At 40.3% G+C, this 144,179-nt stretch overlaps 1 protein-coding gene and 1 pseudogene across 7 annotated transcripts; one reads left to right on the forward strand and one right to left on the reverse strand.

Annotated features, from left to right (window-relative positions):
* Positions 1-19,257: 19,257 nt before the first annotated feature.
* On the reverse strand, positions 19,258-91,040 carry ST6GAL2 (ST6 beta-galactoside alpha-2,6-sialyltransferase 2). Of its 7 annotated transcripts, none has more exons than XM_074332482.2 (7): positions 90,007-90,139; positions 81,253-82,306; positions 50,184-51,189; positions 42,113-42,210; positions 40,582-40,683; positions 38,191-38,365; positions 19,258-24,234 (listed from the first exon to the last, which is right to left on the reverse strand). In XM_074332482.2, the coding sequence occupies exons 3-7, from the start codon at positions 51,127-51,129 to the stop codon at positions 23,978-23,980; spliced, it is 1,578 nt and encodes a 525-aa protein (XP_074188583.1). In that variant the 5' UTR covers positions 51,130-51,189; positions 81,253-82,306; positions 90,007-90,139; the 3' UTR covers positions 19,258-23,977. The 7 variants fall into 7 exon arrangements, with proteins under 7 accessions (XP_074188583.1, XP_088652084.1, XP_019607258.2 ...); XM_088795958.1 differs by lacking the exon at positions 90,007-90,139 and adding an exon at positions 89,355-89,908; XM_019751699.3 differs by lacking the exons at positions 81,253-82,306; positions 90,007-90,139 and adding an exon at positions 90,266-91,040.
* A 51,607-nt stretch (positions 91,041-142,647) lies between these two features.
* Positions 142,648-142,756, forward strand: LOC141572014 (U2 spliceosomal RNA; annotated as a pseudogene).
* Positions 142,757-144,179: the final 1,423 nt, after the last annotated feature.

Below are 144,179 nucleotides of genomic sequence, written 5' to 3' on the forward strand. Positions count from 1 at the left end.
GAACACCCAGCTCCTAATGTGTGTCTTGGGTCACATAGGAGCTGCCAGGGCCCAGTAGTAAGATAGGAGCTATGTTTGTTTTAAAGGAGAGGAGTTATCAGAAGAAGAGATCATGATCTTGTTCCAAAATTCAAAAGGATCAGGATGTGTAATCTCCTATCAAGGCCTGCTAAAGACCCAGTGAATCCACTGGGATATATGGCCCCTGTGCTGAGCATCTAGACCTGCAGCCTGGATCTGCTGTAGAGCCTTCTCTCACTAGGGGACCCACTCACATCTGGCAGCCGTATGGACAACTGGAGAAACAGTTTGAAACAGTGTAGTCAAACACCTTGCCCTCAGAATCTATTTTCATACATGTTTCCCAGGTTTCACTCAATATAAACCAGCAAAATTTTTGCAATTATTTTAATACATATAGAACCTCCTTTGAGATCAGACTTTGTGTTTATCCTGCACTAAATCCATAACTGATACAGACTGTAAATACCCATGTGGAAGCATTGAGAGGTGGGTGGGGGTTGTGTGCCTGTGGAAGGATTAGCATCTCCCCGCAAGGTAACTAGCTACCTTGGGTGAGGTTATCATATGGTCTTCAGGTAAGGGGGGACTCAGCTACTCAGGCTAGGGAGGGAGGTTTGCTGGGATATGGCATTCCTCAGACTCATAGGACTCTTCCCTAATGATCCCATTCTAATCTCAGAGACTCCTTCTTTCTTGCTCTAAACCCTAACTACATAACAGACATGGCAGGGCTGTGATTTCAATTTGTAGTGTAATTCAGCCACATTCAGTATTCAACTATTGGTTCGTTTTTCTAAGTTTTGGCTACTTGGCTGTGAGAAATGAGGGATTTCTGTAGCACACGAATAGAAGCTCTCCTTGCCTATGCATGCCTGGAGGTGAGAATTTAAAGGTCTGAGCTTATCTTCTTCCCCCAAATCTCCAGTGCAGTGAGAAATAGTATTAAATTCCTCAGTCCTTGAAGTCATTTCCATCATAACATTCTATGAAGCAGCCACTCAAGTTCCCCAAAATTGGCCATCTGTAGCACTGGATTCCAGGAAACTATGACTGAGGACTAAAGACTTTGCCACGATATGTCTTGGACTGTAAACATCTGCTTTTCCATGAGTGACATATCATCGCTACCATCAAAATAGTTCATATCTGAGAAACAATCTTCTGACATCAAAAGTGGTATCTGCCAGGCTTCAGTCAGGAAAACAAAAGCCACTCTCTATATTCAAGTGTTTAGTTAGAGATTTTAATGTAGGGAAATCATGGAGTACACAAACTGTTGCAACAATTGTGTGAGTGATGTTCAGGGAATCTGTCACCAGTGACCTCAGCCTGACACACCAGAGTGCGATTCTTAGGAGCTCTCCCAGTAGCCACTTTAATTCTCAGGATCTTCTGGGAAGATGCTGTCAACTAAATAGTTGTGAAGCAGTGAAGCAGGTGGATTTCAAGAGCTTACTCGGAGTTGCCATGAATCACAAATCTGCTTACAGCTCTGTCCCCAGGAGCCTTTAGAAACCAATGACCTTTCATTATTCTCTTTCACCTTTGATATCTCCCTTAAGCTACTCTGAATTTTACTCAGAACCATATGGGGAGAGAATGTGGGGAAACGGAGTGCATGGCTTCTCTTCATTGGTGCTGAGGAAACCTTGGAATGTGGTGTCGGTGATAGTAAGTCGAAGGCAGACACTAGTGTGCAAGAATACCTCATTGCTTTTCCCATGGGAGGATAACTTTGGGTTCATTTTGGATGGGTTTGTGGGAAAATAAAAACAGTGATTTGGGCAAAGAGTTGTAAAAGAACAATGGAGGGACCATACTCAAGTATGGTAAGTTGTTTAATAGCCACAACGTTTTCCCTTCCAGATACATATCCCTTTGCAAGTATTACTTTGCCACCCCTATAATCCAGAGGTGGAGCCCATCTTTCCACCCTCTTGTTTTTTTTTAAAACTATTTTTTTAGACCAGTCTTAGATTTACAGCAAAATTGAGAGGAAGACCGAATTATATCCCATTACTCCCTTACCCTCAAATGCACAGCCTCCCCCATTATTAACACCCCCCACCAGAGTGGTACTTTGTTATAATCAATGAACCTACATTGACATGTCATTATCACCAAAGTCCATAGTTTACATAAGGTTTCACTCATGGATTTCTTCATTCTATGAGTTTGGACAAATGTATAATATCATGCATCCATCATTATGGTATCATACCGACTATCTTCACTGCCCTAAAACTTCTCTGTGTTCCGCCTTCTCTGTGTTCTTCCTCTCCCTGCCCCAATTACAGGCAACCACTGATCTTTTTGCTGTCTCCACACTTTTACCTTTTCCAGAATGTCAAATAGTCGGAATCATACAGTACATAATCTTCTCAGATTGGCTTCTTTCACTTAGTGATGTTCATTTAAGGTACCTCCAGGTCTTTGTATGGCTTGATAGGTCATTTCTTTTTAGCACAGAATGATGTTCCATTTTCTTGATGTACCACAGTTCATTTATCCATTGACCCATTTAAGGATATCTTGGTTGCTTCCGAATTTTGGCAATGATGAATAAAGCTCCTGTAAACATGTGTGTGAAGGTTTCTGTGTGGACTAAATTTTCATTTCCTCAGGGGTAAATACCAAGGAGTGCAATTGCTAGATCGTATGATAAGATTGTGCTTAGTTTTGTAAGAAACCACTAAACTATCCTTCAAAGTGGCTGCACCATGTTGCATTCCCACCAGCAAAGAATGAGAGTTCCTGTTGCTCCACATCTTTGTCAGCATTTGGTGTTGTCAGCATTCCAGAGTCTGATCATTCTAATAGGTATGTAGTGGTAGCTCGTTGTTGTTTTGATTTCCATTTCCTTAATGAAACATGATGTGAAGCATCTTTTCATTTGCTTGTTTTCCATCTGTATATCTTTGTTAGTGAGGTGTCTGTCACAGTTTTTAGCCCATTTTTAAAAATTGGGTTGTTTGTTTTCTTATTTTCAATTTTTAGGAGTTCTTGGGTATATTTTTTTTTATAAAAGTCCTTTATTAGATGTGTTTTGCAAATATTTTCCCCTAACTTATGGTTTGCCTTTTCATTCTCTTGACACTGTCTTTCACAGAGCAGGTGCTTTCAATTTGAGTGAATTCCAAATTTTCAGTTATTTTTTTTCATGGATTGTGTCTTTGGTGTTATATCTAAAAAGCCATTACTATACCTAAGGTCATCTAGGTTTGCTCCTATGTTATTTTTCAGGAGTTTTATAGTTTTGTATTGTACAGTTAAATCTATGTTCCATTTTGAGTTATTTTTTGTCAATTTCTGTGTCTAGATTTGTTTTTATTTTTTGCACCTGGATGTCCAATTGTTCCTGCACCATTTGTTGAAAAGGCTATTGTATTGCCTTTGCACCTTTGTCAAAGATTAGTTGACTATATCTATGTGGATCTATTCCTGGGCTCTCTATTCTCTCCCATTGTTCTATTTGTCTATTCTTTCACCAATACAACACTATCTTGATTACTGTAGATGTACTGTAGGTCTTGAAGTTAGGTAGCCTCAGTTCTCCCACTTTGTTCTTATCCTTCAATATTGTGTTGGCTAGTCTGTGTCTTTTGCCTCTCCATATTAGCTCTAATGTCAGTTTATCAATAGCCAATAAAATAACTTGCTGGGATTTTGATTGGGTTTGCATTGAATCAAGTTGGAAAGAGCTGACATCTTGATAATATTGAGTCTTTCCATCCATGAACATGGAATATCTGTCCATTTATAGAGTTCTTCTTTGAACTAATTCATCACAGTTTTGTAGTTTTCCTTATCTAAATCTTGTACATATGGTATTAGATTTATACCTAGGTATTTCATTTTGGGAGTATTAATGTAAATAGTGTTGTATTTTAGTTTCACATGCCACTTGTTCATTGCTGGTATATAGGAAAGTGATTGACTTTTGTCTATTAACCTCAGATGCAGCAATCTTGCTATAATTTCTAATTTCTATTTGTTTCAGAAGTGTTTTTTTTTTTTTTTTTTTCCTTTGGTTCTTGACCATTTTGGATTTTCCACAAGGCAATCATGTCATCTGGGAACAGTTTTATTTCTTCTTTCCTAATCTGTATACCTTTTACTTCTTTTTTTAAATTTTATTGCAATGACAAGGACTTCCAGTACAACGCTGAAAAAAAAGAGTGGTGAGCAAAGACATCCTTGCCTTGTTCCTGATCGTAGTGGGAGATGTTCTACTTTCTCACCATTAACCATTATGTTAGCTGTCATTTTTTATAGACATTCTTTATCAAGTTGAAAAAGTTCCCCTTTATTCCCAGTGTATCACCACCCCCTTGTTTTGACAAATAGAATGTGGCAGATATTGTGCTAGCTCTGTAGCCTAGGCCTCAAAGAACTGTCATCTCCCTCCTTCAACCTCTTAGACCTCTGCCTCACGTTCACCTGTAAGGGAGCCTCTCTGTCTCACTGAAGCATGAGTAGCCCCGGGGAGGAGGAATGAGGAGACTCAGTGACAGCTAGCACCATTCGTCAGATGTGTGAATGACATGAACCACCCAGCTCTGGTGAGTCTCCAGCTGAATGTGGCCCTCGGAGTGCACCTAGGAGAAACTAACAGAGGAATTGTCCAACCAGTCCTCAGAACAATGAGGACTAGTAAGTACATGGCTCTTGTCTTGAACCACTGCAGTTTGTTATGCAGCAATGCAGCTTGTTTTGAGCCATTGCAGTTTGCTATGCAGCAATAGATAACTGATATGCCAATGGTGGGAGAACTGAAATGGAGTGAAAAGCTGTGGGGAGGAGAAAACAAACACTAACTGTGCTATTTACAACATTCTCTCTATTTACTCACTTTACTTTGTTTTGTGAGTGTTTGTGCAGATTCTGAGAAGAATCATTTAGAGATGCTTAACTGCTTCCTTGGGGCAATAAACTATAGATATCTTGATCCTCCATATGGGAAAGAAAGGACAGAAACAAGGGAAAAAGTCCAAGCACATATTTACCTGTGTTTTCTCATTTCATGAAAGAGTATTCCTTCAGAGTTTTGTTTACAGGGCCTTGAAAACAAATTATCACCACAAAGAAAATTTTATATTACTTTTAAAATTTAAACAGATGAAACTTTTCTGAAAAAGCAATCATCTGCAATATTTACCATCCATCAATGTTCTCTTCTATTAATAATTTAGATATATTAGACTGAGGAGATGAAAATAGAGTAATAATAATATTAGGTCGGTGCAAAAGTAATTGCGATTTAACAGGTTAAAAATAATTCCAAAAACCGCAATTACTTTTGCACCAACTGAATAATACTACAACAATTCATATTCACCAGGTGCCAGGCTCTGTGCTAAATAATTTACATGCACTGTCTAAATGAATAATTGCAATAATTCAATGAGTAGATACTGTTATTATCTCTATTTTACACATGAGGAAACTGAACTTCAGAGAGAGGAGGCTTACCCAAGGTCACAAAGCTGATTTAGGAGGCAGGGACTCAACCTTGCCTTTCTAATCAAGAATGTGACCCCAGGTTCTTGCTACAGGGCTTGACTGTTGTTGGTGAGGACATGCTGGCGGGCTGGGTGCTGCGCTAGCCTCTGCTGCTGTGGCCATTTGGGAACTCGGATCTTCATCACACGTGGATCAAATAAATGCATAAACCGAAAGCAGAACCTGGATTTTCTGCTCTGATCGCCCACTCCATTCAAGTCCATACTCTTTCTACTAGACCAGAAGGCCTCCCAAATATTTTGCTTTTTGTATTATATTTATAGATCTTTTTAAAATGTGTGAAATAAAGTAATGGATTACATAGAAACCACCCATTTCACTACCATCTGGAGATAATCACTACTGTTGTGATTATTTTGGCATTTTATAAAGATTTTAACACACACACACACACACACACACACACACACACACCAGGTCCTCAAATAATGTCATTTCATTCAACATTGTTTTATTATAACATTGATGAGATACCATAGGAACTTAACTCTTGTTTATATCATTAACTTATGGTAAAATTGGTTTCCTTGTAAGTCGTTCTGCTTAAAGGTGCAGAACCTCTCGATGATGTTAAGTAAGAACTTACTGTATATGAATGACTCATATGTATACACATATGTACAAACGTGTGAGTAATATATACATATGTGTGTATAAATATGAAAGATTATAATATTGGTACAGTTTTCTATCCTATTTGTTTCCCTTAACATTATATCATGAACTTTCCCCCATGTCACTAATATTCTTTATAGCCATGGTTTTCATGGCTGCATGACATTCCCTTAAGGGTTTGGTTCCACCTCTCTATGATGTTTCACCAAGCTTAGGACATAGAAGAGTTTAGAACAATTTCCTTGGAAATACTATTAATTTATGGTGTTTTTGACATAGGGCAAGACCCAGTGTTTATTCTCGCATTCATTTTGTTCCCTAGACAGAAAGGTTGGGTGAAAAAAATCACAGGCTTTGGGTAAAGAAGACCTGAGCTCAAATCCTGCTCTGTCACGATGACCTTAGTCAACTAAGAGTCTCTCGGAGCCTCAGTTTCCTTGTATATCAAATGGGGGTGATGATATCTACCTCCCAAGGATGTTTTGTGAGGATTAATCAGATAATGTTGGTGTAGCATCTGCTACATACGGAGTGTTCAGTGTCGGTTTCAGTGTTAACATTTTGTTAATTTCTTTATCTAGATTTCTTTGCTTTGGGAAAAGGGGAAAGTGGCTAGTTTTCAGATACTGATTCTTTGTCTCATAGTGTTCATTATAGATGGTTACCTAGTGTGTCTGGCAACTCATATGATGTTGTAGTGGACTCCTGTTAACAGTCGATAATATAGAAATAGCACAACAGAGTAAATAAGGTGTATGAAGAGGTCCACCGGGATTAGATCCTGATTCTCCCCCTTACCAGCTTTCTAATTTTTATCAAGTTACTTTGCCTTGGTTTTCTCATCTGTCTAATGAAAAAACAATGGTACCACATTTAGGAGACTAAATAAGTTAATAGATGTGATGTGGTTACCTCAGGACATCAGAATGAAGTGCTTCATAAAATAGCTCTTCCTGTTAAACATCTTGGTCTCCACAGGGGCTGTCCCTCCCCTGGGCACTGCTTCTTCAGCACTTCATTCTCTTAGCAACTCCCCCAAATGTGATGGTCCATAAAAACAGACACTGGGTCAGATGGTTAAGTCTCCTGGGGTCCACAGCTCCATTTACTCACTTATTAAGAAAATAAGACTTCACTTAACTAGGGGAACAGAATATATTATTTCATTGTTTTTCCTGATTTGCTGATGGTCAAGAAATATTATCATTTAGTATATCCATATGGCAATTGGGATTACCAGTTTGTATTTCCATTCTCTAAACCTTAGCTAGAGCAATAGGAGTTTATTGTTATCGCCAAAGAAAAGACCCATAAGTATTCCAATGAATCTTTATTTTATCTGGCTATTTTACTTTGATTCAAATATCTGTGTGTGTGTGTGTGTGTGTGTGTGTGTGTGTACACATATTTACATACAGACCTTCTGAATTGAAACTTGAAGCAATTGCTTAGATCCCCTCGCCCACATTTTCCTGTCTCTTGTCTGCAATCTTTCTGTTCAGTGTTTCTCAAACTATGATTCACAGATTCATCAGCCTACTCAGATTTAATGATATTCAGGGGGTTGTGAGTTCGTTTTATGGGTATTTTAAGTTGTATGCCTTCATTTCACTGATAGTCAAGAAGTAGGTGTGATCAATTGAAGGTGGCTGCAAATCCTTTGCTATTCCTCCCATTGAGAAGTGAGTCCTCATTCTCCTCCCCTTGAATCTAGGCTGCCTTTACTGACCTGCTCGACCAATAGAATATGGCAGAAGTGAGATTCTGAGACTTCTGAGAACACAGCATCAGAAACCTTCCAACCCTGTCCTCTTGGTATACTCTCTCTGAAAAGTTGCCTTTTATGAAGGCTGACAACCCTGGGACTGCCATGCTAGGGAGCACACATGTAGACTCTCCAGTTGACAACCCAGCTGACCCCAGCGTTCCAATCATCCTTGCAAAGTGCCAGCCATGTGAATGAAGCCATCTTGGAGCCAGACTGGCCCATCCATGAGCTGAGTACAGAGAGCAGAAAGATCACTCATCTAAGTGCTGCATGAATATATGAACAACAAAATTATGAGATTTCATAAAATGGCCATTATTTAACATTTGGAGAGTTTTAGGCAGCCACAGATTACTAGCCGAACAGTGTACATTTATTAACGCAAACCATCTGAATCTGGATCTACAACCATCTACTGTAAGGAACCAGATAGTAAATATTTTAGGCTTTGAGAGACTTCTAGTGTCTGATATAATTAGCCAACTCTATTGTTGTACCCTTGAAAGCAGCCATAGATAACATATAAATGAATGAGCCTGGCCATGTACCAATAAAACTTTACTTACAAAAACAGACAGCAAGCTGAATTTAGCTGCAGACTATGGTTTGCTGACCAAGTACTGTCATATATATTAATATTCAAGTTGGCACTGTATGGTACAACTTTAAATGTGGGTTATCGAGACAAGAACACAAATTTAATGCCAAATTATGTCAAAACATACTATATAAATAAATTTTATCTAGAAGAAAATGTCAGGAGAATGGTTCACGATAGGATAGACTCAAGAATTTAAAAGGATTGCTTCTATGTCTCGGCTATTGTAAATAATGCTGCAGTGAACATAGGGGTGCATGTATCTTTTTGAGTTAGTGTTTTGGATTTCCTTGGATGAATACACAAGAAATGGAATTTCTGAGTCATAAGGTAGTTCTATTTTTAACTTTTTGAAGACACTCCATACTGTTTTCCATAGTGGCTGCACCAATTTGCAATCCCTCCAACAGTGCAGGAGGGTTCCTTTTTCTCCACATCCTCACCAACACTTGTTGTTTGTTGATTTATTGATGATGCCATTGTGACAGGTGTTGCTATTGGTAGATAAATGGATAAAGAAGATGTGGTTCATTAAAACAATGGAATATTACTCAACCATAAAAACGAATTAAATTCTGCCATCTGCAACAACATGGATGGATCTAGAGAGTATTAGGCTAAGTGAAATAAGTCAGACAGAGAAAGACATATACTGTATAATTTCACTTATATGTGGGATCTGAAAAACAAAGTAGGGGTGGCTGGATGGCTCAGTTGGTTAGAGAGAGCTGTGAGCAGAGGGGTTGCCGGTTCGATCCCCACATGTGCCAGTGAGCTGCATACTCCACAACTAGATTGAAGGACAACGACTTGGAGCTGATGGGCCCTGGAGAAACATACTGTTCCCTAATATCCCCCAATAAAATAAAATAAAATAAATATAAATTAAGTAAAATTCAATACAATTTTTAAAAAATTTAAAAGAAGATCAAAGTAAATTAACAAAGAAAATAAAAAGAAACTCATAGATACAGAGAATAAATAGATGGTTGCTAGGTGGGAGGGGGTTGGGGGATAGGTGAAAAAGGTGAAGGGATTACAAAGGACAAATCGGCAGCTACAAAAACAATCAAGGGGGATGTAAAGTATAGTATAAGGAACATAGTCAATAATATTACAATAACTATGTTTAGTGCCAGGTGGGTACTAGACTTACTGTGGTGATCACTTCGTAAGTTATATAAATGTCTAACCACTATACTGTACACCTGAAACTACTATAAATTGTTAGTCAACATTTTTTGAAAAATAAAAAAATGTATATTTAAAAAACAATAAAAAATTTTAAAAGGAATTTGCCCCATGGTAGTCTGTACCCTATTCATGCGATTCAGCTTCAACAAAACATTATTGTCTGTCTCATTAAGATTTTTAATAGAAATTTAATTCATTTAATAGCTTATTTCTATTGAATTAAAAAATGTTTTTGTTGCTTAGTTGTATAAAAACTATAAGCACATAGAGAGCTTTTACCTAGTTTTATATTGGAACACATTACAATATCATTATGCAAAGGATAATCTGAGTTGGCAGTGAGAGTCCAGGAGAATTGTGTTCTTTAAAAGTGCTCTGTGCCTTTCCCCATGCAAAAAAATAACAAGAACTCCCGCTTTTAGGACCTCATGTCCAAGGTGTTAGTCAGCACAGCAATCAATCACTGATCTCTGGCTGGCACACGCTTGCTGAGTTTTCCATGCCAGTATATAGTATCTCTACCTAAGGTATTCCCAGAGCCCTCCTTTTGATTCAGAACTTCCTATTTGGTGGTCATTTTGCCTGGCTCCTATAGAGACAATGAGTCTTTATAGTTTCTTTTCTGTCTGGTCTGCTTAGCACTTTGGGTGCAAATGGTGTTTCTCAAACAACAGTCCCTAAAATGCTTGATACTCAGCGAACTGGCCGTCCAATTTAAATAGTTGTTGAGGCAGAGACATTGCAATGCTTCTCTTTTCCTGCTGACACATAGCTAGGCTACAATTCCCAAAAGGGCCTCTGTGATTAGGCCATGGTTTGTGATTTATTTCAGGTCGGGGGACTGTCGGCAGAAGTAAAACGCCCCATGTGGTCCTACAGGTTCTCTCCTCTCATCCCGTGGGCACATGCAGAGATGTGTGGAGGGCTCTGAAACCCTCAGGGGATGGAAGGGCCTCAAGTCAGAGGAACTGGTGTCCCTTTTCCCCATGTGAAAGAATGTTGGCTAAACATCCTATTGAGCTGTCATGTAAACAAAATCCAAGTCTGATATTTGGGAGTTGTTTCAGCAACAAACTGCGTTAGTAATACAGCAGTCATTCCCTAATTTGCAGGGGGAACAACTGTGTTTATTGATAGACTCCTCAACGTAAAATGTGTCATCTGTGTTTTTCTCTTAAACCTTTGGCATCAACTAGTGCTTGTCTGCTAATGATGCTAGCAAATGACAACACCAATAAGCAAGTAGCACAGGAAGATAAATCGCAAAACTAAGAAGTAAAATTTTATTCTTAGCTCAGCAATTTGTTTTACCGCTCTTCAGGTATGCCCAGGGTTATAATTTTATATTGAACACATATGAGAGACAAATTTTCCTCAGAAAGAAAATTTCTCCTAGTGCATGAGAGGAATTTAGCATATCATCATTTTGAAGTTTTACAAAAACCTTCAGGCACTGAGGAATCATTAAGTTAAAGCACGGTGTGGATAGAGAACCATGAACTGTTTCGGATCTGAATCTCACCCAGAATTGTCCATCTTACAAATTTGGTATGTGGTAATAGTATCATGAAAAAGTGATTTAAGCTTCTCCTCCCATGACCCCTAATACACATGGCGCTTTCCTCAGTTCAGGGAGTTAAGACATGTTGCCATCCTTCCTTACAGAAGGAATGGAACTATAAAATACAGAGGGATAAAGAGTTAGATTTGGGGCAATTTTCGTTACCCACAGTTTGGTTTTAAGGCAAAAGATTTGGAAGTCTATGCCATCATAGTTTTTATCTATGCCCAGATTGGCTAAAGAGTCTCCAAACTGTGGGTGAAACAAAAGCTGGAGAGGAACCAAGAGAGTTAGACACTGATGGGCCCAGAACGAGGAGCCGCTCCCTGTCCTCCCCAGCCCAGACTACACCCACCGTCAGGGCGGTGAAAGAACTCCAAGGTGGGTTTGAAGATCCCTAAACAGGGAGCAGGACCGGCTTGTCCTTGGGAGCTGCAGGAGGCAGCAAGATTGTGCTGTTGTGCCCTGCCCCACAACCAGGGTCGCTTCGAATAGCAAATGTGACTCTCAGACACTCTTGGGCATCTCAGTGCTCCAGCAGACACAGCTGGGAATCAGGAGTCCCAAAGGAGTAAAGACATAGTTCATGTGGCAGAGCAGCATCCTTCGGAGGCCTTGAGACTGCAGGGAGCAGGGAGGCAGCAGGCTGCGTGGAGCAGCCCGTAGCTGGACACTAGATACCGAAGAGTCCATTTCTGCACAGCCAGATGACGGCTAAGACCAGACCGTTCCTCCTGCTGCCTCACACGCCCTGAGCGGCTGCTCCCACATATCACTGAAGATTTTATTATAATAAAACTTTGGTTTTATTTGTATCAATACATTTGAGTATAATATTTTATACGTAAAATTGGGTATATTTATTTATACTTTGCTGAGATATAATTCGTATACTACACAATTCACCCTTTAAAGTGTACAATTCAGTGGTGTTCAATATATTCGCAGGCTTGTGCAACCACTGCCAGAACATTTCTATCACCCCAAAAAGAAATCCCACACTTATTTGCAGCCATTCCCTGTTTGCCCTCTCCCCAGCCTCTGGGAACCACTAATCTATTTTCTGTCTCTATTTGCCCTATTCTGGATATTTCGTGTAAATGAAAACATACAATATTTATCCTTTTGTGACTCACTTCTTTTACTTAACATATTGTTTTTAAGGTTCATCTGTATTGCAGCACATATCACTACTTTATTCTTTTATATGGCAAAATAAATAACTCTATTGTATGGATACGCTTTTTTTTTAATCCATTCATCAGTGTGGACGTTAGGATTATTTCTACTTTTTGGCTACTGTGAATAAAGCTGCTATGGATATTCACGCACACGTTTTCATGTGGATATATTTATAATTATTTTGGGTATCACATTAGTTTTCTGTGGCTGCTATAACACATGACTATAGACAATGACTTAAAAAATATTTATTAGTAGTAGTTTAGAAGTCTGAAATGGGTCTCCCTGGACCAAAGTCAAGGTGTCAGCACAGCTCCGTTCCTTGCTGGAGGCTCTCCTGTCCTGTCCTTGCTTTTTCCAGCTTCTAGAGGCCACCCAGTCTTTGGCTCACAGCTCTCTGCTTTCATCATCCAAGATCGACACTTTGGACAGAGGTCTTTGCACATGGCCATCTCACTGGTTTTCCTTTTTCGTATCCCCCTCTAGTTCTTTTAATACGTTCATGACAGCATTGGCCCAGCCCCATCATGTAGGACCAGCTCCCTATTTTAAGGTCAGCTGGTTAGTGACCTTAATTTCATCTGTTTGCCATGTAACCTACATAGACATAGGTTCCAGAGATTAAGATCTTTAGGCGGGACCTAGTCTGCCTACTACAGGTAGATACATAAGATGGAATTGCTGAGTCTCTTGGTCACTGTATCTTTAATTTTTTGAGGAATTGTCAAACTGTTTCTCTAAGCAGATAGGAAATTTTGCCTACCCACCAGCAAAGTATGAGGGTTCCAATTTCTCTACATTTTCACCAATACTGGTTATTTCTGTTTTTTGATTACTGCCATTGTAGGATGTGTGAAATGGTATCACATTGTGGTTTTGATTTACATTTCCCTAATGATTAATGACATTGAGCATTTTTTCTTAGGCTTAATGTCCATTTGTATATCTTCTTTCTAGAAATATCTATTCAAACCCTTTTTGTGACTTGTCTTTTCACTTTGAAGCACAACACTTTTTAATTTGATGAAGTCCAGTTTATATATTTTTAGAAATTCATTAATTATTTCTTCTGCCAATTGAAAATCTGCTTTTGAGCACCTTTAGCAAATTTTTTATTTCAGGTCATATACTTTTCAACTCCAAAATGTCTGCTTGGTTCTTTATATAATATCTATGTTTATTGATATTCTCTATTTTGTGAACAATTGTTCTCACACTTTATTTAGACATGGTTATCTTTAGTTCTTTGAATATATACTAGCTGACTTAAACAATTGCTCTACTAAGTTCAAAATCTGCCATTTTAATCGATTTCTTATAGTTGCTGTTTTATGTCTCCTAATTTTTTGTTGAAAACTGGACATTTAAAATAATATGCCAATTCTGGAAGTCAAAGTCTCCCCCCTTGTGGGGACAGAGTACCAGAGAGCAGCTTCTAGGATCTCGGCCTCACGTGGAAAAGTGCTGGCTCGGGTAGTAGATGGCCATCAGCTATGACTAGGTGGCCGTCAGCTGTAACCAGTTAGCCATTAGCCACTAATATAACTGCTGTGGCTATGATAGGGGGTTGGTTGGTTGGCAGAGAAGCGGACGGCAGGTTGTGGATCATGCGACTCCTGCTTCCTGTATCTCCTGCTTCCAGTGTCTTCTGCTTCCAGTGTCTCCAACCCAGCTGCCAGTGAGAATATAGTGGTATGACTTCCCTATCCATGGCTCCATTGGTGTTCCTTTTTGGCCTCACCATATCCTGGGGTCTTATGCGGGGAGCGGAACCAGCGGGACCTGCATGACACCCCTTTTCCATGGTTATTTATTTTTGCTCTTTGTGTGTTTAGTGACTTTCCTGGACTAATTATTATGTAAATTCTGTGTTTCTTGTTGTATGCAGCCATTGACGTCTTTGCTCAGTGTTCATCTAACAATTGGATGGTGATTTCCTTAAATGCCTGAACTAGTAAGTCACTTAGCCTTTATGAGGGGTCTTTGCATGTGTTGAAGCATGTCTTCAACACTTGAACCTCAGGTGGGCCAGAGGTGAGAGATTAGGACCTTCTCAGGTCTTTTCTGGGCACGCACACATCCCGCACGTGTGTATGGCCTTCCAGATTCATAGGAATATCGCAGAGCTTTTCAAAGCCTGCTATAGACATCTTATTCTCAGTTTTTCCTTATAAGGTTTTTGGTCAGGCTGTCGTTTGCTCCAGTCTGTATTGCTGTCTCAAAGGGCTCCAATGTTAAAATAGTTGTTGTTGGTTGTTTTCAACAAATATCCTAGGGATATGGCTGTTAGCCCAAAATGTGTCTGTCTGAGTGAGGTAAAACAACCACAATCTCTGAGAATGGAGCTTTTCAGTGCCCTGCAAGAAAGGTGAAATAGTGACAGTTCTCTGAGGTTTTCATGAAGCACAACAGCTGTTTGGACCCTGCAGTGGCTGCTAGCATTCTGGTTTTCAAGCCACCATGTTTGTGAAGTTATTGTTCAAGCCTCTCATGGAGCTGGGGAAAAAGATATGAGAATAGGCATGTTAAACTGCCACAGAGCTCACTGTTCTTTCTGAGATTTAGCCATTATTCTTGACTAAACACTCCTTGGATTGTTGCAAGCCCTTAACTAATTTCCTAATGCTTGAACATTTTGATTTGAACTATTTCTGCCAATGTTGTTGTTGCTTTTATGGAGGGAATGGCTTTCTGGAAGGCCTCACTCTGCCATATCAGAAGTGCTTTTCTGCAGTTCAGAATTTAAAAATGACTCTGGGGAAACAATGGGTTAAACCCAAGCTAGATTAGAAATGCTGTTTTTCATTAATGCTAAGATCTATTTTTTCCCCCTCACATTTTAATCTCTCTGAAATTGAAATGCATGTTGCAATCACTATTTGCCAGTCAGCAGCCTCGAGGAATTTGTCATTGTCTATCTGTGGACATCAAAATTGCAGAACGTGTCAGTAGCTTATGAGAAAATCCTGGAGACAATAGTAAAGCCCTCTTTAAAAAATGGTGTATTCTCATTGCTTTTGATAGTAGATAGTGCAATTTGAGGTGGGAAAAAAACCAAAACATAGAAATTAATGACTCATTAAAAAAGTGATTCAGAAGAGAAAGCCTCTGAATCTGAATGTTTTAAGAATACCTTCAATGATTTCACTTATATTTGGCTTTTATATATACCAGGGGTGCCTACATTTCAAGAGCTGTTATCTACATATTACTATTTGAAGTTCAATTGAATTACGGTAGCAATATGCAGTATGAAGTTCGCTCAAAAGATGGTGTTAATCAAATGAATGGTAGTGTCATTCATTGTATTACAATTTTAATACAGTTTTTTCCTTTCTTAAAATGTGTATACATTTTTTTGGCACTGTGTGTGTGTGTGTGTGTGTGTGTGTGTATGACACGTAGTCAAAAATTTGTGTCTAAATAAGTCTAAAAGCTTTTTCAACAAATATGAAAGTTTGAAGTTACTATTGCATACTGGAAATATAATGTGAGCATAGACATCATTTTGAATCTTCTAGTAAGCATGTTAAAAAATGTAAAAAGGAACAGGTGAAGTTAATTTTAATAATACATTTTAATTTAAACCAATCTGTCTAACACATCATTTCAACTTGTCATCAATCTAAGAAAATTATGGAGCTATATTACATTCATCTTTCATAGTAGGTTTTAGAAATCCAGGGTGCATTTTACACTTCACGTCTCAATTCTGAGGAGCCACATTTTAAGTGTTCAATATCCACATGTGGCTTGTGGCTACTGTCTTGGATAGTGCACACCTAAGCCAGACATAAGACTCACGATACGGTGTAATTACAGCATTGTTCTTTGTAATGGTATAGAAAAAGAATGGTGCATCTTACACTTAATGGTGTCTTCAAATAGATGAACTATATGATCATTTTTACCTTGTGTTGGGAAGGGAATTCAAGACAGAAATTAAGTTCAGCTATGGAAAATCTTAAGTCGCATTTCTCACACATACCTGCTATGTAGTTTAGATGAGAGTGCACCAGAACTCCACTGCTGGCCCCCTCTTCCTAAATAAGCTCTGAGTCAGCCTCTCTGACCCCCTACAGGGAGGAAGCAGCAGCCCCATTGCTACTGGCTCTTCATTTCCTGGGGCCCAAGGGGAGGCCAAGGCCTCTGCCTGTCTTCCTCTAGGTCTTCCAGTGCCCTCTGTGTTCCCTCAAACAGCTTTCATAGATGAGAATAAGCAGTTCAGAGAACCTGCCTGAATCTCTTTGTGTCAGCATTGATTTTAGATAACCCAGGGGTATGCTGCTATTCTAACTCCACCCTGTATCAGGAAGTTAGCGACGACAGGAGAGGATGTATTTTCCAAAGTCATTGATTTTTCTTTGACTGACTGTTGTGACCTGTTTCTCAGCTGGTGTCTCATTTTTCCGTTCAGTGCTGTTTGTTTCTCCAGCATACGATTTAGTGAGGACAGCAACTGGGAATGTCCAACCTTCATGTCTGCTTTCTCTGTGTTGCATCAGAGGCACTGCTTTCATTGGGTTGTGACAAATAGACTGGCTTCTGAAAACAAAAACTTGTACTTGACTGACACATGTAGTTCAGATACATTTTAATGTTCTGGGAACTTAGAGAACTTGAAAAACCTGGGTTCTCTTTTAATCTCCATAAATTTCAAAGCACAATTTTTCAAAGTATTAAAAGTGTACAATTTATCTTCCAAAAGTGAGCCCTCGGACTATGTTAGGGTGTGGGGTTTGTGAGTATTAGAGCAGTATCTCAGGGAGGGGCTGCTTCACAAAGCCTAACTTATTGGTTCCAAGCATGGGCTTTGAAGTCAGGCCACGACTGCACGCCAGGCTCTATCATTTCCTGGCTGTATGATTGCAGGCTGATGAGTAACCTCTCTGACCCCGTCTTTCCTGGGCCTAATATAAATCTACCTTAGAAGATGGTTTTGTGAGGACTCCATGAACACCATCTACCATCAGGCTTGCCCAAATAGTTCTTGGTAAATTGTATTTATAATCAGGGGTCCGCACACCTTTTCTGTAACGGGCCAGATAATATTTCAGGCTTGGCGGGCTATAAGGTCTGTGTCACAACCTCTCAACTCTGCTTTTGTATGTAGCAATCACGGACAACATGTTAACAAATGAGTGTGCCAATAAACCTTTACTTACAAAAACAGTCTGTAGGTCATGGTTTGCCCACCTGTGCTCCAGGCAATGAGGGCCCAGCAGAGATTCAGTGCAGAAGGGCCTTCCCCTGCCAGATTCTGTGCATCAGTGTTCCTTGAATGCGGCACTTCAGTGTATAGAGCTGGGTAAACCAGATGAGCCTTTAGTCTAGAGATACTTTTGCTTCTGAATTAATGACTTTCATATGCAAATGGCTGTGAAGATGCCTGGTACTTACTTTCCTTTTTATTCCAAGTTTACTGGGGTGACAATGCTTAGGAAAATGACATAGATTTGAAGTGTCCAATTCTATAACATATCTAGATATCGCATTGTGTGGTACCGTGTTGCCCTAAAAATAAGACCTAGCTGGACAATCAGCTCTAATGTGTCTTTTGGAGCAAAAATTAATATAAGACATGGTATTATATTATATTATATATTATATTTTATATCATAAGACCCGGTCTTATAGTAAAATAAGACCTGGTATTATATTATATTATATTATATTATATTATATTATATTATATTATAAGACCTGGTCTTACATTATAGTAAAATAAGACCAGGTCTTATATTAATTTTTGCTCCAAAAGATGCATTAGAGCTGATGGTCTGGTTAGGTCTTATTTTGGGGGAACACGGTACTTACTTTTCACTCCACCTCACTTTAGCCTTCCCTTCCCCTACTGTGTTCTCCACCCCCACCTCCTTCCCTTTGTCCCACTTCATCTCTTTGAGTGCTACTTAAAGTAATTCCGTTTGATTTCAAAGGCTGCCCAGTCTGTGTGTGCCCTTCGGAGTCCGGGCGGGGGGCATCCCAGGTTGCTCTCTGAGTGTGGAGTAACTGCCTTGGAGAGCTCCACCTCCGTTCCCTCCTAATCAGGCCCCACGGAGCCCGGCCTGCGTTTTAATGATCCAGAAGCAAGAAGTCATCTTGCAGAGAAAGAAATTCGACTACAACGCAAAGGTGGGGCAGTCCTCTCTGATTCAGCACAACTGTCAGAGGTGATTTATGTCGCCCCAATTCCCCAGCTACTCACATCAGTCCTCACATCAAACACCCTAACGTTCCACGTTCCCTTTCAAGGATTCCTTCACATTCTAACCAGAAAGTACAAATGGCCAGGAATTACTTTGTAGAAGCCTAATTAACTGATTTGCACTTCTTGTGGCAAGTATGAAAATAGCAAGGCTAGTTTGACATTGCAGTGGGTTAAGGTGATTTCACTGTCTCTAGGCTTTCCTCTAATAACTTATTTATATTTTCTGACTTAAAGCCATGTCGAGCTGAGGAAGTTTCCCAAGGCAATAAATTAATGACAATGCTGGGCTAAGTCAATGTCAGGATGTTAACCTAAATGTGCCTTTTCTGCTTGATTTTGCCACTGCCATTCTCCTGCATGTGGCGATTAACCCCTGGACGAAGAGAAGCGACCCCCACCTCTGGTTTCAGGCCCAGGCGCGTCCACACTCAGAGCTGGAAGGCATGCTGCTGTTACGGCTTTTACAAACTTCTAATTATAATAGATTTCAACTGTGTGCCTTTTTTTTTCTAGGGATCGCTCATTATTTTGCCATTCACTCATTTGTTTGTACAACTTCTACAAATTAAAACAGAGAAATGTCTAGACAAATGAAAACATGTTTTATTTACAAGAAAAAGTCTGTACACTGTGTATACATAAAAATATACAAAACCAAAATAGAAAATATCAAAATGTTAAAATGTGTACAAACACTTTTAAAATGTGACTCCTGGAAAACCTCAGGCCTTAATTAGTTTGAAGAGTACACATTTCATTTTAAAAATTATCATACAAAAAAATTCCCAAAGCTGTTAAAAAAGTTGACTGGTTTCCACCAGGACAATTTCGTTAAGTATGTTTATCTAGGGTAAAATAGAATGTGTGGTATCAGAAATGTTACGTGTTAATGCTACCAAGGCAGTTAATCTCCTTGAAACCTACCAAATAAGACTATTTTCCATAGAACCAATAAATGTTTCTTCCCCTAACCTTGTAAAAGCCATGAGCTGTAAACTTCTCAGCGAAGTTCGGAGTGAAAGGCTTCTGACTAGGATATCGTCTTCAGGCAGTGATTCTACCATAGAAGCGCCTTTGAAATATTTCTGCCATGCTTTTTAATGTAGGCAAGATGTGTAAAGTATGAGTGTGTGGGAAGACATTTTTTTAAACAGAAGAACATATGACATCACCTTTCTTCTCTTAAAAAAATGATGTTTGCATAATTAAAATTTATTATAAAGGTTTCAGAAATAAAGTGTGAAGAATAAAGACAATACAAAACCAACCACGTGTGCAGATATGTATATATGCAAATTATATAACTATATCTACATGCACACTTTTTATAACAAGAGTAAGAGCTATATCAATGTCTTTAATTCTTTACATTCCACTAGCCCAAGCTTGTAGAGGACTATGCCGGGTTAATTTTTCTTATTAAAAGGCTTCATTAATTAAATAAAACAAGAATCAGCACTTACATTTTATCCTGGAATTGACAGAGAAATACCTTTCATTTACCCATTGTGTAAATGATGCCCCGGTGACAGAAACATGCAGAATATTTTTCACAATGGAAATATCCAGAGTATAAAAAACAAAGTTGAACTCAGGCATAGTTTACCTAAGCAATTCACTTCTAAATATAGCTGCCTTTATCAGTTGTGTAACCACTGGGTAGAGTTCTGAACTATTAGAGAAAAAGTGAGTGGTCGAAACAGACAGTATAATAAAATATACGCAGAGACTATGTGGCCTATATATTCACTCATATGTTTCTTGATAATTCCCCTACCTCCTTTCTGTTTCTTCCCATAGCTAAGCAGAAATGGGACCAGGTCACTTTGGCCACCAGCCTCAAACATGCACCATGAGTTGCTCTCTAAGAAAGGCTGGAGAAAGAATTTTAATCATGTCATTTGTGCATACAAAATTCTTCCATCACATACCATTACTCATGTGAGACTGATCCCACCGAATGCAGCAAAACAGGACCTAATTAATCCAGTGTATGGAAGTGTTCCCGCCTCGAAGGGTCAGCCAACAGCATAAGGTATTAATCTGTTCCACCAGAATGAAGTGGTCACAAACATGTAACAGAGAGACCCCGCGGTAGCTTTAAACAGTTACTTTTACTTCCCAGTTTCGAAAATGCTAATGATTACGTCAGCATTGCTTTGTCCAGATGCTGTGGCTACAATGACAGGTGATTACCAGCAAGTCCCAGATTGACTGGCTGAGACCCAGGCCACGAGACACCTGGGAGGTTCTGGTGCTGAAGCTGGGTTCCTTGGGTTCTGTGTCCAGGTGGACAAGGAAAGACCCAGTAACTGAAAGATGTGCAAAAGCCCCTCACTTGGCACATTTTAATGAACACCTCTGAGGTTGCATGAGGCTGACATACAACTTGTAAATGACCACCTCCTGGCCATGCACAAAGTTCTTGATAAAAGCAGCTCTGTAAGGATTTAGTGAGGAAAATCGGGTACACAGGGACAGCACTGTATTTCGTAGGGACAGTGAGAATGCTGCAACTGCTAAGTCTTACCCTTGTACCTGGTGGAGAGACTAGTGAAAGGAGTTAGGAAGAATTTACATGAATGTGAGTTGTCATTCTTGGTCAATATTTGTTTTTTTGTGATAACAAAAATAAAAAAAGATCAAGTGAAACTATCTTGAAATATAAAGCAATGTGACCTTTGTTAGCCCTGAGAGTGAAAACAGGGACATTTAATGGCTTCAGTTTGCACCAGAAGGATTTTCTTAGCGACCTTTCGCAGAAGAGGATGGAGGGTTTTGGAAGGGACACAGCCTGGAGGAAATGCAGTGGGACACCATTTACTGTTCACTCTGCCACAAAAGGCCTGCGTGTTTATTGCAGTCCAGTAAACTAGCATATAAGGACTTAATCAATGTCTGGCTAAGTATTGCCACTTAGGGCCAATTCAACTAATACTAGAAGCAGCCATAATGTTAACTCTACCTGCCTAATATTTTGAGAGACTAATCAATTTAAACTTTTAAATAGAAGAATGCCCAGCCCACACTGTATTAATATGTATACCACATTTTTGGGATGTTTAACAGACCCTGATTCCCAAGGCCTTAATAAATTCAAAAATTTTAATTAAGTCTCCTTTATGCTCTTCAGTCTTTCTTAAAACCTCAGTGAGACTGAAAGTACTTTTTAAAAGTGCATGTGTTACAGCAAATGCTATTTTAAAACCTTTGAAGTATATTCTGGAGCTTCTGAACTTGAATATTTATATTGACCCCAATAAATTTTCCTCTAACCAATTTCTCAATTATCCCTCAATTACCCCATCAAACGGGGTCGTCCTGGTAATAAGGATGCCAGTAAGGAAATCCACTAGGACAAGTATCAAAGAAACTTCAATGCCCTGGGCACTTGAAAGCAGAGCCTGGAAGGTCCAGGGAGAAACAAAGGCTGCAGGAGGACCTCCCGCCCCGCATTAGAGCTACTTTGCCGGCATCCAGAGTCATTGCTCACTAAACATGGGGACAAGACCAAACTCTTTCAGGAAATCAGGGAGAAAAGTGGCTTAACCATGTCTGCTGAGATATAGGCTAACGTGTGGACAAAATTATCCACCCTTCCTATAGATCTAGAAACAAAGCTCTCAGAATGGGCTTTTAGTGGACATTGCTGTGATTGAAACTTTTCAATGACTTCTACTCCACTATTATAATAAATCATAGGAGATGTCTGTTATCCAACAGGATTTCTGCTGGGTGGACTAACCAAACAGCTGTTAGTTTCTATAAATCATTCTTGCTCAAGAAAGCAGTCCTGAGAGGGCTCAGGAGAAAAACAACCCTGGAACAACAACAAAAAAACTTTCCATAAACTCCTGACATTCACATACTTGTAAGGGAGAACATATTTAATTAAGCTGCTGTGGTCATTGCCAAGAAATCTTAATCATACCACTGAGATACGTTTTGGTTATATATTGAAATAACAGCATGTTTAACTAAGGTCTTCCAAAATGTTTCCGTTTCACTATGTTCATATCAAAATTTTTTTTCAAAGTATCAGTGACAAAAATTGACATTAAAAAAGCCAGAAACTGAATATAGCTAATGCACTGGGATGCCAATTTTCCCACTAGCTGCCTTTCCCTCTGAAACATATACATATTTTCCTTGTTGTTAAAGAGCCATGCTTTCAGACAATTTTATTTAATTATATGGCTTTGTTATGTTGCTGACATAAAACCTATCTGTGAAAACAAGGATGGAATTCGTAAATGTCCATCTGTAGGAAGAACGAGTGAGTGTTAAATCACTTTTGGGTCGCAATAGCTGATATTTACTTACAAGAAACCCATAAAACCCATATAAAAGAGATAGGTGTGCGTCCCCAGAAGCACCGGGTTACTGCTCCAAAACCCTGCCTTTTGGATTGGAAGGCGCCTTGTCCCATGGAGTGTCGTAATCGTCAGTGCCTGAAACTGTGAAAGGCTGTAGGGAGAACTGCAGGCGAGAAGGTACAAGGCAGAAAAGCAGGGCCACCCTGCGGGCCCGCGATTCTGTATTCCTTGCCAGTGATACTCCTTTTGGTCTGGGTAATACTCCTAGTCAAGTAAGGAAATGCTGCAGAAAACAAAGTGTCTCTGTGGTGCTATTCCGGGGTTGGCTTTTTCTTGAACTGCTCAACATGGGTGCTCTGTGGTTTTAGAAATGTGTCTTGATCCACAAAGAACAAAGCATTCAGGGGGCAAGGAAAAACAGGGATGGAGAATCAATGGTTTGGAAACATGAGCACCATGTAATGTACTAGGGATTTTGCTGTTAAAATAAACTCATCTGAGGGATAATTCAGACGTTCGTCATAAATTCTAGGATCTTTAATGATGAATGCATGTACAAGTGACACACTGGATGCTACGGATACTGCACCTCAATGTCGGTGTTTCAAGGTATAAGCCATTTCATAGTATCAGGTGTATCACTGAAACCAACACTGTTAAATGGTGCCCAGGGCAGGAGAAGCTTACCAATTTTGGCAGTATTGTACCCTTATGTTACACATTTGCTTTTATCCCCCCGCTATTCCTTTTTTGTTTGTTTGTTTGCATCTTTCTTGATTCCCCACGCCGGCCATTTCAATTCCATTATTATATTCAAAGCAGTAATAAATACTCAATGGCTTAGAAAGAGAAGGATTCTCGTGGCCACCACTAAATTACAGTTTAAAGACTCAAGAGGACATTGCCTAAAACACATCTTCAAGTATTCTTTTGTGACTCAGAGTACAAAGTACCTTATTGCACATGGATTCCCAGGAGTCCCTTTTCAAGAGCGGGGCGCAGGGCAGCGCACGGCCCGGAGCCCGGGCAGGACCACCTTCCCCTTGCGGTGCAGGTCCCCCTGCGCGCCCGTGTTCAGGCGCTGCACCAGCAGCTTCTCGTAGAGCAGCGGGTGGTACGCCCCCAGCGTGCACGCGGCGTCGTAGTACAGCTCGTGGTAGTGGCATAGCTCCGTCTGCCGGACCGACGGGATGTATTCATACACGTGCACCTCACGGCACAAGGACATCATGAGGAGGATTCCTGACACGGGAAGAAAATGAGAACCTGATGAATAACTCCCAGTGGGAGGAGGACGCTTGGAGCGGCGGGGCCGCGTGGGTATGATGGTGGCAAGAGACTTGCTCCACAACTCGTTGCCTTTTCAGTTGCAGTGTTACAAATTCCGGTGGGTGGCGTGTAGGGCGCACAGGGGGCGGGGACAAACTGAGATAATGCGCACGCGTTCGGTGGATCACTGTGGCTCCAGAATGAGAGCGGAAAAGGCAGTTACTGAACCTAAGTAGACCACAGTCTAGTGAGGGACAGATTTGCATTCCCCCAAGTTAGAAAATCATATATCACATTCTGCACACAGGTCCCATCTCATTTGCAATAGTAGGACTTCTGTGCTCGAAAGAAACACGTTATAAAAAATGATTATAAATTAATTGCTTGATTATAAATTGAACATAAAATAGTTGTTTGAATGGAAATGGGGCTGTGGACACAGATTCATATTAACAAAATGATTTTTCTCACAGGAACTGTCAGCATTAAAGTTGCTTTAATTTCTTTTCTTTTCATGTTTCACATAGACAGCTATAAAACCTAATCATCATTGAACAAGTCTAGTTCTTGACCTAGGTTAAAGGGCTTTCTTTTCCTAGTACCACCAATGCCTTGTTAACATCCTCTAAACTTGAAAAAAAAAAAGTGCATGTCTGTTTAACTAAAGAGATATCCGCTGTTATGAAAAACCAGTCACAGTTAGGTCCTGTTATAGGCAATATTTGTCTGCAGAGGACAATCATATTTCTAACTAATCAATGAAATCCCCACAACCAGAGAAAGTCCTGCATAAGGGACACCAGGAGAGAAGAAAGAGGGGACCTGATTGTTCCTAGGAGATCCAGAAAGCTTGACTGGGACTTGGAGTGGGGGGTATGGGGGGCTGTGGACTGAACTTAAAAGAATGGCCTGGCAGACAAGAGGTGAAGGGAAATAGCAGAAGGGGTGCTGCTCCAGAGAGTACAATGGAATCCTGTTTAGAAGACTTTAAACATGTGACTTGGGAGCAACGAGTCAGTATTGTGGCTGAGAGTAAAACACATCCCTCACAAAGAGATTATTCTGTTCAGATTCTAGCAAGTGAAGTTATTCTTAAGAGCTATGCCAAAACTTGCAGCGAAGGGTCAGTTCTCTCCTTTTCCTCTGCTCTTCTTTGGTTGACCCACTGCCTGGTTATGGCCCCTTCCTCAAGCTGACCAAAAGTGATGATGGAGCCCAGACAGAACCAGCGAGGACCAGTGCTTTTCCTAAAGTCATGGAGAGGAGTGGGCACGAGCATCTGAATGTGCGCCACAGGCGATAATGAAGCCCCTCCCTCTGAGAAGCAGCCCCTGCTCTGTGAACACTTTTTTCTACCCCTCACGAAATCATCTACAAAGAACTGACACGATGAATGAGAAAGCCATGTGCCCAGGGAGAATTTAATTCTCCTTTTATTTCCAGTTTCTTTAAACCTGCAACAAACAGGATCCCCTCTAATGTATATGTTCTCTCGATGAGTGCCGCAGGACGCATGTCTGTGGAGGGAGGAGGGCTTCAGGTTTTCTAGCCAGGAATCCGGAAGTCCTTGTACACTGCCCAGCGTGGATGCTCTCTCCCCCTTGGGTCTGGCATGTGGCTGTACAGGCCGGCTCTCCACAAGATCAAGGATGCCAGACACAGGTCACATCGCAGACATCACCCACTCGCATATTTATTACAACAATTTGTCTGCAGATGGCAGTGAAGAGGCTTCGAGAGTTTCTTTGGCACAAAGGCATCTTACAAACTGGCGGTGGAATTGTATAGAAACCACAGGTCTCTGTACCCAGGCATAACTGTGAGCCAATAGCACAACCTCATCCATGGGGACTCTAGTCAATTGTGTAGGAATTGTTATCTTTGCAACTGGTTCTTAAAGTGGATAGCTTTCAAAAGTTAATGTTATACTTAAGAAATATGTTAGTCATTTTGTCGTTTGTTCTCCTAAAGCAGTTCTCAAACTTTAGCTTGAAAAATGACCTTGGCAGGTTAAATTGCAGATTCCTGGAAACTGTCCCCATTCCCAGAGATCTGGGTCCCATTGGTTTATGCTGGAGTCCAGGAAACTGAATTTTTAACAAGCATTCCTAAACTACCTGTGGTGAAAGGCCTTTGAAAAAAATGCCAATCCATCACAGACCAATACTTTTGTGAAACACAACAATGAATTATTAGAGAAACGATCACGTATTTGGATGCCATTCATTGTCAAATTTCTGTAAGTTTCTCAATACTTTCCATTTCTACAATGACCTAGTCGGAGACCACTAACAAGTGTTCCTGGCCCCATGCTGGCCCACTGACCATGCTTGGAGGACCATGCTGCTCTAACACACATATTTGAAAAACTCTGTTGTAATTGATCCCCAAGCTGTCCCAAGGTAGCTAGACACTGTACATTTAGGCAGCTAGTCTGGAGCTGAGGTGCTCCCACCCCCAGGATGGAGAACCAGGAATGGTGTCTATAGATGTCCTTGCATCATCTTGGTCTCAACAGGCTACTAGATGCTTGAATCTGATTTTTTTTTTTTTTGGAAAGTTTTCCAGAGAAAATTTTCACTCTTGCTGCTAGTTAATATTACATTTTAAATCATGTATTTGCTAAAAATATAGATTTTTGTCATAAGACTAGGCAAAAAGTTATGGTTTCACTATAAGCAAATAGGTACATTTTAGTGTTTCCATAAATATTTTATACTTTAAAATAACTTCCAGAGCTTCAGAAAACAGGAACTTGTCAGTCAGACAGTCCAACCTAAAGGCCAACAGAGTTAAGAAAGGTGGGTCCATACATTGAGTTATCTGTATGGTGCCTCCTGATTTTTGTCTATCTGACACAGATTGGCAACAATCGTTTTCCCATCTCATTTTGTACACTTATATGAATTTGTGGCTTCCTTTAACTCTGAGCCTTGGCTGAGCACCCAAAAATTTAAATAATAGCAGAATCCACTCTAAGTGTGTAAAAGGCAGCCAGCTGTAGTACTGATATTGGAACTGGTATGGCAGCATCTTCAAACGGAAGGGGAAAATTAATTTATAACTCATGGGGTACATGTGAAATGTGGATAAGATTTATGGCACCAAAGGTAGACAATATTTTTTATTATTTTAAACTTTGTTTTAGACAGCATGATCAATTCATTTGGCATATGCATAGTCTGCTTTTTAATTTATTAAGGCCATCATTACACATACATCTGAGTGTAGATTCAGACTCTGTCATATAACAAATACTGAAAACCATTACTAAATGTGATTAAATCTACACATCAGTTTTCGTAAGAGTTGTTAATAGTATTTAGCAATACACAAAATCCTGAAGATGAAATTTCTCCATATTTTGCAAAAAAAAAGGAAGTAGGCAGACATCGGTACTTGGAGGTGCATAGTAGCTGTGGCACCGTTCAGAGCACATGTGTTAGGGCACAGGAGGTATGGGGAGTAAATACTGTAGGGAGGCAGTGTTAGGGCAGGACTGGGAAAGACCTGAGCCTTCAACTACTGTTGGAGGCCTCTTCAATTAAGTTGAACATTTACATTCACATCAGTTTTCGTAAGAGTTGTTAATAGTATTTAGCAATACACAAAATCCTGAAGATGAAATTTCTCCATATTTTGCAAAAAAAAAGGAAGTAGGCAGACATCGATACTTGGAGGTGCATAGTAGCTGTGGCACCGTTCAGAGCACATGTGTTAGGGCACAGGAGGTATGGGGAGTAAATACTGTAGGGAGGCAGTGTTAGGGCAGGACTGGGAAAGACCTGAGCCTTCAACTACTGTTGGAGGCCTCTTCAATTAAGTTGAACATTTACTAAACAGGGCACAGTGCTCATCATTGGAGGTTTCCAAAGTGTCTTTAAGGAAAAAAATAAGTAAATTAAAGAACTAACCTTAAAATTTAAAAACAGGGGCCAAGCCCATAACCTAAAATATTTAGGATGACTTGAAGAAAGTGTCTTAAATACTGTCCTGAGTAAAGCGTTTGTGCACTACCACCAGCATCTCTTCTGAAGTGCTGCGATGCTGAGCCCTGTCATGCACAAGTGACATAAACCCCGACAACGCATGGTTCTCAGATGGTCTCTAAATTACCATCAATGAGGTTCCATGGCAGGAGTCCCCGACCACCCTCCAGGCTCGATGATCTGCTGAGCATACAGTCTTACTCGGCTATGATTTATTACGGCAAAGCGATACAAGGCAAAACCAGCAGAAGGAAAAGGCACGTGGGGTGAAGTCCAGGGGACCCAGGGGTAAGCTTCTAGAGTCCTCTCCCAGGAGAGTCACACAGGATTTGCTTAATTCCCCCCACCCCCAGCTACACACACATGTGAAATGGTGCCAATCAGTGAAGCTTTCTACTGGGAGCTGGTCACATAGGCAATCTACCTGGCACCTACCCAAATCCCAGACTGAAGGAAAGCAGGTGTCCCGCATAAGCCACATGCTTGCATACACTAGGCACAGTGAACTACTCTGATCAGTTATGGGGGTGGGACCCCGCCCCAAATCCAAGTTCCCAGATACCAAGGTCCTTGTAAGCAGGACCTTAGTGTCGGGGGCAGGCCTACCGTGTTAGGTCTGTTCTGCACAGATACCATATATGTATAAATTCCAAGTATCAGGTTACTTTGTAATCATTTCCCCATGCCAGATTGACATGGGGAATTCACATCTGGTTATGCTGAAAATGTTTTTTTTTTCATTTCCTCTCTTATGACTTTTCAGGATTACCTAAAAAGCAAGAAGAATACAAATCACCCAATCCTATGCTAGTCAGTAAAGAATTTCTTTAAAATGACTTGAGGAACTTTTATGTTAAGTCATTTTGTTTATGGGCTACCAAAAAGAAACTGCTTTCATCACTAATAAAATTTTACTGCTTTCATCGTGGAACTGCGCTTTTTGATAGGCAGACCAATGTTTAGACACTTTTTAATGTATTTTTGCAAGCCAATCAAATGGGCATGTGGCCAGCTTTGTAAAATCTTTAAACATAATTCAATTAATGTTAAGTTTCTTTGGCCAGACTTATGTATGACTCAAGAGGCACTCATGTGCCAGACTGCATGTTTTAAAATATCATATAATGCAATATAATTATCAAACCAACTAAAAAGCATTTCAACTAGTCTTAATAAAATGTCACACCATATGACTCAGCGTAAGAAGCAGTACGCACACTTATTTATTTGCTCCAAAATCTGGAGCAAATAAAGCAAACTTCAACCCACGTTCAGATTATCAAGAATTCCGAATGAACGAGGTTCCCCCTATAAAACTCTAACGTGCATATGTAGGTGCATTTGATGTGTTTTCAGAGTCTAGTACAGTTTAATCACTTATAGCCTTTATCCTAATTGTGATTATATTAAAATTACCTTGCTTTTCACATGGCAATATTTAAAGTAATATCCAAAATCATTAAGAATAATAGCATTTTCTCCTTGATGAACATATCCTTTCAACATGTGGTAAAATAAGCTATGTATAAACAGAACACAATGCAAGTGACAGGAAAGATACTGGCTTACATCAATTCCAATTCACACTTGAACATAATTTTTATGTCGGATAAATTAGGAATTTCTGAGAATGACCAATAGAACACTGTAAAACCTATTTCTGAATGACTGGGAAAGGGGAAAGGCTAAGTGTATTGAATATTCTGGTTTAATGAAAATATAGCAGCTGTTTTGTGGTTTCCCCATAAATTAATCATAAAATGGAAAATTATGAGAACTATAGTTAAGATTATTTAAGGAGTGAAAGTGACTTTTTAAGTGAGACTTCTAGAAAATATTTGTAATTAAAAGGTGGTTTGGAAATTTTAACTTCATGTAGTAAAATAAAACTTTAAGAAGCACCTACCATATTAAATAAAATTGTATAATGCAAGAATAATACTTGACGGCCAATCTTTAGCTCATTTATATTATACTATTTGATGGCAAGACACATTCAATGTTCATTATTTACAGGGGAATATGAAAAGTTGTTCGTAATCAACCCAATTGTGACACATTTTACACAATCATAAATGTGGATATTAAGTGGCTTATTATTTTGTGTTAATGTGCTATTGTTTTGTGTTAATCATGAGTTTGGATGATACATTGGAAAATTGGAAACTGAAAAGCAGTATAAAACAGAAAAGAAAGTTATGAGTTGTTTTTAAGGTTCATATATTAAATAGTGTGCATGTATTAAATAGTGTGAAATTATAATGTTTGTATCTATGAATTCTGGAAATGTTACTTACAATATACCATGTTTCCCCGAAAATAAGACCTAGCTGGACCATCAGCTCTAATGCGTCTTTTGGAGCAAAAATTAATATAAGACCTGGTCTTATTTTACTATAAGACCGGGTATAATATAATATAATATAACATAATCTAGTATAATAGCGGGTTTTATATTAATTTTTGCTCCAGAAGATGCATTAGAGCATGGTCTGGCTAGGTCTTATTTTCAGGGAAACAGGGCAATTAGTAGTGGTTGCCTTTTAAAAAGGTGGGAGGAGGTGTTAGTGCTTTCTGCAATAAAATATTGTCACCTGTGGATTTTAAGTGAGCCCATCTCTGTGCGGCTGGTTGGGATCTATGCCAAATCCCATCTGTCTGACGGTACACAAACTATGAGCCAAGGGTGGGGAAGCTGGTGCCTCCTGGCTTGGCTGAAAGTCCTACTGCATGTAGGTGGCAAACCAATCCAGCCATGCTTTGTGACCTCAGGTGAGCTAAAAACATCTGTCTGTATGAAAGCAAAATGGAATCCGTGGAGTTCCAAGTAAATTATTCTTTATCCTCAGTCAGGCTCCATACAGTACAGACAAAATGACTTCATGGTACCAAATAACAAGGTGAATCTCTAATACCCAACTAGGGATGAAAGTGAGAAACACTACTCATGTGAGCAACTAGCTCCCCAGTGGGCTAAGGGTAAAGGACCCAATAAGGTGAAAAAGTTGTTCCAAAGAAACAAGTCCTTATAACTCATCTAAATTACTGTGATCTGTGTTACTTCCTTATAATTTGGAAAACACATATGCAGTCCAAGAGGTGTAAGGCCCCCCTTTATATGTTTCTCTGGAGAAGAGGATGGTGCATAGTATTACATTTCTAATGTATGTACTAGTGCGCCTTTTCCTGTGAAGAGCAGGACAAATATGGACTCTGATCAGAAATTCAAAGAAAAAGCAGTATGTTACCACTAACCAACAATTATCAAAATTTCATGCCCTTTGCTCAGCACTAATACGCCTGTGAATTTCTCTTAAGGAAATAGTTTAAATGAAAGAAGTCTATGCATTCACATATAGGATAAACTATAACATATATTAGTACACAGATCTAGTAATGGCTCATCAGTATAACTGTTTGATAATACCAAATAATTTGAAACAACCTAAATACTCAACAACTAAAGAAAGGCAAAATTATTATATACCTATTTGATGTAATGACATGGCCTCTGTAATATCAAAGAAAACCAAAATCTATTTTCATCTTAATTATATATCTTAATGAAAGAATGATCTTTACATATTTGGGAATCAAGTCTTATTTGACCTAGCCTGAAGTTTTAGCTGTTGTGCTAGGCACATGACGATTCAAAGAGAAAGAAAGATACTATTACTTCTTTCATTTTCTAGTTGAAAAAACTGAAGTTTGGAGACATTAAGTAACTTGCTTAAGGTCACATATTTAGTTGGCCGTTGGGGCCAAGATTGGTCTCTGTGGAGCCCATGGTCTTAACCCCACATAAAGTGACAGAGAAGGAGGGGGGCACCCTTCTACATGTGAGATCAGGTGAACCAAAGGTGAGCGTCTATAAGGTGACATAAATCATAACTTCCCGTTCTTTTGCTTGTCCTTTCATTAAGTAAACATTTACTGTGTGCCTGTTCTGTGGTGCCATGAATTGAGGCTAATTTATTACAATGATGTTTAGAATAAGTAAGTCTAGATGAGGTCAAAATTTGGAAGGGTACAGACTAAAATAAAATCAGGATGGCAGTACTGATGGTGGAGGGTTATTTGGTATTTAAAAAAAAATGTTTAAATATTTGGTTATAAGATATGTCCTCCTTTTTGTAAGTTCTACAAAGGAGAATCTTCAAAAAAAGTTGCAAAGAAAAATCTTATAAAGCAAGACAGAGTCACTCGCTTCCGTAAGGTTTAGTGAAAGCTTTGGGCCAGTATCTACGTGATGATAAACAATATCACTAAATCTCCTTTGCCTTACATAATAAAATGAGATTTCTTGAAAAGTTAGTCAAGTTTTCACTAATTTCTACATAATGACCTTGGTACCAAAAGTCAAAATGTATTTGCACAATTATATTAAAATGTTTTGAAAAATAATTATCAGTAATCAATGTGTAACTTTGAGTTAGGTTTCTTATTTAATTATGGTAAATATTCATCTCTTTAATAACAATTCTTCAAAATATTTTGTTTGGCAAAGTTGTTTGGTAATAATATGAGTTTGATGTTAAAAAAGTAGAAAATATGGTTTTAAAATATTCATTTAGAAATTCAAGATAACTAATTTCAGTATATATCACAGGTATTAAAACTTTAATAAGTACTTTTAAGTAACTTATTAATATTAAATAGGTTTGTAATGAAAGTATAGTTTAATTCATTTAATATTAAAATGTATTTATAGTGTGTCAATATAATTGTTCACCTATATTCTCTAGGTTTCATTATAAAGAAAGCATAATAAATTATTAGCTTTGATAAATTCTCTATGTAAGTGAATTGCAAACTTCTGAAATGTTTTTCCAACAATAAAATAAGTTTCAGGGAAAAGGTTCTTACAGTTTGTTTTCCTCAATACTAGGTCAAAATGTTCCTCAAATCCTACAGCTTACTGCTCTTTCTCTGGAAGTAGAAAAAGCAGACCTTGTATTTACTTACAAGAAGAATTTACTTAGTTGCAAAGTAAGTGTTTGTGCCCAAATCTGATTTTACTAGGACATCTTGCCCAAAGCAAACTTCTCCATAGGAACTGATAATACAAAGATCACAGGGAACCCAGGAAAAGCACAGCCCTGTGACTCCAGGTTTGTGATCAAGGACAGTGCCGACACAAAAGTACCTCCAGGCCCACTCTAACCAAGGAACACTCAGAAGGGTGCATTAAACAGAAGCTGCTCCTCGATTCTTCCCTTCAATATTTATGGCTTCCCGTTCCAGCAGAAGCTCCCCTCCCCCATCACAACTCCTATCCAACAAAGCAAGCCTACAAGACTTGTGTGCCATCAACGAACGAGGCTGCTTGTGCTGGGCTAGGGGTTGCTAATGAAGGTACAAAAAGGATGCTGTACTGTTTCCATGGAAAATACTGTTCGCTGAACCATGTGCCTCAATATTACTGAGAGGTTGGTTTCTTGAAATCAATGAGAGTTGGGACCTTGTTTGCTGGTTCCCAAACTTATACTGTACTAATCAGTACATCCAAGAATCTTGTCTTCAAGATGATAGAATCAAGCAAACAAATGAAAATCTACTTTTAAGAAGGACATTTACAGTTGGCTGTTACATATGTCATTTTACACTAAGTTTTCAGGACATAAAATGAGTCCATGATGGGAACAAATTTTATACCTATGTCTTCAAAGAAATAAAAACGATAATATATTTGTAGAATTTCGTGTTCTCTTGAGCCAAATGCCTATCACCTTGATGTTATGCTCATCAATGTAGAACCTGTGGACCAGACTTCTCAAGTTTCCTCCAACTTTAAGATTCTAAAAAGCTAGAAGAGTGGTTCTCCAAGTGCAGCCCCAGGACCAGCCATTGCACTTGAGCATCTGTTAGAAATGCAAATTCTTTTCACTTCCACCCACTCAAAATCTCTAGGGTGGGCCTCCAGCGCAACAGCCACTGATCCCTGCCTGGTATTCACATTGTTATAAGCTCCATCTCACAACAATGGGGCTGACTCTATAGCGAACAGAAAGTCACCAATGTGATCACTTATGTCACTATAAAAAGTGCTGTGGCCTCTTCTGTCTGTTTTCTGTCTCGGATCCCTTGCTCTAGGGAAGCCAGCTGCCATGTTAGGAGGATGCTCAAGTAGCCCTATGGATGGTTCCACGTGCTGGGAAACTGAGGCCTCTGGCCAACAGCCACCTTACAAGTGAGCCATCTTGAATGCAGACTGGCCAGCCCAAGTCCAAACATCTTGGCTGCGACCTCATGAGACACTGAGCCGAGTCATGCAGCCTATCTGCTCCCAGACGACTGACCCACAGAAACTGTGCGAGATAAAACATGCTTATTGTTCTTTTCAGTATCTAAGTTTTAGGGTAATTTGCTTTGGAGCATTGCTCTTTTTCATCCTTTTGTGACTAGCAAAACTCAATCACCTCTGGGTAATCCTGATGCATGCTAAAATCTTTGAGAACCACTGAGCTAGAACATTCATTCATTCTCCAAATAATTGTTGTTTGTACCTACTGTATGCCAGTCAAAGAGCAGAAACCCAGTGATGGGCAAAACAGACGCTTCCGGACCTTGATATGTCCTGTTTTTTTCCTTCATTGCACTTACCACAGTTTATATCATTTACCTACGTGCATGTGCCTATGTTATGTCTGTTACTGCTGCACTGGCAGTTCCGGGGGGACCTTTGCTTGGTTTCCTCACTGCCCTACCCTTGGGGCTGGCCCTGTGCATGGCACACAGGAGGTGCTCAGTTAATATGCACCCCGTGGGTGACTTTCTCTTCCATCTTTACTGCCTTCCTCCTATGCAATGAATTCAGGCCCCAGGAACAGGCCTCTAAACAGTACCAGTTACATTGAAGGAGGTCAGGTGTGTTCCCCTGGGAATCTAACTACCACTGGCTAAATTTCCATAGGGAGAAATATTTTTTGTGTTCAAAACAGTCACCTTTTAGAGTCCCTCTATTTTACACATGCAGATTCATAAACACTTATAGGGAACACGTATGCTGTGGGTTTAGAGATGTAAGGCATTAAAAGGGAGACTATTTTTTGTGGACAGGTCAGCAGCCCATCAGTAAAGAAAAGGAGTGCATCCTGCATCACCTCCAGGTGCAGTCCTGTGCTAATCATGAGAGCAGAAAGGGTGGGAGATAGTCACGTGTGCTTCTTGGATGGAGACATCCTGCTGGCTCCATGCCGGCGGAACCCCATCTGTGCACATTGAAACGTATCTCTGAACAGCTCTACAATGTGTTCTTCTGTTCAGTAACTGAGGTCAGAGTGTTTGGAAATGATGAGGTGGTGAGACAACAAGTCAATAGCTTTTCAACGTGACCTTAGAACAAGATGGGGCATTTTGAGAACACTTTTTGATAACAGAAACAAAACACTCATTGATTTTTAAAAATTCTTCTGGCAGATAGATTGAGATGTGGATGACATCATTTTTGCACATATATGAGAATGTCTGATAAATTATAAAACAGACTCTGGCTTTCAGCATATTTCTGAGCAAGATCAAAGAAGAGGTATAAAGATTGCCACATTAGCAGGGCACTCAGAGGGTGATGGGTGCTCTGCAGGGCATAGCGTGCCCAGGCTGTACCTCCTGTGCGTCCTCACAGAGGGGCTCACACTGAAATAAGACAGGGAAGAGAACGTTGGATGAATTCAATGTCAGGCTTTGCCGTCTGTCACACCCATGACCCCACCCACACAGCCCAGCCCACCTGGTGGGAATTTAGTGGTGCCTTATCCACTTGCTCTTTTTCATTCTTTTGTTACTAGTGAAATTCAAAGTGCCGTTCCACAGAACTTTCTGTGAGGTTCTCTCTACCTGCTCTGCCCTATATACACTGGGCACCAGGAGCAGGAAGGCTACTGAACTTGACACAGGGCTAGTGAGATAGGAATTGAAGTTTTCCTCCTATTTAATCCTAATCGATTTCAATTTAAATAGCCATTTGTGGCTAGCGGCTGCCATACTGGACAGGACAGTGCTGGAAAATAGTAACAGCTGCAAACAGGCCTGGTAACTCATCTTTAGAAAGGTTTTCTGATTCTCATTTTTCATATGCGCACACGGAGATGCACAGGATTAAGTGACTTACCCGACCAGAAAGCTAGTAAATGGCAGAGAAGAATTCACACTCAATTTGCCTAACCCAGCGACACTCTTGCAATGACATCAAACTCTAATCCCCTTTCTTCAGGTAAAAGAAGCCTTAAAGGCAAGCATTAGCCTCTGAAAACTCCAAATTCTCTTTAAATAGCTATGAGAGGAAGCTGGCCATAGGGGGCCCGATTTCTTTCAACAAAAACATTGGAGAAAAGCTTTCTACAGCTATGGCTATCTAACCGGAATATCTCAAACTACATGTCCATACTAAGTACATCTGACAGTCCTGCACTGTGCCCTAAAACTTTTGTTCTAATCAAGTGCGGCCCACATGAATTCATGAGAAGGCAACAATATGAAAAAGACTTTGGTAAACTTCTGCCACATGGTGTTATGCTGTCTAAGCATTACTCTAACCTGTTACCCTTTGCTGACAAACTAGATGATACTTTCTTTCCTAAATTAACAGGATCCAATGAAACTTCACAGAAGATAAACAGCTTAGGATTCCAAAGAGTTATTTGGAAATAAAGTGTCAAAGGCATGACTTTAAAGGGGCAGGGGCATGCTTAAAGAAAATAACATGCAGAGTCATATCATAAATTTTGTCTTGAATTCTACATAAAATATCTCACATTATTAAAATACCAAAAACCCATTCCAGAATCTGAAATTCTCAATTCAGATACTTATATGCTCTGTATCCATAATCAGGTCAGTTGTTATCTCCTAAATCTCTCCTTTATTCATAGAGACCCACTGCGGAGCCCAAGTTAAGGTGCAGGGTTGTAAACTCATTGAAATTACGGTAGAGACATTACTGTTATTTATGGACAAAACTAATACTCTCTGGCTCCATTACAGCTTTCATATTGCCAAGGAGATCTAAGAAATTTCTTAATATTACCATTCTCAGGTGAAATCAAAGATATAACGGGGTAATAAGCTGAAACATAAGTAGAGAAATGGGGTAAGACCACACACATGGAGGACCAAAGCCTGAATGAAAAGAGTACATAATAAGCAAGAGTGATAATCTTGTTATATAAAATCTAGTTTTGGGATTGGAACTAGTGGACTCTGGTGGTGAGAGCTGTACAAGGTGCTAGAGTTAGTCTCATCAAAGCCTGGACCTACCTGGCACTATCCTGTGGTCACAAATTCAGCTCCCCAGCCTGGCCCCATCAGCCGTGTGTACGGGAGGGAGTCTAGATCAAAGATGGCCAAGGTGGTGTCTGTGTGTCCTACCCTTGAACCTGGTAGTCCCTTGACTGCTCTGACCCACAGGGATGCTCTGCCTCAGCCTTAAGAAACTGGCAGCTTCCATTTCCTGTCTTTTGGAACACTTGCCAGGAGCCCTGAGCTTCCATCGAAGAAGTCAAGTTACCCTTGGACCATCATGCAAGACACCCCAGGCAGGCACATGGTCAATGAATGGTCCCAGCTGAGCCTGGGCCTCCAGCCATCCCTGCCAAGGGACCAGGCATGGGAGTGAAGCCATCCCATGAAGCAGCTGAATACAACCAAGTGACCCCCCCGTCAGTGCCTGTAGAACAGTATACCTAGCCAAGCCCGGCCTGACACACAAATCACGAGAAAAATAAAGTAGTTCTTATTCGGATCAATTTCTTACCTGCAAGTTTCGGGGTAATGTGTTATGCAGCAATAGAAACTGGAACAGAATGTTTCTCTTTTCTTCAGCTAATCTAGTTTCCCTCCAAAACCACCTTTAAATTGCTCTTCTATAACATGAATGTGTTTATTAAATATCAGGCCTAACCCTGCCTGCCCACCCAATCATTCCAATTTTTTTAACACCTACCAATGAAGCCAGAAGATGGTGGGTTGGGCTGAATCTTCTCCTTAGTGTTCTCCTGGATAATGTCCCAAAGCTGCCATATAAATTTCGGATGAAGAATGTAAAATGGCTGATTTGGGTTTCTCTGACGATGCTGAACATATGGAGTGAACAGGTTGTAATCTGGCTTCTTGTACCACTAAGAGAAAAAAAAAAAAAAAAATCAACACAATCAAGTACTGAGGACCACACTATGAAAAAGGAAACAGGGCAGCACCCAGGGAGGGGGAACTCAGAGGTGAATGGGTGCAAAGAGAGACCGGGGTTCTAGCCCTGACGGACCGCTGCTTTATTCTTTAGTAAAGTGAAGGAGCTGGCTAGGGCAGCGGTCAACAGACTTCTCTGTAAAGGGCCTGATAATGAACGTGTTAGGTTTTGAGGGCCATGCAGTCTCTGTATCATCTGCTCAACCCTGCCTTTGGACTGTGAAAGCAGCCACAGCAGATACACAATGAATGGGCGTGGCTTTGTTCTAATAAAACTTTATTTAAAAAACAGGGCCAGATTTGGCCCTTGGCTACAGTTTGGTCACTCCTGGGCTCAATCAGGGTATTTCAAACATATGTTTCCCAAATCTAATCTATAGTGACAGAAAGCATGGTGTCGGTCTGGGGTTGGGGCTGGGAAGAATGATGGGCGGGGCACAAGGGAAGTCTCTGGAGTGATGGAAACATTCTATTTTTAAATTGTGGTTGGTGGATACATGACTATATGTTTTTGCTAATACTCATCAAAATATACACTTACATTGACTACATAAATTATTTAACGAAAAAAATGAACCATAAGGTAGATTTGAAAAAAAAAAAAAAATGTCTTCAGAAATGTCTCAAATGTGACCCTGAAATGTGATCTGGAGAAAATATGTGGGGGAGAGATTTAGCTCATAGGGCTCTGGGGCCCCATTCTCCCTGCACATGGACACCCTGTGTACATAGAAGGACCCCAAGGAATAGTCCACGGTTGAGTGTGTCCTGTGGCTTTCACATTTTTGAGAATAACTGGGTCAGGCCATCTTTAGTAAACCATGCCCTCAACCGACAAGGCAGTGGGAAGGAAGCGAGAGGAATGTGGGCTCGCTCCTTCACTCCTCGTCCCAGGGCTCCCACAGCAGTGAGCACTGCGCCTGCACACTGGCCCTGGCGCTTGGATTTCAGCAGTGTGGCAGTCCTCACCCACTGGGGTGGACAGCTCTGTGCCCAGGGCTTGGATACTTCCAACAGAGGAAGAAACAAGGTCCAACAGCTAGATACTCTCAGACTATCCACAAACAGCAAGAGAGCTGTCAAAACTTAAAGCCAAAGAACCTCAGGCTGGGAAGGAAGCTGAAAAGTTGAAATACCCATTCGATGCTTGATTCTCAGTAGAGGGTACATATGAGAATCCACTGGGGCTTTCTCAAAAACACATGTCAAGGCAACATGTTACATTTCTGGAAATGAGGCTCTGACAGATATAGTTGAAAAGTACTCTCAGGTGATTCTGATTTGCATTCCTGGTTAAAAGCTGGTTAGCAATCATGCTAGATAAAAGTCCAGCTTCAGAACACCCCTTCCAGAAGGATCCATTCAACCTTGGGGAGTTCTCTTAGACAGCTATCTCTTGGTGGAGCCAAAATCTGTTTCCCCTCATTCATCTTAAGACTGCAGAACAAGTGAAAGGACACTCACAGGCACAGCTAATGGCATCTTTCACAAGGCTAAATTGTCATCTATCTTTCCCAGGCCTCTTTCAAAAACACGTACAGTGTTTTCCTCGAAGGTTTCACCAAAAGCAACTAGCTGCTTGTTTACATAGGCAATGACTTGCCACAAGGTCATGGACATAACTTGCTTATATTGTGAAGGCTAGTAATAATCTGGTTAGGCAATGTCAACAAGACTAAAAAGATTTAGAGGTCAAAGCCAAAGGTTTAGGAATAGCCCTTAACAGAGTCAATTTAAATAATAATAAGCTGTTGATACACAAATTTAGATTCCCTTGCAAAGCACTTCCAATTTATTTCAAAAGGTCTTGTAAATCTTTGGAAGATAATGTAACCCTATCTTAACGGAAACATTCTGAGCTTAATCAGCCCAACTGATAGCATAACTAGGAATTTGTGAACATTTGGACATTGTACATTTAAAAAAAAAATCCTCCAGAGCAATAGCCCTTTTTTCACCAGATGGACAACGTTCACCAAGTATGTTACTGGACGGGGGTATCAAAGTGGTAGGAACGCAGGGGTATTTAAGTACCACCCCAATCAGTTTCATTCTATCAAAGCTTATTCGTTGACTTGCTCCCATTAATACTCAGCCAAAAGTACTTTTGACCATTGGGTCCAGGTAGGGGCACCAAAGAAACACTTACCAGGTTAAGATTTGCAGAATAAGGAGCAGGGTCCCAGGCCACCAAAATGACGTCTTTATACAATGAACTGTCAATGAAGTGATGGTTGGGGTTGGTCAGAATCTGCAAATACATAGAAAGATCATTTCAAAGCAAGTGTTTGTTTCTTCAAAATCGTATTTCAAAGAGATGAATTTTTTTTTCTTGCTCTGATTCGGCTTTAAAAAGTTCCTCAGACTTCATGTTTTCCTCTCAGGGAGGGAGACAGGCTGGTATTGCATGCTAAATAAAGTACTTAAAATAATTTTGGGGGGGAAATGAGGATTTCACTCATTTGTTTTTTTAAGTCCACCAGTTCTTACGTTTTCATCAGCACTGTATTCGTACCTGTGGTGGTAATGATCGGCTCCTGAAAGATGTTATTCTCTAGCTAACTCAGCACCCTTATTCCATCACCTTCATAGGTAATTTGGGAAAACAATTACAGGCATGGACGAAGTGAGTTACAAAGGTGTCTCCAGAGTGCCATCCTCGGGACAAAGGGGACACAGAGAACCTGGCCAGCTGAGTCAGCCCTGGGATGACCATCCTCCTTCTGTGGCCTTATCTGGTCCTGGATGAGTTCTTCAATCTCACCACCTGCCAATCACTTTTTCTTTTTTTAACTACAGTTTTTTTGGGGAAAATAAAGTATTGATTTTCCTCAGTTTTAAGGTGCAATTTTTCAGTTAAAATCCAATTTCTTTGTTCATATTTTAATGTAACTGAAGTTAAAATGTATCTTACAGGTGACATTTCTTTAATTTGGTGGGGTTTATCTCCTCCACTCTGAAAAGCTGTTATTAAATGAATGGTGAATCTTATAATCAATGAAATCTATAAATTAAGGACATATAGTAATTGTTTCTCACCTCGCTGCATGCTGCCTGGCTCAGGGTACCATGCAGAAAGCTAATCTTTTGTTCTGTGGGCAACTTACCATAAGTCACTCATCACGTCATATTTTTCTATATAGTTTCAAACTCTAGAAATTGTGGTTTGTGCTGAGAATAATTCTACTATAAATTTGGAAAGCATTCTTATTAAGAACACAAAGAACAAAGATGTTTTCATTTTCAACAATTCATTTTCATTTAGAGAAATTTCAAGTAACAGACTAAAGTTTTCAAGCTACCCTATAAACCCTTGAATTTTGCAACTTTGCTTTTCTCTCCATCCTCTGCCTTCTCATGGGCATGATTTCTTCTAAATTTAAGTGTCTTTTTCCAAGTTCACAAAATACAGCATGCTAAGTCTGATATATGTATACATATATATGTAGCATATATGTACTGATTTTCCCTTTTGATCTTATTTACTTATTTTTTTCCTAGTCATGTCACACATAAATTCCCATTTATCTGAATTTTTCCTCATTATTATTATTATATAATTACAAAACCCATAGAAATAAGATCGTGATCATGGGTAACTGGGTAATTTCTCTTCACTTATCCAGTTAATCTATTCACCTATAAAGTGTACATTCATGAAAACACTGCATCCGTCTTACCTGGGAATTAATGATGCGTACAGTGGTTTTATTGCCAACATCTTTCTCATAGCCACGTGTAGGAGCAGCGTTAAATCTCAAAACTGCATCATGAGAATCTAAGGGCACATAAGTGACAAACTCACTTTTTTTTTCCTCTGTAGAATCAACATAACTTAGGAAAATAGGTTACAGTAAATCTTTCAGTACCTGAAGCTAATTAGACACCAACAATGGAGACCCATATGCATATTTTTCAGTGTACTGTCTGTTTGGAATGAGATTCTGGCTAGGGCCAAATCATCTTGGAAACATACAAATCCATTCAATTATAAGTGGTCCTATATCATCAACGTTATGTTTAGATACTTGTTACGTGTTCACATTTTTAAAAAGTGATATGCTTTATGCCGCCATTGTCCTAAAGATTCCAAAACATTTTGAAGATGGTGTCCTCTATGGGGACAGGTAAGGATGCCATAAACAGTCTTCTCAGCTGCAGCTTCTCACTGCTCATAGAGCACGGAGGCTGCTCCTGTACCTCCAATGCTGCTGTCTGCACCAACATCAAGTGCGTCTCTCACACAGGAAGAGCCACAGCCTTCAATGCAACTTTATCACTTTTGGGTGCTGGTCTGTCTGTGCTTAGAAAGAAAACCAGCCCTGATTTGTGTGCATCTTTACATACTGCTGACGATGCCAAGGAGACCCATGTGAGAGCATCCTTAAATTCCAGTAAAGGCCTGACTTGTTGCCTCAGCCCTGGAGGCAGGGAGAGCCCACCGATGGTACCAGCTCCCAAGGCTATTTACATTCCATAAGGGCACCTTGGTCCACCAAGCTTCCACCACAATATAAGTCTATATCTCTCTTCATTTGACTTGACAGTCAGACTTTCCCAAGTTCTCCGAGGTCCTGAGTGAAAACAAGGCTCCCATATCATGGGAGACAAGAGTGAGAGGCTCACCCAACTAAGGGATGAAAATGAGGACAATGTCCCCTTTGCACAAATCAGTCTACATGCATTCGTATGTCTTGAAATTTCCTGCGCCAGCTAATGCATTTCCCAGAGACTAGACTAAAACCAGAGTTAATCAGCAATAAGGGAGTTTCTATGGGTTATGTTTAGCTTCAAAAATTCCATGTGCATTTCAAGTTTAACTTGGAGCAATGACAATGCCTATTTGTGAGAGTGAGAGATTATGTATTTCTGATTTGCCAAAGAGCCTTGTGGATGCATGCCATATTTCCCACGACTGTACCCCACTCGAATCCCAAAAGCAGCTCAGTTTCTTTACTCAAGTCCTGCTCTGTCCTCCTGAGCAGTCTCTATGGGAAAGATCTCTCTACTCCCTGAGTAGCAGACCCTCTGTGCATGCCACCATTAAAACTACATTACAAAAGGTGCCTCTCTTGACGAGCACCAAACTCAGAAGAATTCAGATTCCAGTTTTGAGCACCAAAATTAATAAACATTTGGAACACAAAGAATGAATAAAGCTATGGCAATGTCATAAAAAAAATCCTACAACAATCTTTTAGGGAAATTTCTGCTATAGGAGGCAAGCTATGACCTGCCACGTGTTTTAGTAAATAAAGTTGTACTGCAACACACACACTCATTTGTTCACCTGTTGTCTGTAACGGCTGAGTTGAGTGATGAGAGACCCTATGGCTCACAAAGCATAAAACATTCACTATCTGGCTCCTCAAAAAAAAGAAGTTTGTCATCTCTAGATTCTTACTTTTTGGGCTCAAAACACTTTTACACTCTTGAAAATGTATGACCACCCAAAGACATTTTGTTTATTTGGACTATATGTATCAATATATACCACATTAGAAAGTAAAAAATAGAACAAATTAAACAGTTATTAACTTAAAATAACTTATTTTCAACAAAAAAAACTATATTTTCAATGACAAAAATAGTGAGAAGACTGGCACTGTTTTAAATGTTTGCAAATCTCATTAATGTTTGACTTCTAAGAAGACAGTTGGTTTCTCCTTGCTGTTTCTGAATTCACTCTGCTGCAATGTATTGCTTTTGTTGAAGTGTATGAAGACTCAAATGTGTCACTGAAAATGGAAGGATATTTTATGTCTTTCCAGATTACTGGAAAAAGTCTTCTGTGATACTTCATCAAAACTTGACAAGTGCTAGTTTCTTAAAAGTTAGTTGTAATGAGGAATGTGACACAGTATCAATGAACTTTTCATGCTCTGTTATATTGAAACATGTTAGTTTATCTTACTCTTAAAGTTGTTGATTCAACCATGCATTTTTTTGTAATATTGTGCAATGATATAAAAAAAAAAAAGACCACCCTAGTTAATATCACCATGGTTCGCATTAGTTTTCAAGTAGGGGAAGCTTGAATTTTATCACCAGCAAGAAATACTGTCAGTTATGTTCCTAAAAGTGACAGGCTCACTTAATTCCTTTTTTAGAGAGAATACCTGCCACATATGCAAATCTGAAAAAAGTATGTCTGCCAGTCATTTGTTTCAAGTAAAATTTGTGTTTCATGATGAGTTGTACTCTGCTCAATTCAATCACACAAGTTCTTTTCCACTGTATGTTGGTAGGCTCACATGCTTTTCAGGTCATTTCCCACTTTGTCTTAAACACGTGATTACTCAGGATTGAGATTTAATGAAACCAACAATTTTTATGCTTCATCAGGGACATCCATGAGTGCAACTGGCACCTTCTCCTATTACTGCTATGCTTGGTGATGAAAATTATCATGATTCGGAGAGTTGGGTCCCCACTGCTTTGAATTTGTGCTAAGAAACAGTTTTATCAATCAATGCTTTTGCATCATCAGTGCAAATGCCAACAATTAAAAAACAACAAAAACCCTCTGAGCATTATTATAAAAAGTTTTCACCTCATGAGCCCCTGAAAGGGTCTTGAACTCCCCATGCGTAAGCAGACCACACTGTGTTAACCCCTGACCTAAGGTGACCCTCTGACAAGACTGAGGGAGGAGACTCCAGGCAGCGAGGTGAACTCCAGGCAGTCAGAGGTAGTCAGGACAACACCAGGACCGGAAGCAGGGGGCTAGCACGCCTAACGACCATCTCCCCTAAACCACACGACCCCAGACACAGCCCTGTCTAAAGGTAAGGTGAACAACTCAAGGATCCCAAGCATTTCAAATTAATTAGGCAGCAATTCCAAATTCATCATATAGCACCTGAAAATGTCCCAATTTTTTATTTTTTATGAAATTTATTGGGGTGACACTAGTTAGTAAAATTGCATAGGTTTCCAGCGTACAATTCTGTATTACATCATCTATATATCACATTTTATGCTCATCACCCAGAGTCAGTTCTCCTTCCATCACCATATATTGGATCCCGTTCACCCTCATCTACCACCCTCCCCCCCTCCCCCCCTTACCCTCTGGTAACCACTGAACTACTGTCTGGGTCTATGAGTTTTTGTTTCTTTGTTGTCTGCCCCAGCTTTTTAAATGCCAGTGTTCTACACTGAGGGGTGTTTGAAGCTTCCAAACGATCTCATGAGGCCCACGGCACAGGAGTGTAATCCAGCTTAACTCCTTAGGAAGCCGTATGAGTCTGAAGAGTTAAAGGCCCGTTACATGCAGGAAGCAGAGCCAGAGCCGGAGGCTGCCCAGGCTGCTGGGGGTGGGCACGGAGAATAAAGCTCCTTAAAAGCCATCATGAGATAAAGTGGATCGGGATGAGAGGAAGCATGTGGGGGAGGACGAGCTCAGAGTGTCCATCACTCAGACAAGTTTTGTAAATGTGTGTCTGGCGGTGTATGCATCTTCTTGATAACACGCCTTAAAAACTAAGCTGTCCATCCCTATTTAGAAAAGAAATGGATCGGACAGCAAGCACCAGGGGAATAAAGTAAAGCATCATTTCTGGAGAAGGCATTTGCAGGCTAGAGCCAGTTCACTTTGACCTTGAGAACAGAGCCAGGCTAAGTGCATTCACTGAAGAAAGATTAAAACCCTTCAAGGAGCAGCCAGCCAGGAGGTGCACAAGCATAAAGTCACTGCCCTGCCCTGGGCACTGCATTCCACATTCTCCTTTCCACGCTCATGCAGAAAATAAGGTCTGTAAGTCTGGGAGAAAAGGCCTCCAGTCCTTAGGGAATTCATCTTTCCTGACCACTGCCCGGATCTGTCTCACCCCTCACAGGACTCCTGCAATGGGATTTACTTCCCTCATGCCCTCAAATCTAGGCTCTAGAGCAATCTCTCTAAAATAAAAAGCTGACCCACCACTCCTGTGTTTCAAAGACTGCAATGCCTCTCACCGTGGGCCAGGGGTCGGAGCTGGAGTTTCTGGACTCACACTGGGGTTTGATGGAATCCAGGCTCTGCCCACTGGGCCTCTAAGGTGCCTCCATCTTCTTATCCATAAAAGTGGAATAATCATATCACTTAGGGTTGCAAGGCTTCCAGCAGTTACCACATAAAAGCATTTTAGAACTGGACCTTGTCTGCTGTAAATGTCCTATTAAGTGGTACCTATGAATGTAATTATTAAGTGAGTCTAATTTCTGAAGAATGATGCATAAGAACATCTGGGAGCTGACCCCTGCCTGCCTGTCCAACTTTCTGTCCTCTCCCCTCCAGGCCACTGGCGCTCCCAGTAGCACGCATCACCGCACACCACACACCATGCTGTGTCGCATCTCTCTGCTATCTATGCCGGCCTCTGGCCTGGAGGCCCCTCTTCTGAGCAGTCTTTGCTAACGTCCTCTCTCTGCCGTGGCACCAGGCCACACCTTGGGTTAGGATTCAGTTGTCTGTCAGTTTACATCTCTCTTTGTACTTCTAATCACAGGATTATCATCGCCTGTTCTCTTTAGGTCACTAGTAGCTAGCATGGCCTCAGGCCTCGGTGAAGTAGGAATCAATAAATAGCCAATGTTTGTTGACTGACTGTCTGATCTACTTTCTCACTTTTTTTAGGTACCAGGATCTGTCATATCCCAAGCTCTCACCAGCAAACACTATATGCCCCGCTCCCTACATACCCCCCTCCATTTCCCACACACTTCCCAGAATTTGAATTTCAAGTACACAGATTCTGATCTCCCATATCAAAGCCACTGTTGTTAGTTCAGTATAGACATTGCAGTGTTTCCACAGGACTGCTGGCGGTGATCTTGCTACCAAATTACTATCATTTATACGTATAGGTGGAAGAAAACATCTCACTGATGCTAGGCCAGAATGTTCCACGCTTCCAAAACAGTTCAGTTTGCTTTTCAATAACATTCAAAGTGGAGGTGCTTACAAGTGCTACAATGTTCTTAAAAACAATTACATGGCATGACTCAGTCAAACTGGGAAACAGGGCTGTACTGCCAAGGGAACCAGCAGGGGGAGCTAGAGGGCAGCCAAAAAGCGAAGCACCCGAGGCCAGCTGGGGCTTCCTCTCAGAGGATGGGGAGTTGCCCAGCATTCATGGACAGTGCAGCCCTGAGGACCTCCTGGCAGGGCTGACATGGAGCTAGCCCAGGTACTTTTTTAGCTCTGCCCTCAGTTTTTCAAAAGACCATGACCTTTTGTGGGTCTTCTGATATTCATGTAGTCAACTCACAAGCAGTTAGGTATGTAGAGGCTAAGATAAATTTAGCTAAATAGTACAGCATGGCCTATATTCCAAGTTGCTGGAGGAATCTGCTACATGAATTTGTTTTTATTAAGAGAGCTGTTAACAGCCATGTATCAATAAGCATTATACATTCAGATGATTAGGGAAGACAAACATCGGCACCTCAACTGCCACAAGTGCTGATGCTATGAGAGACCAGCTTATAAAAATGAAAGACTTTTTTGTTTTCACAAATTGTATTATGCTATGATGATATGTTCTCATAACTGGATGCAAAGGAACATATGCAAAACACTAAAGATAATTATTTAAAAAACAGTAGTTTTTACTTACGATTCTACAGTTCTAATCATGAAGCTTCATATAAGCGCATATAAATTTAGATACTAAAAATTAACAAAGATATAACTGATATTTCAGATTCCCCAGAAACATGCAATTCCCGGTGTCTTTCACACTCTAATCCAAATTCTGAATAGAGTCGAGTTTATGAGATTCTGGTCAGAGTAATTGATGCCAGAATAAAGAGCGAGGGATATCACGAGAGCAACCCAAACACGCAACTGTGATGCAGAGGTGTTTAAAACAAAGCAAAACAAAACCAGAAGCAAGTTCCTGCCTGCTGTAGAGCATAACACTGAAATTCCTTCTTCCATTGTTAATAATGGTCCTTGGAAACAAGAAAGAACTGTGGCATTACCTCCCTCCAGGGACCTCTACACAATCACTCTTGCTTAATCAATTGCAGGCTGCTCTGCTCTGGCTTTGGCTACACATTTATGTGACACATGGACAATGTTATTATGAGCCTGTTGTAATGTCAGCATGGGGACACTGGGACCCAAGACCTTAAGCCCAGATTTGTGTCTTGTTTTCTTAACTTATCAAAAATTTCACATTGAGCCTCATGCCCACCATCTGAGATAAGGTCAGGGTTGTGGAGCCTGGTCACAATGGCACCACCCGCATTTCTGCATGGCTCTCCTCAAGGACCTAGAACGACCAATGGATCCAGGAAACAAGGGTTATTCCTTTCTAACAAGTGGGCGGTGGCCCCTGAATGTCACTTCCAGATTGTGATGAATAACACTGTCTATTGTAAGAATGCATTAGACCTGGTAGCTTTACATCTGGACTTGAGGCCAAGGCTGTATCTAATTCACATCCGTTCCTGTGGCACCTAGTACAGAAACTGGCACACAGTAGGTCCTAAATACCTATTTGTTAAATGAATTAATGTGCCTAAAGGGCCAAGCTGCTTGCTCACTGGTGCAGCAATAGAATTAGCCTGGGCATAGAGGGAAGTCTGAGGCCTTAAAGCAAAGACTGAAGTTTCCTGAGGAAGAAGGAATTCTGTATCTAGACTGCAACAGAGAAACTCTGCCTGAGTTTTCCACCTGCCATCCTGTCCTGCAGATTTCAGGTTCCGGATAGCAACTCTTACCTGAATTTCCAGCCTACCTGGTAGCCCTACAAATTTCAGAATTGCCAGTCTTCACAGTCACAGGAGCAAGTCCTTAAAATAAATCTCTTTCTCTCTACATATACCGTGTTTCTCCGAAAATAAGACCTAACTGGAAAATAAGCCCTAGCATGATTTTTCAGCAGGACGTCCCCTGAACATAATAAGCCCTAATGTGTGTTTTGGAGCAAAACTTAATATAAGACACGGTCTTATGTTCGGGGAAACACAGTAACATCCCATCTGTCTGTTTCTCTGGAGAGGCCTAATACAGGAACTATGAAACAGATGTGCCCCAGGGCTCTTGACAGAGTTCGGAAGGGAAGATGGGAGCTCTGGGTGTGGTTGTGCAATTTACCGTCTTAAAGAATAGTCCCTGCTAGGTGCACTGGTCAAGACCCAAACGTTGGATTTGTGCCAACGGGAGGAGGTCAGAACTCACAGTTGCGACAGGAATACTATTTTCGACAGCAGTCGGGCTCTCCGCAAAGCCCACGTCGATTTAGCCCCTGAACTATCTATAATCATCATCACGCATACTTCTCTTTGGAGCTGACACCCCTGTCTTTGCTCCGGCGTGAGTTCTGCTTTCCTTTCTCATCCTCCTGTTCTCTCTCCCATAATTCTACCACATTATGGGTTTATCAAACTTTTGTGGGTCAGGCTGGGAGCCCACCGAGTCAGAACATAGTTTCTAAGGGAGATGAAGCCTGAGCCAGCAGCAGTGAGAGAGCACTGAGGCTACAAAGGGCGGGGCGCGGGCCTTCGACTCCCCCTGGAACCCAGCTATGTGGAGAACGCCTGGGGTCTAAAATTGCATCACAGAATTCCTCTGTCCGGGTCCCAAACAGGCTCCTCTGTCCCAGCGAGGGAAAAGAACTCTCCAGCTAACGTCCGAAACATCCAGTGCTGGCCCCAATCAGCCTGCCAGTGGGATCCAAAGGCAGGTGGAAAAAGAGCCAGCCCGCAACTACGCACCGAGGCCGGGACTGTGACCAGAGACCCCAAGATGACACCCACCTATCTCCTCCCCCAAGGAGGAGTTGAGGATGGCGCCCGCAGACATGACGACAGCGCAGCTGCGCAGGCCGCGCGGGTGCAGCTGGCTGAGCGGCACCGCTGGGACCAGCGCCCGCCAGCCAAGCGCCGAGAAGGGCGGCTCGGTGCCGTCGAGTGTGCGCACGCGCACGCGGCGCTGCAGCGCACACAGTAGGGCTGCCCGGCTCCGCCCCGCCGCGCGCTTCCCACGGAAGCGCACGCCGTGCTTGTTGGCGCTCAGATAGTCCTTCATCGCTTTCTGCAGGCGTGGGTTGAGCATCTTGGAGGAGACGTTTCCCTTCCAGAGCCGGTGCAGGAAGGCCCTGGACATGGAGGAATAGAGCCTGTCCCCTTCCTCGTCCTCCTCCAACACGTGGCTCCTTCCCTGGTGCCGGGGCCTTTTCTTCACCGGTCTTCTCTGGGCCTGGTGAGCTGGCGACACTCCCTCCCACCGGCCTGGGTCCCCGCGGGAAAGAGACCCCAACGTGCCCTGAGTGCGGCTGTGAGAACCTGGCTGACCAGCAGCAAAAAAGTAGTCGTCGTCCTCCGGGTAGAAGGCGCTCTGAGATTTTCTCCCGATCTGGGATGAAAAGAACTCTTCTTCATTTTCAAACCCATCTTGCACCTGGGCCCATTTCTGCAGGTCGCGCGGCCCGCTGAGGAAGGGGCCAGACAGGTGTCCATCGAGCAGTCCTTTATTTGCATTCACCCTTTCGGGCAAGGAAGGCTCCTGCATGGCGCCCATGATGGCCCTCTGCTTCCCCTGCATGGGCAAGAGCCTCCTAGTCTCCAGGAAGGAGAAGGAGCTGGGCGCAGGCTCAGCAGGGTTGCTGTCGGTGAAGTAAACGAAAATCACCACGAAGAGGAGCCCCCAAGCAAATATCCCGCAAAGCATTCGTTGTCTCCATTGCTTCAAGTGTGGTTTCATGGCAGGTCTCAGTGGTCCGCGAGCACCCTGTGTCCTGAAGCAGTGGGGGGTGGAATGAACCTGAAAAACATCCAGGTCTACAGTTAGCCAAGTGGAATACCTGCTCAGACATCTCTGGGGACAGTTTATCTGCAGTGTTTCTGTAAGGAAGGGTTAGGAGGGTCATCAGAAACCAGGATCAGTTGGGAGCTTTGGCTAAATTCAGGTGTCATAGCTCCCCTGACCCTCGACTTCTGAAAGGGGGCTCCACCCTGGCAGCTGAGAGTCTTGGGAGAGAGGAGTCGAAGTGGGTGTATATTTGTAAACACTCTGCGGGTCACGCAGTGACAAGTCTGCTTCCCCACCTTGACAGTTGCTTAATTGGGCCCATCCCAACAACCTCTCCCTGAAATTGGGTTTATAGAATTCCAGTGTGGTAAAGCAAAGCAGGAAAATTAAGCAGACTTTGCCATCTTTTAGCTGATTATGAGGCGACCAAAATGCACTGCTGTGTATTTCTAAGGGGTGACAATCATATCGGATTCTTTTGGTTTCCCCTAGGCCTGGGAGGCTGCCTGGAACACACCAGAAGCCCACCTATGGTGGTCCTGAATAAGCAATACTTCAGTGACTGTAGCTGCAGGGGGATGTTATGCCAGTGAGTCTGTGGACTTCAGCAGTGCCCCAAATTACTTCACCCTCCAGGAATCTCTGAGGGAATGAGAGGAAAGTATGTTAAAATTTTAAATAAGGGAGGAGATAAGGAGAGAGCTTGCTGATTCTCGATGAACCTCCAACAGAGAAAGGGTGACAAAGGCAGCAGACATGAAAAGTACCTATGAGATAGAATGTAAGAGAGAAGGAAACTCTCCTCCATACAGTATGCCAACCCATGTTTATTGCTATATTGATACTTGGGTAGCACAATGATTAGTACTAAGGGAAACAATAAAACATTAATAAGCAATGCACCTAAACTTTAGGTATGTAAGCCAAACCCCAGAAAGGCAAAAACACAAAGCACGTTTGTGGAATAATAATTGAGCTTGCTGGAACTTTAGTATAGCTGAGCAAAGCACCCAGCACAGGCAGACTCTGAATAAATATGAATTGAAAGAATGAGGTGACCCTGTGTTGTGCATGTTGGGGTCTACAGGCATGCGTGGATGTGTGTTCAAGTGATGCTGTTGGAAGAAGCAGGGAGACCATTTGGGGAAAACAACTGGAAAGCTATGCCCTTTCAGCGGTGGGGGCCCTCCAGGGCCTACGTGGATGTCTGGGCTGTATGAGAAATGGGAGGGAGGAAGTTCTCTGAACAAAGGCATGATGTGTTGCTTGCATGGGCTTTCAGGAGACAATTTTGTAGCAGGTAAGGCAGGGGCAGGGAGGAGCGGCAGGAGGAGGTCATCAGTAGGGGTCAGACACTCAGAAAGGGTCTGATGGAGGAGCTCATGGGGAAATCAGGAATCATCTAATCCTTCTTGAGTGTAGGCTACTGGCTGCTACACCACCGAGGCACATGAGGCATGGCCATAATGCAACACAGCGTTGGGGTTTTAAACTCAGATAAGAACTGAAATCAAAGTGAGCGACACCTATGTCAATGTAGCCATGCCAGAATAAGAAAACCACCTGTACCTTGTGGAACTGTAGACAGTTAAAGATGGATACAGATTCTTTGACCCTCTTTGTATGGAGAGATGGGGTCTCTGTATCCTCCCCTTGAGTAAGTGGAGTGGGGGGCACGTGACTACTTTGGTCAGTTATCAGGTCCAGGTCTAGCCGATTCCACTTCCTGCCTCTTAGCTCACTCTGGGGGAAGCTAGCCACCAAGAAAGACTTCTCTGTAACCTGACTCCACCATGCAATGAGGAAGCCCAAACTAGCCATGTGCAAAGGCCACATGGACTGAGATGCCCAGTCGGCCCTGAGCTGTTCCAGCCATCTCTGTCCCAGCACCAAACATGAAGAGTGACAGGCAGCCCAGGTGAGCTTTCCGATGATTCCAGCCCCGGCCAACCTCTGACTACACCCAATGGAAGACCCCACATTAAGAACCCAGCCAAGCCAGTCAGCCCACAGAACCATGAGTGACAATGATAGATTGCTGTTCTAAGTCACTGACTTTGGAGGTGATTTGGTAAATATTGAGAACAGATCCTTGGAACAGGCTCTAGTAGTGATGCCAAATGAGAAGTGCCCAAAGTGCTTCCAACAACTGCGGCATCCTTGAGATAAAGGAGAGCCGCTCACAGGGATTATATGGAAAGCAACTTTCATTTCAATACACAGAGTGTGCCTTTTCCAAAAGTGTTTGCTTTACCTTGTGTTCACATGAAAGCAAGGCTGTAGATGTCATAATCAATCATAAATCACACACATATATAGCACATGCTTTCACCAAGCTAGAGACACTCATGCCAAGAAATGAACATGGAAGAAATACTAGCAGTTAACTTTCCATGTGCAACACCCCGTGCTTAGCACTTTTTTTCCTGGATTATCTTATTTGCTCTTCCCAAAACCTACTAAGGTAGGAAATACTGCTATGTCCATTTTTTAGATGAGGAAACTGAAACCCAGAGAAGTTAGGTAACTTGTCCGAAGCCACAGAGACAGCAAGTAGCAACTACTGTGTACAGACCCATCTGCTTGACTCTGGGGTTCACACTTTTAACACTAATTTCTGATTCCATCTGATCACCCCAACTGAAGCTGCATTTTCTAAAGCTGCTCCAGACTTGTGGAACTTGTGGAACCGTCTGTGGTGAAGGATCACTTTTTTTTTTCCACAAATTGTCACAATCTGATACTTTTGTATTTCCATTCCTGAATGTCTTGGCAATAGCTAATGGCTGTAAACGTTTCTAAATACTTACCATCAATTCTGAAACATATCTCAGTCAAGAACTGGTAATGCAGTTTGCAGGCCTGCACCGTCTGGGGTCACACTTTGAGTAGCGTCTGCTAAGTAGTCTTTCTAAGCCTATCCACTAGGGAGAGAGTGCTTCAAACTGTAATGCCCAACCTGAAGATCTAGAACTCTTTCCAGTATTTCGACATTTCTATGAGAAATCAGAGAAGTGACCTTCATAATAGTTATTCTGCTTCCACCCCAATCGAGCACACTGCAATATAATTCTGACCCTTGTTGTCACTGGAATTAGCACAGTCCCCCAAGACTGCCCCACTCCCAACACCAGCCTTAATTGGTATCCCCAGGCCACCTGCATTTCTCACCATTTGGGAGGTTCTCACACTACCCCTCAGGTTCGATAAGTTGCTAGACTAACAGAACCCAGGAAAGCACGTTACTGATGATTACAGTTTCTTTGTAAGAGATAGATGAGGTTGGAGGTGTGTGTGTGTGTGTGTGGGGGGGGAAGGGTCCCAAATGCAGAGTTCATATCCATGCCCTGAGGTTTCAGGCCATCGATGTGTTCACCAACCAGGAAGCTCCACAGAATCTTGGCATCCACAGTTTTCATCGGGGTTCCGTTACACAGGCATGACTGACTGAATCACTGGCCGTGTAACTGAATTCAATCTCCAGTACCCCGCCTCTCCCCAGAAGTCAGGCTAGCCCAAAGCCCCCACATCTAATCATTCCGGTGACTAGCCTCCATCCTGAAGCTACCTAGGGACCCACTAGGACTCACTTCATTAACATAACAAAGACACTCCTATCACTCAGGAAATCCCAAGGGGTTTAGAAACTCCATGCTAGGAACCCAGGACAAAGACCAAACAAATCCTTATGCCACCAGAAGACTGTAGTAGCTAATTTAAAAAGCAGTAATGCCCAATCTTTCTGATTCTGGTGGAAATCGTCTTTTCCTGGTTGCCGTGCAACAGCTCTGGGGGCTTATTCTGGGGGATTACTAAAGAATGGAAAGTGGAGGCTTCTTACTTCAGCATTTGCTTCAGAGGCCATTTTCAAAACACAAAGTCAAAAGGTGAGGTGTGTGTAGAGTTGCACTAGGTGAAACAAGGGACAGGAAGCATTGGTTGTTGGGGAGGAACTAGAAACCTCTGGCCTCAAGGATCGGCGTTGAGGACCAGTACCTTTCACACCAGATGACCCTCAGTTGTCTCGGTGCAGCAGAGTTGAGGAGCCGTGGAACTGGAGCTCAAAGGAAACCCATGAACTTCATGTCAGGATTCAGAGTATCAGACGTACAGACTTTATTATACAGAAATGCCTAATTCCCAGCTGAAGACATGCAGTCCTTTTTCCCCCTGTGGGGAGATGACAGACATGAAAGGGAGGGAGAAGGACAAAAGGAAGTCTGTGGACACAAGGAAAGTAAAGGGAAAGCCAATTTGCGTAGAGGGGGCTGCCGCTGGGCCAGGACCCTGGGACACATTTTGTCCTCTCTGCCTAGTAGGCTGAGGGGTAGAAAGAACAGGGTTTGTGAAGCTCTCTGAGCATCGTGGAAGGAATAAATATCAGGACGCAAAGAATGAGGAGTTCTCATTAGGTAAGACTATGTGGCCCCTCGTGCACAGTAATCACAGAAAGGAGTGGGACCCGCCTCAACTCATGATTAGGCTTCAAAATTTAATAATCCCAAAGCCTTCTCTGCAACTTCTGTCACAGCAAACCTGCTGCTGCCAATTAAGGGAACATTGTGCAAGGATTAAATCTCAAAGCAACAGTAAATCCTCTGCTAGCAAAATGCTACAGAAATCGTTGTATGTGTACTGGGCCCCCATTAGCAACATATTAGTTAAAAATCCAGGTTAGAGAGATGGAGGACATCCTCAATGTCACAGCCTTGGATCATTCTTTCTTTAAAATGACCATAGAGTCTAATAGGAAGAAATGTTTGGCTAAGCAATAGTACATAAAAAAAATGAAAAATACACATTTTTTTCTCTAATACATCTGAAATATTATAATGACATAGCTTAAACAACATGGTATCTGCTATATCACATCATTAGCTGCATGATATAAATCTCATCCGGGACTCATAAGTGGCACATCGGGGAAATCACTTGTCCTCAGGCACCGATGAAAAAGCACTCCCTAATCATACGTCCATGTGTGCTTTGTCGGGGATGGTGTAAGTGACTGCTATGGCTGAGCTCTTCCCAGTTTTCCCCTGGAAAGAGAACTGGCAATATTATATGCACAGTTTGTCTGGTGTGGCTTTCTCTTCTGTGCCATGGTGAATCTAACATTATTACCTGGTTTAAATTCCAAGTGGACGTTCTCTGCCCATTTGAACTACATTTCTCCATTCCCACCCTTCTGCCGCTGTGTGTTGCCTCTCTAGCCCAGCCTCTAGGAAATTTACATGGCAACACTAAGGCTGTGATTACAGGCAGAATTTTAAAAATGACCTACTACTAGAAACTAATTTGATTGTTCTACCTGCTTAGGACCTTTGGTACCTATATCTTGGAAACTAATTCTCAAACAAAGAAATTAATCACATTTCCACGTGCATATTCAAAATAGTACAAAAGAGTGTTTAAATTCTCCTTCAGATCATTCAGAAAGTCACATTTTCCATAATTTATTAAAAGTTGTCAGATGAAATTTTGAATTGTAAGCACTACCACAGATGGACATTATAACGCACCTTAGGGCAAATACAGCTACATTCTTATTTTATTCAAGGATAAAGAGAAGTTCATGCTGGGCTTTGCCACTTTAATGATGTCCCCTCATAAGCCCTGAGGTTGACACGCTTTGATCACCAGTTTTCTTGAATGGAGAGTAACTTTTTTAACACACTTTGCTTGACGTGTCTGCTACAATGGCCATTTGGCCAGGTTTTCTGTTGGTGTGAGAAACACACATGTTCTTTTTCTATAGAAGTTGTCTGAACTGATCTTAAATCTACGTCTTTAACATTGAGATAATAAAGAAGATTTAGTGTGTGAGTGATAGTGAGACACTCTTGTATCTTAATAGCCTTCAGGAGTTATTTTCTTTCAGGAACCATTTTTCTAAAATTAGCTCTCGTCGCATATCCAAGAAACCACTTGTCTGCAGAAAAGAGGAAGGTACCATCCCCAGCTGGAATTCTTCTCTCTCTCCACAATCTCATAGGTTCCTTTTACAAATGACCCCCTTTCTTTTCTGTTTGCATTTTTTATAAAAGAAAGCAAGCCTCCAGACTGCTACATGCATGACACTAAGGGTCCACTCCCTGATTCATTCCTTCTCTAGTCCCAGCCCACTTTTAAGCTAATGTCCAGTAGGACAGAAAGAAAAAGGTCAGCTTGGGTCTAGCGGAGCTCGGTGGTAGGACAGCCTCACTGCCCGCGGTGCGAGCCCTGCGTGTGCATAGCTCCTACAGGCTCTGGGCAGGTCTCCCTGTGACCGGGAACCACTTGACTGCAGAATGGATGCAGCAACCTCATGTGCAAGGAAGGACATTGCTCGGGCTGGCAGACTCCAGTGAGCTCACTTAGCAAAGGCATAAGTTTAAAAAACACGTGCCAGGGCTTCCGGTTCACTTAAAATTTGGATGTTGGAGCTCTCAGTTGGAAGCGTGTGAGTTACTGGAAGGCGGAACCGCATCTTACTCAGATTCCCAGAAAACAAAGTAGGTTGTGTCGTGGGAGGCTCCCATTAGTGTTTCTGAAGTAAATGAAGTGAATGAGTGGAATTAATGCAGTAAAATAAGTGGGGCAGGGCTGGACGCGGCTCTTGGCTGGGTTCAAGGGGAGGGAATATAATGCTTGCTGTGCTTCCCGGGCCATTGGGGTGGCTCCGAGCAAATACAGCCGGTTGTCATATGGTTAGGCTAGTATCATGGCATAGCAGTAGCCAGGGAGGAGCCAGCAGCAGGCCTATCAGATGCTGCCACTTATCAGACACCTACTATGTGCGAGGCACTATAGCGAGCCCCTCATATAGTCTCATTCTCCATTCTCAGTTAAACCTTACAACAAACCCCTTAGTAAACAGTATGCTTCTCATTCAGCATAGGAAGAAACTGAAGCTCTACGTGGTCCCCTTCCTATACATTGTTCCCCAAACCCCATCTTTTTGCAAGACTGTATCACAAAGCCAAGAAGACGTTGCATCACACTCAAAATTTTATTGAGATTTTTCCTTTCTCTCTGCCACAAAGCACGATGCTGAATTTCAGGCTCACTCTCTAAGTTGACTGGACCAAGCGACCCCCTCAACACCCCCGTTTCCCTATTATCCATGGTTTTGTTCACTGGAGAAACTGATCTTCCTAGTTAGGCCTCAGGATGTAGAAACCATACCTCCCCGTGCTCAGCATTGTCAGTCAGAACGAGCTGCCAGTTCTCTGACACTAAGGCTGTCGGTGAAGGCCCATGATTTCAAGGCGGTAGGGAGACAAAATGATTCTGAATGCTTTGATTCTGTGTCCCAAGACAGAGGGTGAATGTGCAGAGGAGCCATAGGGATTCAAGTAATCCTGGAGTGCGTCAGAGAGGAGGGAGTCTGGAGTTGGACATTGCAGGACTCATTGGTATGGAAGGGAGTCAGTCACTTCCAAACAGTGGAATACCTGAGCCAAGTGTGCCTGGGATGAGAATATGGAGAATATGGTGCCCTGGCTGGCGCCCCTGAATGATGGGCTGAGGCTGGACAAGGGTGGGCCGCACTTATTAAGATGACGGATTAATTTCTGGGCAAATGATTTCAGCAATACAAGGTTTTTGCTTGAGTGGCAAGGCAGATGGAAAATAGTTTAAAAGACAGACTTACATATGTGAGCCACTCTGGGTAGCTTTTAGCTTTCAAACCTTTGTACAATGAGGTGGCAGGTGCTGTTGGGGCAGGGGGAGGCGGGACTGATTCCAGACATCTATTATTGGTTGTGCAGAGACAACACAGCTGCCTTCGAGCTAGGATCTGCCGGCTTCCGGAAACAGCACCCGTCTGCTTTGGACACAGTGGCCTGTTTGTTGTACGATAATTAGCATTCAAATATTTACACTCTATACCAATAATGTGCCAAGGCTCATGATTGAAGCTGTAAATTAGCTTCCGCGTTGATGCCCGGTAGTCAAAAAGATGGAAGGCTTTATACCTGCCATTGAGATTTGAAAGTTTTACTCTGATTCCTCAAATGTAAGTGGGCGTCATGGTAGCTGGCAGGGGGCTCTTATTAGGAGGCCTCTATCAGCAGAAGCCACCCTTTCTGAGAAAAAGCTTGCCTGTGCGTCATAGCCCAAGGGGCAGCGAGCATCAGCGTGGGCTGGCAGTGGGTGGCCATGATGGGGACGGAGTACTGGCACCACTGAGGTGCCAAGTGAGGGTCACCAGCCCTGGCCTACACATGGGGACTATGGAGTGAGACAGATGCCTACGCATTAGGAGGACTAAAGGCGATGTACAGTTGACCAAAAAGTCCTACGGTCAGACAGCCTATTCAGACCCTTGCCAGCTGTGTGATTTTGGATAAATCCTTTGAGCCTCAGTTTCTCCATCCAATGTGAGTCATAACACTGCCCAGATCATCACTGCTTGTGATGTGACTGGCCTGGTGCCCGGCCCAAACTTAGAGCTCAATAAATATGATTTTTCCGTCCAGCTTTTGAAATTCTGTAGAAGTAAAAAGTGGTATAATCAGCATGGATTTCACCACATGGGTATATACACTTGACAGGGTTCCAGTAGGCATCCCTCTCTTTCAATGACCCCGGATTGACATGCCCTAATTTAGACAGACATCCACACCTGACTCAAGCTAGTAAGTACTGGGTAAATCCTACCTGAATAAAGACCTCTCTTTGGTGTTTCAATCATAAAAAGTAAACCTGTCATGGACTGAATTCCCGATAAGCATCTTCTAATGGCTTCATTGTGTTCATCCGCTTACTATAATTTGTGCTTCTATAATTCAACAGATATTTATTAAGCCTAGTGTAAAGTTGAATACACATATATTACATGATGCTTTGCCCTTGAGGAATGGAATTAAGTTCTTGGGGAAATTAAAATTTAAATTCTGAATAACAAAAGAGTGAACTGAAAGTACAATATAGATTCAAATTGCAAAATCTCTCTTTAGTTCAGACAGAAAGACCTTTGAGAAGAACCCGGGGAAGAAAGGGTGCTTAGGAGAACTGCTTTCCTGCTTCCAGAACACTTGAGGCTCCATGTAGCACTGGTTTCTCTGTCAGAAAGAAAGTGTTTTATGTGAGGAGGAGGAGGAGGAGGAGGAGGGAAGGAGGGGGAGGAAGAAAGACGAAGGAGAAGGCTAATGCTTTAGCTCCATAGCCATCCATCAGGGGTAAATCTCAAGTGTAATGCTCAGGGAAAGAGAACCTGCAGAAGCAAACCCACAGAATCATACCGTTTATGTAAAAATTTAAAACACCAGTACACACTTCAGCCAGTAAGCCACCTTTGAGGAGGGAGGGAAGAGGTTTGGATGAGTGGAAGGAAGGGCGGATGCCTGCATCATTGCTAAGATATTTCTCTTCTTATAAAGAAAAGATCCGAATCAATGTGGCAAAATACTAACTGGTATAAAATATGGTATAGAAACTCACTTAATATATTACTTTCTCTATTTTACACAGATTTAAAGTAGTGTTACAAAATTTTTAACAAAAGTTGTAAAAATAAGAAAGAGAAACCATTAATTGTGTTAATATTTACATTTCTGTTTCCTAATGTCTTCAGGTAATACTTCCTGCTAACACATTAGCAGAAAATATAAATCTAACATTTTACACTGAATCCCAGCTTTGGTTAAAACGTTCATGTGACAACATTCTCAGAGCTACAATGACTAATGAAAGCAGAGAGCATCAAGCTTACAGTAGAACAGGGTTCTGGCCCTGACTCTTACTTACTACCCACGTGAATCTGGAAAAGTTACTTTACCTGTTAGAGCCTCAACTTCAACTTCCATAAAATGAAGGTAATGCTGATCTTAAAGGGTCTTTACAGAACAACATATTTTAAATGAGAAAAGGCAAATAAAGTATTTACTGTTACAACCATCAATAATAAGTACCTAAAAATATCATCTATGCTGGGTGGTTGTAGTCTCTTTGCTAAGCACTTATGTGGTGCCATCTTGTTTACCCCTAACTGGCTGGGAAGACAGAATCTCTCCTCGTGTTTCCATATTGAGGGATGTCTCCAGAGTAACACAGCTGGCCTCTGCTCCACCTCTTAATCCTCTTCACAGAAAAGGAGCCCCCCGTCTACTGAGAGACAACCATCATGGCAGGCATCTCTATAGATCCAACCAAGTTGGCCGAAAACCTAGATTTGGGTGTCAGGGGAAGAAGAGGGGAGATTGGCAATCTAGTTTGTTCTCACAGCGAGGCCACAAGTTATGCATGACTTTATCAGGAATACATCTAATATTTTAACCTCCAACTGTTTGACATTCATAGCATCAACTACAGCGCTGAGCAGCTACCTCCGTGTTCCTCAAACTCTATGATCTGGGAACTAAGGGGAAGCCATTTTATGGATAAGAAACATGAGTCAGAGGTTATTTAAAAGTGCTGGAGCTTGGATAGTACCTGGTATAACTGTAGGCAGTCAAAATGAGTGTGCAGTGGGAATGTTTGCTCTTCGTATCTCCCAGGGTTATTAAAAATAGCCAAGAAAAAGAAATGTATTAGTAAGAATATTTTAAATTTAGATGGCCTACAAATTCATTCAGGTTTCATGACATGAGAAATTGTCAATATTTAGATTGAATTATTATGTCAAAATAATCTTAGTTGATTTTTTGTTTCATAAAATAAGTGTAAATAAAAAGGTGATCCTGGTACACATGAAAATCACCTGGGCAGATGTACAGGTACCAGGGAAAGTCGTAGACAGGTGAACATTCTTCTGAGAAAGTAAAGATGGCAGCAGTGATTGCAGTAATGCAGCCTTTACACTCCTGAGGTTTGGTTTTAAGGATGGAAATTTTAAGACCTTATTAAAATAAAATACCAATTTGTTAAATGACTTAACACTATGCTCCTTACATTTGCCACGGAAGTAAGAGGATAAGCTAACCATGTCTTCCTGGGGTGGTAACTGTAACAGAAGACTTGGGATGGGAAAAGCACATTGATTTTGATATTAAAACACATATATACATATGTGCCAAAAATATATATATATATGTGTGTGTGTATATATATATATATATACACACACATACATTTTAAGAGATGTTATCTATGCATTACTTTTCAAAGTTGAATTGAATTACGGTAGCAATATGTAGTATGGCATTTGCTCAAAACATGGCGTTAATCATATGAATGCTAGGCTAGCATCACCATGCAACAGGCAGGACAGTGAAAAAAAATGGCGGAAGCACGGTGGTCGTTCGAGGAGCGCAAGGCCATTTTGAAGTGCTGTTTGAAATTCGAGAACATTGTGGAAGTATGATGACAATGGAGGGATGAGTATGCAACAGAACTTCCAACACACCTAACAACTGCACGCATTCGTGGTAAGTTTGAGACGCATGGCACTGTGTGTGATGTGCACAAGGGAAGATCCCAGAGGCCTCGCTCAGCAACAGGTCCTGCTCTTCTGCTGTGGTATTGAAACAGTTTACATGCTCGCCATAGAAGTCTACCAAACAGTGTTTGCCGTAATCAGAAGTGTCTGGACACTGATGGTAACCACTTTGAGCACCTCTTGTAATTGCAGACGTCAAACGTGACTTGTATTCATCTTTTATTATCCGTATATATTGAGTATTACAATTTCAACACAGTTTTTTCCTTTCTTAAAATGTGTATACATTTTTTTGCACCGTCTATTATGGAGACAAATATAAAATCAACTTGAAGATTTCATATAAACCATGAGACTTCAAAGAAATTTCTCAGTGTGGAGCTTCCCACTCTGCCATCTGATATTTCAAAGCTGATTGTCCTTCTCTATCCACAGAGTTCCCCTTGTGGGAAAATCTGAGCAGTTGGGGTGAGTCTCAAGAATCAGACTCCCCAGCAGGCTTTAGAATGACCCAGACATAGTTCAGATGTTTTCTCACTAGTATGCGTCTCCAGATTGCATTTTTGAAGCCAGTAAAAAGTTGCCAGATTACGAAATAATTTTTGAAGTTTCTAACTCTGAGGACTAGCTCCCCCTTATAATATCTTCTAATTGCCAACAAACCCCAGGCATGGCCAGTCACTGAGGCACAGTTCACACGTGAACAGCAGCACAAAAGGTTTTCTGTATCTGTGTGCATGTGTACCTGAGCACAGTGCTGACCCGCCGTGACACACTCACCCATTACTATATTCATTCATAAATTCTAGATATTTGGGTTCTAGGTATACGATGCTGAGCAAATCAAATGTAACCTCACTGTGAGCTTACAGTGATGCGAAAAAGACAGAAATTAAGTATACAAATCTTGCAGCATATTGTGCCGTCTTAATTGATTTTTTTTCACCACATTCCTTTACCTCATGACCTCTCTTCACTCACAGGGATAAACATAAGACCTATCGTGCCCAAAGGATAATTGTCACAAAGGAACCAGAAATCAGTTATGTCAATTCTTGGCTTTTAAATCCAAAAGGTGTGTACAAGGAGTGAGGAAGAGAGCACAGAAGTTGGGAAGAATACTACTTGTTAAGCCAGTTTTCTCTTGCCTAAGGGAAAGTAAAAACTATCTCTGGGCTGATGGAAAGGAGAGTGGGAGTTGAAACAGAAAATAAGGGGGATCAAATATATGGTGATGGAAGGAGAACTGACTCTGGGTGGTGAACACACAATGGGATTTATAGATGATGTAATACAGAATTGTACACCTGAAATCTATGTAATTTTACTAACAATTGTCACCCCAATAAATTTAAAAAATAAATAAAAAAAAATATATTGGTAAGGGCCTCTGAAGAGGGTGTAACGTCCTACAACATCCAAACCCATGTGGTTAACACCAGCAGGAAGAGGACACAGCACCCTAGGTAAGTGTAGGGAACTGAACTTAGAAGGGGTCTTGCGGCACTCTGCACCTCGAACCTTGGGTGGTGAAGGTCTTGCAGGAGTTCTCCACCTGTGTGGCAATGGTAGCACAGTGATGACTGTGTGAGCCCCCGTTTTCTGTGCCCCGAATAGCATGGAATTGAAACACAACGTGGCCCCCCAAACAGAGAGAATCCACATACCTAAAGGAGATTTGCAGGCAGGGCACTGGGGTAGGGAGGCAATGGAGGGCAGCACATGTGTACCACTACAAGGCGGGAAATTAGGCAGGTAACCCAGCGGCAGGACAGCAGTACAACATGCATGTACACGGATGCTAAGGACTAGACAATGCTCCCGATGTCACGAGGCTATCTAAGCTCCAGGAGCTAGAGGGGAACAAAGAGCCAAAGCGTTTGTGTCAACTTCATTTAATTTAATCAACCTAAAAATGTTGGCTGAATTGGCAGTTAAATTTTCCAGTACTTAGTAGAATGGGGCCTCAAAAATACAGACTAAGTTGAATTTAGATAAAATTGCATTCATTGAACAATTGGGATGTGGACCGAAAATATACACCTATTACATAAATGTCTGGCTATAATTGTGCTGTTTTCTGTCTACTGATGCCTTCCACATTTATAGCCATAGCCTTGGTTTCTCCCCTGAACTGCAAATCCATATAACCAACTGCTTGTGTGATGTCTCCACTTCAAGGTTTTCTGGGAATCTTGAACTTCACATGTCCACACAAAACATTTGTTATTTTCTGTTTCTTGTTAGACTGCCCTATCCAGTAAACAGCATGAATATTCACTCAGCTGCCCAGGTCGAATACTTTGTCGTCATTTTGATTCTTCTTTCCAATCAAACCTATATCTAATCTCAACCACCAGCCCTAACTTGACCTTGACAGCCCTACCTCTAAAATATATTTAAACTCGCACAACGGGTTGCCTTCCCCAGTGCCCCAGTGTGGCCCTAGCCCCTTCTAACCTGCACTAGTGTGATAACCTCAGAACAGGTCTCCCTGCTTCCACCTGCCTGTTCTCTGCAGATGCTCCAGGCAGCAGAGTGAATGAAACATTTAAAACGAGGATTTAATGCAGCCAGTCCCCTGCTCTCGCCTTCCTTCTTCCCTCACATAAGACATGTAGGGTCTTGGTCTCCCAAAACTCTGCATGGAGTGTCCCTGCCCATCTCTCTGACCTCATTTCCCACTACTACCCCTCCCCCTCACTCCCTCTGCCCAGCCCCTGCTGCCTCTGCAGGCTGTATGCACAGGCCCTTCCTTCTGTCTGGAGCACCCCTGCTCTAGAAACTGGCCTGGCTTCCTTCTTGCTTTGTTGAAGTTGTAGCCCTATTCAGAAAGGCTTTCAGTGCAACACTGTCTCTCCGTTGGCTTTGTTCTCTTTCTGATCCTGATCACCACCTGGCAGACTCCTTCCTTACTGCCTTTCTCCTCCAATGGCAGCCTAAGATCCGGGGGCGACCTGTCTTTCCTCAGCGCCTAGAACAGTGCCTGGCAGAGTAAGTGCTTATCCCAGGAAGGATGTCGGGAAGGAAAGGAATGAGGCAGCTTCAGGGCATAATTTAGATTGGGGAACCTGGGATAGCCAGTGGAGATAATAAAATGTAAGCTGGGAACCAACGGATGGTGAGGAGTTAGGTACTTGGGGGTCGGCACGATACAAGTGAGAGAAGAAGAGCCGTGAAGTCAGGCAGGTAGGACTGTACCCTGGAACCGTAACTGGGGTGAGTGAACAGGTGTATAACAGAACCACTTTACAAAGATCAAGCCACTGGTTACTGATGCTACAAACACACAGAGATATGGAAACACTGGCTTCTGTGAAATATCATAACAAAACTTGTGAGAAGCACTGTAACTTTAACGTCTTTATTACTTCTAATGACATAAATGAAATGCAAGGGGTATCTGCCTGTCCATCAGTGCTCAGTAAGAATCCTCCCTCACAAATTTAGCTACCGAGCTATGGGAACTTAGAAGTACGACTTCTGGACGTGTATTTTTAGAACTGGGAAGAAGAGAGAAAAGTGAAAATAATAATAACATCCAATCCACCCAGCCTTGATGGACTGCAGACTTTTGCAGGGCGTCAGCAGAACCAAACATTTACAGGAGGTAGCAACGTCAAACGTCAAACACTGGAAACCCAGACCTGCTATGCAGGGGGGCCGGCCCAACTCCTGAAGTGTCAGGGACAGAAATGAAAGGAGGGGTGAAAGGGTGAGACCATGCTCATGTCTAAGTCATCGGAATTTGAACTTGAAGCTAACCAGTGTGACACAGGGAAAGAGCACATCAAAGGGGAAAGAAGGTGCTGTCTGAAAACTGTGTCTCTGAGATGACGCCATGAATCATAAATCATTCTGATGAATTCTGGTTACTATCTACGCTAAACATGTACTCTGGTTATTTCCCCACCCCAGCCGACCCCAGCCCCGTTTCCTTTCTGCTCTAAATTCTCTCTGGCCTGCAAAAAGCTCTTTTGTCTAATTGTCAATAAGCTGTGGCATATAAGATGCCCACCTACCCTTGGTGGTCACACACACACACACACACACACACACACACACACACACCAAAAAAACAAAACAAAACACATATGTATTAAGCATTAACTAAATGTCCAGGCACTGGGCCAGATGGTGCAAATTAAAAGGACAACACGACACAGTCTTACCTTTCATGATTCTATAATTTAGTAAAAATATCTACTAAACTTGTCTTCATGGTGCCTGTGCTAGCCAAGAATACTTCATAATTAAATGAAGTTGACACTCATTTATTCATATGTCTTACTCTTATGTAAATATACAAATAGTGTTACAATTAGGGTATCTGTATCTAATTTCCATGCTGAGTAAATGAAAGTTCTGTAGTAGAAAAAAAACATCACTGATCCAACATTTATTCATTCAACAAACATCTCTTACAAGGCACATACTCAGACATGAAATTATTAATGATTATATCATGTTACATGCAGTTTAAATGAGATACTAACACCACTGCATCACAGTAATAAAACAGTACTAATCTTTATGTAGCCTCTCACTCCAGTGTGCCTTTGCTCATTTTATTTCTGCTCCTGGCAAGATTTAAATAAAAGCTTTTTTTCTTCGCTCTACAAATGTTTGCAGCAGCTATATTACACTGACTTAACACAGCATTAACTACAGTACAAATATACACTCTCCAGATTGCATTTGAAAAAGGAAAATGTTTATGATCTCTATCACAGAAACACTGAATTCATCAGTCTAAAATTTATTTAAAGTGTCAGATGTGTTTGATAAAAATCTATATCTGGAATTCATTTCTGAACAGCACAGAGCTATGACTTTGAAGTCAAAGGAAAAGAATATACCCTAAAAACTGTTCTAGTTCTCTTAGGACGTAAAGTTCAAGTTAAGCCATGTATGGCTACTGGGTGTCTACACTGCATTGTGTGCTAAAAAAGCATTTCTCACTTGGTTGCCCTTCTCATTTTAGTAAAAAAATTTAGTCCCAATTCTACAATGAACCAAAATATCAGTTCTAAGGGCAAACAACTGAGAAGCATAGACCAAGATGAATGGAATTTTATTCTACTTCACTTTTTGACCAAAGCACTCAACAGAGGGAGATCATATTAAAAAAACCCCAATCTAGATGGAGGCAGAGCAGGGCAGTTAGGAAAAGTGACTTAACACTAGAGAAAACAAATACTTGAACTATTTTAAATCTAATTAATTTGATGGGTAAAATATATTTCTATTTTTCCCAAACCTCAAATAAATGAATACAGTAACAGAATCCTGAGTTCATTGCTCACAATGTAAACGTGTTATTTGTCTTGGAAAAGCCAAAGAACATGTAATCAGTGGTTACATTTTCACCCCTAACCCTGGAGCTTTAACAAAAGCTGGCCGGACTTAGCTGGAGTCCACCTTTCCTCTTTACTAGCAAGGAACCCACTGGGGAAGGAAAGTATGTTACCTGTGGTCACAAAACTAGTTTGAGGCCGACACGAATGAGAACACAGGGATCCTGGCTAAAGCTCACTCTCTTGTTCTGTCTTGTTCTTTTCATTAAGTGGTGGAAAGAGACTACTTAAAACCTATAGAAATCTAGTCTACTGGCCATTAAAATTTAGCCTAATGATACTAAATAGATTGGATTACAGATTTTATATTTTAAAGTTCTGTGGCTGAACAGGAGCCTGCAGAAATTGAGAACAAGGAAACTTAAGATAAAAATTACTACATAAAATGTGTAGCACCATTCCAATGGATATCCAAATATTTCCAGGAGTATCAGTAGTCCTCTGTTTAAGGCACAATGTTTCTGAGGTTGGCCCCAGAGCAGGTCACCACGTGGTGGCATCCTGGCCAGTAGGCAGTACTCCCTATGGGTACTATGCACCGGCGAATGCCAAGAAGTCTGGGTCCACCATTTGCTAACGCTGGGGCCCGATGCTACTTAATTAACCTCTGCCATCCTCAGTTCTCTCAACTGTAAAATAAGAAAAGTAATTAAGTGCTCTGAACATCTCACAGGGTAATCGTGGGGATAGATAGACTGGACATAAAATGGTGTAAAACCAGGAAGACCTATTATTCTTATCACATACGTGCCCTTTCTTCTCATTGGTGGAGACCGCACAGAACCATAGAATAATATTTTTCAATGAGGGGTGCCTGGTGCTGACTCAGAATCTCTAAGGATGGATGATAAAGGAAACTGCCTGGGGTCTACCCCAGACTTGCAGAATGAAACCTCAGGGGCAGGGCCCAGGAGCCTGCATCATTGATGCTTCAGTTTGATGGCATGCCCTTGAAAGGGCTGAGGCTGGATAAGTGAAAGCCAGAGAGGCTGGTAAGAATGGCAAGTCTATGCCATGGGTCCCTCAGGAGGGAGCTTGGCAGGAACCCCCAAACTAGCCACAGACACCTTTCTGACCACATTCTCTTAATTCTTGTCACTTCTACCAAACCAACCTCCATTAAAACCCATTAAACTCTGGAGACCACATGCAATACCAGGCACGCATCTACAAGCCTTTGCAAGGGCTGTTTCCTCTACATGAAATGTGGCGCTGTCACCTTTTAAGAACCAGCTGAAGCATCCTTCTCTGACATTCCCTGTTCATTTCCTGGGTTACCCCAGCACTGTATACATACCTATTTCTCCCTCAGGTAGAATCTTTAAGTGACCGGTGGCTGGGACATATTTGACTTTAAATGTCTGATGAACAAATAAACGAATGAATAAAAAAATATAAATATATTATTTATACTTATAAAAATCTTACCATAATCTTTTAACAATATTTCCCTTACAAAATGTATTTAAATTTCCATTCTATAGGGAAAGGATAATAAGGAGTTGAGTCACAAACACCTACATTCAAATACTTAAGAAACAAAAGTTTCTTCACTTATTAGCTATAGTAAAATAGGCAAGTTATTAAAGCACAGATCACTTTCTTTCACTGCAAGACTGAGGTGATATTGCATGGCTTAGCCAGGCTTTAAAACAATTTTAATTGACCTCTATATGAAAATAAATTGTGTTGCCAGGCACAGATGTTGAAGAATGTTCATTTCCTTCTTTTCTTTTTCCCTTTTTATACTTTCTAAGTGGGTTCTGTAACCGTCTACAATAGCCACAGCTTAACAAATCTGCCAAAAGGAACTTTTACACTAAATTTCATTCCTACTCAGTAATGTGCTGATAAATGTTTTTCAATTGGGTCTGTGGGAAGGGGGAACGGGGAGAGAAAACCTGATTTTTAGCATCTGCCCATTTCCATGATATAAATACTTCCACCATGGCCAAGTACAACTACCAGTGTGGTGTCACTGAACACAGGATTAGGAAGAGACGAGCAGAAGGTCCTCACCATATAGTATTTGCACCATACAGATACAGCACTGGTAAACAACCTCAAGACAGCAGGCAATAGTAAAAAGTAATGAACAATTCCGAAGTGATGAGTTTTGAGAATGTGCTACCTTTATTTTCAACTCCTGAAATTTTACAAGCCAGCTACAGCACACCACGTATGTCACCCCACCAAGAGAACGCTGACTACACAAGGGGATTAATTCCAGGGCCTCAGAGTTTTTTCAGCACAGTTAGAGAGTTTTATTTTTGCAGCGCCCTTGGAATGGATGCAGAAAGCAGATGCTTAGACTTTCGACAAGGGTGAAACGTGGCTACAGAACCAGCACGTGTCTTCATGGCACATACTGCATGTGTGCATGTCTCCTGGGGAGCACCAGCCTCAGCTGTGCAGAGAGAAAGGTCTGCAGTGCTTCGTAGACTGCCAACACCCAGTCAACATCAATGGTGATAATAAAACCAACTTACTGTAGCTCTTCTCTCCATTGTATGTCCCCATTGCACATAGTTGTCTGTTTTTATCTTAGGTCCATTCTAGTTGTAAGACACAATGCCATGATGAGACAAGTTCTAGTATCCATGTCAGACATCTGACACCCCCACTTTCCACATGAGGAAACTGAGGTACAGATGACAGTAAGGTGGCCATAAGCAAAGAGATATGGAACTGGAAGCCATGTCTTAAATCTTTATGAGACCACCTTGCTCTTCAAAACCCTTAAGGCCCTACATTTTATTTGCTTATTCATTTGTACAGACACTGACTCATTTCAAGAGAGATAATAAAATATATTGGTGACTTATAAAATTTGTTTGGCATCCAGCTCAATTCTAGAAGTGACATTTAATGGCTCTGGCTTGCATCCACATTAGGTTTGCTTTCCAACAACAGAGCCATCTTGTTTGAAGACTTGCTCAGTAGAAGTGTAAGAATGAAGTGTCAGTAAAGACTAACTACGTACCAGGTGTGGTATCATGTAAGTGATAAACAGAGCTTCATTTACACATAAGAACAAGTTGTGAGCCAGGTAATAGGATGGCCTCAATGTGATGAGGAGGAAACAGAGGCTCTGTGAGGTCAAGAACCCGTTAGACATCACTTGGACTGAGACACACGGGGTCGGACAATTAAGTTCACGAGCTCATCCTAGAAAAAGTGCTACATACCTCATTGCTGAGTATCACTACAGTTACCTTCGAAGTACTCCCCTTGGGAAGCTATGCACCGATGCCAGTGCCTAGCCCACCCTTCAAAGCAATTTTGGAACTCTTCTTCTGGAATGTGTATCAGAGCTGTCATCATATTACCCTTGATGTCCTGAATGTCATCAAAATGTCTTCCTTTCAACATTTCCTTTATCTTCGGGTAAAGAAAGAAGTCATTGGGGGCCAGTCATTGAGTAGGGAGGGTGTTCCAATAGTTATTTGTTTACTGGCTAAAAATTCCCTCACAGACATGTGAGCTGGTGCATTGTCCTGATGGGAGAGCCATGAATTGTAGGCGAGACGTTCAGGTCGTCTTTTTCACGCAGCCTTTTCAGCACTTCCAAATAGTAAACTTGGTTAACTGTTTGTCCAGTTGGTACAAATTCATAATGAATAATCTCTCTGATATCAAAAACGGCTAGGAACGTCATTGCAACAAGTTCGCCAACTTAATTATCAGAACCTGGTAGGCTTGTGCCAGTTACAATGTACACATTATGCAATTTCGGGGATTCTGCATAGGAGTTAAATGCTCTTTTATTTGCATTTAAAACTGACATAGCACAATATACAGATGAATAGTAAAATGCATACTCATAATTTTAATTTTTCTCAGAACAACATTAAGAACACCTTGACAAGAGAGAGGAAAGGGAAGAGAAGGAAAACATGTTTGGTTTTAATATCATAAAGGGTATTTTTTCTCTGACTTTTGAATAAGGGGCCCACATTTTAATCTGGCCTGAGGTCCTTCAGCCAGTCCTGGATGTCACACAGCCTGTAAGTGGCAGAATCAGTATCTGAACCCAGGCTGACTGCAAAGTGCCTTTGCTTTGATACTGTCTGATTCAAGCTTTCATTAAAAGCAACAGGGCTCCCAGAGTTTCAGAACAATTTTGTCATTATTCTACTGTTAGCGATCTAGACACTTGACAATTAATTGTCTATTCCCTTTGGCATTTCTTGGTTTTTCTTTTTTCTTGTTTTTTTTTCTCAATCATTTAAGCTGTGTGTTCTCCATTATCTGAGGAAATCTTCACTCTGTGCCAGGAACATACATATAAGTCTGTTCCTCAACAGTGTATCAGGAAAGCCTACAATTTTAGAGACAAAGATGGCTCAGTCATTTGTAGGAAGCCTACTAAAAGCAAATAAAGGATGAGTTTTATGTAACTCCAATGTCTTTCAGCTTCTTGCCCCCCGATACTTAATTACCTCGATAACCGGAGGCTGTAGTACTTCATGGCAGGTATAATCTTTTAGAGGATGGGCTGGCCAGGAAGGAAGCCAGACTGAAATGAGCCCTTGGCTCACTGCGTTTCAAAGAGGACTTGTTCAGCTGAACCCCGAACATGGACTAGAAGCAGCCGACTAAAATTCTGTGTGCTTGGGTCCGAAGAGAACTCGAGGTCAGGAAATTTTCACCCCACAACCTTTCTGCACTCTCAGGATCTCCTGGGTTGTAAATTATACCAACCACAAGTCACTTCAAAGAATACGGTGTTACAGAAGAAGTTAAGCACCAGAAAACAAACACTAAAACATTGACGAGGACTGCTCAAAGGAAGAGTCAAGAAAAATTTGCTAGACATGCAGCCAATTTCATGATCTCTGATTCTTGTATTGTGTTCTAATAATAATAGCTACAAAAGCCACCCTGAGCCCAGTACAGATGAGGAGTTGGCATTTAAAAATACTGTTTGTCAAAAAAGAACCAGATCATTTACTCTCTCTTTACAGAGGAGGAAACTAAAGGCTTGAATATGGTTAGTTTTCCCCATTTTGTTAGAATAAAAAGGAGAAAAAATCACAGACCTAAATGTAAAACACAAAACTGTAAGATTCCTAGAAGATGACAAGAAAAAACTCTGAGGTGTTCTAAATTAACACCCATTGGAGTGAGAAAAAGCGATAGAACAGTTAGCCTGTTAATAGCTGTGACCAGGTAACAAAAGACAACTCACATTCCTGTATGTATGTTGGAATTTGGGATTAACACCCAGGTGACTATTTCCACCATTATCTAAAGAGAATAGCCAGGCACCACTGCACCCTGGGCACCTCCACTTCTTGCTTACACATGAACTTTCCACACTGTTGCCAACAACCAACCCAAAAAAGCAAATACTTCTTCCTTACAGACTGCACTTACCCACAACTAGCCACGTCCACTTCACCTTCTCCTACCCCTTTATCTATAGATGATGTTAATTCTTTCCAAACAACTTACATCTGTCTCCCCACTAATTGGATGTATAAAAATTCTCTCCAACTCCAGGATGGCGGACGTGCTTGCCTTTTCCACATACCCATGCTGCCTGTGGTTTGACACTTCTTGCCCCAGGACCTGGTCTTTTTCTTGCTAGCAACAGCATAATAAACCCTTTCTTTCAAAAAGACATTCAGCATGGAAGTTAAAATGTATGTTTAACAAAGATAACATAGGAGAAAACCGAGATGCCTTTGCATCTGGCGAAGACTTTTTAGATATGGTTCGTGAAAGAAATAACTGAGAAGCTGGGCTTCATTAAAATTAAAAATTTTTATCTGAAAGACAATATCAAGAGAATGAGAAAACAAGCTACAGACTGAAGAAAACAATTACAAAAGACACACCTTGTAAAGGACTGTTTTTGAAAATGTACAAAGAACTCTTAAAACTCAACAATAAGAACCTGATTGAAAAATGGGCTAAGGAGCTTAACAGTCACCTCGTCAAAGCAGATATACAGATGGTAAAAATATACATATGAAACGGTGCTCCACGTCATACATCATCAGGAAAATGCAAACTAAAATAACCGTGAGAGATCACCACACACCTATTAGAATGCCCAAAATTCGGGACACTGATACCACCAAAGACCGGCCAAGATGTAGAGTAACAAGAACTCTCGTTTCAGTGCTGGTGAGAATGCAAAACAGGGCAGCCACTTTGGAAGACAGTTTATCAGTTTTTTACAAAACTAAACACACTCTTACCATTATGACCCAGCAATCATGCTCTTTGATATTTATCCAAAGGAGTTGAAAATTCATGTCCACACAAAAGGTTGCACATGGGTATTTATAGCAGCTTTATTCACAACTGCCAAAACTTGGAAGCAACTGAGATGTCCTTCAGTAGATGAATGCATAAATGAACTATGGTGCATCAAGAGATCAAATTAGGAGAACGAAATACTCCTCAGTGCTAAAAGGAAATGAGCTATGAAGCCATGGAGAGACATGGAGGAAACTTAAACACATGTCACTAAGTGAAAGAAGCCAATCTGAAAAGGTTACATACTGTATGATTCCAACCATATGACATCCTGGAAAAGGCTAAACTATTGGGACAGTAAAAGACCAGTGGCTGCAAGCAGGGGTTGGGGGAAGAATGAATAGGTGGATTTTCAGGGCAGTGAAAATAGTCTGTATGATACTTCAATGATGGATACACACCACTACACATTTGTGCAAACCCATACAATATACACCACCAAGAATCAATCTCAATGTAAACTATACACTTTGGGTAATGATGTGTCAATGTAGGTGCATGGATCATAACAAATGTACCCCCAGGTGGGGGATGTTTTCAGTGGGGAGGCTGTGCATGTGGGGTAGGGGCAAGGGGGTTGTGGGAAATCTCTGTATGTTCTGCTCAATTTTGCTATGAACCTAAAACCACTCTAAAAGTCTTTATTTTCAGAAAAGTAGGGGAAAAGAAAGGGAAAGAATAACTCACACAAATCCCTCTAAAGTGGAGGCCCTGGAATTCGAGACAATCTGTTGACTCCAGACTCCATGTCCCTTCTCAGGCCACGCTCTACAGTTTACAAAGATTTTTCACATACCGTGCAATTCAGGGACATACGGATTTCAAATTAAATGTCCAATTCTGATCCCAGTTACACTGAAAATAAACTTTTCATAGGTCATACACTTTTAGAGCCTGACCTAATAAACTAAATATCCGTATACAAGGTCCAAAGCAAAGACAACTGTCGGGAAAACCTCCAGTTAATCTTCAAGGGTCCTTGCCGTGAGTGCTCACATACTGACATGTGTCGGAGAAAGAGACGGGAGACTGGAAGCTGAAGAAAGGCGAGGAGAGAATCCAATATAATAAACCAAATGTCATCCATCTGGCATCAATGTAGAGTTTGGAGGTTTAAATGGCAATTGTAATAAGCCATTTTGTCTCTCTTCTTAGGAAAGAAATTTCTAATCTCAGAATGTACACCTTTCTTCTATAAGTTTCTTCTTCTACTTATGTTAATTATGGCTGAAACACATGAATAAGAGAGTACAATAAAAGCAAAAACAAAAAAAACCTCCCTATTAAACACATTATTTGTTGAGGGAATGCTATTACATTTTGTGGTAAGTTAGTAGCAAAATAAAAAGTAGATGGGTGGCCATCCATTGCTCAGTTGCCACAAATGATGAAAGAAGTTTCCTTCATTCAACACATATCTATGGAAGGGATTTGCCAGCCCCTGGGGATACAGAGGTAAACTAGATAAGCTCCCAGACCTAAGAATTTTGGGGGGAGTGGTTGGGGGAGGATTTGGGGTTGGTAACCAGAACATTCACAAGCACAAGACAGGTACTCCAGGAGATACAAGCAGTGCTGCAGGCTCCAGACATCCTAGAATGTGCCATTTGGGAGGGCACCTTTCAGGCAGGTTCAGCCAGTGAGCAAGGGGAATAGCCCTGGGCCCTCCGGCACCCTCTTTTGGACACAGAACTATACCTCTTCCACTCAGCCATTCCAGGGAAAAAGCAAACTTGGGCTCCTTTGCTCGTTTCCTCCAGCAAAGAGAAAACACAATTCATCTCATCGGTTCATCTTTCCCTCCAGAAGCCCCCAAACAATGAGAACTGTTCCTGTCCTAGGATGCCTGCCGAGATGAGGGGCAGAGGGACCCCAACTCTGTTTTCTAGGTCAGGGAGGGGAGAAGCTGACAGGTTACAATGTGCAGAAGCCCCCGCCTTCTGCCTGGGCTCTCTGGACAGAAGTGGGGCCTTGAAAGCTGTCAGTCAGAACCTTCTAGAATGTTGAAGAACCCTGGGGAAGTAAGAAAGGATTTGTTTGCTTTTAAGCCCTTCTCATTAACTTGCTGACAGCTGAGGGGTACACTCAGCAGTGCAGGGATCAGAGGCTGAGGGTGAAGCGCCAAGACCCCTGAGGGGATCCCTGCTCCCCCCACCCCAGCACCCCACCCCTTTCTGACATGTGGCAGCACTGAGCAGAGGGCTCAGCCAGGAGGCCCCTGACTTTTGAGCCTGGGAGACAGATTTCCTGACATTTATTTATTTGTGAAGACTATACTCAGGCAGACCTCTGTCCTGAGCCATGCTGCACTTTTCCTGGTGGGCCCAGCAACACAGGGAGCTTGCCTGGGAGACTGCTCGAACACCTATCTGCAAAATGGCCCATGAGAGAAGGGCAGGGAGAGCCAGCTCCGCACAGACAGTCACGTGGGATCACTGCACTCAGCCACGGTTTGGACAAGGAATGTTTCCAATCACCGCATAGCAGACCTTCCCCACATTTCATCTGCACATGAGAGAGCTGGAGGCATTATGTATATGAGTTTGACTCGGGGTAGGATGCTAGTCTTTCCATCCCAGGGGCACCAAGAGAAGGCTTGTCTTTCTAAAAAGAAGAATAAAGACAATTATTTTGGTGTTCAAACTGAATGTTTAATAGTAATTCACTAAGAGGGCCTGAAAAGTTAAAATCTCCAATCATTTCAGATATTTATGAACTGTAAACAAGGTAAATGCAGGACTTGTTAGATCCATACGATTTATGACCAGTTTCTAGGAAGCCACAGAATTCTGTTTACTTTGAGGCTCACAGCCTGAGAGTAAGCCTTCAAGGCGTTTAACGCAGGCAAAGAAAAGAAAACCGAAGAAATAAACGAGCAAAACACCATTACCGAGGCCCAGGCCAAGTTTCTCCCACCCTCCAGAAAGCTTGGGATCCATCTGAATATCCATTCCCATATCTAGTGGTTATGAGTTTCCTGAACTCATAAGTTGATGGGTTGGTTTTATCACAGGGTTAGGCCTTCCTGGCTGGCACCAGAATTCCAAAACAGTAAGAGAATTTTCTAACCATGTCCAGTTATCGAAAACCTTGTCTGAGACAGAATAATTAAAAAGTGCAGAAAAACCAACTGACAATGCAAACTTTATTAAACTGGCATAGCAGGACTCATAAGGAAAATTAAAAGGGCTTGGGGACATGCAGAGATGTAAGGTCATTAAGAAAAATGAAATAATTTTTGCAGATTTTCAAAATGTAATATATTACTTAAGTATTAGCAATACCCTGAGGCCCTGGGACCTAAGACAGACTTCTCACAGAGGACCGGCTCTTCTTACCTAAAGAGTTTCCTTTGCTGGCTGTGTGAATCCAGGGGCAGAGCTGAGTCTGTGCTGAGTGGAGATTCCCCGTAACCGGGGGAGGGGGTGGGTGACCAGACAGAAGACCTGTCAGCGTGCCAGACAACCGCTAATAGCCAACACACATGAAGTCATTAAAATCCACTTACGGTGATTATGAAAGTGATTTCAACTTATTTCCACAGGTGAGAAGAAATCCACACTTAGGTACTCTCTTGACTCCAAAGCTGTCCCTGGCATCTTATGCATATGTAAATGGAGTAATGAAATCGGTTTTTTAAATGCTCCATGTATATATATCTGAACTCTGCGTGCTTTCATTAAATTCCTGCAATGTTCCATTTACCACTGAGAATCACTAAAGGTTCCTAAGGTCAACCACTGGTAACATTTTCTTTAATTTTAATTCTACCATCGGTTCAGAGTAAGGGAAAATGTCCCTTTAACTAACTGACACATGCTAGGCATGCCCCATCTCTAATTTGACCCTTTGGGAAAGTGCAAAATTTAAAACAACCCTCTCTCCGATTGCGGGGAAAGAAATACCAAGTGCTCAGCCCTCAAGAGGACGGGAGTCCAGGAAGATACTTTGAAAATACACAAAGTTCCTCATAAATTCTAATGACCCCAAGGACACGCTGACCCTCTGTCCTTGGAAGGCGCACCTCAGCTCTGGTGGCTGTCTCCTGCAGGGAGCATTGGCAGAATGAGGTCATGGCCACACATCAGACACACACTGCAGGCACAGCACAGCTTCTTCCCCAGGTTTTCCACTAAATGTGTATGTTAGTTTCCCCACCTACACCTGGCTGGATTGAACTCAGGGTCAAGACCTTGCCATATATACCTTCCCTGGTCTAGAAGGACCTTTCGAAATTTTAATATCTATGGTATTCACAGATGATTCTTGGGCAGGTAGGAAAAAGTACAGCACAACGAAATGCTGCTGGGCCCCTTTGCTGTGGAGCGGCCTTTGTGATCACACCGGGCACTGAAAATGTATGTAGCTCTGTAAGAATTTGATACATTTACAAATCCCAGATTATGTGCTTTTATAAAATCTCCCTGGACAGGTCCTTCCTAATTTATATACTAATTACTTAATCAAATACCTGTGTCCCTTACTTCTGAATACTTTGTTCAAGATACGAACAAAGATTCCCGACCATGTCTGTAATAATTATCGAGAGAAATGTGAATTTCAGGTTTTCTCTGTGAGAATTACAAGTAGCATAAAAATGAAAAGGTTGAATGGTTTAATTTTGTTTTGATAGGTTCTGGGACTACAAGCGCTTAAAGTCACGGAACCTACCGACGATGACATTAAGTGAGGACTTTCTGTACTAGCAGTGTTAGTAAGCCAAACTTAAACCATTCAGCCAATTTTACCACAGGCGAATTGATACATAAACAAGAGTTAAGTTCAGACGGCATCTCCTCAACATTATAGCAAATCCATGTTGAATGACATGAGGGTTTTTGAGGACCTGCTGTAAATGTGTCTCTCCCAAATGATTAACTACAATTCTAAAGATAATGTAGGTACAGAATGGTTCTCCTGGTCCACAGTCCCTGGTCTTCAGAACACCCTGTTTATAAATGGATAGCTAGAATTGGGGGAGCTGCACACATGGAGATTCAACCTGACAAAAAAGGTGGAAAAGATCCTCCCTCTCCCCGTTAGTAGTAGAAATCATGTTGGGGAGTGGACGTAGTCATTTAATTTAATAGGACTCTTAGCTTCATTCATTCAGCAAACACTCATCAAGCATCTAGTAAGCACAGTACTTCTAGATAAGCTCAGCAGCTGAGACACAGGGTGTTCGGGCTGCATGCAAGGACCCTCGTTAAGCAGGGATGAGAGCGAAGTAAACAGTTATAACACAGAGTAGTAAGTGCAACAACGGAGAGATGATGCTTAGCACAGGAGACCATTAACTCATTTTGTGTGTGCATGCATGCGTCCACGTGTGTGATGGAAGGCTTGCTGATCAAGGGAGAAAGAACCAGATTCATTCTTTCATTCAGCCTAAGATGGTAAGTGGAGAGCCTGAAAGTGGGAAAGTGGAGACAATAAACTGGGGCCCAGTGAGGCAGCTCATGAAATTCTAAAAATTCCAGGCTGTGTCTTGTACGCAATGGAGGGCAACCAGAGCATCCAAGGAGGAGAATGCCAGATGATGAAGCTTAGGGTTTGGGCAGATGATCCTCTGCCAATATGGAGAATGGGAGGGGGTGTAGGAGGTGAGCAAGAGTGGATGGAGACCTCTTATAAAATGAATTTCTAATATAAAATGCCCTTTTGGCTAGTAATAATGCAGGGCTTCCCTCCATTCTTTTCTGTAAATAAGATGATAAACCTTAGCAGCTGAAGCCCAAGAAACACTTTGCCCTCCAGAAACTGTAAATGTCACTGTCTCCATCAGGAAAGAGACTCTGGACAGGCACTGAAGCATGATCACACATTTCCAAGCCACTTAAATAGCTCACACCAATGGCATTTGTACCAAAGCCAGCATTTCCACAAGCAGGTAAGAGATGCAGCTTCCTTGTCAGGAGACAGGGACTGAATCATGAAACTCTTGATGCTGTGTGTGAACTCTGGCTGCCAAGTACACAGCTCCACACCAACTGCTGCCACTGGCATCTGGCTTTGGGTTTAAGCCAATCTCCCAGGTGTTAGCAAGACCCTGAATTTATACGATGCAATCTGCGTACATCAGATCTTTATTAAGCAATCTCTCTGTTCTCCTTTTTAAAATTACATTTTCATTTCTTATTCTTTTCCTTTCTATTAGATTTTAAATATCATTCTAGCTTTTCTTCATATCCTTTTGAACTTTAGTTTTTGGTATAGTGGAAACCTCTCTCAAAGTCGGTGAGGGTACTCCAAGTACAGGCCAGGCAACTGACAGCCTGGAATGAGTTTTTAGATTTTTCAGTTTTAGATTTTTATTATTTCCAAATTGCTATATAGAATTTCTCTATGAGGATAAAAACTCCAAAGAACTTAAGACTTCAATCTTTAATGTCCTGCTGAATTTTTTTTATGAGCTAGTTTCTTAAAAACATCTCCTAAGAGAGTCTAACTATACGCATATTATACAAAATATCTCAGAATTATCCATCTATCAGTGTCCACTTGCAATATTAAAGTATTCTGAATTCTTAGTGCAGAGGCTACAAGTGGCCAAATGAAAATAAATTCTATTAGTTAAATTTCATTTTTACAGTGTTTTTTCCATATAAATGTTGTATATTCAGCTTTTAAAATATGTCTTCAAGATTTAGAGCATAATGTACACTTCACACACCATGGTAGTTTCAATGATGAATGAATACAAAACTTCTCTACTTTAATAGCATAACCTATATTTCATACCTGGTTAACTTGGCATTAACTCTAGAAAAAGATACTAAATTGTTGAAAGGTTATTTTATTTAAACTTGAATGTAAGCAGGTGACACAAAACTGTGCTGTTAGAAATCATAGATGCCTTTTGGGGAACAGTGACCAGAAGAGGCTTCTGAGATGCTGGTATATTTGTTTCTTGATCTACCTGATTACACAGGTATATTCAGTTCATGAAAATTGATCTTTACATTTATGACCTGTGCACAGTTGTCATGAGCAAAGGACTTGCTAATTAACTTTTCTGGTCTAGGAATATATGAGGTCTGACAATTAAATTCGCAAACTCACCTTAGAAAAAGTGCTACATACCTCATTGCTGAATATCACTACAGTCACCTTTGAAGAACTCCCCTTGGGAAGTTATGCACTGAAGCCAGTGCCTAGTTCACCCTTCAAAGCAATTTTGGAACTCTTTTTCTGGAATGACCATCAGAGCTGTCTTCGTATTACCCTTGATGTCTGAATGTCATCAAAATGTCTTCCTTTCAATATTTCCTTTATCTTCGGGTAAAGAAAGAAGTCACTGGGGGCCAGATCGGTGAGTAGAGAGGGTGTTCCAATACAGTTATTTGTTTACTGGCTAAAAAATCCCTCACAGACAGTGCCGTGTGAGCTGGTGCATTGTCCTGAAACAAGAGTCATGAATTGTTGGCGAAAAGTTTAGGTCACCTGATTTTTTCACGCAGCCTTTTCAGCACTTTCAAATAGTAAACTTGGTTAATTGTTTGCCTAGTTGGTACAAATTCATAATGAATAATCCCTCTGATATAAAAAAAAGTTAGCAACATCATTGTAACAAGTTCGCGAACTTAACTGTCAGGCCTCATAGTTGAAGAGAACAAGACAGCTAACGTAGTTGCCAAAACCACAGTAAAACTCAAGTTTGGAAAGAGTGACAATGCTTCTTCCCTACGTACATGGACACAAGAAGCACGTGACTGATAACAGACATATTTAGAGAGAACAGAGAAGAAAATAAAAATTCTGAGCTCTCTGGAGGAAAAAAAACAAGGGATGGCTAGGGCGTGGGGAGGTAAGGATGGCATGTTTCTATGCACCTTTTTCCTCCCAAATTTCCTTGGACATTGTCCATTTCTGGTTTGAGGACTAGCAGGAAAAGAGGCAGGCCAGTTCTTCCTGACTAGTGCACCAAGTCTGGATGATTTAGTAAATCGTCTGATGGCCTATGTGATTTGCAAGCTAGGCATAGCTAAGCTTGTTTCTTTGCATCCTTCTGAGGTCCCAGAACATGGTTTCGGGGCATTGTTCCACTTCTGTCTTTTGTATTTGTGGTTGGTGAAATCCAATACATGAGCATACATGTAGCTGACAAGAATAATGTCACATGAAAGTAACTATAGTCCTGTGAATTAAAAAAAAAAAAAAAAAAAGAAGTTGAAAACAAAATCATGCTCCAGATCTATTTTACTCCATGATGTCCCGCTTCCAAGTACCCAGAGTTCAACAAATGCAGTGGTGTGAGTTTCTTTGGTGAACTTTAACATTTATCCCCCTCTTGACCAACAGAAGCAGCGGAGTCCATGACTCAGTCAGTGTTTTTCCTCTACCTTTTGAACTGTCAGTACCAAATGAAGGAAATGCCATTTTGGAGTACACACGTGAACTGACATTCCAGGGGATTTTACCTTATCTCTGAAAAAAAGATGTGCTAAGTGACTACACAGGATAAAAAAGGGAATGCTTAAATACAGAACGACATCATCATTCCATTTTCTACCCACAATGTCAAAAACAATATGAAGCAAACAAACAAAAACACATGACCTCCCTCCTGTAACCCCGTTCCATGGCCACCTTTCCCACATGCATGACTTGAATTTTCACTTCAGAGAAAAGAGTAGGTGGGAGTCACAAAAAACATGTACCTTGGAAAGCTAATTAGTCAATCTAAGTATGTGTTTTAGTTCAGCAAGGAATGAATGCTGAGGAATGGTTTTCCTCTCAAGCTGCTAGGGTCTGGTGCTATACGGACCTGGCGACAGCACCTCCTGCGACTTGCTACAGGATCACAGGGAACATTTAGTGTTACCCAGTAATTCCTGAACCAAATGTGCTGCCATTATGCAGATGACTTTATGTATTTCTACACTATAAACTCACTTCGTATCTTCCACACGGTGTGATAAGTTTAAGATAGATTTAATTTGGGCAATGAACTGGCAGGGTCCTCCCTGGGGAGGACAGATGGGGTCAGGTGAGGTCAGTTTTGCCAGTAAGACATGCATAGATAGCATGCTTTGATTATACTCACAGAGTTCCATACTACAACTGGGTTATACATACCCAGGAACAGCAAAATTTTCTTGGTCTAAGATTCTGCTGACTACCCCCAACGAGGCATATTATTTAAGGCAATCTAAAGCTTTTTTTTTACCCACTTCTGGTTTTTACATCTAATACTATGTTTACCAGTTATGAAAATATTGAAAAAAAACACAAACCAAAAAATTCATTCTGTTCTTTCTGGGTATGTATCAAACAGTGGTATGTGGGGTATTACTGGGGTGTGACTATAATACAGTAATGATATGCTTTAATTATGTGGTGGAAAGTGCAGAGTGAAGCAAATATAAAAATGTTCGGGCTTACCTTATGAAAGCAATCACATTGTACTAAAGCCACACATTATAGACATTTTCCTATTACTAGTGAGTCAATTTCTAAAACTCTCCCACCTCAAATAGTTAATGATGTAATCCATTTAATAGCATCTCTGAATGTTATTATAAAATACCAAGTATTGAGTCAGGACAATTACTTAATTAGTTCAATTCTCCCAGCTACTAATTTTGAACATAAGGAGGAGGAATATAGTTTATCACTACACTGTGACTCAAAGGGGGAAAACTGCCCTTTGAAACATGGAAACTATATACCTACATAAATATTATATACACATTATATACACATATACACATATATATTAATATCATTAATAAAGTAAACCACGTTGCACATGTCAGCTTCCCATTTATTCATAAATTGCTCAAAAAATTACCTTGGAAATTAGAGGGTATAGTGCTTTTTAAAAAAATAAAACTCTAGAGCTTATTGTCTTAATTCTTTTATCTAAAGCCCAAAGTGATTAGAGGACACAATTCAAGGCAACTTCAAATACTAATCTGTTCTCCATCACAGAGGCTGTCACCTGCACTATTTGTCCAACTTTAGGTTGACCTGAAACAGGTAAGAAGACTCAATCTCTTTTAATTCCAGCGACTAACTAATATAGGATTCAGTCATTCTGAAAACCACCAAAGGTACCCTGAAGATGCTATTGTCATACAGGACATTTATAAATACACACACTTACATACACATAAATAAAAGTGCTTTTCCATGTATATGCTATTTACATTACATTAAGAGTAGAGTTTAAACCTGAAACATTTTTGATATCTTCCAACAATCCACATGTAATTTGAAACATGCAATTCTCTCAGACATAGTACAGGAAAAAGAATGTTCTTCTCTCAGTCAGGTCAGTCCCGATTTTATTACGAAATAGCTGGGATTCCCAATTAATGCTTAAGTATCCTAATTCAAGGTCTTACTCCTAATCGCTAATGTAAAAACATATTAATGCAGGGACACATTCCTCCTGTATTTTTGAGTGTGTGTGTGTGTGAGAGAGAGAGAGAGAGAGAGAGAGAGAGAGAGAGAGAGAGAGAGAAAACACATGTTCTTTTTAAAAACAGTCCTCTTTTTCATATTGGGATTTCTTATGAGATATAGTTTCCCCAATTTAAAAATATAATTTACACACAAGATCCTTCTTCTAACCATAAAAACAAATTCATTCATTTAATCATGCATCTATAGTTCCATATAGTAATTGGGTTAACTATCATTTAGAAAACAAATCCGATGTTAATTGTACTTTTTTCTATCCATTTGTGGTCAAAGGTTTTTAGCATATAATAATATACTTATATTTTAGAAAAGTCATAGCTACACTTTCAAGGAAGCTACTTTTCAAATTTATTTCTGAATAAGGAAAGTTATTGGATTATCTCAGATATTTACCCTTTCCAAATTTAATTTAAAGCTAAGTAATTTTAGAAACCACAATAATCACCAACATGCAAGTATCTTTACTTGAAAAATTTGTATAATTTGAACATGGAAAACCAATTGTTTTTAATTTAATAAAGTATTTTCCTCTCAGGCTCAAACACCAGAAGCAGCCCAGAGTGGAACTTAATGTGTGAATTATAAACTTCTGAAAACAAAAGCTATCATGAAGATATTGCAGGATTTTTCTTTACAGTGTATTCTCTAGTAATTTATCCAATGTATTTATAAATGTCCCAAGAGACTACTTTCTAAGCTTGCTCTCCTCACCAACCCAGTACCTCAAAGCATAAGGATAGTTTTCTCAAATCTCAGCTTAAAATTTTCCATGGAAATTTCACTTACTCTGACACCCTGCATATGAGTGTGAATTTCATTCTAATACTGACTGCCTGGACATTCCAAATTTCAGGGGCCACTTGTAGGTTGCAGCTCAAGCCTCTTTCTGCTTCCAGTAAATGCATGGGCTTTATGTCCACCTGGATCCTCTGCCATCCTCTTCCATCCAGTACAATTGTCCTGGTCCAGCAAGCTGGGCTGTGGTTTGAACAAGTGAAAGCTCACAGTCACAGCTGTTCTCTGGCCATGACACAGAGACCACATAAGGAGTCATTCCCCTTCCTCTGCTCAGTCTAACAGCATGGACTTTGGAAATATACAAACCCAGGTTCAAATCCCAGCTCTGCCAGTTTCTCACTGTAGGACTTTGAGGAAGGTGCTTCACCTTTCTGAGACTGAGTCTCCTCACTTACAAAATGAAGATGCTAATAATATGTTCCAGGGTTGTGGCTAAGATGTACTTTGATGAACTGCGTGGAGCAATCAGTCACTGTTATTAGTCTTTGAATTACTACTCCTCCCTGCGCTATATGGTATTTGAAGGATGTCCAGCATATTAAGTAGAGGTTAATTCTCTTTCGTGCATTGGAATTAGCTTTTCAGTATGCCAGAATATATAATTATCAATTTCGTGGAATGCCAGCACCAGACACTACGGAGGGGATTAAATCTAAGAGTCTACATTTTACAGCCCTAAAAACTGAGCTCTGGGGAGGTCCAGACTTCCTCCAGCACTGGTCCCTACAAAGGTAGCACTCTCTGGGGCTCAGGTCTGAGGCGCCACCAAGAGCCTTCCTTGACACTCTGCTGTCTGAGAAAGTCCAGTGCAAAATTGCAAACCCAGCCCTCACACCCATCTAGCTTGATAGAGCCACTGTCTGCCTTGAATTCAGGATTCTTTCCTAGAGGAGACCATAGAGGGCAGCAGTAACCAGGAGGGGGCATGGGACAGTCTGTGCAGACAAACTCCCCAAGAGCAGTATTTCACTGGTGTCATTTCTGTCCACAAAGCAGGAGGCACTCGGTGCTGTGGGACAGTCCGAAACCTGCAGGGAGCCAAGTGAAGACAGAAGCTGGGCAACTGCTGAGCCCTAGGTTTCTCCCAGTGGCAGGTCTAGGGCTGAAGATACTAGGACTAACCCACCAGCTTCTGCAAAGTTTACGACTGCCCGTTTCCCACCTCACACCCTTTAAAGGCATAGCCGCCATTCTGCCCACAGGCCAGGTAGCTTCCAAGCATTGTGAATTGCAACTGTTCCCTATCAGTTCTCAGGTGGAGAGGCTTGAAATTTCACATCAGGATGACATTTGGTAAGAGGCATAAGTCCATGTTGCTCTGATGCTTCTGCCTGGGCCCTGTGTACTTAATAATGTTTACAAACAAACCTCTCAAAAATAGGAAGGAGGGTTTTCATTAAATTGAAAGTCTGATGTTTATCCACTAAGGGGAACAGGTCATTTACAGCACACTCCTTGGCGCTGGCATCAACCTGTTAAGAACACTGAAAATTTGTAAATGCACACCTGCACTTTCCTGATTCCAAAATTAGTATCCGATTCTATGTAATTATTTCTCTTACAGTCAGTTGTGAATTTCATCCCACAGCTCTTTTTTAAGGAGGAGCGTCCAGGGCTTAAAAACTCAAAACTTAACATACACCTACTCTGAGAACACTATCTTTCACTTAGACATTTAAGCAAGTCGAATAAAGTACTTCGTTTAAGGTAAACAGTTAAATTGAAGATCATATAACAGAACAGGGAAAACAAGCATACTTAAAGAGAAGATGCATATTTTTTAAAAGACTACATGATCATGCATATTTTTATTCAAAAATATCAAGAATGAATCACCGTGTCTGCAAATTAATTAAAAGTTTCTCAAAAGACACAGAGCTCCAAGATTTTAGAAAGGAACCCATCATTTATTTATCTGAGCAGAAGCTGCAGAAGCCTAGGAATGTTTGTCATTTTAGGGAAGACTTAAGCACTTGAGAATTGCTTGGATAAATTACAGGCCTAGAGTATAAAATGTCAGGTACTGTAAGTGATAAATCAGAGACTCACACACTTAAATCATCTCAGAAAGAGGAGAACTTCAGGGAAAAAAAACAACAAAACAAAACAAAAACAAAAAACAGAGACAAGTATCTACAGGAATTTCTCAGCAACCACTTCTACATTTAACCAATCTCCCCCTTGGCTGGCCACAAATCCTTCCCTAGATCCAACTTAAGTCTTCACCCCAGAGGAAAGTCTTTCCCTCTTAATTATCCTCATCAGAACCCAAGCATAGATGATTGCTTTGCTCTGCATAATAAACCATTCACATATTTTCAAATATTAAATTATCCCAGCCTTGAATCCTCCAGTCTAAATATCCTCATTCCTTTATTATTACTTCCTAGATCCTGTGCACCACATACACTCCCCAAAGGCTGGTGGTCTTCCTCTGAATTCTCCCCCAGTCTACACCTCCTCTCTAAACTGTGGGCTTAGAACTCCACTAAGAGCTGAGGCTCATATCACAATCTTTACAGAGACTAATCTCAAAACTCCAGAAGCTCGACTGTACCAAGCAAAAAGGTAAAATGCTACAATTTTTATCAATCACAGTGAAAACTGAATCAAGGATTCCTACATATTTGAGCACCATTTTTTAACCCACCTGTAAAATTCAAAGCAATCCACCTATTATTTTAGGATTTTCTCTGCATAATATCCATGCACCATTGTCAACAGTTTTTCTAATGCATTAGTAGGAAATGCAAACCTTCAAATGCTGTAAACATTTTGGTTGTTGGTTTCAGAACATAATGGGGGAAGGAGAGTTGGTTAAAACAGGTTCAAGGCCACACATCCTTTTTCTTTTAAAAGAAATGTTAACCCTAAATTTGCAACAAGACGACATACAGTACTTTAGTTTATTGAAATTCTTCATTAGTCACAAATTTTATTTCAAAATGGCAAAATTTCAAAAAATTAAAATATCAAGTAACTCGCATGAGGCTCTTCTAAACTGCAGAAAGTACTTAAACACAAAATATGTTGCAAGTCTTCCAAGAATATCCTCACACCAGCAGAGTCTGGGGCGCTGAGGATCTGCGAGCCTCTTCGCGATTAGAACGCCAACGTCACAGAAAAACAAAGATTTCGACGAAATATGGTATACCTCTCGTCCAATTTTCAGCATGACCAGTAAAAATAGGTTCACAAATATCCAGCCACGCACTACTTTTCTCCCACAGTGCTTCTGGGGTTATAAAACAGCTTTGGAAGTTGGGCCTGACCAAACTAATAGGGTACCAGGAGGAGAGACCTGGAAGGCGATCACAAAAGTCTCATTTAAATTCCTGGAAAGCACGGCTTCTCCAAACAGAGCTATGCTGATGGCTCTGGAAGGCACCACTTGGTGTGAGCCGCGAGTTTAACTTCTCTCGGTCCCCCAGCATCGTCACATCCGAACGCGATGGATGCTGCGTTCCGTATCCAAAGAATGCATCAAACATACTCTCTGCACACGGTGGAAAGTAAAACAACTCAAAAGCAGTTCTCCCCGTGCAAGTGCATAAGACTTAACACCCGGTATTGAGGATCCTCAAGGTCCCTTCTGTACAGAAAACTAGAAATCAATAGAACACACTTTAAGCTTTACGAAGTGCAGTTTTGCGTGGGGATGGGATCCAGAAAGACAATTAAAAACCTCGATTCCTCTCCAGAGCCAATGTAAAATAAAATAAAAGATCACCATAACTAAACCACAAAGGCTCGATCCTGTCCACCTCTCCTCAAAGCGCAAGCCCTCCGGTTCGCTCACTCTCTCAAGAATTCCATTTTCCCCCACAAAACCACCCTCAACGTCTCTGCCACACAGTTCAGTCGCCTCGTCTAACTCGGTACTGAGCAGCGCACAGGCTGCGGCGGCACCAAGGAAGACGTCGCCGCACCTCGCGACCCCCGTGCCCTCCCACACCAACCTTCTCCGGACGCCGCGCCTCCAAGCGCCGGACACCGCGGTGCTCGGCGCTCCCCGGCCGCGCGGCGCTGAAGTCGGGGACGTGCGTGTCACATTTTATTCTTCGGCAGCGGCTCGTGCGCGCGCGCCACGCGCTCCCACACTCACACGGACGCCCGCTGGAGCTGAGACCCCGAGCTGGGGGCGCCCGACGCGCGCCGCGGAACTTGGGGGTTGCGGACGCCGAGCGCGCGGCTCAGATCTTCCTGCTCGTGAACGCCCGTGCCTCCGCCAAGCAGCCTCCTAGTGCCACCTCGAGAGCCCGGAGCGCCCGCGCTCCCGTCCCGGGAGGCCTGCGGGATCTCCTCTCCAGGGTCAAAGCTGCTGGGCGCCGGGCGCCAGCTGCAGGCGCGGCGGGTGGCGCGGCCTGGGGGTCGGCGTGGGGTTCCGGTCGGCTCCGCGCCGCGCGCCTCATTGTTCCCGGCAGCACGCCGGCGGCGCGGACGGCGGGAGGGACCGCGGTCAGGAGCCGCGAGGCTAGGCGGAGGCGCCTGGCCCCAGCGCAGAGGCTGCGCCGCGTCCCGCCCCCGAGCTCCGCGCGCCCCCTCCGCCTATCCTGATCCCCCTCTTCCTCCGCCATTGCCTCCAACCTACCCCACGGGGCCTCGACTCACCTAGCGGGCGGACGCCGGGAACTGGGAAGTTGCACTGGCCGCTCTCCGTGCCCCCGGCCCGGCTGGCCAGCCCGCCGGCCAGCGCAGGCGGGGTGCACGGCGGGGCGCTCCCCGGCGGCCCGCCGAGCCTTGCCTCTGGCAGAGAGTGATTGCTGACTTGGGCTGCGTGGGGCGGTGCGGTCGGCGCAGCTGCCTGAAAAGGCATGCCTCTCCCCAGCCGCCGCCCCCAGCCAGCCCCAGTTTCCCAAGGGTTACCTACATGGGCTCCGCCTGGCACCGCGCTTGGCACACAGCGGGCACGCAGGTCACTGAAGGCGGCAGGGATGCAGGAATATAAAGGAGCTGTGGGTGTCGGGGAGGGGAGTCTGGGTGCCTGGCCTCGCGGAAGTGAGTCTTTGTGCACCCCGTTCGAACACACCCTGCTGCAGCGCCCAAGGCCAGGCTCCCTGCGGGCGAGGTAGCGCCCGCGAGCTGGCTGGGTGGGGCGCAGGGGAGCACAGCATCCTCCCCGGCCCGCAGACTCCCTTTGTTCCTCGCGTTTGGCCGGCTCTGCGCTGCCCCCTGGCCCTCGCTCCGGAGACCTTCTCCGAGGCTCCCGAGGGTCGGGATTGGACTTGAGAGCCGGCCACCTTCCACTTGGGAAGGGCCTCCGGCCAAGTCCAGTGAAATAATTCCCTAGAGGCCCCCACCTGCCCGCTCCTCGCCCCGAGAGGGACGCTAAAGTTCTTGAAACTGTGGCGCCCGAGGTGGCTCTCGGGTAGCGTGAAGACCCGGTTGTAGGCCGGGTAACTGAAGCCGGCGGGTGGGGCCACCCGGAGCAGCAGATCGGGTGTCCGTCTGCTCGTGTGCGGAATGTCCATTTGTCACTGCGGCTCTCTTGCTCTTCCGAGGCGGCCGCAGCTGGTCCCGGGACCAACCGCGCCGCCCTTTGTTTGCTGGTAAACTCGCTCCTTTGAAGTTCAACGTGGCTCCCCACGTGTGCAAAGGTGGCCCTGAGACCCGACTATCTCGCAGGCGGTCCTTTCCCGACACAGAGCTGTTCGGGTGTGGAGGTGTCCCCAGGCAGAGCAGATTGAGTTCAAGGATATTACCACATAGTTCCTGCCCATCTCAGAGGGACTAGAAGTTACCTACCAGCCCCCCCCTTCCCCGCCCATCTCATCCCATGTCCCTGCATGGGCTAACATTGGAGACACAAACCCTTCACTAAATCTACTATTTTAAAATTCGTATTTAAGTTCATTTAACTAATTGAGAATTTTTATAAGAAAACAGTTAACTAGATACCCAATTTATAAGGATTTGAGTGCCTATTATGTGGTGGGGACTCTGGGTTCAACAGAAATGTGAAGGGGTTCAGAATAGGCCTCCCCAGATGTTCCACTGTTGCCTGTTTATTATTTTCAGCTGAAGGCAGTTGAGACCTACAGGCCCAAGAGAAACTTTTCTCTCTCCCTTAAAGAATTTAAACAAGGGCCCTTGCCCATAGTGAGTTATCACCAGAAATAGCTTTTTATGACCTATCTACAGGGTAGGGCAAAGTGTAATTGTTGAAAGTCTGCTCTTCTTATTCTCCTGCAGTACCTTCCTCCCCTCTGGTGCCCCTTAGCTCAGGAAGCCATATATACCTCGTTTTCCCTTTTTGTTTTTGAACCGCTCCTGTAGGTGGGGTTCCCCTAAGTATGTATGTAATTAAATGGGGTTATTTTCTCTTGTTAATCTCTCATGTAGATTTCATTCTTCGACCAGCTGAAAAATCTTTGAAGGATAGAAGTTTCATTCTTCCCCATACATGCAAAGGTGAATAAAGTCACCTTCTTACCCTCAAGAAGCTTTCAGAAGTTTAAGACATCAGAGAGGTTCAACTAAAACGAACCAGGTAAAATGCATTGTACTCAATCATAACTGTGAGCCAGAAACACTTACTCAGTATTTCCCCATAACTGCTTCTGACACCTAGAATTCTGTACACTGCATGAAGAGACAATGTGTCATAGGGATTAAAAACAAAAACAAAACAAAAAAACACAAAACTATATTCCATAAATGTGAAATATGTTTAGTGTGGTTAAATGTAAGTGACACGATAGAGTCCCACTCTAGTGGGAGTAAAGGAAGGAAGTTATGCAGAAAAATACATCCCCTTATCAGCTGAGGGGCCCTGAACAGGTCACAGACTAAATCAGCTTTGGTTTTTTATTGTATAATGCCTATAACAGTACCTTCCTTTAAGGTTTGTTGTACGATGTAGAGATCATGTGTTAAAAGTGTCTCCCCTAGTGCCTGGAATGTGATGTTTAATAAATTTTAGTAGTTTATAAATAATAATAGCCATTATTGTCACACTTTAACTGTGAAACAGAAAAATAATTTTAGACAGTTCTTACAGTGTATTTGTATTTTGTATGCTTTCTGTTCCTTTTCCATACATGCTGCAAAAGTTGATGTCTTGACTACCTTAAAGAAATTTTAATGAGAAATTAAATGAGTGGTCAAATAACAATCAACTTTATGCTTGTAAAAGACAATACCACCTGAAGGCAAATATGCAAATCACTGCTATAAAATTTTATGTGGATTGAGTTTATTATTTATGGCTGGGGTAGTAAATGAAGTGGGGCTAACCTGACTTAATCTCTTGCTTCCTAAAGAAATCAGAGAGCCAGTTGATATGCATAAAGCTATCAACTGATGATTGTTTCTGTCAAACTGTTATGGTAAATAAAATATTTGACATCCTTTAGTTTAATTGTTTGGAGGCACTCCAAACAGGATCAGATTATTTAATTTTTTATTAGTCTACAGATTCACGAAAACTTTCTTGTGCCTTCCCTAAACAAAACAAAACAAAACAATAACCACACACACAAAAAAAAAACACCCAGAAAAAACTTATTCTTACAAATGGGAAGCATCAAAATGTGCTTGCTGTTATCCATTTGTTCATAACAACCTGAATTTCCTTTTCTGTTTTTAAACTCTGGGTTCCTTCCCTGTCCTATCTCATGCACTGCTGACTGATGGGCTGTATTTCACAGGGGACAGTCCTTCCATTTTCAGAAATTTCTCATTGGGAAGCGGTCAAATTAAGAAAATTCAGTGAGTCTTCCAGCTGAGAAGTATTTGGGTTTGAGTAGGGAATGAAGAGTAAACATTTTCTAACTGTACAATAGTACAACTGAATCTGGGGTACTTGTTTTCAGTTAACTATTGTTCATAGAAAATATTTCTCTCCTATTTATTATGCCATTCAACTCTCACAATCACCTCATAGATTATTTTAGAGATGGGGAAACTGAGGCTGATGGAAATAATTAGGACCATTTTCTCTAAGTATAATGTCTCCTGGTTCTATTTACTAGAGATTGCCATTTCATAGATGAAATTAGTACCTCATGAGGAAAATCACTTATAGATGTGTTTTTCATACTTAATAGTGAAACAAATTTGTATGTGGTTCCTGGAAAAAGTAAATTTTGGATACTTACTTGTTTGGAACCCAGTATAATGCTAAGATCCAGAAGAAATGTGTGTTTAGTTCCTAGCCAACCCATAGATTTTTTTAATTACGTCATTTTGTTTTTAGAAATATTAATGAGGAAACAAACCACTCTTGGTGGCAAAAACCTCAGATATTAGATATGTGTAGAGGCCAGGATCGTAGGCCAGGACCTCCTCCCACCCCAATCCTTTCCTTCAATATTTTCAGATGCAGAGAAAGAAAATTGCTTTTAGCATCAGCTATAAGAAAGATGCCTTTTCAACATCAGATATTGAAGAGAGGACGAGGAGATGCAATTGGTTGTCCCTAAGCTTACTGAGATCCACAGTCTGTACGTGGTCCCTGGGCTCCAGTCAAGGACAGAGATGCCTCAAGGTGGGGTCAGAGGTCACAGCCTGACCTCAGATTGTCAACCAGCACCACCCAGACATAGCAGGATAAAAACATGCCAGGGTGTGAAAGACATTTCCTTTCTTTATAGTCCACAATCTAATGTTAAAAGGGTAGGATTGAAGTCTACGAGTTCTGGGATTTAGTTCTGACCTTGTCACCTTGGTGAAGTTATATACAGAATAAATCCATTTTATAGTTACCTCCAAGAATCTAAGCTCACATCGCAAGCTTACAAACATTCACAAGGGCACACCATTTGACAATTAATGTAAAGGCTTTCCTGTCCATTATCTCATTGGATTTTCCCCAGCTCTGAATCATGAAGTGAATGTGTGAGGGGATTAAGAGTCATAGAGAAGTGGCCCTGCAACTTTTTAATTGTGTGGTGATAATAATACCTAACAGAAATATTTAAAGGCCTACGTTCTAAGTCCTTTGTAAGTATCAACTTATTTAATCATTATAACAAAGTTTTTTAAGCTTTTTGTTTTGAAATAACTTCAGATTTACAGAAAAATTGCATAACTAATACCTCCCCCCGGAGTCTCCAAACATTGACACTACTGTGTTTGCTTTATCATTCTTTTACCTTCCGTTTATGATTTTTCCTGAACTGTTGGAGAGTGAGTTGCATATGTCATACCCTTTTCCCCCTAAATCCTTCATTTCATTTTCCTATGAACAGGGACATTCTCTTATATAAACAGAATGCAGCTATGATAATTAGGAAAATAACACTGGTTATACTATTATCTAAAAATCTCAGACTTTATTCAAATTCACCAATTCTCCCACTAAGGTTCTTTATAGCAAAAAATAATCATAAATAATAGGGCCCAGGATCTAATCCTAGCATATCTGTTATATTTAGTGGTCATTTTTCTTTGATCTCTTTAATCTGGAATGTCCTCAGTTTCTTTAACCTTAACATTTTGGCTGAGTTCAGAGTATTTATTTTGTTAAATACCTGCAATTTGGGCTTATCTGTTATTTCCTCACAATTAAATTTAGATTAGATTCAGGTTATGTTTTTGTTTTTCCTTTTGTGTTTTTGACCAGGAATCCAACAGCATTATGTTCTTCTCAGAACATCATTTCAAAATAATGATTATGTTTATTGTTCCTATATGGATGAACTTAACTTTTATTTCTTGGTTAAGGTGGGGTCTGCCAGTTTCTCCACAGTGAAGTTACTATTCCTTCCTTTATAATTAAAAAGTAATGTGTGTGGAGATACTTTGAAGCCGTGTAAATATTCTGTTTCTCCTTAAACTTTTACTCACCAGTTTTAACCTCCATTCATGATGCTCGCCTGCAATGGTGGTGATTTTCTATTATAGTTCCATTATTCCTTGACACTTGTGGTTGGCATTGTACCATAAGAAAGAACTGTTTCTTTCCCCTTATTTATTGATTTCACAACTAGCTTTTGATGCCAGTTTTTTTGTCACCCTTTTTCTAAGGAAGAGGAAACTGTAAGGTCACAGAAAAAGGAAGCAAATTGTCCTGGATCACATATCTAGTAATTGTAAGTAACTTGGGCAAGATAATAACTTGGAATATTTTTCTCATCTGTAAAATGACAGTAATAATCCATGTCATAAAGCTGTCCAGAGGATTAAATGAGATAGTAATTTCAAGGTACCTACCCCAATTGAACGTATAGCCATCTGCCAAATAATGACGTTTAAGTAAATACAGACTGCATATATGACAGTGGTCCCATAAGATTGTAGTGGAGCTGAAAATTTTCTGTCATTTACGTTTTAGTCATCCTAACGTTGCAGTCCAATGCATCCCTCATGTGTCTGCTGGTGTAACCTATAAAACCTACTGCACTGCCAGTCTTATGAACATATAGCACAGACAACTATGTACAGTGCATACCACTTGATGACGATAATAAACAACTATGTTATTGGTTTGCATATTTACTACACAATACTTTTTATTGTTATTTTAGAATGTACTCTTTCTATTTAACAAATTTTTTTTTGCTGTAAAACAGTATGCTGTTGCGCCGTAGCATCGTACATCTCACATTTACCACATCTCTTGATTGCATTTTTTTTTTCTTGTGCTTGATTTAATTTCATTTTGTTTAGTACAGTAACATGCTATACAGGGTTGTAGCTTAGGAGCAATAGGCTATCCCATAGAGCCAGATGGGTAGTAGGCTGTCCATCCAGGTTTGTGTAAATGCACTCTATGATGTTCGCACAATGACAAAACTGCCTAATGACACATTTCTTAAAAAGTTCCCCATTGTTAAGTGGTACACTACTATAGTAATTATTCAATAAATAATAGCTGTTGTTAAAAGGATGGGAGTATGCCCATTTTTTAGATAAGAAAATCTGGTTATACAGGCTATGAGTGAGGTATAATATTGTTCGTTTATTGAAGAGCATTCTGGCCCTGAATTCATTCCTTCAGCAACTATTTGTTGAGTGCCAGCTATCTGCCAGGTTCAATTCTAGCATCTAAAGATATAGAAGTCAAGGACAGAACAGGTCCAGGCTTCTATTTTTTCCAGGTGAGTCTGAGTATACAAATCAACAATGGCCATACTATATATAACAATAAAATTGACCCACGATCTTCTGCAACCAGACCAGGAAGCCAAACCACAGCCTCTATACAATAGACCCCAAACAGTCAGGGCTTAATTAATAACTGTCAACTTCTCAAAATTTTGCCCCCACTTCCAACTTAAGACCATACATAGAAAGCCAAATATGGTCCCCTAATGAATCACATAGGATGCCCCATTTCTAGTTAGCCAATGGTCATGAGCTGAATTGTGTCCTCCTAAAATTCATATGCTGAAGTCCTAACACCCTATACCTCAGAATATGACTGTATTTGGAGTTAGGACTTTTCAAGGGGTGATTAAGTTAAAATGAAATCATTAGAGTGGGCCCTAACCCAGTAGGACTGGTGTCCTTATGAGAAGAGGAGATTAGGACACACAGAGGGACCAGCAAACATACTCTAACACAGAGAAAATGTAGTATGAGGACACAGCCAAGAGGTGGCCATCTGCAAGGCAAGAAGAGAAGCCTCAGAAGGAACCAACCCCGTGACACCTTCATCTCATGACATTTCTCCCTCTAGAACTGTGAGAAATCAGTTTCTGTTGTTTAAACCACCCACTCTGATGAGACATTTTGTTGCGGCAGCCCTAGCAAACAAATGCACCCACCTATAGCTTCCCCCTGCCAACAGTCTAATCAGGACATACCTGAAACCTGCCTTTTTCTCCACCTTAAAGGTTTCCTGTTCTGCTGCCTGCCTTTGAATCTCTACCAAGTGCAAGTGATGGTGGCTGACTCCCTTGCTATATACAGCTGTGAATGCATAGCCTTTGCTCATTCTCGTTTGGGTGGTCTGCGTTCATTTCCACACAGGGAGAGGAAAGACTGATTAGAAAGTTACCAGAAGAACATCTAATTCCACCCCCCCCCCCCAGTCCTTGGGAGAATTTGGACATGGGTTGAGGACTAGTCAAGACATTTCCTTTTTAAATATATTTCTATAAGAACAGGCAGCACATATGTGATGCCGCTTTGCTTACTGTTTCAAAGACTTGTCTCTAACAAGCTGAAATAAAACCAATTAAAACCTACCTCAACTGCTGGGTAGGTTTCCCATTGATTAGCCCTGCCATTTTTGTACAGCTCTCACAAAACCAAAATCATTTTGAGGTGAAGCAGCTTGTGCCTGCACATAACTATAACAGAGTTGCATAAGGAAATATGTACTTCTAAAGTATAATGATATACTTTCTCAGTCATCTCTTTCCCCAGCTTGAATTAGTAAAAGCAAGGCTGTCATCTGCGGTGTTCAATGCTCTGTAAATATTTGTTAGGTAAACTCTGAATGAACACGCTAACTCTCTCTCCTCCTCACCTCTCATTCATGCTTCAGCCAGGCACAATGTGGCTTCGACCTAACTATGCTGTGCTCTTTCTTCTAAAATCTGAGTCCCTGCTCTTGACCATCCTGTCATGGAGGCTTTCCTCAGGAGTAGGTCAGAGTCTCTAGCATTCACCCTGAAAGCACCAGCACCACTTGTAATATGATGTCCCCCAGCATGAGGCACCCACTGACCTCTGCCCCAGACCAGCCCCAGCATGTGTCTGCCTGCTGGGCATCTAGAACTCCTCAGACCTACAGTTAAACTCATTATACTCGCCTTCATCAGCTAGGGCTGCCATAACACAAATACCATAGACTGGGTGGCTTAAACAACAGAAATTTATTTCTTGCAGTAATGGAAGCTAGAAGTCTAAGATCAGGGTGCTGGAGAATTTTGTTCCTGGTGAGGACTCTCTTCCTGGCTTGCAGACAACGGCCTTCCTGCTGTGTCCTCACATAGTGGAGAGAGGAAGCCTGGTATCCCTTCCTCTTCTTATAAGGGCACTAATCCCTTCATGGGGGCTCCACCTCAAGACTTCATCTAAACCTAATTACCTTCCAAAGACCCCTCTTACAAACATCATCTCATTGAAGCTGGGGGTTTCAACATATGGATTTGAAGGGGACATGAGCATTCAGAGCATAGCAATCATCCTCCCCCCAATAAGCCTATTTCTTTCCCAAGAAGCCCCATATATGTTTTTAATGGGCAGTGTTTCTCGTCCTGAGGGAAGATGGGTAATAATTGTTATCTTTGTGTGTTAATCTTAGAACAGTTACCTGGGTGCATTTACCAAGGGGCATTAATTTGATTTAGTAAGGCTTGACTTAAAAACAAAATCTGAAAACAGCCTGGAATGTACAGGTTTAGGCCTCTCAAACTCTAGAAGTAGTAATATTTCAGGCCATCATTATTAAATATGGTTTAGCATTGACAGAAAAATGAAACAGTGATGGATACCAGCAGCCATGCTAAAGATTAACTGGCACATGGACTAAAATTGAGCTGTAATTTATTCTTCTCACCTGACACTAGTGAGAAGAATTCTAAACTCAAATCTGAATATAGCTTTGTTGAAGAAATCACCTTCCACCTGTTTACCCAAGCTGGGAAGCTGCAAGTCAAACAAAACGCACACCCCTTGATCCCTATTAGCTAATTAATTTTTTAAACTCCTATATTTGCACCACCTCTTAAAAATATTCCTTTGCACTTCTATTGCTTTGGGTCAGATTCTTCTCATCTTTCGGTGAAACTATTGCACAGTCTGGTCTTCCTACCTCTAATTTCTCCCTGATTCAAGTCATCATTCATGGCCACTCTATTGAGTTCCTAAAACAAATAAATACGGATGCATACATATGTATCTATATATGCATTTATATAGGTATATTTATTTACAATGACCTATATTAATCATATGTATATTTTATCTCTATTAGTATACATAGCTACATATCATATAAACATATCTACATACAGTCTGTCTTCCCCTCTTTAAAACCTTCTTTGGCTTTCTAATGCCTTCAGAGTAAAAGCTAAACACTCTTTTTTATTCATTTTTTTTATTAGTTTCAGATGTATAAAGCAACATTATAGTTAGACATTTAAAACCCTCACAAATTGTAACGCCCTCCTCCCAAAAAGCTAAACACTTTTGAAGTGGTGTTTAAAGTTTTCATCTACTAGTTCAAAGTCATTTTCCAGCCTTATTTTCTGCAAAAAAAAATTACATTTTTTCCATATTGGAAACATTACCAAATTGGTTCTTCATTAAAAAAAAAAAAAATTCAGAACGTAGAACAAATGGCTAAAGGTTTTCACCATTAAATATGATATTAGCTAAGGATTTGTCATATGTGGCCTTTATTATGTCAAGGTATTTTCCTCTATACCTATTTTATTAAGTGTTTTAATCATAAATGGATATTGTATCTTGTCAAATGCTTTTTCTGCATCTATTGATATAATTTTTGTTCTTTATTTTGTTTATGTGGTATATCACATTGATTGATTTGCATATGTTGAACCATCCTTGTGCCCCTGGGATGAACCCCACTTAGTCGTGATGAATAATCTTTTTAATGCATTGTTGCATTCAACTTGCTAGAATTTTGTTTAGGACTTTTCCATTTGTACTCATCAGAGATACTGGTCTGTAATTTTCTTTTACTGTGTTATCCTTACCAGGTTTTGTACCAGGGTAATGTTGGCCTCATAAAATGAGTTAGGGAGTATTGTCTCTTCTTCAATTTTTTTGTAAGAGTTTGAGTAGGATTGGTATTAGATCCTCTTTGAAGGTTTGGTAGAATTCACTAGTGAAGCCATCTGGTCCCGGACGTTTGCTTTTGGGAAGGTTTCAGATGACTGATTCAATTTCCTTACTGGTGATCAGTCTATTTAGATTTTCCAATTCTTTGTGATTCAGCCTTGGAAGGCTATATGTTTCTAAGAACTTGTCCATTTCTTCTAAGTTATTGAATTTGGTGGCATATAGTCCTTCATAGTATTCTTGGATGATCCTTTGTATTTCTGTGGCATCCATGATAACTTCCCCTCTTTCATTTCTGATTTTGTTTATTAGTGTCTTTTCTCTTTTTATCTTAGTGAGTCTAGCCAAAGGTTTGTCAATTTTATTAATCTTTTCAAAGAACCAGCTCTTAGTTGCATTAATGTTTTCTATTGTCGTTTTTGTTCTGTTTCATGTAATTCTGCTCTGATTTTTATTATTTCCTTCCTTCTGCTGACTTTGGGTTTTCTTTGTTCTTCTTTTTCTAGTTCTTTAAGGTTATTTATTAAAATGAGGTCATTTGTCTGGGATTTTTCTTGTTTCTTGAGATAGGCCTGCAATGATATAAATTTCCCTCTTAAAACTGCTTTTTCCCTTTGTTTCTTCTTTTATTATGTTATATATTTCAGTTCTGGATTTTTTTTTTGAGTTGTTACCATTGTTTATGTAAAAGAAAGTTTCATATTTAGAGTATTCCGTTTTCTTCAGCATGTTTACTTTCTCCATTCCCGTATGCTGGTTCAGACATTTACTCTCCCCCTTTTATGTTTTTGTTGTCACAAATTATCCCTATTTGTGCTGGTTGAATAGCCTCCTTCAGTATTTCTTGTAGTGCAGGTTGTGTGTTAGAAAATTCCCTCAGCCTTTGCTTTTCAACATAGCATTGGAAGTCCTAACCAGAGCAATCAGGCAAGAGAAAGAAATAAAGGCATCCAAATTAGGAATGAAGAAGTTAAATTGTTCCTTTTTGCAGATGACATGATGCTATATATAGAACACCCTAAAGACTCCATCAAAAAGCTGTTAGAAACAGTAAATGAATACAGTAAAGTTGCTGGCTACAAAATCAACGTACAAAAGTCCATTGCATTCCTATATACTAACAATGAAATCTAAAAAGAAAAAAAAAAAAACCACAATTCTTTTTGCAATTGCAACAAAAAGAATAAAATGCCTAGGAATAAACTTAACCAAGGATGAGAAAGACCTATATACTGAAAACTATAAGACATTTTAAAAAGAAATTGAAGAAGACACAAAAAAATAGAAAAATGTTCCATGTTCATGGATTGGAAGAATCAACATAGTTAAAATGGCCATATTACCCAAAGCAATATACAGATTCAATGCAATCCCCATCAAAATCCCAATGGCATTTTTAAAAGAAATAGAACAAAAAATCATCATATTTGTATAGAACCACAAAAGACCCCAAATAGCCAAAGCAATCCTAAGAAAAAAAGAACAGTGCCAGAGGTATCACACTCCCTGACTTCAGCTTGTACTACAGGGCAACAATAATCAAAACAGCATGGTATTGGCAGAGAAACAGACACACAGACCAATGGAATAGAATTGAGAACCCAGAAATAAACCCACACAAATATGGACACAGATAATTTTTGACAAAGAAGCCAAAAACATACAATGGAGCAAAGACAGTCTGTTCAATAAATGGTGCTGGGAGAATTGGAAAGCCACATACAAAAGAATGAAACTAGACTGCTATCTGTGACCATGTACCAAAATTAACTCAAAGTGGATCAAAGACCTAAACATAGACCTGAAACAATAAACAGCCTGGAAGAAAATATAGGTGCTAAACTTACGGACCTTGGGTTCAAAGAGCATTTTATGAATTTGACTCCAAAGACAAGGGAAGTAAAAGCTAAAATAAATAAATGGGACTATATCAAACTGAAAAGCGTCTGCACAGCAAACCATTGACAAAATAAAGAGGCAACCAACCGAATGGGAGGTTTTTGCAAACGACGCCTCCAATAACGGGCTAATATCCAAAATACATAAGGAACTTACACAACTCAACAACAACAACAAAAAAAGCAAACAATCCAATTAAAAAATGGGCAGAGGACCTGAAGAGACATTTCTCCAAAGAGGACATACAAATGGCCAATAGACATATGAAAAAATGCTCAACATCACTAATCATCATAGAAATGCAAATAAAAACCACAATGAGATATCACCTCACCCCAGTTAGAATGGTTATCATGAACAAGACAATTAGTAACAAGTGTTGGAGAGGTTGTGGGGAAAAAGAAACCCTCATACACTGTTGGTGGGAATGCAGACTGGTGCAGCCGTTATGGAAGGCAGTGTGGAGGTTCTTAAAGAAATTTAGAATAGAATTACCATATGACCAAGCAACCTCTCTCCGGGGTATCTACCCCCAAAAAATCTGAAAACATTTATCTATAAAGATATATGTGCTCCAGTGTTCATTGCAGCTTTATTTACAGTGGCCAAGACATGGAAACAACCAAAGTGTCTTTCGATACATGAATGGATAAAGAAGTTGTGGTATATATACACAATGGAGTACTATTCTGCCATAAGATTAAATAGTACTGTTTGCGACACCATGGATGGATCTTGAGATTATAATGCTAAGCAAAATAAGTGAAACAGAAAAATTCTAGAACCATATGATTTCACTGATACCTGGTATATAAAACTGAAAACAACAAAAGAACAAGACAAACAAATGAAGGAGGAAAACTCATAGACAGAGACAATAATTTAGTGGTTACCAGAGGGTAATGGGGGAGGGGGTTGTAAATGAGCGTAATGGGGATCAACTATGTGGTGATGGAAAGAGAACCGACTCTGGGTGGTGAACACACAATGTCATATACATATATGTATATTACAGAATTGTACACCTGAAATCTATGTAACTTTACTAGCAATTGTCACCCCAATAAACCTTAATTAAAAAAAAAAAAAAGAAAAAAAGAAAAAAAATTCAGTTTGACTATGCCTTTGTCTAATTAGACCCATGATTTTCACACTGTGTGTAGGGGTGCCAAGGATGCCACAGCAAACTCATGGAGATGATACAGGATATTTTACATTTTCAAGGGAAACAGGGCTTCTTGACACCTGTAGATTTGAGAGTCTCAACATTAGATTGTGTTACATTGTTATTAATGGTATCATATCTCTTTGAAATTATTTTGCTGACAGTTGTTGTGATTAAAAGTTAACTATCATAAAAAAATCAAAGTGGAACCAGAAATAAAGGCAGCAGTGTTCAGTCTGAGTTCAAGTTTGAGAAGTTTTGCAGTCCTTACCAGGCACACACATTATTAAGTAATTTGGGGTATTTAAAGATGAAGTAGAAATATTTTTTTCCTTCAGTTTATATGTTTGTTGTTTTTGAAATGGATACAGTCAGTTCTTGTTATTTGCAGTAGTTATGTTCTAGAATGTTCCCGCAAACAGTGAATTAGGAAATACTGAATCATTGCTCCTAGGGGAAATACTGAATTGGATCCTGCAAGCTCCTGGCCACAACATTTTCATCAATTGATCAATTTGCAACCTTGTTTTATTGGTGTTTGTGTTTAAAGACATCTTACTTAATATATACTGTTGACTCATTAACACTGAACTCAAAGTTGGCAGCGTTGTAACATATGCCCAAAGGAAGCTGATCTGATATATGTAGTTTCTCCGTGAGGTACCTCACAACTTCCCTGTGCTCAGAAACATGGACATTATTTTATTGATGTGCTTGCGTGTGTTCCAAATAGTGAAATCGCCAGCAAAAAGCACAAAAATGTGAGAAAGACGGCACTTACTAGTCCAAGAAAAGAACATTTGTTTAGCATATGCGAGGTGAAACAAGAAGGCAGAGGCTCCTTTGTTTGATGTCAACTAGAAACTTATTCGTCACATGACTCAACATTTTCAACTCTTGGTGTATGTCTGTAAATGACCGTGAAAGTGCCATTAATTTGGGGATTACAAATATATTTAACAAGTAGGAGAATTCCCAATAGAGAACCCAACGGATGATGAGGATTGGGTGTACTAAGCTAATAAAACATTTTTAGACGTTATTTGGACCCAACTAATTAGTAAAAGGAACTAAACTATTAGATATTTCTCTTAACCTACAGGTCCTTGAAAAATTTCAGAGACACTGAGAACACTATAAATAGAAGTTTGAGAACCTTTGGTTTCTACTTTTCTACTCTTCATCCCAAGTTATTGATAACTTAGTCTTTTCTAACCCAACATGATGGTCCCTTCTTATTTGATACCATCTCTGTGTCTTTGGGTATATTAGCCACTTCCTCTTTTGGCTCCTACATCCTAAGTGGTAAGTGAACCCATGATGACACTGGTCATAGTACAAAGGAATCCACCTCTATCATGAGACTGGTAACTCCAAAACCCAGGGAAGTATTCATTCTTTGCCCACCTTCCTTTCTCAGGCCACAATATCCTAGTTTCACCAACAGTGGCAACTAGAATTTGGCCAGCTCTTTCTCTAGTTCTCCATTGCTAGACATACTAAATTGTCCCACAGTCTTTCACATTTTCTTTCCAGAATCCCTAGATTTGGAGGACTGGAGGAAGAGTTAAGATCTCATTTGTGTTCCAAAATAAATTTTTTCCGTGCTTCAGTCTTTCTGAGTATAGTGCTATCTGTGAAGTGTTGAAATTTCCAATAACAGTTGTGGATTTGTCTGTTTTTCCTTTTAGTTAAGCTCACATATTTTGTAGTTCTGTTGCTTGGTTCACACACATTTACGAGTGTTATGTCTTCTTGATGGGTTGACCTTTTTTATTATTATGTGATGTCCCTCTCTGTCTCTGATCATTTTCTTTGCTCTGAAAGCCACTTTATCTGACAATATAGCTACTCTTGCTTTCTTGCAATTAATGTTTGCAGCATATATAATATTTCATTCTTTTGCTTTCAAACTATGCATGATATTAAATTTGAAGTGAGTTTCTTGTAGACAACAAATTCTTGGGTGACATTTTAATCCACTCTGCCAATCTCTGACTTTTAATTAGTGTATTTAGGCTATTGATATTTAATGAGAAAATATAAAGAAGAACCAATTAAAGTTTGGAACTCCATACTAAACATTGGTACAATTTTTGTTTGCACTAGCAAATATCATTAAGAAAATTTAAGAAAATAAATTCTATTGTATTTACCCTTATTTTTGCTCTTACATTTTCTTTTGTCCATAGGTTCCAAGAGTGGTTTTTTTGTGTGTGTTTTTTTTTTCCAAATAATTTCCCTTCTGTTTAGGCAATTTCTGTTAGCCACTTTTTCAAGGTAGATCTGTTGGTGATAAATTCTCTTAACCTTCCTTCATCTGAGAATGTCTGTATTTTTGCTTCATTCCTGAAGGACTTTTTCACTAGATATGGAATCATGGGTTGACAGTTTTTTTCTTTAAGCACTTGAAAAATGTTGTCTCACTTCCTTCTTCCCTCCATGGTTTCTGGACAGAGTTTTTTGTCATTTGAATTGTTTTTCCCCGTTGGTATGTGTCATTTCTCTCTGGCTGCTTTTAAGAGGTTTTTTTTTTTTTTTTAGTTTTCAAAAGTTTACCTATAATGTGTCTTAGCATGGATTTCTTTGGTTTAATTCCATTGGGAGATTACTTACTTCTTGATCTGTAGGTTTATGCTTTTTGCCAAGTTTAGGAAGTGTTCAGTTATTATTTCTTGGAATATTTTTTAATTCCCGCTCTCTTTCTGATCTCCTTCTGAGATTCTGATGACATATATGTTAGATCTTTTGTTATAACCCCACATGTCCCTGGAACTCAGTTCAATTCTTTTTTTTTAGCCTATTTTCTCTTTCTATTGTTCAGATTTGGTAATTTTTAATGTTTTGTCTTCCAGTTCACTGATTCCTTCTTTCCTCTCCATTTTGCGGTTGATCCCATTACTGAGACTTTTATCTTGGCCATTGTGTTTTTCAGTTCTAAATTTTTAATTTGGTTCTTTATATTTTCTATATCTTTTCTGAGATTTTCTATTTTTTAAATTTGTTTCTTTTCATATTTGGTCATTAAATTATTTTATGATGTTGCTTTAAATCCTAGTCAGATACTTCTAACGTCTGTGTCACCTTGGTGTTGATGTCTATTGATTGTCTTTTCTCATTTAGTTTGAGATCTTCCTGACATTTTGTATGACAAGTGATTTTTTTTTTATTGAAACCTGAATATTTTGGTAATTACAAGATTCAGGATATTACTTAAATCCTGTGTTTTTGTAGGGCTCCTCTGACACCATTTCAGTGGAGCAAAAGGGATGTCACCTTGTGACTCCCGGGTGGTAGTGAAAGTCTAGGTCTCCACTTGGCCTCTGTTGGGACAGGATGGGACTCCTTGGCATTGCTGGGCAGGGGTGGGAATTTAGGTCCCCATCTAGGCCTCTGCTGGTATCGTCTTGGTACCTTGGCATACTTTGTGTATTAAAAATGATAGATCTAGAGGTATTTCTCTATCAACAGTCAAATCACAAGCCAAGAAATTATGTATTTAGACCAGATAACAATTTTGGCTGATCCTTTCTTGAGAGGATAATATAGCACTACTGACAGAAAAGGCCTTTGTGAATGTAAGGTTGGCAGTCATTTAGGCATAGGAAAGGTTCTGGTTACAGATAACTTTGCCAATTGTTTTAGTTTGGTTTCCTCAGAAGCAGACCTTGAGACAAGTGCAAGTTTGTTTGGAGGTGATCCCAGGAAATAGCAGTAGGAGGGAGAGTGGCGATGGAAGGCCTGTAAAGAGAGGCAGCCAAGAAAGAGTGCATTGTGAAGCAAATAACCAGTCCTGCTGGGGTACGGTGGGCACCAGCGTGGTATGCAGAGCTGAGTGTGTTGGAGCCAGGAGTTTTATGTATTAGTTCCTGTCAATCTCTGTTAAAGGGCTGCCTGGGGGATGTGGGCAGTGGGAGAGGGCGTTAGTTCTTTGATGCTAAGAGGACTCTGGTTGCCAAAGAAAGTCCCCAGGCGTAGAGATGAAATGATGGCAGTTGGAAGTCAGACTGGTGCACTACTCTGGCCAGACCTGATGGAGTATAAGCACAGTACCAACAGCATCTGTAACACCAACCAAACAGGTGGTTAGAGGGTACCTGCAATGCTCCACTGGCACATTTCAGTACACAATCTAAAAATACCTGGACGGAAAAAAAAAAAAAAAAAAAAGTGCTTCTTTATCTGGAGCCCTCCCTCCATGCTATTTGCTTCTCTGTATGTTGCAGGAATACTGTTCAGGAGGGGTGCTTATCTTCTCTGGGTCTTGTTTCAACATCTTCACAGTTCTTTTTGAGAACTTTCCTATTCCAATCTTCTTTAAGAGCAGTCCTCGGTGCTCTCAAACATCCCCACATCTCATCTCGCTAATATAGCAATGAGCAAATCCACAGTGAGATGTTAGCAATTGTATTTCCACTCCAGGCTAAGTTACATTCTAAGAGGGGAACGAATGAGTGTCTAATGGGTGATTTCAGGCATCTGAGCCTCTGAGTAACCGCCTGTTGTAGGATTAGAGGGAAAGGCCAGCTTTGCTTTTCTTTGGCCTTGGTAACACACAACTGCAAATGAATGGCCACCTACAGCTGTTTTGGAGCCAGCCCACATATGGCTTTGGCTTAAGTAAATGCGGCAACCCTCCGAAGATTTGATTTGGCAAGTGAGCCATGTGGATGGATAAATTAAGACCTGGTGTTTTAATGCAGATGCCTGGGGGGGCAGAGGTCTGTCATTTCCTGAGCCATAATGCCTTGGGGAAAATAATTTAACACCTTGCTTCTTCATATGTCAAGAGATTGGAAAGAATATTCAACTATCATACTGAGGCATTGTAAGAATCAATTGAAAATATAATAGTTTAATTTTCCTACAATCACATTAGATGCTTCCTTGCTGGGGAACCGATGATGCTTTATAAGAAGGAAGTGCTATTTCTGCTCCTTAGTTGATATAAGCCTTAGAAAAATATAAAAATATGAAGAAACAAATTTAAATGTATTTAGGAGACTGTGTCCTCTATTTCCTGAAGGATAATATGTTTCTTTATGTTTTATCTTAGCCTGAAATGTGAGCCAAAAATATGGAACCAAACAATAAAAACCTTTTCAAATGCCTTAAGTGTGCCTGTCAAAATACTCACATGGTTGGAAACATCCTACATAAGAATTCTGAAATTCATTTGAAGATAGATTCCCTTTTCAATTGTCTTTCTCTGCCACCTCCAGTAGCAGTCAAAACTGACGTTGCTTTTGACTTAAGAAATAGGATTCAAAGCCAGTTTGAAACCAGGACAGATCTTTCCCACAATCTAGCTTGGCTTAAAACAAACAAACAAGCAAACAGACAAACAAAGAAACAAAACAAAAAATACAACCACTTTTGGATATACACCAAGCATTTTGTTTAACATTCTTTTAATGTCATACCAAGAATTATTATGAACGAAAAATTGGTTTTAGTCGTATACCTCCTATAATCAGAGTATTGAATGATTCAGCAAACTATGTTTTTATTTAGCATTTGTACTAGATTCCTAGGGCCACCATAACAAATTGCCACAAACATGGTGGCTTACAACAAAATGAATTCATTCTTTCCCAGTTCTGGAGGCCAGAAGTCTGAAATCAAGGTTTTGGTCAGGCCAAAGTATGACGACTTCCTCACCTCTTTCAGCTTCTAGTGGCATCGAGTTTCCTTGGTTTGTGGCTGCATCAGTCCAACCACTAACTTGTCTTCACGCGACACGGCCTGCTTCTCTGTGTCTCTCCTTTGTGACTCTGGTCACTGGATTTAGGGCTCACCCCGATAACCCAGGACCATCTCTCCTTGAGAGCCCTAACTTAATTACGTCTGCCTTTTTCCAAATAAGTCCTGAGGGTTAGGACTTGAATATATCTTTTTAGGGACCACAATTCAATCTACTATAGCATCTCTTTTTTAAAAGATGTATTTCACAGAACTGAAATGGTAGTAAAATAAAGGCTACATCAGAAAAGCAAGCACCTTTTCATTCTTTCTTCATATCTTCTCTTTCCAGCATTTCCATTCTTTGAGAAGACAATATTACTTAAATGTTTACAAACCCACCTAAACATTTACAAATCCTTCTAAAGGTTTCCAAATGCCTGCCATTCTCTGCTAATGCAAAACAATCCCAAACAAACAAACAAACAAACATTCTCCACGAGGCAGGAACCAGGGCTTCAAGGACTGAACCATTTCATATCCGGGTAGCTACGTGACCTCAAAGGCTAGAGGACTCTGGTCACCTCCCTCAGACCATTCAGGAGGAAGGACTCTGGCTGGCAAGGTCAAGGTCACGTGACACCTCCTCTCTATCTGAAAAGAAGTGTGGGTGGCCGAGTGCGTAAGGGTACCTAGCAGGCAAAGGTAGGAGCTGCTTCAGTTTCTGAAAACGGTTTTCAGTTAGGAATTCTAGTGGAAAGGAGTGAATGGGTCAGTCACCATGGAAAGAGTGAAGGAGAATATTTCCTTAGTTGATCCAAAACCAAACTTTTGAAGATTTGCTCCCTTTTTTCCAGGTGTTGAGGCTCCATTTCATTGACATGTCTAAACCATCTGACAAGTAATTCCTTTTTGTGACCACAGACTCCCCAGGCCACACTGGGGTTGCTACCACTTCATGTTCCAATAGAATAACTCTGAGGCCATGCACACAAATGGATTTCTGATGACTGGGCTTCCCGTGTACCTTGCCCACTGGGAGAGAATTCAGCAGTGGAGCTGAAATAATTTTCTGATTTGCTTGACTGTGAAGGTAAGAGTTGCATTCTGGCTGCATACTTCTACATCTTGTGTGCTTTCCAAGGGAGAACCAACATCCACAGTTCTGGTCACATTTCAGCAGTCATGCTTCTCACTTCTATTTACAATTCTTGAGGATTAGTTTAATTTGAGTTTTTCCTGGTTGTATTAATAACGACCAGATGTTTGGGGTCGCTTTTTGTCAGTTCTGGATCGATTCCTGTACCTGGTACAGTGGTAGAGGACTAATTTTTTGTGCGGTAGACAAATACCTTAAAAAGATGTCTCTTTTATGCCACTGCTTCTTGTAACCTGTGCTTGTAAACAGTCTTCTTTTTTTTTTTTAAGTATATGGAAGTTATTGTTTTAATACCGAAAGGGAAAAATTAGCCTGAAATGTTTGAAAACTGAACTGTTAAAAAATATATAGTGGATTATGATAACTTTTACCTCTGAAATGTTTGTGTAATGAATGTGTTATGATTGTTAATATCACATTTTATTATACAATATCACATACTGTTTCTTCAGCTGCAGAAGAAGTATTGTGAGGGCAGGATTGTGTCTTAGTAGTCTCTGTCTTCAATTTCTGGCACAAAAGCAAACTGAACTCTGCTAAGTTGGTGATGCTAGATCAGTGTTGCCCCAAAAGCTTTCTGCAAAGATGGAAATGTCCTGTATCCGCTGCCTGACGCAGTAGACATCAGCCGTAGATGGAATTGTGTAGTTGGAAAGTGGCTAGAGTGATTAAAGAACTGAATATTTTATTTATTGTTAATTGATATAAATTTAAATTTAAATGACCACATGTAAAACAAGGACTATAGAAGGTATTAATGAATAAACAAACAATTAAAAAAAGAATTCATTTTTAAACTTTGTGCCAGAGATGATAGGTTCTTAATCCCAAACTAGTTGCCATGGTACCCCTACCTGATTCTTTCTTGCTCACCCCAATTTTGTTCAGGCATCAGGAGGTCCTGTGCTTCCAGGGCTCTCCTCCCTCCACAAGGATGCAAATCTTAATTGATCTAATCCAGAGGATCTTAACTTTGGCAGCACAAGAAAATCATGTGGGAGACCTTCAAACATCTAGAAGCTCAGAACTCATGCTAGATCAATGAAATTAAAACCATTGAGGGTAAGACTCAAGCATCAGCTTTTTGTAAAGCTCCCTAGATGTGATGGCTAATTTTATGTGTCAACGTGGAGGGTGATTTTTGCATGAGATTAACATTTAAATTGGTGAACTTTGAATTGTCCCCTGTGCTGTGGGTGGACATCACCCAATCAGTTGAAGATCTGAATAGAACAAGAAGACTGGCCTCCTCAAGCCAGAGGGGCCCTCCAGAGACTGCCTCCAGACTGGCGCTGCAACAGAGGCTGACCTGGGTCTCCACTTGCTAGCCCACACTGCAGGTTTTGGACTCACCAGCCTCCATAACTGTGCGAGCCAACTCCTTATAGTAAATCTCCATATACCCTATGGATATAAAAATTGCAAACATCCTGTTGGTTCTGTTTCTTTGGAGAACACTGACTAATACAGATTTTGGTACTGGGGATTGTTCTGGAGGAACAGAATCCTAAGGGTGAATCTTCAGAGCTTCCTCTGGGGTTTCTGGCACTAGTGCTCTAATGTAATTAGACTTAAAGACTAAATTTCTGGTAGTAAAGCTAGCACAGATAGTCCGTGGCATGATCTGGCCATAGAGATACTCAAAATATCACCACTGGCTATTCCTAATCAAACACTATAAAGTTAAGGTCTGCCAATTAAGTTCGTGAACTCATCCTAGAAAAAGTGCTACATACCTCATTGCTGAATATCACCATGGTCACCTTCGAAGTACTCCCCTTGGGAAGCTATGCACTGATGCCAGTGCCTAGTCCACCCTTCAAAGCAATTTTGGAATTCTTTTTCTGGAGTGGCCATCAGAGCTGTCGTCGTATTACCCTTGATGTCCTGAATGTCATCAAAATGTCTTCCTTTCAATATTTCCTTTCTCTTTACATAAAGAAAGAAGTCATTGGGAGCCAGATCAGGTGAGTAGGGAGGGTGTTCCAATACAATTATTTGTTTACTGTCTAAAACCTCCCTCACAGATATGTGAGCTGGTGCATTGTCGTGATGCAAGAGCCATGACTTGTTGGTGAAAAGTTCAGGTTGTCTAACTTTTTCAGGCAGCCTTCGCAGCACTTCCAAATAGTAAGTTTGATTAACCGTTTGTCCAGTTGGTACATATTCATAGTGAATAATCCCTCTGATATCAAAAAAGGTTAGCAACATTGTTTTGGATCTTGATTTGGACTGATGGAACTTTTTGGTCATGGAGAATTGGCTGACTTCCATTGTGTGCTTTGATGCTTTGTTTCAGGGTCATATTGGTATACCCATGTTCAATCACAAGTGATAACATGGTCTAAAACATGGTCTTGCCTCTCCAAAAGGTCTTGGTAAACTTCCATTCTCCTTTGTTTTTTTTTCATCGGTGAGCTCCTTTGGGACCATATTTGCATACACTTTTCTCATGCCAAGATTTTCAGTTAAGATTTTCCTAACTGTTTCTCTATCGATATTTACTTGTCTGCTATGATTCTCACAGTCAGCTGATGATTTTGACACAGAATTCAATGAATTTATGCAATGTTTTCGTCAGTTCTGCTAGTTACTGGCTGCCCTGACCTCTCTTCACCAGTGACACATTCTTTCCCCTCAGAAAAACATTTAATCTGTACACTGCCGTTTTCTTCATGGCATTATCCCCATAAACTTGGACTAACATGTCCCTGATTTCACTTCCACTCTTGCCAAGTTTAACAAGAAATTTAATGGTTGTTCATTGCTCTAATTTAAGCTCAGGCATTCTCACAATGGCACACAAAAACATGCAACAGCAATAATGAACGCCACTCAGCAAGACACCACCACACGTTGAAATAAACACAGCTGTGTGACACTGATACATCAAGGTTATGAAACCTTACTGAGCTGTTTTGTACAGTGCTGCCAGTGTAAGTGCACACTGGCAAGTTCACGAACATAGTTGTCAGACCTCGTATGGATGCACATATCCCCTTGGAGTAGCATATTGGGTTTCTTCAGATAAAATACCCTGAAGTGAGATTATTGGGTCCTTCTTTGTCTCTGTGATAGTTTTTGTTTTAAAGTCTATTTGTCTGGTATATGTATTGCTACCCCAGCTTTTTTTCTTTGTTTGTTTCCACTTTCATGAAATAACTTTACCCATCCCATTACTTTCAGTCTCTGTGTGTCTTTCAGCCTGAAGTGATTCTCTTGTAGCCAGCATATTTAAGGGTTTTGGTTTTTTTTTTTTACCCATTCAGCCCTCCGATGTCTTTTGATTGGAACATTTAACCTATTTACATTGAAAGTAATTGTTGATAGATATGTAGCTATTACCATTTTATTATTCATAATTTTGATTTTTTTCCATCTTAAAGAAGTCCCTCTAAGATTCCTTGTATTAATTGCAGTTTAAAAGGTTAACAGTAATTGCAAAAACTGCAATTACTTTTGCACCGACCTAATAATACTGGTTTGGTGGTGATGAACTCCTTCAGCTTTTTCTTGTCTGAGAAGCTCTTTATCTGTCCTTCAATTTTAAATGATAGCTTTGCTGGGTAGAGCGCCCTTGGTTGTAGTTCCTCGCTTTTCATAGTGTTGAATATTTTGTGCCAATACCTTCTGTCCTGCGAAGTTTTTGTTGAGAAATCAGCTGACAATTTTATGGGGGCTCCCTTATAAATTACTAATTCCCTTTCTTTTAGGATTCTTTCTTTGTCTTTAACCTTTGCCATCTTAATTGTAATGTGTCTTGGTGTGGGCCTGTTTTGGATTCATCTTGTTAGGGATTCCCTGTGCTTCCTGGACTTGTACGTCTGTTTTTTTCTCACCAGGATAGGAAAGTTTTCAGTCATTATTTCTTCAAATAGGTTCTCAATCCCTTGCTTTCTCTCTTCTTTGTCTGGTACCCCTATGATTCGAATGCTGTTATGCTTGATGTTGTCCCAGAGGTCTCTTAAACTACCCTCATTTTTCGGACTATTTTTTCTTCTTGCTGTTCTGATTGGGTGTTTTCTGCTACCTTGTCTTCCAAATTGCTGATTTGATCTTTTGCTTCATCTAGTCTGCTGGTGATTCCCTCTAGTGCGTTCTTCATTTCAGTTATTGGATTCTTCACTTCTGACTGGTTCTTTTTTATGGTTTCTATATCCTTTTTAATGCTTCCTATCTCTTTGTTGAAGATTTCGCTAAGTTCCTTGAGCATCTTTATAACCATCGTTTTGAACTCTGTATCTCATAGGTTGCTTGCCTCCATTTTATTTAGTTCTTTTTCTGGAGTTTTCTCCTATTCTTTCAGTTGGGATGCATTTCTTTATTGCTCCTTTTGGCTGCCTCTCTGTGTTTGTTTCTAAGTATTAGGTAGACCTGCTATGTCTCCCAGTCTTGGCCAGGTGATCTTATGTAGTAGGTATCCTGTTGGACCCTGGCATAGTTTCCCTGGTCACCTGTAGTGGGTGTTCCAAGTATGTCCTTTGTGTGGATTGTATGTGCTCCTTCATTATAGTTGAGCCTTGATTGCTATTAACACATCAATGGGTGGCATTGGCCCTCAGGCTGATTGGCTGTGGGGTTTGGCCACATCCCTAGCTTACCAGCTGCTGTTGAGGGGGCTTATCCCACTGAGTGGAAATCGCCCTAGCAGGTTCCGTTGACTGTTGAGACCACCCTTTGGGTGTGCCATTTGTGGGGCTAATTGGGTGGTGCTCAGCTGAGGTCTGAAGCCAACCTCCAAGTATATTTGTTCTGGGGTCTCTTGGGAGGGTTCTGGTGCAGGCCCAGGTCACCCACTGCCCGTGGCTGACTAGAGATACCTGATAGGAGCTACAATGTGATTCACAATTATTCTCTGCTTGTGCTAAAGTTGGAGGCACGGGGGAGAGGCCACACTGCAAACCAAGGATGGCTGCCACCAGTACCAGGCCTGGGATAACTCTGCAAAATACCATGACACCCTGAGTCCTGCTGCCACCTGCTGGCCCCCTTAAGGTTCAGCCACCGATAAAGCCTTGTACATTATGTGGATTAGGTGAGGGAGAGTCTCAGGGAGTCACTAAAGTGGGAAGAGTTGTGATCACCAGGACTCTGGTTTGGTGCCAGTGCTGAACCTGGAGCTGCTCAGCAAAAGTCTCAGTGCACATGGAGACCAGTTGCCACCTGCCTGGGGCCTATGGACTTCAATAGTTTTCCAAGAAAGAGTGCAATGTGGGCAGGGCTGGCTGCTTGCAGAGAAAGTGCTTCTGGCGTTGGCAGTGTTGGGAAGGGCGTGTTCATAGTGATTCAGTAGTGTGGAGTAGCCGAGCTCACCAGACTAATCCGATTCATATTTGGCCACAGGGGGCAGGCTCAACACAGGAAAGATGGCGCCCACCTGCCGGCTGCATGGGAAGAAGACTACACACAGGGAAAATGGTGACTGTCCTCCAGCTCTCACTGGAAAGCCACACACTTCAGTCTGCACCCCCCCATATGCCTGTGATGCCCTCTGAGTCACTGTCCATCCACCAGAGCCCAGAGTGAGTGCCTCTGAATGAGAGCGTCTGTGTGTGTGCCATTTAAGAGAAACTCTGTTTTCTACTGCCTTCCATACCATTCGAATGGTCAAATTCCTCACTGTTTTCATAGCCAGATGTTGTGGGGGCTCCTCTTCCATACCAGTACTCCATGCTAGGGAGCCTACTGTGGCACTGCATTCCCTCACTCCGTGGGTGAGAGGGGAGGTAATCTCCATGGCTGAGATATCCCTCTTTATTCTCAACCACCACTCATAGGTTTGAGGCTGGCCTGTTTGGATTCTCTATCCCTCCTACCAGTCTCGACATGGCTTTTTCTTGGTACACTTAATTATAAAACTTCTGTTCAGTCAGACTTCAGAGGGTTGTCCAGGGTGATTGTTCCGTAATTTAGTTGTAATTTTAATGTGTTCATGGAAGGAAGCATGTACAGTGTTTATCTACTCCACCATCTTGGATTTCCTCTTTTTTAATTAATGTTTTTTAATAGCAGTCATACTAATGGGTATGGTATCTCATTATGGTTTTTTATTTGTATTTCTCTGGTTATTAGTGATGTTGAGCATCTTTTCATGTGCTTATTGGCCATTTGTATATCATCTTTGGAGAAATGTCTATTCAAGTCATTTGCCCATTTAAAAAATCAGTTTATTTGATTTACTTGTTGAGTTGGAGGAATTTTTATATATCTGGATATTAGGATATTAACCCCTTTTCAGATATATGATTTGCAAATATTCTTTTTCCTTCCATAGGTTACTTTTTCACTCTGTTGATTGTGTCCTTTGATGCACAAAAGTGTTAAGTTTGATGTAGTTCTCATTTGTCCATTTTTTATTTTGTTGCCTTCAATTTTGGCATCATATCCAAGAAATCATTGATCAATCCAAAATCATGAACCTTTCCCCCTATGTTTTCTTCTAGATGGTTTACAGCTTGGGGATCCTACATTTAGTTCTTTAATTTATTTTGGATTAAATTTTGTATATGGAGTAAGATAAGAGCCAACTTCATTCTTTTGCATTTGGTTTGGCAGTCTTGTCAAGGATCATTTAACTGTATATACAAGTCTTTATATTTGGGCTATCCTTTCAATTGCCTGTATGTCTAGCTTTAGACTTATGTATGCTAGAACCACACTGTTTTGATTACTGTAGCTTTGGAATATGTTTTGAAATCAGGAAGCATGAGACCTCCAGCTTTGTTCTTTTCTTTCAAGATTGTTCAGGCTATTTGGGGTTCCTTAAAGTTCCACATGAATTTTAGGATAATTTTTTTCTATTTCTGCAAAAAATGCCAGTGGAATTTTAATAGGCATTTCACTGAATCTGTAGATTGCTTTGGGTAGTATTGATATCTTAACAGTAGTAAGTCTTCCAATCCATGGGCACAGGATGTCTTTCAATTTATTTTTATCTTCTTTAATTTCTTTCAGCAACATTTTGTAGTTTTCAGTATATAAATCTTTCACCTCCTTTGGTTGGTTTATTCCCAAGTATTTTATTTTTTATGATACTATTACAAGTAAGATTGCTTTCTTAATTTCCTTTCTGAATTGTTCATTGTTATTGTATAGAAATGCAACTGATTTTGTGGATTCATTTTATGTCCTGAATTTGCTGTATTCGTTTATTAGTTCTAATTGTGTGTGTGTGTGTGTGTGAGTGTGCGTGTGTGTGTGTGCATGTGTATAATTTTTAGGGTATTCTACACATAAAATCATATCATCTGTGAACAGAGATAATTTTACTTCATCTTTTTTTATTTGATTGCCTTTTATTTATTTTTCTTGACTGATTGCTCTGGCTAGGACATCTAGTATTATGTTGAATAGAAGTGGTGAGACCTTGCTTTGTTTATGATCTTAGAGAAAATATTTTTAACCATTCATCACTAAGTATATTCGCTATGCAATTTTCATACATGACCTTTATTGTTTTAGGGTAGTTTCCTTCTGTTCCTAGTTTGTTGAGTATTTTTATCAGGAAAGGGTGTTGGATTTTGTCAAATGAGTTTTCTGAATTAATTGAGATGTTCACATGATTTTGGCTTTCATTCTATTAATGTGATGTATTACATTGATTGATTTCTTTTTTATGTTGAATCATTTTACATTGCAGGAATAACTAACACTTAGTCATGAGGTATAATCCCTTTAATGTGCTGTTGAATTCAGTCTGCCAGTGTTTTATTGAGAATTTTTGCTTCAGTATTCAAGAAGATATTTGTCATTTTTTTCTTGTAGTGGATTTGTCGGACTTTGTGGTATTATGATATATGATTTTAGTTATTTTGAGTCTTCTAATTTTTTCTTAGTTAATTTAGCTAAGAGTTTGTCAATTTTGTTGATATTTAAAACAAATTCTTAGTTTCATCGATGTGTACTGTTATTTTTCTTTTGTGTATTTCATTAATTTTTGCTCAAATCTTTTTAATTTACTTCCTTCTTTAGTTTTGTTTTAGTTTTTGTCTAGTTTATTGAGGTGTGAAGCTATGTTGTTGATTTCAGATCTTACTTTTTAATGTATGCTTTTATATCTATAAACTCTTCTCTTAGCATTCTCTATTTAGTCAATCTATAACTTTTGATATGGACTTTAATTCATTTACTTGAAAAGTTTTTCCTATATATTTCTATTATAGTGCCTTTGATTTCCTTTTGATTCTTTCTAAAGTTTCTGTCTTTTTGTTCATATTACTTATGTGTTATCACATGTCTATTTTTTTCCATTTGATTCTTAGCACATCAGTCTTAGTTACTTTAAATTCCCAGCATGATAATTCCAAAATCTCTGTCATACTTGAGTGTGATTGTGATGTCTCCTCTGTCTCTGCAAACTGTGGTTTTTGCCTGTTAGTATGCTTTGTAATTTTTTTTTTGTTGAATGTGAGAAATGATAAATTGGATAAAAGAAACTGAGATACATAGGTCATTAGTGTGAGGATTTATGTTATCTGGCTAGGAATTTATCGTGTTTACTGTTTGCACTGGCTATGGTGTCAGTGGCTAAAATTTTCTTCAATATTTTTGTCTCTCCTGTTGTCTTTTGGTTCTCCTGGAGACTCTTTCTTAAATAGAGTCTGAGTCTTGCACTTCTTTTAACTGTAACCCCCTGTTATTACACATGAGCTCCACTGTTTTGATTGTATTAAATTCATATTTGCTAATTGGAGCACAGGTTGCTGGATGGTGAACAGTGATTCAACAACAAACCACAGAGAAATCGAAATAGAGAAGTTTATTACTCACAGTTCCTGGAAGAAGTAAAGGTCATGCCTTGAGGAGCTCCACAAGGGGTTCAAGGTGGAGTATAGACAAAGAAAGAAAGAGACCTCACCTGAGATACATGCTTCTATTGGGGTCCATGGGTGGAGTTATTTGGGGTTCCTAAGCCAGGGCTGGATTGGTAAATGTAAACCAAAAGAGTGGGGTTTTGGGAGCGGCCAGATGGCTCAGTTGGTTAAAGCATGAGCTCTGAGCAACAGGGTTGTCAGTTCGATTCCCACATGGGGCAGTGAGCTGCACCATCTGCAACTAGATTGAAGACAACAACTTGAGCTGAGCTGCAGCTGAGCTGCCGCTGAGCTGCCGATGGGGCAGCCGGATGGCTCAGTTGGTTAGAGCGTGTGCGCTTAACAACAAGGTTGCCAGTTCGATTCCCACTTGGGATGGTGGGCTGCACCCCCTGCAACTAGATTGAAAACGGCGATTGCACTTGGAGCTGAGCTGCACCCTCCACAACTAAGATTGAAGGACAACAACTTGACTTCTTGACTTGGAGCTGATGGGTCCAGGGAAAAACACACTGTTCCTCTTCCCCAATAAAATCTTTTTTTTTTTTTTTAAAGAGTGGGGTTTTGGTAAGTTCCATGGGATTTTTTTTTAAGGAGTGTCATAAGGCATATAGGGGCTCAGAGACAGGGGAGACTGTTGGTCACAAGGGCTGTTGGGGAAGTCATATCAGGGACTTAAATTTGCTTGTGACTCTGGCTTCTACCTAGGGCATATATTTGTGTTATTGTCAGTTTAAAGCCCCTGTAGGCCGTTTGGCCAAACAAAATGGATGCCGAGGCAGCAATGCCATGGAGTAGCTGAGCTAAGCTCATTGCCTTGCAAGCTGTCATTTCCATATATAACCTTACGTTTTTGCAAAGAAACCCTAGCTGATTTTCTGTGAAGGAAACTATTAAATCTCACTCAGGAGACTTGAGTTGGAGTTCTAGTTCTTTGGCTTAAAAGCTCTGTATTCATGAGTCAGTAGTTTGAGTCTCTGCTTGATTTGGGGACAGTGTGTTGTGGCTAGACCAGAAAGCAAAGGACCTAAACTTTGCTCTGACACTTACTTACTAGTCATATGTTTTGGGGCAAATTTAACTTCTCTGAGCATGGGGAGGTTGGGCTCCATTCTTAACAAACGCTTCCTCTCAACCACCTACTCAGTGGCTGTAAGTCACTGGCCTGGAGGAGGGCTAGCACTCGGACAATAAAAATGTGAGTGCACAATCCAGTAGAGGAGATAGAGATGGGAGGAAACAACTCTAATACAGTAGGATAAGGACTGCCTGAAGTGAAGGTGTGCCTTGAATCTGCCTTAGGAATACTACGTATCAAAGCTATGTAGAAATTGAGGGGGGTTGTGTTGAAAAGGTGCAGAGAGGGAGGAAGGGACATTCCAGGCCATAATATGGTGCAAGCCCATGCAAAAGATTCTGGCTCTATAGTAAAATATCATTTGCATGTTAAATGAGTCTCTTGTAGCTGTCACATGACTAGACGACTCCATACAATAAAGCATATGTTCACTCTCAGTAGGGCTCCTCTTTATATCTAGCCCAGTTAACTTCCCACGTATCCTTCAAGTGGCAGTTCAAGTGCCATGCCATATATGAGGTGCTTTCCTGATGCACTCCATTTAATTCAAACAACCATCTTAAAATATTTTGATTATTGGTCTGTGTATTTCTCCTTCAATGAACCCTTAGTTCCTCTGAGGAACCTCTTAGTTCCTCAAAGTCCTCTGGCAAGGACTTTGCCCTTTCATCTCAGCATACCCAACATCTAACCCAGAATTTTCCATGGCGTGTAATAAAAAATGGTCACATAGGTGATACCTACTGCAGTAATTAATGTGGAGCTTCAATCTCACAGTATGAATACAATTCCCCCATTTAACAGCTGTTGACTTTGGGCAAGTTAATTAATCACTCTGGAATTGAGTTTTCTAAGAAAAAAAGTCATAAAATGTAGAGAGGTAGTGCACGTGAAGCACTTAGCATAGTGTCTGACACAATAACCATTCCATAAAGAATAGCTACTCATAATAATCATTTCTGGAGTGGATGGAAGGGGATCCCTAGCCAATACTTTGGATGAGACTGTACTTGATTCCGAGACATATGGACAGTTTGCACATTGTAGTGACATCTAGGACCATCCCCTTTACACAGATTGTAGCTTCCCCAGGTACTTTGATTAGGTAAGTTGACTTCTGTGGGTCTCAATTACCTCATATATTAAATGGAGCTAACTTAATAGATCATGATGAGGACCAAACAAGTAAATGTAAAGTGCTTGGAACAGTTCTTGATCTATGAGAATCACTCAGTAAGTCAGAGCTACTACATGTTAGTAGCATCAGTAGTATAATAACAGCAGTATGAATTCTGTCCTGGGCTTGTTCTGAGGCTCATATGGTAATGTATATGGGGGACCCGCCCTACACCTGGTGCAGTGAGCTCTCAGTAAATGCTAGCTGTCAGTCTTTCTATGGTGGAGCAACTTATTCCATTTCCTCAGAACCACCTTTTGCAGAATCTCCTCACTTCCTGCCTCCTTGGCTAGAGGACATGTCAGCCCCTAGAACAGCCTCTCCAAAGCTCTCCAGTTTCTCTCTAATTCTGTGTCATTCTGTGACATAAGACACTATGATTTGTATGTAAGAACACAAAGCAGTCTTCATAGAATTTTAGCTTCAAAGAGGGATACACTCATCAAATGGTTGTTTGATGTTTCCATGACGTTTCAGTTCATGACTCTTCAATGATAGGTAATTTGCTTGATTTTTCTTTTTTAGTTTTCATCCAGATGTTTGGCATTACTTGACAAGAAGAATGCCTGAGTGTTGCTCTTTTGTCAGTGTTGAAAGCTATTTGTGAATATACTTGAAATCAAATAACAAAGATATATTCCCCCTTAGCTTTTCTTTTCTCTACACCATCATATTAGTATTCTTGAATTACAAAACAAACCAGCATAGTCATCCAGATGGTAACTCACATCGCATGAATCACGAGTCCCAGGCAAGGCTGATCCACTGCATTCTAATCTTATCTCCAAACATATCTGAGAGCTATTATCCAGAAATGTTATTTCCCTATTTCCTCTCTCTATATTTGAGCCATGATATGAGGTTATGAAGAAAAAAACAGACAAGTAAAAACCTAAATGAAGAAAAAATAAGACTGGAAATGAGATGGCAGAGTTGAAACAGAATATATGTCTACAAAATGGTAAAAAACAAACGAACAATTATTATTTTTCCCCCTCTCATGCTCAAGTTTTTCTGTTTTTATTTGGGACAGTGAGGCAACATCATGGTTAAACAATAAATGCAAAGCTCAGGTTTCCTAACTTCACTTAACCTCGCTGCATTTATTAAAGCTTATATTTAACATCTTGCCTATCCAAAATACAACATATGGACCACGTGGGTGAAAGTGCTATAAGAACCTTTACTTGTGCAGTCTTTGATTGTGGAGGCTTCAAAATAACCTGAATGTGAAATTGCTATATATATGATTTTAATTTTTAAAACCCTTGTAGGAGGAGAGAAAAAACACCAAAGGTAGGAATTTCTTGAAGTCCCCAGGATAGGCTCACAGGGCAAGGAAACCTCTGAAGAGCAGGACTTTGAGATGCCTTAGCACAGGAGGGGCTCCCTGGGGGAGGGCTGGTGCCATCATTGCAAAGACTTCCTCAACCAGAGGGTGAGGGCTTGAAAGCCTTTGAACTCTAGCACATTCAAACTAGTGTGTGTGTGTGTGTGTGTGTGTGTGTGTGTGTGTGTGTGTGTGTGTTTGATGTGTGTTTAAAGCAAGGAAACAACCAAAAACAAATGACCTCTTTGTCAGCATTTCAAAATGAAAAAATTCATTGGTATACCTGATACTCTAGCCACCGTTTCTGCATCATCTCTATAAAGGCTGAATCATTTGTAAAGATAGTGAGTTTAGGTCAAAATCCAGTGAAGAACAAATCAACACAGTCTCTTTAGTGCATGTTTTGAGCCAGTTATATTACAGGGTGTTTGTAGTAACCCCCCATCACCCTCCCCCCAAAAAACCCTTATGCTTCTATTTAATGACATCTGTAAAACGGAAAACTAGGGATACGAAATAAGAAAATCTGCCAGTAGTAGTAGTACATAGCAAGTTTTACGTATGTTATCAATCAATGTTACATTTTAAACTTTCAATCTCATGTTAGTGAGAACTTGAAAACTAGAACTTTTAAACACCTTTACATTGTGTTTAAATAAAAATAGTCTGTATTTTCTACTTTTGAAATAGCTAGAATTGTTTTAATATGAAGACTTCTTTCTTTAAAATGTGCAATTCGTTGCTTTTTGCTTAGATAATGAAAATTTCAATGCAGTTATTAACCTAAGATGTTTAAGTTCATCATATAGGGTTTCTTCTAATCTTTGGGTGACAATTTCAAGAGTTAAAAGAATGTCAAACATTGTATTTGGAATATAGGCTATGTTTATTTGGTCACACAAGTCATCGTTGTAACATACACACAACACCTCTCGTGACATGGGTTTCTTCCACCCCCTCTACAGAGTCCAAAGAGCACACAGCTTCTATAGCTGAGTAAACCTGGACTTGAAATTATCGTTTCTTCTCACAAGCCTTGTGTTCTCAAACAAGACATTTTGCTAATTTATATCACTGTTTCTTTAGGTATAAAATGAAAACAATGATGCCTACTTGGAAGTGTCCTTTGAGGGTTGAATAAGATGATGCACGTTAAATGTTTGGCTCATGGTATGTAATCCCTCAATGGATGGTGTTATTGTGGAGACTGGTAACTGAGGGTAGCTCCATTCCTCCTCCCGCAGAGTTCTTCACCCAGGGTTCACTTTTGTCTTTACTAAACTCTGACTGAAATTGAACATTTTCTTCCATTATGAATGTAGGCAACAAATTATGTCACTTTTGAGATTAGTCCAGAGGCCAATCCTTTGGCTGTTACAAAGTATTGTTTGGATTTGTTGAATGTTTCTAATTCCCACCTCTCTTTGAAGTCTTGACATTTTATATCAAAGGTGCAAAGGCAGGCATGTCTTGGGTCTCAGGCCAGATCCAGCTTTCTGAGTCCTTTTATTTTTATGGAAGAAATGTCACTAATACAAACACACTCATTTGTTTACTGTGGTCCAGGGCTGCCTTGGCCAACAAAGGTATAGTTGAGTAGTTGCCACAGAGACCCTATATCTTGCAAGCCTAAAATTTCTATCTGCTCCTTTAAGAAAATATTTGCTGCCCCCTGGTATGTTAAATACAACAACTGCTACCAAGTCAGATCATTGCTGATTCATACATGTTTCATTCCCAAATAGAAATTGACAGCCAACAAAACATTCACTATCAAAGCCCTGTTATGAGCCAGCTACTATGCTAGGTACAGGGGATTTAAAGATGAAAAAACACTTGTCATTGCCCTAAAGTCTTCCTAGTTGGATGGTGAACACAGATAAGAAAACAAGCAATTGCAATGCACTATGGGAAGAGCTATGATGTGGGAAACCTAGTCATTTCAGGAGGACATGTGACAGTGGTTGCTCCTGAAGTCAGGCTTACTGGTCAGTCCAACTGTGTTGTTACTACAGTGAGTAGTCCAGAAAATGTACATTCTATGCTCCTGCCCTCAGAAAATTAACATGTGCTTGAGGGAGCTGACATTGACCCATGAAGCATAGCAAGACCAGGGGACAGTAGATACTTAATTATTCATCATGTACAACATGGAGTTTAAGGTCATGGTTGATCACAGTCTATGAGGCAACGTGTGATGGTAGGAGGAGCGCTGGGAGATTGTTGGCCTGGGGAAACTGAAGATAGGCTAACTAGCAGTGGGACGCCCTATGTGACTGGTTTGGGAACATATTTGTCTTTCTCTGGTTGGTCCTGAGTTGGAAGCATGGGCAAAAAATAGGGAAACTGTCAGTCATTGACCAAATCTTGACCACCCTGGGTCAATTGCTGTTCAAGTTGAGGTTTGACTTCCCAGAACAGTTGATACAGATTTTTGGATCAGAGGTCTATGTATTGTCATAGATGGTCAGTCAGGCCATTGTGTGAATGTTCAGCCTTTCCAATCTGAGTAGTTGTGTTTTTTTTAATTATTATTTTTTTTTTCAGTTACAGTTGACATTCAATATTTTTTTCTATTAATTTCAGGTGTACAGCATAGTGGTGAGACATTTATATAATTTATGCATTATGATCCTTCTGATTACTCTAGTGTCCATCTGGCACTATACACAGTTATTGCTACATTATTGATTATATTCTTTATGCTGTACTTTCCATTCCCTTGACTATTTGGTATTAATAACCACCAACTTGTATTTCTTAATCCTTTCACCTATTTCATCCAGCCCCGCAACTCCCAAATATTCAAACTTCAAAATAGATCTACCAATCTGAGTAAATTTTTTTTTTGGCCCATCCCATCCTCTTAATCATTTCGATTGCTCTTATTTTGATGAATTTTTAGTTTATTTTCTTTTTCTTGAAGTCCAGGGATAAGTGTTGACCACCTATTATAATACAAATACAAACTTTCCATAGGTTCATAGATAGGCAAGATAATGTTTTTCTTTTCTATCTGAAGAGGATTTGTTTTCATCTGCCCTGCAAATACACTGTATTGTGTTAGATGTGTTGGCTTATTTATGTATTTATTTACCCCAGTTTTATTGACATATAATTGACATATGACATTGTATAAATTTAAGGTGTACAACATAATGGTTTCATGTATGTACACAATATGAAATTAATAGAAAGAATATTTTAAATTTAACTCAGTTTGGGATCTGTAATACATTGCTTAAAATATATTAAAAACATAACTTTAAAATATAGTTTTAAGAATACAACCATTTTGTATGCCAAAAAATGCCTGTCACATTTTAGGCAATATAATAAAAGGTAGTAAAAATTGCCAAAACTCTCACAGTGGGAGCTTGGAAGGGTTCATGGAATTAATTTATATTTCGGATGCTTCGACAGTGAATATTTAGCCATCAAAATGTCTGTCTGACTTTCAAAAGGAACTGCTTAACTTTCAGCAAAATACAGTTCAAGTCAGATGAAAATTAAGCTATACATTTAATCATAGGAAATGCAGACAAAACCTAAATATTATCTGATATGTTTCAAAATAATGCTGTTGATCATAAAGCTGCTAACTATGTCAAGAACATAAACAAGTATGGATTTTGAAAGACAATGTGTTATCATAATCTTATCCATGACTACTGATGGCCAAAAGTCTTTTATTTCCTCTCTGAATACAATTACATTTTATTTTTTTCCTTTCCCTATTTCCCATGTTATTTTTAAAATTTTTTATTAGATTTATTGGGGTGGCATTGGTTAGTAAAAATATATAGGTTTCAAGTGTACAATTCTGTATTACATCATCTATATATCGCATTGTATGTTCACCACCCAGAGTCAGTTCTCCTTCTTTCACCATATATTTGACCTCCTTTTTTCTCAAAATAATCTTTAGTTTCTAAAAGTAAGAGCTTTTTGTAATAAAAGAAGAAAAGGATGATGAATTAGTATATGATATTAGACTGTTTTTGTTCAGTTAAAGTAAAACAACAAAAAATAAACATATGCACATTTTTTTGTTTTTCTCTAGAAGCCTGTTATTAAATTGATGATGCAGCTTCTATTTGATGGTGTCGCAGAATTAAGAAAATAGTGTATCTCTATGTTGGGATAAGGAAGCACAGGCTTTTCTCACAGTTTTTATTTCCCCTATAAACATTTTCTTCTACACTCATACAACAATGTTTTGATCTGTTGACTATGTTGATTATAGGGCCCCATGGCTCACCTATCCCAACTCTCTCTTTTGTGCTTCAGCAAAGAGCTTTTGTGGCAGTTAACAGCTAATGTTTCTCTTGGTATCCTTTTCCTTGCTGATGTTGTGACCAACACTTTTGGAAATTAATATTTTTTTGCTTTTAAATGCAAATTGAAGTCTGAGGCAGAGAAACATTTTGAGAAATCTTGCCCCTTGCTTTGAGATTTACATATTGATCTGCCTTTCGGATGCTTGTGACCAGCTCACAAGATATGCTCGGACACTGCAGAATTAAAATGAATTGCTTTTACCTCTGGTGTTTCATTGGGGTTTTCAACATATTCATTAGCTTTTACCTTTAAAGCCAAAATTACAATGAGCAGAACAGTATATTGGATACTATGTCTGGGTTGCTTGAAAATGTTTAGAGATTGTTTAGGAAGATAAATTTTGCTTAATAGTGTTCTTTCTAGACTTGGCTGCATTTAGCACCCTGTAACAATTTCCAAATTGCATGTATTTTCTTAAAGTAGCTGTGAGCAAAGACCTTTTTTAATAGTACATATGGGCTAGTTAATTAAACTGACTCAATGCATGTCACCATTAAAATGATTCTGAAAGCGGATACTTTTTAGGTTGAATACTACACTTCCCACACACTTATCATTCTAAAGTCATATTGAATATCTCATCTGCATAAGCATCTCATCACCTTCTTATGGGATATCAGGTCAGCCCCCCGCCCCGCCCCCCTCACTCCCGCCTTGCATTTTGCCATTTTATTTGCATGAATAGCTGAAGATGTTAACAGACATGTGATGAAAAGCGTTAGGTCCCCACCCAGACCATTAGGATTATCATTTCTGAACAAAGAAAGAAGACATTCTCATCTTCTCAGAGAGATTGACTGACTGGCTAGCATGCTTGAAGGTAGGAAATATCCAGGAAAAACGTTCTAGACCATGTATCAGACACCTTTTTTATGCCATTCCAGGTCTTCTCAGACTCACCTGTCTCCAGGAATTTTAGCCAGTTGTTCCTGGCTCAGACATTAGCCATGTAATTTGTCATCCAATCCAAAACAGTTTTTAGACTAAAAAGAGGTGATTTAAATCATTACATTGTGACCATAGAACTAAACTGGGAGACTGGTGAACCAGAACATAGGCCAAGCTAAGTCTGAACAAATGACATCCAATGGCCACCATCTGACAGTGACTTCTGCTTGTCCACCTGCAACTGTTAGCAGGGCTTTCCTGTTGACTCTGGGCTGTAAGAGTCAAGGTCTCACCTTGGTGCTCACACATGTTGCAACTTGGAAGTATGAGAAAATTAATATCCAGTAGAGCAAACCTTTAATCAATGGGACAGGGGAGCCAGTGGATTATTTTCACCCTGTCCTTCCCTTAACAGATTGTAATAAGTGATACAGGACTGTAAAGGACCTCTCCAAGGACAATCATGGACAAATGAGGAGTCGGGCATTGTTGATGTGAAGCCTGGCCAGCTCTGTCTTGCATGCCTGCTTTGTCTCTTCCCCATTTCCTGCTTTCTTCTCCCTTTCTCTCACAGCTGACCCATGAGATCGTACTTCTTAATAAGCAGTACCACAGAAGCCTATGCTTCAGGCTCTCCTTTCTGACTAAAAAGGCTGAGAAAATTTGCAACACTTCCGTCCTTAAAAATATACCGTGTTTCCTGAAAAATAAGACCTAACCGGACCATCAGCTGCAATGCGTCTTTTGGGGCAAAAATTAATATAAGACGTGCTCTTATCCTGGTACCTGGCACTGTTGTAGATGAATCCATTGAATGCATTTCAGTTAGTTCTTTGGGAAAATAACAACTAGCTCTCAGCAGTAGGCAGCTGTAGAAATTAGAGTTCAGGGTCTTAAGAAAACGTAATTTTTATGAGACCAAAACTACAGATGGAACACCTTTTTGTGAAAGCTCTCAATAACAGAACACACCAGCAACAAATCTTCAAAAGTGCTAACAAATGTAAAGTCTGAGGAAGTGTGGCTCCCACCTGATGGAAAACTTGTGAGAAAATAGTATGGAAATGGGGCGACACGGTACAGAAAAGCAGAGGAGGTGGACACATGTAGAAGCAATGATTTCGCAGGAAACAGCTGCGTGTGGCTGCAGAGGAGCAGGGACAATGTGCTTTGTGGGAACCAGCCAGTCTGGGAACTCAGGCAGGCTTCACTCCTCCTACAGAAACCTCCTCCAGACAGCTGGCTCCAAAATTCCCAGTCCTGTGGCTAGTGTGATAGGAAAGGAGCTAGAACCTTCTTATTTACAACATCCATAAAAAGATGCTATGAAAGAACGGGAAGGAAAGAGCAGCAAGATTACCAACAGAGGAAGTGGATTCGCCAGAAAATTCTGGCTTTGGAGGAGGTGAAAATTGTAAAAATTTTCATTGATTTAAAAGGAATACCACTTGAAAAGGTATATAGTGAAGCAGAAATGCAAGAACTCAGGAAAGAGATGTAAGACAGTAGGGGGCTATCAAACACAGCCTGATACAGCTCAGGGTAGAAATATGATTGAAACAACAAACCATCACCAAAATGAGGATGAAACTAAATGGAGTCAAAGAGCAAATAAACACTAAGAAAAAAAAAAGAAAAAAAAAAGAAAAAAAGAAAGAAAAAAAAAAAAGATCAATGACATGAAGAAGTGAAAAAAAAAAAAAACAAAGAAAAATGAGGAAAAAAATGTTAAAAATATTAGTGTGTGTGTGCGTGAGAGAAACTAGCCCAAATATCTTTTGAACATGGTATTTTGAGTATGTACCTCAAACTAAAGATAAAAATAGTATACACATATCGAATTCTAATTAGAAGCTTTAGTTTTTACAGTCATTTGGGTTAGAAATCCTGATGTTACTCTAAGTATTTTAGGATTGAGTGAATAAGTAAATATATTGAGGTAATTGGCCTCAAGTTTCTCCTTTCCTTTTTTCTCCTTTCAGTTAGAGAACTGAATTACAAGTACAGAGAGGGTAAAGATAAAATGAACTCTGTGATATGTAATGGAATTGAGGGATCTGTATAATTTCATGATTACACACACACACACACGCACACAAGTGTGAATTCATATAGTTCTTAGCTCTGCTTGCTGAAGGAGCTATATGCCTCAGTACCAATGAGTACCCAGAATTTGGGTTCTATAATAAATACCATTCTCTAATAAAAAGGCTTGGTGAAATGGTTTCCTTGGAGAAATGACTGATTCTAGGGTTGTAGCAAGGAAACTGCAAGATGAGTAACAGAACATCCTTTTGTGGTGGGAAATAAAAAGGTAAACAAAGGATGATGGAAACATGCCAGAAGTCACCAAGAGCCAACTGACAAAGACATTCCCACTGCTCTGTTCTGGGACAATTTGAGCATCAAAACAGATAATGATAGAAAAGAATTATTGGTTATTGAATAAAATGAGAATCAATCAGTCATTACTGATATAAATAAATAAATAAATAAATAAACAAATAAATAAATAAACCTCCCTCTTACTATAGAAAACCAACAAAGAAAAGTAGAGAGAAGGATGGAGTTAGGAAATCACTGTCATAGAACTGTTAAAGAAATAACTGATTCAGGCCAAAATCAGTAGGTGAAAGTTTGAGACTATGTAAATCTCCTGTTTCCATCAAAGTGCCTCCCAATAAGATATTTATTAGTTACAAAGGGGAAATGTAGTAGCTTTACAGCAGAGAAACTTTGCAGACACCATACAGTCATGTGCTACATGATGTTTCCGTCAACTACAGATGCATATACCACAGTGGGCCCATAAAATAAACCTCCTCTGATAAGTCCTGTTTGGTTTTTGCAAACTCAATAACCTCATGTTCTGAATATATGTAGATCCTGTATCCATCTGACTGGACAATTTCCGTTATAGGTTTTCTTCTATATTTTCACCTGAGTTTGTATTTACTTGAAATAATTTCTTAAAAGTGATACTCTGGTGACTGGCATAGAGCAAACACTTAAAAAGAAAGATTATAATGGAGCTGAAAAACTGCCATTGCCTAGTGATGTCATAGCCATCCTAAGGCTAGCACAATGCATTACTCACTATTTTGCGGTGATGCTCGTATAAACACACCTACTTCACTGCCGGTCATATAAAAGTATAGCGATACAATTATGTTTGTACATGATATTTGATAATGATAACAAAAGATGGTTACTGGTTTATATATTCACTATACTATACTTTTTATTGTTATTTTACAGTGTACTCTTTCTACTTATAAAAACGTTTGCCAGCAGCAGCCTCATACATCTCGTGTTTACCTCATCACTTGATGGCATCATTTTCTCTTGTGCTTGATTTAATCTTGTGCTGTTTTATAAATTTAGTGTAGCCTAGTGTACTGTGTTTATAAAGTCTACAGTCATGTGCAGTCATGTCCTAGGTCTTCACACTCACTCACCTCTCACTCACGACTCACCTAGAGCAACTTCTAGCCCTGAGAGCTCCATTCATGGTAAGTGCCCCATACCGGTATACCATTTTTTTATCTTTACTTTGTACTTTTACTGTACCTTTACTATATTTAGGTATGTTTGGATTCATAAATACTTGCCATTGTGTTACCATTGCTTACAGTGTTCAGTACAGTAACATGCTGTCCCATGGAGCCAGGTGTGTAGTAGGCTAGACCATCTAGGTTTGTGTACGTGCACTCTATGAGGTTTGCACAGTGACAAAATCGCCTAGCCACACATTTCTTAGACTGTATCCCTGTCATTAAATTGTGCATGACAGTATTCCCCAAGTGATTAAAATAAAGACTGTGACACACTAAGATCAAGTACCTCTTGGTATGATTCACTGGGTACATTACAACATCACGTCTGTGGTATTTCTGCCCAAAACGTACAACTTTCAACTAATCATGACAAAACATCCAGTTACACACATTGAGTGATATTTTACCAAACAACTGGGCAAAGTCATTAAAAAACTCCAAAGTGTAAAGAATGTTTCAGATTAAAGGAGCCTAAAGAGACATGACAATTACATATAATGTGAGACCCTTTATTAAATCATGGACTGAAGGTGGAGGTGGGGAGACTGTCTGTCTATGACAGACATTATTAAGACAATTAAAATTTGAATAGACATGCAAGAAGAGGCAGAACAAAGGAAAGAGAAGTTGGCTAGGCAACCACCAAAAAAAAAAAAAAAAAAATTGAATAGAGACTGTGAATTAGATAATAGTATTGTATCAATATTAAATTTCTTAAATCTGAAAGAAAATTCTGTGGTTACGTGTATATTAAAAAATAGCCTATTGTTTGGGAATATACTAATATGTTTAGGGTGAAAGGATGCAATGCCTACAACCTACTCTCAATTGGTTAAAAACATACATGTAAATGTGAGTGTGTGTGTGTGTGTGTGTGTGTGTGTGTATGTGTGTGTGTGTGGAGAAAGAGAGAGAGAGAGAAAGTGAGAGAGCATGCATACCTCATAAGACCAATAAAGAAAAATATAAACAATTGATGAATCTGGGTAAAGGAAAAATGAGAGTACTTTCTACTGTTTCTGCAACTTTTCTGCATGCTGGAAATTTTATCAAAATAAAAGAAAAAGATCAGAAAGATAAAAATAAATATAGATGACAAGCAAAAGAGATCCATAGGTGAATTGCTGAAGAAGAAAATCAAAATAACAGAACTGAAAAATGTATTCAACTATATAAAACATTAATATTTCCCTTGAATTAATAGACAACTTGAATCTGCAGTTAAGAAGTATGCCAAGTCCCAGATTATATTTAGCCCAAATAATCAACCTCAGACATTTTCTAGTAAAACTATTGGATCTTAAGGGTAAAGAAAGACATTTTAATGCAGCTGGGCAAAATAAGACATGGGGGGTGGGGGGGTGGGAATCAAGCTTTTTTTTTTTTTTTTTTTTTCCCACAACAAATTTTGCAATATGTCAAAAATATCCAAGAAATAAAAAAGTGAGCTAAGGATTTTATAATCAGTCAAAATGTTCTTCAGCTGTAAGGAATAAAGGCAAAACATTTTGAACTTGTGCAAATTCAGGAAAACATTGTTCTTATTAGGTCATCTAAGGAAGTTCTTTTTAGCTAATGAAGAGATGTTAAGAGAAACCACAATAAAAGGACTTAACTAAGTATTGCATATTTAAGAGTAAAACCAAAACTCACACAAATGTGGATACTAAATAACTTAGTAATGCAGAAATGATGCAAATCCCATTAAAAGGGAAAAGAGGGAAGAAATTGAGAAAAAATACTACCTTATTTGTAATAGTTGGAGTCAAAGAATAAATTTTAAAACTGACATATTTAGTGGCAGTTGTATATAACACTGAGAAAGACAAGAAAAACACATGTTGAAAAAAATTTAAGAAAGAATAGTGAAGAAAAAGAAATAGAAGAACAATGGGCAAGAATTACTCTTAGCAGATACAAAAGATAGTATACAGATAGAAAACTTAAACCAGTTAGGTATTTTATGACTAGACAGACCAATGGAAAACAAAGAAAACAGAAAAAAGATCCAGAAAGTTACCCTAATGCAAATTTTGCATATGATAAATGAAGAAAGACAAAATATTCAACAATTTGGGATATTACGACTGGACAGGCATCTGGAAAAAAAATTGAAGTTAATTCTACATCAGAAATAGAATTTAGGTCATACTGCAGTAAAAAGGACACTTAAACCTTAGTGGCTTAATTTAATTTAACAATGGTTTATTTCTCATTAATGTTACTTATCCATTACGGGGAGGTTTGCACTCTGCTCCAGTCGTTATCATTCTCCCTCTGGAATTACAGCCTCTATCTGATACATTGCTATTGTCCTGCTGAAGAGAAAAGAGAGAACAGAATAGAGTATGCACTATCTCTTAAAGCTCCTGTCCAGATGTGATATATATTACTTCAGTTCACATTTCATTGGCTAAAGCAGGTCACATGATGTAAGCTGATGTCAAGAGAGCCGGGAAATATATTCTCCCAAAGAAAAGGCACCAAATATTGTAAATCAGTTATATAGTCAATAGTAGATGACTCACTCTGAGCTCAAGGACACATTACAAGTGGACCAAAGATTTAAATATTAAAATGTGAAATTATAAAATATTTTAGAAGATTCATGAGATAATCATTTTATTACTCCAGAGAAGGCAAGGTTCTTTTTCTGCCTATGAACCACATTCCAAAGCCATTAAGGCAATTAAGGATACACTTTAGTACATAAAAGTTAAAAGAAAACCCTTTTTTTAATTAAATTTATTGGGGTGATAATTGTTAGTAAAATTACATAGATTTCAGGTGTACAATTCTGTATTACATCATCTATAAATCCCATTGTGTGTTCATCACCCAGAGTCAGTTCTCCTTCCATCACCATATATTTGATCCCCCTTACCCTCATCTCCACCGCCCATCCCCCACCCCCCTTACCCTCTGGTAACCACTAAACTATTGTCTGTGTCTATGAGTTTCTGTTTCTCATTTGTTTGTCTTGTTCTTTTGTTGTTTTTGGTTTATACACCACATATCAATGAAATCACATGGTTCTCTGCTTTTTCTGTCTGACTTATTTCACTCAGCATTACACTCTCAAGATCCATCCATGTTGTCACAAATGTTCCTATATCATCTTTTCTTACCGCCGAATAGTATTCCATTGTGTACATACACCACAACTTCTTTATCCATTCATCTATCGAAGGACATTTTGGTTGTTTCCATGCCTTGGCCACTATAAACAAAGCTGCAATGAACATTGGAGCACACATGTCTTTATGTATAAATGTTTTCAGAATTTTTGGGTAGATACCCAGGAGAGGGATTGCTGGGTCATATGGCAATTCTATTCATAATTTTTTGAGGAACCTCCACACTGCCTTCCGTAACAGCTGCACCAGTCTGCATTCCCACCAACAGTGTATGAGGGTTCCTTTTTCTCCACAGCCTCTCCAACACTTGTTACTATTTGTCTTCTTGATGATAGCCATTCTGACTGGGGTGAGGTGATATCTCATTGTGGTTTTGATTTGCATTTCTCTGATGATTAGTGATGTTGAGCATTTTTTCATATGTCTATTTGCCATTTGTATGTCCTCTTTGGAGAAATGTCTCTTCAGGTCCTCTGCCCATTTTTTAATTGGGTTGTTTGTTTTTTTGTTGTTGAGTTGCATGAGTTCCTTGTATATTCTGGATACTAGCCCCTTATCGGAGGCACTGTTTGCAAAAATCTTCTCCCATTCAGTTGGTGGCCTCTTTATTTTGTTGATGGTTTCTTTTGCTGTGCAGAAGCTTTTTTTTTTTTTAATTATTAAATTTATTGGGGTGACAATTGTTAGTAAAATTACATAGATTTCAGGTGTACAATTCTGTATTACATCATCTATAAATCCCATTGTGTGTTCATCACCCAGAGTCAGTTCTTCCATCACCATATATTCGATCCCCCTTACCCTCATCTCTAAGTTTCACATAGTGCCATTAATTTATTTTAGCTTTTACTTCCATTGCCTTTGGAGTCAAATTCATAAAATGCTCTTTGAACCCAAGGTCCATAAGTTTAGTACCTATGTTTTCTTCTATGCAGTTTATTGTGTCAGGTCTTATGCTTAAGTCTTTGATCCATTTTGAATTCACTTTGGTACATGGTGACAAATAGCAGTCCAGTTTCATTCTTTTGCACGTGGCTATCCAATTCTCCCAGCACCATTTATTGAAGAGGCTGTCTTTGCTCCATTGTATGTTTTTAGATTCTTTGTCAAAAATTATCTGTCCATATTTATGTGGTTTTATTTCTGGGTTCTCAATTCTATTCCATTGGTCTATGTGTCTGTTCTTCTGCCAATACCATGCTGTTTTGATTATTGTAGCCCTGTAGTACAAGCCAAAGTCAGGAAGTGTGATACCTCCATTATTGTTCTTTTTTCTTAGATTGCTTTGGCTATTCAGGGTCTTTTGTGGTTCCCAACAAATCTGATAATTTTTTGTTCTATTTCTTTAAAATATGCCATTGGGATTTTGATGGGGATTGCATTGAATCTGTATATTGCTTTGGGTAATATGGCCATTTTAACTATGTTGATTCTTTCAATCCATGAGCACGGAATGTCTTTCCATTTCTTTGTGTCTTCTTCAATTTCTTTCAAAAATCTCTTATAGTTTTCAGCATATAGGTCTTTCACGTCCTTGGTTAAGTTTATTCCTAGGTATTTTATTCTTTTTGCTGCAATTGCAAAAGGAATTGTTTTTTGTATTTCTTTTTCTGAGATTTCATTGTTAGTATATAGGAAGGCAATGGACTTTTGTACGTTGATTTTGTAGCCAGCAACTTTACTGTATTCGTTGATTATTTCTAATAGCTTTTTGGTGGAGTCTTTAGGGTTTTCTATATATAGCATCATGTCATCTGCAGAAAGTGATAATTTAACTTCTTCATTCCCAATTTGGATGCCTTTTATTTCTTTCTCTTGCCTGATTGCTCTGGCAAGGACTTCCAATACTATGTTGAAAAGCAGAGGTGATAGGGGACATCCCTGTCGTGTTCCTGAATGTAGAGCAAAGGGCTTCAGTTTTTCACCACTAATTATGAGATTAGCAGAGTGCTTGTCATATATGGCCTCTATTATGTTAAGCTGTTTTTCTTCTATACCTATTTTATTAAGTGTTTTAATCATAAATGGATGTTGTATCTTGTCAAATGCTTTTTCTGCATCAATTGATATAATCATATGATTTTTGTCCTTTATTTTGTTTATGTGATGTATCACATTGATGGATTTGCGGATGTTGAACCATCCTTTTGCCCCGAGGAGAACCCCACTTTGTCGTGATGAATAATCTTTTTAATGCATTGTTGTATTCGATTTGTTAGAATTTTATTTAGGATTTTTGCATCGGTATTCATCAGAGATATTGGTCTGTAGTTTTCTTTTTTTGTGCTGTCCTTACCAGGTTTTGGTATCAGGGTAATGTTGGCCTCATAAAATGAGTTAGGGAGTACTGTCTCTTCTTCAATTTTTTGGAAGAGTTTGAGTAGGATTGGTATTAGATCCTCTTTGAAGGTTTGGTAGAATTCACCAGTGAAGCCATCTGGTCCCGGAATTTTGCTTTTGGGAAGGTTTTGGATGACTGATTGAATTTCGTTACTGGTGATCGGTCTGTTTAAATTTTCCAGTTCTTCATGGTTCAGCCTTGGAAGGCTATATGTTTCTAAGAACTTGTCCATTTCTTCTAGGTTATTGAATTTGGTGGCATATAGTCCTTCATAGTATTCTTGGATGATCCTTTGTATTTCTATTGTGTCCGTGATAACATCCCCTTTTTCGTTTCTGATTTTGTTAATCAGTGTCTTCTCTCTTTTTATCTTAGCTAGTCTAGCCAAAGGTTTGTCAATTTTGTTAATCTTTTCAAAGAACCAGCTCTTTGTCACATTAATTTTTTCTATTGTCTTTTTGTTCTCTATTTCATTTAGTTCTGCTCTAATTTTTGTTATTTCCTTTCTTCTGCTGACCTTGGGTTTTACTTGTTCTTCTTTTTCTAGTTCTTTAAGGTGTAACATGAGGTTATTTATTTGGGAGTTTTCTTGTTTCTTGAGATAGGCCTGTAATGAGATAAATTTCCCTCTTAAAACTGCTTTCGCTGCATCCCAAAAATTTTGGTAGGATGTATTTTCATTGTCATTTGTTTCTATGTATCTTTTGATCTCTCCTCTAACTTCTTCTTTGACCCAGTCCTTCTTTAAAAATATGTTGTTTAATCTCCATGTATTTGTGTTTTTTCCCGCTTTCTTTATGCAGTTGATGTCCAATTTCAAAGCCTTGTGATCAGAGAATAAGCTTGGTATGATTTCAATCTTCTTAAATTTGTTGAGACTGATTTTATATCCCAATATATGGTCTATCCTTGAGAATGTTCCGTGTACACTAGAAAAGAATGTATAGTCTGATGTTTTAGGATGAAGTGCTCTATAAATGTCAATTATGTCCATTTCATCTAAGGTGTCATTTAGGGCTGCTATTTCTTTATTTATTCTCTGTTTGGATGATCTATCCATAGCTGTCAATGATGTATTTAAGTCCCCTAGTATAATTGTGCTTTGGTCAATTTCTCCCTTTAGTTCTATTAGTAGTTGCTTGGTGTATTTCGGTGCTCCCTGATTGGGGGCATAAATATTGATGACTGTTATGTCTTCTTCTTGTACAGTCCCCTTTACCATTATGAAATGTCCATCTTTGTCTCTTGTTATCTTTTTCACCTTGAAGTGTGTTTCATCTGATATCATTATGGCTACACCTGATTTTCTCTGGGTACCATTTGCTTGGAGTGTCAATTTCCACCCTTTCACTTTGAGTCTATGCTTGTCCTTGTTGCTGAGATGTGTCTCTTGGAGACAGCATATGGTTGGGTTTAGTTTTTTGATCCAATCTGCTACTCCGTGCCTTTTTATTGGTGAGTTCAGTCCATTTACATTTAGGGTGATTATTGATATGTGAGGATTTCCTGTCATTCTGTCTTTAGTTTTCTGGTAAGGCTGTGTCTCCATTGTTTCTTTGCCTTTTTGTTGTTGTCTATTATTTCTGTGTGGTGGTATTCTATGATGTTTCCCTCTGTTTCTTCTTTTATTACAGTATATATTTCAGTTTTGGATTTTTTTTGAGTGGTTACCCTTAAGTTTATGTAAAAGAAAGCTTGATATTTAGAGTATTCCATTTTCTTCAGCATGCTTACTTTCTCCATTCCCATATTCCGGTTCAGGCCTTTACTCTCCCCCTTTTTGAGTTTTGGTTGCCACAAATTGTCCCTGTTGATGGTGGTCGAATAGCCTCCTTTAGTATTTCTTGTAGTGCAGGTCGTGTATTAGAAAATTCCCTCAGCTTCTGTATGTCTGGAAAGGTCTTTATTCCTCCTTCATATCTAAAGGATATCTTTGCTGGATATATTATTCTTGGCTCATAATTTCTCTCTTTCAATAGTTTGAATATTTGGTTCCACTCCCTCCTGGCTTGTAGAGTTTCTGCTGAAAAATCTGATGATAATCTAATGGGCTTTCCTTTGTAAGTTACCGTCTTCTTTTCCCTGGCTGCCTTGAGGATTCTTTCTTTGTCGTTGATTTTAGACAGCTTCAGTACAATGTGCCTTGGAGAAGGCCTGTTGGGATTGAGGTAACTAGGTGTTCTATTTGCTTCTTGGATTCGAGCGTCCAGTTCTGTCCACAAGTTTGGGAAGTTCTCATCGACAATTTGTTTGAATATATTCTCTGTTCCCTTCTCTCTTTCTTCTCTTTCTGGTATGCCCATTATTCTTATATTGCTCTTTTTGATGGAGTCAGAAAGTTCTTGTAGAGTTCTTTCATTTCTTTTAAGTCTCAAGTCTCTTTCTTCTTACATCTGTGTAATTTCCAGGTTTCTATCTTCGATGTCACTGATTCTTTCCTCCATCTGGTCAACTCTACTACCTAAGCTGGTTACTTCATTCTTAATTTCTTCTATGGAGTTCTTAATCTCCAGAAATTCTATTTGGTTCTTTTTTAAAATTTCAATCTCTTTCATAAAATGCTCACATTGTTCTTTGATTGTGTTTCTGAGTTCATTAAACTGCCTTTCTGTGTTTTCTTGCATCTCGTTGAGTTTTTTCAGAACTGCAATCTTGAATTCTCTGTCATTTAAGTCACATATTTCCATATCTTTAAGTTCCTTTTCTGGAGACTTTTCACTTTCTTTCTGAGCTGTCTTGTTGCCTTGGTTATTCATGGCAATTACTGATTTATTATTTCTCTTCGTAGACATCTACAGGAGTGGCTTCTGTAACAGGTTGATAGGAAGCGGTCTTTCTTTTGTTTTCCAGTACTTGTTGGTAGAATGTTTTATTTTTTCTCTGACTGCAGCTTGTTTTTCTTCTCCCTCACGGTAGTGCTATGTTTTCTCTGCACTATTCCAACTTCTCACACAATGGTGGGATTCCTTGGGAGACGGGCTTCTCCTCTGTTAATAGTTCATCTAGGTCACAGGGCGCAGAGTCCCGGTGGGTATGTGGAGAGCTTTTGATGTTCCAAAGCTCTTCCCGCTCCGGATTCAGAGCCCGTAGGTTTCAGCAGTTCTGTTTACTCCTGCAGGGATCCGCCCAGATAGGTGGGGCCAGGGTTGGGGTGAGTTGTGAGAGGTGGCCCAGAGCAATTGCGGCGACCACCACCACAGCCGGTCCTGCTTCCACAGCTCCCTCCCCTTTGCTGGAACTAGTTGGGTTGCGAATTTGTGTCTGTGGCCCAGTTCTCAGAACAGCAAATATTCTGTTCTTTTGCTCTGACACTGCTACTCTTCCGTTTCTAGCACCAGGCAGGTGGGGGCGGGGCGAGCTCTGGGAGGGGAGGGAGGGGGCGGCTAGTCTCAGTGCCTAAGGCTCCGTTCTCTGCTGGGCAGTGAGGGCTTAAACCACCGTTTTCAGCCTTTTTCCCTCAGTCTTTTCTCCGAGGTCTCTGCCGTGAGTGTTGGGTTCAGCCGTGTTATATGCTGTCCCCTCAGCCCTGTGGAGCCCTGGCAGAGCCCTAGCAGTCCGAGTTCTTCCCTCTCCCGCAGCTGCGGTAGTTCCGGGAAGCAGCGAGCTCGGAGCACTGAGCTGGGTCTGCGTCCTGCGCCCGCGCGGCTCCGTCTCCACGCACTTCTCCCTTTCCTCCTCCCTCCACTCGCGCGAATCTCCCACCTGTAGGTGATTTCAGTCGGTAGTGGGCCCTTTCGTCTTGCCTGTCTGCTGTGCAGGGAGTCCTTTGTGGAGTTTTTGTTGTTCGATTTGTTGTAAATTCCAGGGGAGCTTTACAGAGGCTCACCTCACTCCGCCATTTTTCCGGAAACTGTCAGAAAACCCTTTTCTTGGAAAAAAATCATTAATTCTGTCAAAATACAAACTGCAACATGGCTAAAAAAGTACTTGCAATTTATAATATACTCAGATTCTTAATATCTCTAATACATAAGGTTTGTGCAAAAGTAATTGTGGTTTAAAAGATTAAAAATAATTGCAAAAACCCTAATTACTTTTGCACCGACCTAATATAAAGAGTTTCTATAATTTAATAAGACAAAGGCCCAACAGAATACTAAGGCAAATAATTGAAGAGATTGTTCACGGAAAGATAATACAAGGAATTCCTAAATAAGGTGTTCAACCTCATTCATAATAAAATATATGTAAGTGTGATCAGACTGCAATATTATTTTCACTGATCAGACTGGCAAAATTCCTAAACCTTGACAACATGTTTTGGAGAGGCTCATCATTTGCCTGTGGGAATGTAGACTGAAACCATCTTTTTGTAGGCAAAATTATAACTGCTTATGAAAACTACATACTCATATATACTTGGTCCTAACAATTCAGATTCTAAGCATTTATCCTGCAGATAAATTCTAAGAGCTTGTGAAGTGAAGGAGCTGTATAGTAAATCCACATTGAGCAAGTGCTGCTCAGAGAAGCTGTCCTGCCCTGAATGGAGAATCTGTTGTTGGAGACACAGAGGCCATTGATTAAATAGAGATCAGAGGACAGAAATGATCACTTGGGCTGAAAACATACCAACTAGAGACTCTTTAATAGTTTACAACCTTCCCTGCCTACATCAAATGCTAATCTCCATATAATACAGTTGATGATTTTTCTCTAAAACAATTGGATTGACACTCTGGAATAAATTAGGACCACTAGGAGGGTTGCTAGTGTTCTTATTTAGAGGTTCCAACTTGTAAGAGCCACTTGCTCCTGAAGCATAAAGGCCTGAAGGTAGAAAGCCTTGTTCACGTGCAAAGAGCTTCCAGGTTTCCTTCCTATTTCCACATTCTAAAATATGAGCAAAACATTTGAAAGAGTAATTAATGCTAAAATAAATTACACCAAATCTAGAAAAAAGACACTGTTGAAACAGATGTACATCAAGTAATGAAGAAAACTTTTAAAAGCTCTAATTAGTATCTGTAGAAAGATTTTAAGGATATGCATCCATAAAATAAGAAATAGGAACTGAATGCCATGAAAGCAGAACAGATTGTATATTTGTTAAAAGGGTGGGGAGATAAGGATAAGGAAGTCCCTTTGACTATAGAACAGAAAAACAAGGAAATGCAAAAGAGAAAAGATTTGAAACTCAAGAGGATCAATTCTGAAGGCTATCCAACTAATAAGAGTTTCAGAAAGACAGCACAAAGAACATGTAAGGATAATATTTGTCAAACACATTTAAAAATCTTTCCAAGTTGAAAAGAGATATATCTTTAAGACCATAGGAACATGTGACAGGTAACTGGATCACAGCCTTAGGGCTAAGGCTATTAGAAAGCAATGTCATATATTGTTCCTTCATATCTCAGTGAAATAGAAAATATCTAGGTGTAAACATTATCTGGATAACTTCAAAGTTAACCAGAACAAAGAGCTAAGGAGTAAAACATTAGCCAAAATCAAAATTCCAGAAAATTAGGACGTTCTCAAACACAAAACACCCCACAATGTTGGTGGTATGTCAAAGGGACGCAGGAACTAACTGAAAGAGCTGCTAATGGCCAAAGTTGAAATAATTTGAGCAAGACAATTAAGTAGCATTGGATTATAACTCAAAGTATAAAATAAATATTCTTGGGTCCATATTAATATAAATGATTGGATAAATAAATGGGAGCAAAGAGACAAATATCCTATGCAGAGTATTTCAAATAATTTATGTAGACACTTCTCCTTCAAGGAGAAAGAGCTGAACTCCCCGCCTTTAGTGTGGTCTGTACGTAGTGACTTCCTTCCAAAGATTATAGTATTAGTATGAAACGGGGAAAAAGAGTAACTTCACAGTGGAGAAATCTGACGGCCATTACTTTGGTTAATACCAAGGTTAAGATCAACAGTGATAAATCAGGCAGACAGCAGCATGTGTGAGAAAAGCACTGTTCCTTTATTGTCTTACTCCCAAATCCATCACCCCACTCGAACCATTGGAAAAACATTTGTGTCTTGACTTTTTGGATAACATTAAGTGTAATATCAGTTTCTTATTCTTATCAATTTAATATCTGATACGTCCTCTATCTGAGGACAAAAACCAAAACCAAACAAACAAAACCCAAAAATACATTAGATAGAGCCCTACTGAGGGACATTCTACAAAATACCTGACTGGCACTCCTCAAAAAACTGTCAAGTCATCATAAAACAAGGCAAATTCTGAGAAACTGTCACAGGCAGAAGGACTTTAAGTAGACTAAATGTAATGTGGTCTTCTGGATGGGGTTCTTGAACAGAAAAAAAGCACATTAAGTAAACACTAAGGAATTTTGAATGAAGTTTGGATTTTAATTAATAATAATGTATCAATATTGGGTCATTAATTGTGCCAAATGGACCACGATAACATATGATGTTAATAATACAGGAAATTGTTGGGGGCATATGGGAAATCTCTATAGCATCTTTGTACTATTTATGTAAATCTGAAACTACTTTAAAATAAAAGAAGTTCATTTTAAAAAATCCAAATTCCATATCCTTCTCTGAAGTGGGTGAGGTGCCACATGGTTTGCTGAGGCATGTCCTCTGAACTCGCCTCGATTTGGGGCGGATCCTGCTCCCTGATGTTCTGTCTCCCACACATGTCAGCAGGAAGTTCAAGGGCACTAGGAGTAGGCACATTTCTGTATATTTATTACTGTTCCTAGATCCTGAGGCCTTTCCTGAAATCCCCAGAGAGGTAATTATTTATTCCTAACCTGCCACTGGCCGGCCAGACCTCCCACATCCTTTAACTGTAATCACTGAGTTCCCGGCCTCTGCTCTGACCTCCTTCCTGCCTCTCGCAATTTGATTTATTTCTAAAGAAGAATCAAAGTATGTTAGACTATATAGTCATTTTTTTTGAGTTATATATAAAATGAAACTGAGATGCAGAGAGAAATGGAGGGCTCATTGTTAGTCTTGACCTCGTGGACAAATTGATCCCTGCAGACCAGGATATCAAGATTGATTTTGGCCCGTTCTTGACCAACTGGGCAATCCTAACAGCAGATCTGTTTTAAATTTCATGTTTTATGTATACACAAAAAACCACGTGTGTGTGTGTGTGTGTGTGTGTGTGTGTGCATGTGTGTATACAAGTGAAGTTTTAGTCTGAAATCAATTTAGATCTTGCTCTCTTCTTTTACCACAAAGTATTTTCTCTGAAGATATCAATAGGGAAACCTTGATAAGGAGTAGAGGAACAACTATTGGCTAAAAAGACACACTTCTAGTTTGTTGAATGTTCTAACCTATTTTTTCAAATCTTTTGGAGTGAATGTAAGATAAAATATTCACCCGGTTTCTTACTCCTTGGCCACTAAAGCTCCTACAAAAAAAGAAAAAAAAGATAGCCTGTGTTTGATTCATTAGTTAATGCAGCGTAGTGTAAAAAATAGAATTGATTTTAACTTTTAAGCCTTGGTCTATATTTGTCTTTAAAAACAGAGGTCACATTTTTCTTCATGGAAATGAACTTGAGAATA

This window comes from Rhinolophus sinicus, chromosome 2 (assembly GCF_057876585.1).
Source record: "Rhinolophus sinicus isolate RSI-liver-muscle chromosome 2, RSI-T2T, whole genome shotgun sequence".
Lineage (NCBI taxonomy): Eukaryota > Metazoa > Chordata > Mammalia > Chiroptera > Rhinolophidae > Rhinolophus > Rhinolophus sinicus.

Bases quoted from the DNA above. Each gene is read 5' to 3' on its own strand.
- ST6GAL2 (XM_019751699.3), bottom strand. From the start codon at position 51,129: ATGAAACCACACTTGAAGCAATGGAGACAACGAATGCTTTGCGGGATA. The intron at 40,684-42,112 runs GTAAGACGGATG...ATGTATTTGCAG, and splicing joins TACGCATCATTAATTCCCAG to ATTCTGACCAACCCCAACCA. The intron at 24,235-38,190 runs GTAGGTGTTAAA...TTCCCGTGTCAG, and splicing joins ACCATCTTCTGGCTTCATTG to GAATCCTCCTCATGATGTCC.